Genomic DNA, 121,896 nt, shown 5'->3' on the forward strand with positions numbered 1-121,896 from the left:
CTGTAACGGCACAGGGACAGAAAATACCTGGAAATCCAACTGCAGTGACTAATACAAATATTTTTTAATACAACATCTTGCTAGAGTAAGGCAATGCATATATGTCAAGCAGGTAAAATCATGTTATCAGAGAAATCGTGTTCCCCCTTCAGCTTCATTGGGATCAAAATTTACCCCACTAAGGCACCCAAAGTTTGGCAGCAAAACAGCATTTATATCCGCTTGCTGGCTACGTCCCTCCTTGGAGGAACACCTTGTTGAGATAAAGAAAGATGGGGAATTACATGTTATTGATTTAGATCTTGCAGCTTGTTTTTCATCAGAGGAGCTTTGCTAGTTGCAGTCAATTATCCACTTTAAGTCTCAAGAATTACTTTTAGGGATGGCAAGAAGAGGGGCTCGTATCACACAAATGGCAGGAACATGCGCATGGCTGTGGCTGTGGCTGGTGGCTTTGCCACGGCCCTTCAAAAGGGGGCAAATAAAGCTGTGCCAAGCCTGGAATCCTGCGAGCATCCACAGCTACGGCACCGTCTGATGTCTGGTCGCTCCCCCCCCCCCCCACCCCAAGGCTCAGGCTGGCACAATCAGCAGTTGATACAGGACTTGAATGAAAGAAATGGGCATCTACGGTACCTGGGTGATAGAAAAGATGAGATTTCTCCTTAAAATGAGCTTAAAAAGTGACATCCTCCCCAGCTCTACAAGGTGTATACAAATCCGCTCTGAAGGGGGGGAGATGTCTGAACAGTGTCATGGATGCTGCTCAAAGACTTGTTTAAAAGCTCTATTGGTTTCCTTGAAATGTCACAGAACAGCGAACACAGCGATGCAACATTGCTGTGCAAATCACGCAAGCAGATACTAAGTGTTTGAATGACAAATAACTATTTGATGTAAAACGCTGGACAAGATAACTTCTAAATACCTTGGGACATCATGTCATGCCAGGTCGGGTTGACAGGCGGTTACTGTTGGCTCTGACAGATAAAATGTGTCTTTGTTGACTTCGCATGTTATTCCAGATACTCTCTTTTGGCATTCAGATGTGATGGGGGAAGCAAAATGCCCAGGCAGGGATGCTGAATGGCACCTGGGAGGCGTCTGCCACACCTGCCTCTCATCTATCCCCAAATTAACTTCATCCTTGGTTCTCCTCCCAACCAAACCCAAGTCTGCCACCTGGGCTATGAATACCAGGGTGATTTTTCCCAGTCCTCTTTCTTCCCCCCTTATGTTCCCTTTTTCCCACTGCAGCATATTTTAAGGAATATAAAAGCATTCAATTTTTTTTTTATATTTGGAGTCACATACAACATTTAAAAAGAAAAATTCCTCCACTCACCATATAACTGGTTATTTGTGCTGAGGGGGAAATAAAAAGAATACAATAGACTTTCATTACAGAGGAGTAACAGTGAACCAGAGCTGTCGCAATAAATGATGCAATTTATGAAACTCAATGGAAAGCAGCAGACCTGTGTGCTTTCTGGCCAGGTCCCAGCTGCCTGCTCCGGCTGGAGGCAGGAGCAAAGCTCCCACTAGCTGCTGCAGGGCAGGCAGGGTGAGGATGCACACCACTTTGTACTCACATTCCTCTTTTTTGCAGGTGTTATTCAGACCCACTTCAGGTGCTCGTGAAAACTTCACTCACAAGGGTGTCATTGCTGCAGGAATAGCTCGGATCTGTCACACTCCTGCCATCGCCCAAGCAGGAAAATGAAGAGGAGACAACCGCATGTCCATTAGTGAATCACAACCAAGTGTCTCCAATACCCAGAGTTTCCAAAATTCTGTCTATTTCTGCCAGAAATAGTTAATTTCCAGGTATATGGGCCCTGCACCTCTGCAGGCAGCAGCCCCGTGGACCATGATGCTGAAAGCAGGAGCTGCCAAGGAGGATATGATGACCCCTGGTATTGTCCCTGCCAGCCAGGGATGGTGGGGGGGCATTTCATCACTTGGGGGGTATCTACTGCTTCCCATGCCCCAGAGCCCCCATGGCTTAGCTCCCCCTAAAAAGTTTCCTCATTCAAGCTTTGGGGGCTCCAACTACTTAAATGATTTAGAGCAGGATTAGGTTTTGCATCCTACAAAGGAGGATTATTTCTGCTGATTTAGAGCAGAAATGCAGTTTTTCACCTCACCTAGTGCACAGAGGTATTTTTACTACTGCAGGTGCGAGCACAGTACTGGGGCAGAGAATTTTCTCCTATGCTCCCACCCCTGGGTGCAAGACAGCCCCAGCCTGCTGGCTGGGCTGCACCTGGTAGCTAACCAGAGGCAAGTGTTAGCCACAGCCAGCTCTTAAGGTACCAGAGCTTTTTCCCCTAGTTTCTTGGGGTGGTTTTTTTTTTTTTTTTTTTTTTTTTTTTTTTTAGGAAGACTGGAATACCATAGGATGCTTAGAGCCACTCAAATAAGAGAATCCCAGAGGGGAAAAAGAAAAGGACGGCTGCCTGCAATACCAGCCAGGAGACAGCACTTCACCCAAGACACAAGCAAAAAAGCTGTGATGATATAAACACCATTTTAAAACTGAAGACAAAGATGAACCCAGAGAGCCCGCTGCCTGACAGCTACACTCAGCCACCCCTCCTGCCCTCTCTCCACTCCCTCCAGCTCTCTGAAGAGAAGCACCAGCCCACCCTCTCCTTTTATTTACCCAGAACACCTGGTAGCAATTTCTTGCAGAACATAATCAGCTTTTAATTAGCAGCCAGGTCATTTCTCACCTGCACCTGTTGAACAGCACGCTGGGTGCCTGGCTGCAGTGCTGGGCATCCTGCCCGCGCTGGCCCAGGGGCCTTTGCTCGCAGGAGCTGAGGTTGCATTTGATGTAGTACCTAGTACTAAAGAAAGTTAATTTCTTATGATGTTTCTGTGGCATTGGTAGGGCTGTTGTGTTTTGTTATCTGCCAGTAACGAGATGTGTTGAGACCCCTCTCCCAGGGGCTGCCAGCTGCAGGGAACCTGGAGGTTATAAGTAGTGAAATAGGGCTAGCTTTGCTCCAGGTTGTAAAGTGAGGGTTGTTGAGGAGCGGGTAGGTGAGCCTCCATCGTGTGAACAGCCCAGGCAGGAGATGAAGCATTCAAAGAGCTGTGAACAACACTGACGCCTGCTCTGCTGGCTTGTCGGCTCATTCGGGGTGCGCAGCCGTGCCTGGGTTCATCAAACAACAATTAACGCAACTTCTGCTCTGACGCAGCGTTCAGCCAAGGGGAAAGTGAGGGACACCCACCTTTAGTTATTTCTCGGAGGGCCCCCTGGTACCTGGCAGGATGAGACCACCATACCGAGCATGTCATGGGCGTGCAAGTGGCTGTGCAGGGCCCTTTTTACCGCCCAGCTCTGCTGCCCTGCTTAATTGAGGGCTTAGATGCAAAAAGGCAGCGTGGAGAGGCGCTCAGAGGAAGAATGCTATTTTAAGTAAAGCCATTTGTTAATCGGGGTGGAAATGTACCGAGGAGAGGGGACCTGGGCGCAAACAGCCGCGCTTTCCCAGGCACCTGCTTGGAAAACAGCCAGATAACGTGGGTTTAAAATTCCTGCTGATGAACTGCTCATCTGTCGGGTTCGCCCCCGAACTTTAAAGCTTTTTTCCTTAAGTTTCTATGGGGTGAAAAAGTATTTTACACACTGGTTAGGAAGAATAGAATTTCGTAGGGTGGAGTTGTACTGCCTTCCTGCGGGGGGTGGTCCCAAACGTACTGCCCTTTGCTGGAGCCACTGGAGCTCCTGCGGCTGCCGCCCCGGCGGTGCGGGCTCCCTCGGCACCTGCAGTCTGCCCCGGAGAAAAGAAAACCACTAAACTTAGAGGAATGCCACGGAGAACTTTCTGTGCTGATAGCTCTGGGCTACAAAATACTTTCTGACGTATCAATTCAGCAAAAAAGTCTATAATACATAATAATGCCACTTTGTCATTTTATATCCAATTATTTCTGCTCCACATCCTTGGGATTTCCCAGCTGAGCATTATGAAGTGGGCAGAGAGCAACCTTTACTTTTCTGCTTGCTGAAAAAAAATAAAATTAAAAAAAAAATATGCAGCTGATGCTGGAGTAGCTGCTGGAATTCTTCAGCATAGGCTGGGCAAGAAGTCAGCTCCTGTGCCAAAGAGCTCTCTGCTCAGACCTGGGGTTCCCCTAAAAGTGTCTGCTCCCCTGGTTTTTTCTGGGTTTTGCTTCTTTCTCCCTGCAGGGAGCTAAGCTGCGATGCACCCCGCATTCACCTCCTAAGCCAGCGCTGTACCGCCTGCAGTGCGGGCGCACACCAGCCCCTTCCCATGGCGAAGCGATAGGGCTGAGGGCCAGGCCAGGGGGAGCCTACCCCCACACACACCATCGCACCCCCAAACGGGGCTGCTCCAACCTGGGATAGCTGCAGCGGCCCCAAAACGCTGCCTGAGCTTGTGCTGCAAAGCACCCATATAAGTTTGATAAATGACTTGTTAGCGATGTTCAAAACCGCTGTGGAAAGACCTTGTACTTGGGGCTGTTGTTGCAACTAAAAAACCTTCTGCTCTTCAAATCCGAACCCTGAATAAGACCAAAAAACCCAGCGCAGCCGGCGCCCCTGTGCCGCCTCACAGCGCCTGGTGAATCATTCCTCGTGCCCTCGGGCAGACGCACCCAGCGAACGGCACCAACCGAGGATGCAGAACACCTGGAGCCGTCAGGGACATGGTGTGCCCCGTCCAGTGTTTGCTTGGCACGGCCATTCGGAGCAAAGCCATCTCCAGTACCAACAGCCACGTACCCAGAACGCTAGCACTCGCAAATGGCAGGTCACCTGCGCCTCCGCATTTTCCCTGTCATCCTGCCTTTAGTCCTATCACATACAAAGATAAAAAGCAAAATTATGCCATGCAAATGAAGTGAACTTTCACATCAGCTTATCTATTTATTTTCCCTTAAATATTGCAATTATTATTTTTATTGCACAATCACTCCTCGCTGCTCCAAGTGCATTATTAATATGCAGAAGCACAGGCTCTTTTACGAGCTGTTAACATTCATTAGCACTTCAGGTCCTAACGCGGAGCAAACCTTTTCTCTGCTCATTGTCATTCACTGTGTGACAGCAATAGCACCAGGGATGCGGCCAGGAGCCGGCGTTGGTGCCACTGACGGCAAATTCCTATGGTGGGTTCACTGGGGCTCTGAGCTGACATCAGAGCATGCGTCACCGTGGTCCTTCACAGTTGTCCCTGGAGACAGAAGAAGTCCAGAGTGATAATTATTTAGATTCCTCTTGAGCTCCAGAGGTTTCTGGAGGATTTTTCTTTCACTGTCCTGTGCAATCATGTTGTCATGGTGACCAGAGTGGAATGCTGGACACCAGCCTGGCTCCCCTTCCCAGAGGATGGGCTGGCCGAGTGATGAAGCTGGTGGTTTCCAGTGGGGTTTTGCCACACCTGAGAAGAAAGAAATGTTTTAAAAAAAGGGAAATCTTTTCTAAAACAGACTTGGAATTTTTTTGCTTAAGCATGACCATCAGATATTAGGGATTCTCATTATTTTGTAGAGTAAATATAAACAGTAAGAAGCTGGATCATGGGACTGGACTAAAAACTTCCCATAGTTTCAGTGATGCTGGAGCAAAACTGGTTTGAGTGGTTCTGGAGCAGGCACTGGCCAAACCTGAGCTGTGGCTCCTTCGTGCGGTTCCCTTGCACAGGCTGAGCTCCCTACACAGGCGAACATTGACTCCTGTGACAAAAGGTTGGCTCAGCAGGGGTAAGGCTCCATAATGTGGTCCATAAGTTACTGCATGGACTACTTCTAAACAATTATTTGATTACTAATACATTTCTGTATCGTGTTGTGGATTACATGCAGGGAAACTTCCCGTATGCTCCAAGCATGGCACCTACAAACCTGTTGCAATTTAGCAGGGCTTCGTTACTGAGCAGTCACATCAGGCACGTGCCCTGCCTCCTGCCCAAGCCACCCCTTGGCTGGCGATAGCTGTTCTGTAGCCTGAGCAGCTCCCAAAAGATTTCAAGGTGTCTAACCAGTTTTGCCAATGGGAATACGTACGGGAAGGGATTTTTGCCAGTCTGCCAGAGACTGGCCAAAGTTTTGCTTTGCTGAATGACAGAAATGATAAAAGAGGACTAGAACTGCTCTGAAGGGATGCTGCCTTTACAAGGATGGAGCATTTTGGCACCTCCTGAAAGCCCCGGTACTGCTGAACTGTGTCAGCGCATAGTAGATGCAGGCTGGAAACCATCCAGGGCAGCAAAGCCAATGCTGAAAGGACAGTTTCCTCGGCACTTGAGCAGGAGCGCTCGGGACCATCAGTGCAGCAGGTGGGATGTGGCACTGAGGCAGCAGAGGCTGGTGGGGAGCCCGTGGGCACTGCAGCCACCGTCTCCGCTGGCTGGGACTTGGTGTTCGTGTGTGTGGCTGCTATCGCGAGGGGAGGCTTTGTGCCAACTGGGATGCAACAGTCTAACGTTCAGTTTTACAGCCAAGATAATAACCTTTTACAGCTCTTCCACTGGCAAAACAATACAGCTTTCTCATGCCTATAGGTCAATCAGACAAAGGCATGGTAGATAATTTCTCAACCATGTATGAAACTGGGAAAGGAGTTGGCATTTTTCACCAAGAAACACATTTCCTCCACGTCCACCCCTGCCTGCCTCCCTAACCCACTTGTCTCCACCGGTGTGGTTTTTCCCAGCCAAACCAAGGTGCTGTGCTCGGGTCTGTGCTTGGCAGTGATGCTCCAGTCCCCACGCCACCTTCAGCCACCCGCACCAGGGCCATCGCAGCTCTGCTTGATGCTGGCTGCAGCCCAGCAACGCAAAGCAGGATTAGAAACCTGCACTTTGGGGCTTCTCAGCCAATGCCAGAGACTGGATTGGCTCACAAACAGGCAACGGAGCTGTGCAAGGGCAAGAGGGATTCACTGGGGGTGCGTGGAAAAGTCCAAAGGGAGGGTATCACACTCCCTCCAACTGGCTTCGCCATGCGGATCACTTGCCATTTCGGTGTGAAAACATAGTTTACCTTCCAAAAATATCCAGCAACTTGGCCATGTCATAAAAAAAAAAAAAAAAAAAGAAAACCAAACCAAAAAGTATAAGGAGGGACAGGACCGGCGAGGCAGAGGTGCCCCAGTCGGGGCAGAGCACCCCAGGGCTGAGCTGTGGACCGTGCCCTGTGCCACCAGCTCTGCCCAGCACACGGCATGTCTGTGACTCAGCAGGATGTTGGCATGTGCCAAACAACCGATGGACACTGTCCCATTGGCCTTCCCTATTACTCCAACAGCCTCACCATGGAAGTGAACCTTTTCCCCCAAATATTTCAAATGCTATAAACTTATATCAGTAATATGGGGCACAGTTTCTTGACGGCATTAACCAGAGCGTGGCTTTTCACGACTCCTCCTTTTACCACTGTGGCAATGCTTCAAAATGAAGAACTTTGTGGTCATGTAAAGGTTCCTTGTGAAAGCCACGTGTCCTGCAGGTCTGCAGGGAAGAAGTGCTTTTGCAGTCTTGAGGCAGGTCGTGCTTTGCAACCTGTTTTTTTCAAAGCAGCTCAGCTGACGTCTTTTGCTGAACACAGTGTCCAAAACAACCAGTCACTGCATTCATTAAATACGAAGAAACTGAAGGGACACAAATTTTACGTTACCTATTTACTCACGTCTCCTTGGCCAATTGTTTATTTTGGTGGACTTCCAATGTCCTGGGCAGACAGGTCATTTGAGTCACTAATAATACTTCCTTCTCCTCTGCTAAGCCTATAATGACTGCCTCTCTCTCCTTCTTTATCTCCTCTTCCTTTGCCCTGTCTGTAGTAATACAGATCTTGTTCTTCAGATGTACCCGAGGGTGTCCATCCCACAAGAGGCACACCCAAGGGCGTGAGATGCCACCAAAGCCTCTTACCTAAGCAGGATACATCTCCAGCTGAATTTTAATGGGATGTCGTCAAGTCAGCAATAAACCTGCATTTTCTTGCCAGTCAGGTGGAAACTTCCAGGCACAGGGAGATCTTGTGTGGTGAAATGGGGAAGCAGGAGTGCTGCTGCATGGGGAAATCCTCCGTGGGCACCGGTCACTCGTGGGCTGTATGAGCTGAGAGGAGATGGACCATGCTCTCCCAGTCTCCCTGCTTCACACTTGCTACAGGGCTGATGTTGTCCACATGGCAAAGCACGTAGGTTGAAAATACCTTTATATTGTCATGTTTCACTTTATTTAGCTGTGTAGCATGGAACGCATAGAGAATATGTTCCTCCGTGGGCATGTTTTATCTCACTTGAACTGTGTCACCCTGTCATCAGATACCACTATCCAACCAGGTGTATACTATGATTCTTTGAGAAGCACCTTTCCCTCTCGCCCGAAAGCCTCCCCAGCTCTGGGATGGCTGTGTTAGTGCACGAATGGCCTTGGAAGAGCCATCGCTTCAGCTCGGCTCCTGTTTTACTCATGGTCCAGTTGTGTTCTCTTTGGGAGCTTGCTTTCCCTCTGGGCTGCCAGGTTTGGCTTGTGATTACCCTGTGCTTTCTGGAACACGTTAAAAGCACCTGCTGAAATGATGACCAGGCCAGAGACACCCTCCGAGGAGGGCACCTTCCTCGCCTGGATCCTGGGCTGCCGCAGGCTGCCAGTTGTAGTGGTGCCAGAGAACTGAGGGCTTGGGCTCACTCACCTTTCAACCCCTCGTGCTCCACAAACCCCCGTGTTTATGACCTTAAAACATCCCCATCAAGACCTGGTATCTCCTTGGATCTGTATTACACAGACAATAGATAAAACATCATGAAACTCTGAAGGATGCTTATCTTAAAGAAATTAGTGAAGGATAAGTAGCTACTTTTGTGGTTTTCTACTACTGGCCAGATGTTAATCCTTAATAAATTATGTTTGTGTGAATCCGGTAGCACCATTCATATTATCTGACCTTTCTTGAGTTGACTTATTCAGAGTTATAAATAACTACTCTTAACATGCAGTCAGTGTACAAGTGGCTTGTATAATGATTCAGGAACAATCACAAACTAATTTCCCACTGATATTTCTTAAGATATTTGAATAAAAAGAAGACTGTATTTGCATATCTCCCCAGAAGGAAGTAATCTCCCTGAAAAATATTCTGGTTTGCAAACTGCATTAGTCAATGACTTTAGCACAGCCACTTTCACAAGAAATTATGCTAATACATGTGGAAGATTTAATTTTCCTTAAAAAAAGTAAGCTCAGTAAGACACGGAACAGTCCAAATGACTGCAGAGAGATACGCTATCCCAAGTAACTGATTGCAGGATCCGTTCAAATAAATCATGCTTTGTTAAGGAGAAAATTAGGCAACTTAAAAACAGCCGTAGCTTAGTCTTCAGTAAAAAAATAGCATTCTGGATTTAATTAGAATCCGCATGCATTGTGTTGCACACAACACGCACGCGCTTAGGACCCGTTGCACTTAGCTACTGTGAGAAAAAAGCACCTTTGAAATACCCGAGGTAGCCAGAACACAACTCACGATCGATCTCATGTGCTGTTTAAAGCAGGAGCGTAGGGGGTCGGCAGCACGGAGCCCCAGGGCCGAGCCCCCCCGCCCCCAGCAACACGGCGTGACAATAGCGCGGTCCCCCCAGACTGTCCAAATGGGAGCACGGCTCCCATTCGTGTAGATCTAAGCATCTCTAGGCTACTCGATTCTGTGTTCAGAGGGGCAGACGTGGGCAAGAAGATGTGCCAGGCGCACGGTGCTGCTGGCCCCGGCGCGAGCCACAGAGCTTACACGCGGTGCTCACTGCTTAGCAAGTGAGACAAACCTCCGAGAGAGCACAAAGCGTTGAATATTTCAGTAGTGGGGATGCGATGCCGTTGCCAAAATCCCAAATTCTCAATTGCCGGCTTTGGAAGTCCTATCTGTGGGAACAACACCATCAAGCTGCGCTTGAAACCAGCTTTTTAGTCAAAGGAAGACACAAATGTTCTCATGTCCATGAAGCACACCATTAACTGAAAAAATCATGAGAAAGACTCTCCTGAATGAAGCCCGTGGTCTGGTTTGTGAATATTTAATATGCATTTCTGCAGCTCTGTTCAACACTCAGCAAATTCATATTCTGTTTGACAGAGTAGACTTTTTCATGAAGTATTTATAGCAGCCAAGCAAAATAACCATATTTCTGAAGATCTTAATTGACAAATGCGGTTTTTAAAGTCATGGCTTTTTAACAGAGGTCTTCAGGAGCCTTTTCCAAAATCCCAGTCTTCCTTATTTACACTATAAACAGTAAAGAGATCAAATAAAACAATGGAAGTGCAGTTAAACTGGTTTTTCCAGTGGAGAATACCTGCATCTATCCGGATGCGTGTGCGAATCCCACTTGTCCTGTATGACTCAATTATTGATGAGCCCGGCGGATAACCGAGTCCCAGGAAGGGCTGGAGCTGCACAGCCCGGCACAGGGCGAGGAGCAACCCCAACACCTCCCCTGCCGCCGGCGGGCAGCCAGTCCTCCGGCACGGCCCCGGCGTGGGGAGGACAGCTTGGTCTTCAGAGAAAGCAGCTTTGATCCATCAATTGATAAAAATTACTAGGTGGCACAACTGGCAGCCTTCTACTACATGGGTATTTTTTCTACAGCTACATTCCTTTTGATAAGCCAGTCATATGTAAGCAAGAGAAAGCACTACAATAAGACACTAATCATCTATATTCCTTGTTATCAGACATAATTTCCATTTTCTCAGAACCCTCTGCACACTGCCAGATGCAGATTTCAGAGCAGAAATGGCAGCCAAAAATAATGTTCATGCTCCTCTCTGCTGCTACGGTGCCTCTCCTTGCCCGCACAGGCCAGGTTGATGCTTCATTCCAGCCCAGCACCGCAGCCGGTTTCAGCCAAGCACCAGTTCCAGCTGCTGGTTTCAAGTGGTCACGTCGCTCCTCACCCGCACCGAGCCCACTTCATCCTGACACAAAGCCAGGATCAAACATCGTTAATTGTCCCTGCAAATGTCAACTCAGAATGGGTTTGGTGGTTTGGCTTTTTGTTTTGCTTTTGATTTGTTAGCTTTTTTTCCCTCTCTTTCCTGACCCAAAGGTCTTTTTATTATTTTTTTTAATTGAATTTTTTTTTTAGCCATCGTCAACTTTAGCAGTGGTGAAGTCATGTCTGTCACTCAACCTCCTTGTCTGTTAGGCTTTGAACAGGGATGGAGAGATGCTTTTGAAAGAAGATGCTTTGCAATGAGATATATTCCTTCTTTCCATGAAAAGGAAAAGACTCCTGTAAGGTTAATGACAGGGCTTATATTCAAGGAAATATTATTTCACGGACTCTGACTATCAGAAGTCCTCAGGTTTGTTGTCACACACTGGAGGACACCCGCTCTCTGGCACGCAGAGGAAAGCCTTTGCCTCCCTGGTAAAGGTGAAATATTTCACATTTCTCCAGAATTCGGTGGCAGTGCCAGCCAGGGACACAGTTTCTCGAGTCCTCTTTGGAGCCATGTTGCAGAAACAGGAGCGGATAGCTTCCTTGGTGAAAGGCTAACTCACATGCTAATGACTCATTAGCGCAGGGGGCATTTCAGAGCTAGTCCCGTAGCCATGGTGAGCATTTTTCATTAGGTCTATGTTATTTTTCACCTCTTGCTGATTGCATTAAGGAAAGTTTAATTGAATACATGCCAGTTTAGGCTGGACTTTACGTTTCAAGCTAGCTGCTGGGCAGCATTCACACACACAGCCCCCCTTTGACATTTAGAAAACATTAACCCCAGTGTGTATCTTCCTACAGCTCAAAGGCTGTTATCTCCACTCTTCCAAAGGATGTCCCAGTACAGACAACACAGACTCATTTTTCTTTCAGATGAGAATTACCATAATGGAGTATTTAAGGTCTGGTCCAGTCTGGAGAGGCCACAAGCGAGAGACCACAACTGATGTTGGTGGTGTGAATTTTTGCCGTCTTGCTCCCAGCTTAAGCTGCAGATGAAGACCAGGGTGCAGCTGGTTTGGCTCCAGCACTGACTTCCAACCATTCCAAGCCCTCCTTTCTTCCACGGGGGTCTCAAGCTTCACCTGGTCCTCCAGACTAAGATGTGTATGATAATGCTGAAATAATCTACTTTCATTAGCAGCTTGCTCTTCAATGTCTTTAATTTAAGCATTTCAAAAGCCTTTAATTAAGCCTTACAACCCTCCTAAGCTGGTGGCCGTATCCCTCTTTTATGTGGGCTTCCTTGAATCACAGGAGGTTAAGAGGCCCAGAAAAATAAATAATAGGACTTGTGGACCTGTATCGGTTTCTCTATTTACTCCTCCACCGAGGGCATGAAACAGCCGCGCAGGAGCAGCCGTGAGCTGGGACCAGACGTCGGTTTTGTCCATTTGTCACAGGGATGCCTCATGGAATGCCCAGCCCGAAGCTGCCCCCCTTGGACTGCTCTCTTGGTACCCAATATCGGGAATAATTAGCTTTCTCCTTAGCACACTCAGAAAAGCAGGGGAGAGAGAAGGTTCTGCATCTTCCAGGTGATTTTAATTCCTTTAACTCGGTGGAAGAAGTCCTGTTGGTTGGAGTTGAGACCCTTGGAGAGCCATGCGGAGGGCCAGGGCTGCTCCTCGGCGCTTCCTTCCTCAGGGGCTCGCTGGTGACTGAGTCCTATTTTTGTCCTTCATTATACCACAAATATTTCAGGCTTCTGACCGATCGGCTCTGTCTGCTATAAGCTTATAAGCCACAGGGATATGATTTGCTGTCATTAAAGCTGTTGGTTTTAACCGTGATTTCAGTGGCAGGAAAATGAAAATCTAACAAATGTAAAAGCCTCTGCCCGAGCATCTGCATTTTATAAGTCACTTGATATTTTTCATTTTAAATTACTTCAATAAATGTGGCTTGCTGGTCAATTTAGCAGTGTAAGTGCTTCTGATGAGCTCTCAGTGCAAGACAAATAAGCAGGTTTCAGCAATGTGACTCTTAATGTTTCATAGAAATTATTAAAAACTCATAAGTGAATGTTGCTTCCCACTAATTGCCAGTTTGCAGTCATGTTCCCACTGCTTCCTTAAGGAGTTTCACCTCTCAGACCTTCAAAAAATATACAAGGAACTTAGAGAAGACGTTTGCGATGATTGATGGGATGCAGACATCTATAAAAAAAAAGAATATGGGCAAACATGAGCAGTATCTCTGAGTTTCTCTGAGTTTTATGGGCAGCAGAAGCCTCTGATGCCATCGTTACCGCAATACGCTGCCTGCAGGCACCGATTTCCATTACCAGTGTATCGGTCACATGGGCAGGGAGCGAGATAAAAAATCGGTCCTTTGTACAATGTTCAGCAGTGGTAATTAATTGGGGATCGATTTAAAGTAATCTAACTCCTTTTAAGTTTACAGTGATAAAATCATGATGGATGGGATGGAGCAGGAGAAATTCCAGCCTGGCTGGACACGAAATGAGCTCTGTGTGCAGGAGCAGCCAGCCTGCCCTGAGACTTTCCCAGGTATCTCCAAGCACTTGTAGTGACAGTAATTTGTTGGTTAACCATCAGCAGTGGCACTTCTCTGTGTTGCAGCGGTGGAGCCCATTGCAGTACAGATGCTCTCTCCGCATCGCAGTGAACAGCGGTGGCAGGCTGAGGCTGCAGCCCTCTGCTGTGTTTTTTTGGAGATGAGACTATTTAAAGCATGTAAATGGTGATTATTTATAAACCACCTTTATAAGGCATATCTTTTTTTCCGTTTACACAATTTTGCTTGCCTGTGAAAGACAATCTAATTAATACTGTTTGTCACTAGACTGTCCTGTCCCTACCTGTAATCCTTATGGAGAAATTGGTGCCATCTACTCCTGTTTTTTCAGGCTGGCATCCCTGACTGCTGCCAGGGCAAGAATTACTTCAGAGAATTATTGCTGAGCATCTGCTCTGCAGTTTCAGCCTATTCCCTCTCTTTCTTCTTTGCCACACAGCTTTGCTGACCCCGAGATCCTCTAACTGGGAATTCCCCAACTAACAGTGCCCTCATTGCTTCTCCCAAGCCACCCAGGGCCATGGTTTCCCCATCCTGAAAGATTCCCTTTAATATCCACTTTTGATCCGATTCTGTATGAAGAAACGGGGCAGGAGATGCGTCCCTGCGGCTGGTGATGTGCGGAGCAGACGTCGGGGCTGCCGGCAGGTCGGGTACCCGCCGCTTGGGACCAGGGTGGATGCCTGGGTCTGCAGGTGCCTTGGGAACCTGGGGACTGAAAGCAGATTAAAACCAGGCGGTAAAGTCCTGCTGCAGAACTTAATATTCCCATTGCCGATTTTTGAGGTGTTGCTACTAAGCAATACTTTCTGGGCCTGTTATTTGGTAATGAAGAAGGATCAAGACGGGCCAGACACACCGCGGGGAGCCAGGCCAGGGTGACAGCCCAGCAGCTGAGCGCACAGCTGGCGTTTTGCATTGGCACGTACAGCCTTGGCTGCTGAAAGCAACGCATTTCTTGGGAGTTACATTTTTTTAAAAAATAAATATTAAGTTTCTTGTCAGCTCCTGGGTGGAATAGCAGTAGAAATAATACCTCCCTGGCTGTAGGGGAATGAAGGCAATGGGTTGATTGACATTGCAAATATGCAGCTGTGGCCTTGCTTTGATGATGGGCAGCTGTGATGCTGCAGCAAGTGGTTAAATAGCCCTGAGGAGTGTGGGAGAGGGGAGTTTGGGTGAGGTGAAGAGATGGAGTGGTGTGGTCTGTCCCCTGGAGAGTGGAGAAACAGCATGGACAGTAGAGTCTGACCAATGGTAAAGCTTTTTGCTGCTTGCTAGTCTGATTCTGTTGTGTTATTTGCTGTCTGCTGTAACTCAAACTGCAGCATTTTGTATATTTGTTGGGTGCTATAAAACAGCAAAGCAGTATTGAAGCAAAGGAGGTTGCCAGTGCGATAGCTCTGTAGCAAACCTTTGCCAAACTTCTTTGAAATCTCCCTAATTCCCTGAGCCCTCTGGATACCTGTGACAATACAGCAGAAGCGATCCCGACTCCTGTATTTTCTCTGACTGATATTTCTTCTTTATATTCAGATGTTTGCTATATCTCTGTGTGTCTTCAGCTCCCAAAGCCTAATGGCTCAGAGCATGTAGCTTAGGCTTTACCAGGGTGCAGGACTGTGATGTATGGGTAAAGGGGAAATCTTTTTAAAATACACTTTTTTTTTTTGCCAGGTCTTGAGAAAACCCCATTAAGATGAAATCAACTCCTGCATGACTGTTACAGTGTTGGTGGCGATGAGGCTGCCTCTAGTCTTTCTTCAGTTTTGATGTGTATTTCTGTGTTTTGAATTGTACATGAAAACATAGGCTATCAGCCTGTCTTTCAAATAATTGCAGAACTCTACCATATGTGACCAAACTGCAATGCAGCCACTTTTGTGAGAAGTGTTTTGCAGCTATAGGTAATAAAAATGCTTCAGACAGAGCTAACTGCCTCTCTCCAGAGACAATGGAATCATTATAACCCTCTAACTTTATAGCTTCTTATTTTCATTAGTTTTTTATTTAAAGAAAGAATAAACCACACACACTTCAGTGGTACAGCGCACTCACACATAGCTAGCACAGAAGCAAAGCCCCAGGAAAGCTTATTTTAAATAAGAAATCGATTTTAATTTTGCAGCACAACTCCCCTCCCCAAAATCTGATCAGAATTATAAATTTCAGAGGGGACACTGCGGCTATGAGCAATGCTAGGCAGAAGACACTTAATGACAATGTTATATATGTATGTAATACATGTTATATACATGGTCCGTAATGCATTACAATCCATAACCAGAGCTAGGCGGATGGATTAACCACCTAGCAGGTAATCCTTAATCTTCTCCCTGGTGAAGTGCTTGGAAGCATCAGTGGTTTCTGTGCGCTCTCTGGGCAGGGTTTGAGCCCTTTTGATGGTATGGAAGCTGTGCCCCTGATTTCCTTGGGTCTCGTGTGCCATCTGAGCTCTCCTGGGTGTGCTATAGCCCTGCATCCCTTCTGGCAGCCCCTGCTGCTGCCTGGCTCAGTTAACACCTTTTCTCCTTCCCTGCCAGGCATAATACTAATTTTTATTTTCTTGGCAAGGTCTCAGGCAGTGCTGGAAGATGGGCTTTGCCGTGGCATCCTGGCAGTTGTCCATGTGATAATGTCAGCATAGTGTAAGGGACTTCCAAATGTTTGCCCCACACAGGCGGCCCTAGGACCTAGATTGCTTGGTAAGGGATGAAGAAAATTATTTTCTACTAATATCAAGTCTATTAGTAGTGAAAGAAATCGTTTGTGCATTTTGAGGTGGCCTCTAATCTCATTTAATGGGCTGTAATGTGCTCCTTTAGTGGGAAGCAAATAGGAGAACAGGGTCAAACCTCTTCCCCTCCTCCTGATGCTCACAGTGAGAAGAGAGCAACACGGAGTATGTTTCCACACCTATTAGTACTCTATCAAATACGAAATAATTTCAAATATAACAGGCTGCAGGGAGCTCCTTCCTCTCTGATACCACAGAAGAAAGATGGAAGGTGGCTTTGAAGGGAAAAATGAGCTTCATTTGTCCTAGTGGTACAAAGTGAATGGGAAAGCTTTAACCTATTGATTCAGGGCATGGCAAATGCGTTGCAACGATCCGTTCCACCGTGCTGAGACTGTATGCTGAATTAAAGAAGCATTCAGCATGTTTGCACTGAGCCTCTGGAACTCTTTTCTTTCAAAGGCATGTTTCCTTTGGCTGTTGTATGAATTGTATGCATTGTATGCATTGTTTCCTTGCTAGCAAACCATTGGAGCAAAATGCTTTCCAACACGGAAAGGAAATTATTTGTCACTTGACAAATGAAATTATTGCATTCAGTGACAGATTTCAGAAAAAGGGCTTTAGCTCCAATTTTCATCATTCCCATTTTTCCCTCTTTCAGTACAATTTCAGGGCATTATAGCATGGCTTGTTTCCAGCGTTAACATGCAGGGAAACATAGCACAGGGTGTAAATCCCAGCTCAGCCCCTGTCCTTCTGCAGGAGCAGAAGCCCCGGTGCTCAGGCTGTCCAGAAACAAACCTGCTGCAAAAAAAACCCCACATTTTTGCCTCACTTTGCTCCTGATAGAAAGCTATTTTCCAAATGACCTGTGTGCAACTGGGAAGAGCTTGAGCAATTTTGCTAATACTATCCCCTGCCCAGGTCATGCCGCCCACCCTGGGAGCCACGGTTGGTGCCCCCTCAATTTCTGCAGTGAAATGCCCCGAAAAGGCCCCCACGGGACGGCACCCCCAGCACCGAGCTCTGCGCTCACCCGTGCCCGGCGCTGCCAGCATCGCCAGCTGCCAAATGGACCACGAGCATCCCGGGGCGAAGGGGCGTTGCAAGCAAGCGCTTAGGGAGGCCCAGCCATAGCATCTGGAGGGTGTAAAAAAGCATCTACCGTCAGCAAAGATCAAACCTTTTATTTTCCTTTTGCCTTCCTAAAACTTAATGGTTCCTAAATCACTTTGAAATAAAGTCTCGAGGGGAAAAAAAAAAAAATTCTTCTGAAGCAAAGACTTGGGCCATCGCAATTCTGAGTAAATCTTCATGGCCGAGCTATAAAGCGGTGGTAATGGAAATGCTGACAATCCTTTAGCCACAGTGGTCCCAGCTGGCCCCTCTGATAATAAATTACATGAAATGAGAAGTCAACAGGACTTTCTGATCCACCAGGGCTCTGTGTGACAGAGTGGGAAAACAACTTGGATTTCAGCACTGCCGTATGTTTGGGTTTTTTTTCTCCCCAGCTTCTGTTTTGACCCAATGGCTGGAATGCTTTAAATTGGTGTTGGGTGTGTGTTAAGATTTTTATATTGTGAATATTTCAACATATATGAATCTTTAATAGACTGCTGCTGAGCTCAGCTCAGGAAATTTGAAAATTATCGTGTAGCGATGATACAGCTTTCATAAAAACATTGTTATATGATGTACCAGCAAAATAACAAGCTTAAATTTGTCATAGTACTGGCTGCATGCTTGCAATCAATTTAGCTTTGTACAAATGCAAAAATGTTCCCCTTGGGAATGTGCTGGATATCAGATTTTTCCAGTGCCTATGGAACACTATAAAGGGATCAAAAGTGACCCGAAACAGCATGCATATAGATGTTTCGATGCGCAGTCTATTAAAATGTTCCCAATTTAAAATACTTTTGGTAAAAATACGTTAATAGCTTCAGCACAAACTGGAAAAAATGGGGATCTTCCAGTTTGGGAGCATTGCATTTGCAGGTTACCTGGGCAGGGTCCAGCACAGACAGGCACCAGCACTCAGCCATAAGCATCTCAGCTGCACAGTGTATGCTAATGAGTTTTATTATTTAATAATAAACAGCAACATTTAATTAGTGTAACCATTACTATGCATAAAATCCTTTAATTACACTGAAGGCTGGTGAAAATAAGCCAGTGTGGGGTGAAGTTGAGCGGGAGGCTCAGCTCTCGCCTGTGCACTGAGACGTGGCCATCAGCGATGGCAGACGGGGTTTGCCTTCGGTGCCTTCACTCACAGGTTAATTACACACAGAAATCACTTTGGTTTGGGTTTTAATTGGCAAAGGGGGGGGCATTCTCAATTTCTTCTTGGTTGTGCCCACAAGAGGTTGTCGCTGCTGTTGGGTGAGGAAGGGTGGCTCACTGGTGGCTGGCTCCAGCTGCGCTCGTGGCCAGCGTGCACTTGCACAAGCGTGCGAGGCAGTGGCTGAAAGCCCCTCTCTGTGCCACCACGGGCCCCCCTGGATGGTGCAGAGAAACCAGAGTTTGGGAGAAATGAATGAAGATTTTTAGCACACAAAATGCCAAGGCTGGCTTTTCACCTGTATTTTTAGGATACCACCACAATTTCCAGCTGTTTCCTGCCTTGCTCTAGATTAAACCACTCAGGCAGTTAGCAAAGGTGCATGTAAAAAAAGCAAAAGTGGTTGCAGTTGCACCCATTGTTTTAAAACATGCTGGGTGAAGACAATCAGCGGGTGCTTCTCCAGTTAACGGTGCTGCAGGGGGTGACCGAGGCTGGCCCTGACACTTTGGGTTGGTGTGGCGGTGCAGGCTGAGCCCACAAGCCAGGACTTCAGCCCCGTCACTCCCTTGCACCCCGCATGCCAGACCATGCAGCCTCCCCACGTTGCCCCCAGTTCCTTTCTCTTCCCTGACACTTTTTCTCCTCCAAAATGCATCTTCAGACCTTCCCCCATTTTTGGCCAGGTTTTCTTTCCATCTGCAGGGCACGGGGCTGGGGACATCCCTGCGACCACGCTGAGCCAGGAGGAGGCACGGCTCCAGCCTTCATCTCCTCCAGCATCCCCTGCCCAAAGAGTCACTCCCCATCCTTCAGCTCAGGAGGTGTCTAAGTGAGGAATTTCTAGCTTTCTGAAGTGGTCCATCTGCTGTGGCTGTTCCAGAAGGAGTACGTGTGAATCCACACATAAGTAATATCTCGTGTCATCACGGGTGGAGACATTAGTCCTTGGTACCCACACAGCAGATGGGCTGGAGGAGTCTCATCAGCATCCTCGGTGTTGCCAGGTGGCTAAGTGGCTACATGTGTTGTCACTACACAGGAGAGTAATTTTGGGGCACTGCATGTTGCTGGCTGAAAAAGTGATGGAGTGGTTGAACTGGCATGAAATTACAGCTCGTTGTTTATCCCTGGCCAGATAAATTAAGGCAGGATGGAGCCCACCAGAAACCACTCCCCGGCTTTTCCTTCACTCCGAAGCCTGTGTTTGTACATCCACTTGCCCCAAAACTGGCTGACCCCAAAGCCAGAAGGCTGCTTTAGTGCACAAGAGTGAAAACTATTTTCCAGCTTTGCCCATGTTAGATTTGCTCAGGAATCTTTCAAAAATGTTTTGATTAGTTAATCAAATCTTTCATGGTTAATTTTATTCATTACACTGCTTTTCTCAAGACAGTATTTTGAAATTGCTGAAAACTTCTGTTTTAGCCTTTTCTAAATGAGAAGTAGCCATTTAAAGAAAGAAAAAAACAACACCAAAACCCACGTTTAGCATTAATAGACATATGAAAAACCAGATTACGATGAAAACACTTAAAAGAGACTGAATTTTTTTTAACTTGCTGGTATGGGCCAGGGACATTTCAAGGCCTTAGAAATGGAAGGAGAAAACTAGCACCTGCCCAAATCCCTTATGATGCTGGTGTGGAGAAACTGGGATGAGGTGAGAGATGTCTGTGACAGCCGTGGCCCCGTGTGTCGGGTCCGAGGGCACCAGCTGGCTCTGCCGGGCGCACTGCTGGCACCCAGCTCCCCGCGCGTGTACGGTACCTGCCGCGTGCCGGGAACCCACAGCTTGGCTGGTGGGCGCGAGAAGGGATCCCACCAGCTCCTCTGGTGCCTGCCTGTGTGGAGACTGGGGCGGACAGGACACGGTTGCTGGTCACTGCGCACACCCAGTGGCTGCAAGCAGCGTTTGATGCCCTGGCGGCTGAGTGAGCCTGTGGGAGACACCGCGGGCGGCCGTGCCCGGAGCAGCAGCAGCAGCCACCTTCTGCTCTTCCAGCCCGGGAGGGGAGGTACGGCTGCAAAAACCTGGCCAGCATCCCAGAAATGGGAATTTGCAGGTCCCAGCTTGCCCTGTCTGCCCTCTGCAGAACTGGATCTGCGGAGCAGAGAGCTCGAAGCACGAGGCTGTGCCTGCAGCATCCCAGCCCTCAGAAAACAGCGCGTGGGGCCGGAGTTCCTTCGAAGCCTCCCCTGCTCCCACGCCTGCAGGCAGCTGCCCAAGTCGGTAGGTAAAGGAGCAGAGATGGCACTGGAAGAAAATCTGTCCTCTCCCTGCCGACGCTGTTGTCAGTTGTCACATAAGTCACAAAAACATTAAAATAAAATATAGAAGTCTGGTTTTAGAACAAATTCACAGTTTGCAAGTTTGAAAACTCCAGTTTCTTGTGGAACATATTTTCTTCCTGGAACTTTGTGCTTCTGCCTTTATTCATCAGAAATGTTTTAGTCTTAATTTAACATTATTCTGTGGCTGCTTTATGGACGAGAGACACAGCGCTCTCTCCCCTGCTCGCATCTGCCACGAAAACAAAAAGATGATGTTCTGCACCTGTCCCTGCTTCACAACTAGCTGAAATGAAACTCAATTCAAGTCGCTAAACAAAGTGCAAGCAATGACTCAGTATGGAAATAAGACTTATTTCTTTTTAACTCTATTATGTGACTGCACAAGAGAGTGGGCATGCTTTCTTTTATGGCGGTGTATATATGGTGAGCCTATTTCTCAATCTTCTTCCAATGCTTTCTCAACAACTCTGAGACAAAAGGAAAAAATACTGTATTTCTCTCCTGCAAATGAGACTGATGCACATCTGCTCTATTTGCAATTTACATTTTTTAAACTTTAACTAGGCATGGTTACAATACAAGGAAATGGAACAAAAATAAATGTCTCAAGTCCCAGGCTACAGCCAACCTGCACTTGAATTTTCCCAGTATCCACCAAACTTCTAAAAGAAACTTGTTTAACAGACCCCCCCAGAGGGGTGGCTTCTCCAGAGACTGTGAAGTCTCCATCCCTGAAGGTTGTTGAGACTTGGCTGAGCAAATCCCCAATGGCCCTGGGCTGGTGCCGGCAATAGCCGGGTGCTCGGTGGGATGCTGGTCTGGATGAGCCCCACAGGTCCCTTCCAATCAGCATCACTATGATTATGATCTCCTGCTGCTGCTATTACTAATAAGGTCGGCTCGAAACCATTGCTAAGTGTGTGGGTTATAAATTCCATGGGGTTTGTGTGCTGCCGATGGTTATCAGCTACCAGGTCCCGCCTACGTTGCAGCTGGGGCGTGCCGAAGTGGCCTAGCCACTTAACTCTAATTGCAGGTTGGAGCTTCAGGCTTTAGAAAGGCAAGGTTAATTTATTTAAGATGACCAGATGATGGTGTTGCCTATTATTATCCATGTTGTAAGGATATTCCAGTGGTCCTTTCCAGAAGCTGCTGGGAGAACAAATTGCCGTGTGTCTGATCAGGCTTTTCTGACTGGAAGAGCAAGTACCGGGCTCTGCTGCCTCGGCCCTCCTCAGGCGTGACCTTCCACGGTGGAGCGGTGAAGCACCGTGATGAACTGTCACTTCTGCTCCGATCAGCTTCAACCGCATTCCTCCTGGCTGACTTCAGCCAGAATTCAGGCCACGTTACAAGCTGCATTTTGCTTTAACCATTCATAGCTTCTCCCTGACCTTGGTCTCACGGGGGAACTTTCTCAGATGCTTTCAGGGGCTCCTGTCTGCCCTCTCGTACCCATCGACAGCCCCAGCAGCAAGGCGCTGTGTGCGCCGCGTCCTGGGAAATGAAGGTGAAAATAGTGAAACACAGTGAAACGGCACAGCTGGAAACATTTCAGCTCTGAGGATGCTCAGGCAAGAACTATGAACACTTCAAAAAAACATGGAAACTTCTGTAACAAGCTTACTAATGTCTGCTGTACATCTTAACCAAACTAGTTCCCTTCTTCACTTGGATCTAAATATTCAGTAACTTTTAACAGAAGTTTGTTTTTCATGTCTTTTATCTGTTCCCCGTCTTAAACAAAATCCATTTTGTTACAGTGAATAAACCTAATACATTCCCAACTGCAGTAAACACAGCAATTTATATTTTTTTTTGACTGCATAATATAGCTATTTAAAAAGTGCTAATTGCTTCTTTTGGAAAAAGTGCCTGAATGTTCCCGTTCCAGCACAAAACAAGCAGCGTATGTATGGTGCTATCAAGACTGTTTATCTTCCCTGCTCCTCTGTTCTTAATATTCTCCACTTCAGTTATTCTGAAGCCTGGCAAGCTCCATTTAAAATTTGAGTAAATGATTTAAAAAGTAGCCCTTTCAGAGTTGAGCTGAGTGTAAAATAGCAAGAATAGTCTTTTTACCGCACAGTTGCACCATCCCAGAGTGGAAAGCCATGGAAAGCCTTCCAGTTTGCTGCTCTGGCTGACAGGTCAGCTTCATCCCTCAGAGAAGTGCTGACACAATCATTTCTCTTCCCGTTTGCACAACATCAGCATTAAATGCAGGACTACCCACCTTCTGAAGAGCATAGCTGGGAGGCAAAAAGGCAGCGAAGGTCCAAGGACCTGGCTTTGCTGAGGTCTGCGCCGTGGCATCCAAGCGCACACCAGAGGGGAATGGGGATGGCTTTTGGAAACCACGCTGGCAGTCTTCCAGCTTCACGTTTGAGTCTCATCTCATAAGCTCTTAACTGCCTGTCAAAAATTAAGTACAAGTAAAAAGTGTTCTTGGTAGCCCATGGGACGATGTACTATTAATCGTGCTTTACGATATTGACTGCTTCTGTTTTGTTGCTTTCTGGCCACAATTCCACCTGAAAGTCACTGACAGAAGTTCACAAGCCATCAGCCAGTGCCTCCAAAGCTTTCTAAAGTGCCTCCAAAGCTTTCTAAAGCACCTCCTCCCACGCCGCCCCCGAAAGACAAGGCACCCCAAAATATGCATACATTGAGGTATAAAATAAGCTTGCAATTGCCCCAGGCATATTTTCTTTCCTACGTTACACAGCTGTAAATAGACATTAACAGCAAGAATAAATTGGTGGGGTGGGGTGTACATTGGGAACAGGGAGCGAGGCTTTTCCCTGCGGGCCAAGGGCACAGAGCCACACGTACCTGCTGCTGCTGTGCTGCTGCATCCCCATCCCATCCCATCCCATTCCCATCCCCGCTGCTCTAGCGTGGCCAGAAATGCTCACAGTTCACACACAGATACAGCAAATATTGTATATTTGTACCATGGCTCAGAGGGAATTCATAGCTGACATTTTTAGAATTTGTTGTTGTTTTGGGGCGGTTTTAATATCATTTTTTTACAGTTTCAAAGCTGCATACATAGTGAAGAAATCAATGGAGCTATGTTATCATGTTACATTAGGATGTGAAAATATTCATAGCATCACAGCCTGGTTTGGGCTGGGAGGGAGCTGACAGCCCCCCGAGCCCCAACCCCCTGCCAGGGGCAGGGACACCTCCCACCAGCCCAGGTTGCCCCCAGCCCCGTCCAGCCTGGCCCTGAGCACCCCCAGGGATGGGGCACCCACAGCTGCTCGGGGCAGCCTCTGCCAGCGCCGCCCTCACAGGGCAGAATTTCTTCCCAATATCTCATCTAAACTGGAAAACTATTTATTCTTATGTCAACTGAATTTCTTAGGAAATGCATGCATTTAAAGCAGTGTAGCTAAATAGAGTAACAATGACAGAAACTCTACAGCCCAGTACTAGGTACTTTCCCCCATCCCAGCAGCTGGTGACCATCCTGCCCTGTGGATCCGGTGACTTGTGCCTTCGCTCGGCTCTATTTTAAGGCACGACAATATCCAGCCTCTGCCTGAGGTTTTCTGCGATGTGGATCATTTGTACCTGCCGGCTCCAGTCACGTTCCTGCCTACTTACACTAACAAAACACTGACGTTGGGAGCCAGTTGGTTGGTCCTTGAATCTCAACACATGCGCCTGGTGGGGCCTCCCTGTTCAGGGTTTTGTCGCTCCTGTGCTTACTGTGCCAGCCTCCTCCCCTCACACAGGAACCCGCCGTCCAAGCTGCTGGTGATCCTTCACAGGGAAAACCACCGTGGAACCTGACAGGCTCTTTCAGCTTCTGCCAACCTTATTTCCCACACCCGTGCTCCTGTGAACCAATTTTCCCATAAGCCATAGAAATAGATCATTCTGCATTATGAAACAGTGTAGAATATTACATATTAAACGGATGCAAATCTTTAAGGGTGAGCTGCAAGCCATTCCTATATACTTAAATAAAAAAAGCAAAACCCAGCTCTGATCCTGACATTAGAGCCAAGAAGCAGGCAATGCAACGCAGCTCCCCAGCAAACGCCGTGTGTTCCAGAGGCGTGAGGAGTCGTGCTGGGCACCAAACCCCCTTCTCCTCGCACGCCTCCAGCATGCAACATATTGTGAATAAAGAGGAATTCTTTTCAGCCCTGTTTTGCAATGTGTTACAATGGTAAATCAACCAGGGTTCAGCCGAGAACCGTGGCATTTATTCAGCTTTGTCTGCACTTGATTTATAGCCGGCAAAGACAAGAAGCGGGTTGTGTACAAACAGTGATGAGCAAATCCAAGGGAGGCTTCAAGAAGAAATAAGTCAGGGGCAAAGCTCTGAATCTGACTTCTGTTTGGAGCAGACAAGGAACCCAGGCAGAAATAGTGAGATACCTATGCCAGGATCATTTCCAGATGGCTGAAAGGCAGCAGGTGCCTGGTCCTATAGGAGGGAGCAGAACCGTGTCCCCTCAAGCTGGGAGCATCACACAAGCAGCATATGCCATGGGCTGAGCCCGGCTGGGGGGTACCAGGGATGCAGCTGCACTAAAGAGATGATGCTTGCTGCTACTCTGCTCCAGTAAGCGGTGTCACACCCTGGGATGGGACACAGGGGCTCCAGGTTACCTACCCAAAGGCTTGTGCAATGAATCAGCCGATGTCAGGGCACGGGAACACCATTTCCTAAGGGAAATTCATAGTCAGTTTTTTCCCTCTCACTGTTAATCCAACCTGAAAAATTATGTATTCAGAGTGAGAGAAAGGCTATAAGATGTCCATTATTAATGGAAATTTCATAGCGATTGGCTACCTGGGCTGCATATGGATTGACAGAACTCCCCAGACAAACTCACTTTCAGAGAAGCAGGCACTGCTCCCAGCCACGGAGTCCGGGGGCTGCTTTGTCCTGAGAAGCTGCACGAAAAACTACCTGTGAAGCTAGGATCGCCCCAGGACTGTAATTTAGGAGTCATCTAAAGCCTTGGTTAATATCGTGCACCCCATGGGCAGCACAGGTGACTGCACAGCCCCTTACAAAGAAGAGCTGCGGTGCTGCCACCACGCATACGTCACACCGTGGCCACCGTCCTGACCCTACATGTGACTCACTGCCGAGCCCCCAGTGCCCCAGTAATGCACATCACTGGCAACAATATCAGACTGTCCTCTGGATCTGTCTTGAAGCTTCAGAAATAGCAGTTAAGAACCAAAACATCCCTGGAGAAGCTATTATCAACTGGTCTCATCATCTGATGCTAATGTGAGATCCTGGCAGACTGATGCGCATCCATCATTTCCATTCAGAAGTGGCATGATGGGAGAGTTGTGAGTATCACAAATTCTCACAGATCCCTTTTCTCTCTCTCCCATCATGAGTACTTTGCCCTCCCAGCTGAGCAGAGATGGTAAATCAGCCCCACTGAAGAACTTCTTAGGTCTCAGCTTGGAAAAACAAAAAGATTTGTGCAAACAAGGCTTCAGGCTTAGTAAACAGGAATTTCCAGCCGGAGCTGCCCATCATGCTGTCTGTACGATGGTTTGATCCAGCCTGGGCCAAGCCGGGCAGCTGGGCTGTGCTAGTGCAAGCATCTGGTCCTCCTCAGTGCCCGCGTGCCCCCATGACTGCATTGCCCCATCGAAATCCCAGATTCGATTTATTTCCCTGATGTTACAAAGAGGCAGAAGGACTGGAACAGGCTGTTACCTTGTGTATTTATGCCTCGCGCTACTGCCTGTGGGAGCAGCCTGGTTAGCATCGGCAACACCCTTTTAGAGGAAGAACTGGAAAATACAGGATTTAAAATGTACACACTCCTGTGTGACATATAGATTGAGTAACTTGAACAGAAACCACTGCCCTCAGTACTAAAAAAAAAAAAAAATAAATCTGGCCAGCCTACTCACTGTTAATACAAGTTTTAGAGTTTCATCTTACCTTCAACTGAAAATAAGTAAATTCTGTAAATCCAAATCTTACTGTAAATCCAAGACTTGTTTTTACCACTTAAAATTAATTGGTGACACAATCAGTTCAAGACAGTCTAGGAAATTAAGCAAAAATTGCATATTCCTTAGTGATCAGTTTGAAAGGTTTTGGCTCACCATTTATGTCAGTGGAGTTGTGGAGATATTTTTCCATAAGAATTATAAAAAGGTATGTTCTTGACGCAGCCTCGCCCAAGAAAACAGTAAAAAAAATGTGGCTAACATGCTAAGATTGACACACAAAATAAAAGGACAGGCTCAACACAGACTAAAACAAGAATACAGAAAAATACTCCTGTTCTGGTTTTGTAATAGGTAATAAATGGATTTATTGGGGAGTTCAGGAAGCACCAGCATCACCCCTTGGGAACAACCGTATCTGAGCCCTGGGGGTGGGCACGCCTGGGAGTGGGGGGTGGGCAGGGACCTTCGGGGACCTCCTGGACCTGGCTGGAGGCAGGCTCAGCCCTCGGCACCCCCATCCCCGCTGCCCCATGGGGACAGTCTCCCGCAGCCTGGGCTTACAGAGCAGGGCAAAGCTCCTCCTGCTTCAGGGCTTGGTGGCACAGGAAGGACCTGTGAGGGCTCTGGCCTCTACGTGTCCATTTTTTCCCGACCTGGCACCTGAATTCAGCGCTCACAAGATGACTGTTCCATGGCTGCACTCACAACAGCTCATTGTGCATCTTGCTCATGCAGAGCTGCTTGGGCTCTGCCAGTGCAATTTTACCAAATGAATGAGAAGATGTTCGTTTTTAACTGGGGGGGGTGTGTGGGCGGGGGGAAGCTGAAAAGGTGCTGAATACAAAGAAAATCACAAAAAATTACAGTTGTTTTGGTCTCACCGGGATGAGGCAGAGGGTTGCTACCCATCACCCACGCATGCACCCATCACTGCTCTCCCTGTTAATTCTGTGCCGGTGAGGATGCTCAGGGTCCCCGGGACGTGGTGCTGCCACCTTTCAGAGCTCAGAAAGGGCTTTCACCCCCAGACTATGGAGAGAATAAGCAAGTGGCATCCCTGGGTCTGAGCTTTGCCAGAATTCCCCCTCCGCTCACCCCACAACCCCCATTTAAACGTGACCTTTTGTCCAAATATCTTGGTGAGCATTCCCAATGGCTCTGTTCTCTCCTTTCCGTTTCCCACCGAGGATGCAGCCCTCAGCCAGACACCACCTTGGCGGCAGTTTGCTATATCTCCCTTTCCTTAAACTTTTCCAAATTTGCTCTTCCCTGGAAGCAGCTGCTTGGTGCAGCCCTGTGCAAGGCCAGGCTGGTCCCCGAGCTTGGCCAGAGCTGGCGAGACCCGCAGCTCCCCGCTGCGCCTGGGGGAGCACCACATCCCAGGAGACCCACTAGAAGGCACTGTTGGAGAAAACTTCCCAGAAACTTCTCCTCCCAAAAGCTGCAGGTCAACAAACCAAAGGGTGGGATTTTCTAGGACAGGGACCCCTGTAACAAACACAAGCTGCCTCATCTGAAATCATTTCTGGTCGATTTTGCATGAACTGACAACGGGAAGAGGCACAGAGCTCCAACTCCATCCCGGCCCGGGATATCCAACAGCAAAGTTTTAACCCTGGAAACCACCAGCTATTTCACGCCTGCTTCGAGAAACGCCCTTAAAAAGGACCTAAACTTGAGAGGTGACCTGCTCCGTGCTGCCCACCAGACCAGGCTGCTGGGACACCGAAGCGATCCGGTTGAAGCGAGCAGCAAAGTGACACTGAACCGAGCCCAATTTGCCGATAAAACCTGAGGACAGAGTTTCCAGCCTGTTGCTAGAAAGACAAGAAGTGGCTCCCCTGCATTTCTTGGCAGCGATCCCTACTCCCGCAGCAAGGCTGGTGAGCCAGATCTCCACATTTCTCAAAGCCAGGCAGCAGCAGAAGGTATTTGATGAGCTCTGTGAATAGAGTTGTTGATTCACTGGAAAATAAAGGAAAAACAAATGAAGTCAATTTAAGCTGCTGAAACATGCTTGTATCGGTGAATGAAGTGTAAAAAGTGGTTTGAAGCATCACAATAACTTGGTAGCCCACACAGCAGAATGAATTTCTGATTTGATGTTAAGTATACTCAAAATAAAAATACCAGCTGTGATTCAGTATGCAAAGCCTTTTTGAACAAAAAATCCACTTTTTGGAAAATTTCTGGAAATGAAAATATTGGGTGATGATTTTCAATGGGAATAGTCTGGAGAAAAGGAAAATACGATTCATTAAATCTTGCATCTTGAATTAAAACATACAAATATTTTGAATTATGAATTTATCTTTGCTCTCATGCCAGGGTTTGTTATTCAAGGGCAATTGGAGAACAACAAGAAGGAATTACAGTCCTGAACACAGAGCACCTTTCCCCTCCAGTTTTGCCAATAAACCTGCATGTCTAGAGGTTTGGCCAAACAACTCAGGGAATTTAGCTCCTATTCAACATTCAGGAGGCTTTTAAAAAGCTGCTTTTACAAGAAATCATTCTGTTTGGGGGGTAATTGTTGTGACATGAAAAATCAGCAGTGCTGAAGGAATAAAAATTCAGTGTTCAAACTGGGATGCTCAAGCCCTCCCAGGGTCTCTGAGCTGCAACAACAGACTGTTAAACTGTAATAATCTCTCTTGTCTTAACAAAAAAGGAAGTTCTACAGGGCGATTAAATTGTTCTGGAATTATTTCCTTGTCTAAATGTCAGGAAAATATTTTATATCTTCAAAAAAATTATTTTCAGTGACATTACTTCAACTGAACAACTTTGCAAGTGAACACCAGTGTGTGCTGCCAGCAGTTATAAAGGCTTTGTATTTTTAAGCCAGCTCCTTTTAATACATTTTTCTTAAAAAATTCCTCTTTCAATGAATCTCATTCTGAGCATGTCGTTACAGAGCAGAGCTAAGGGGTTTGAGTAGCCTGAGTTTAACTTAACATGTTTGGCTTTCTCTTAATTTTCCCCTTAAATGTGAACTTCCTAAATTTGTGATGCTCATTTGGGAAATAATTAAACATCTCTCTCATGTATATTCTTTCAGTCATTAAAGCAGGTCCTCCACCTTGCCTTCGTTGTCTCCAGGAATATTCATAAAGCAAGTGTGCTCCAAATGAAGTCCCAACCTTTACTCAGAAGAGAAAGGAAACTTCCCCATCCTGTCCAACGCTCATGCCCACATTACAATATTATTAATTACTTCGCTATACAGTAATCAGTCTCCCTCTGAGACCAATATTTAACGAAAGGCAACGAAGCATCAAAAGAAAAAACCTGATGAATAAACTTATTAAGTCTCATGAACCATTCAAGCCATCGGTGGGAAGAGCTGCTCTGAGGTGCCAAGTTCCTCATCATTTTCTCCTACTCCTTCACCTTCTCACCAGCCCCTGTACCACCAACCAGGGCTATTTTCCTCTCAATCCTAAGTGCAGGGGAGCGCGCACCATGGCCATCGCCTCTGCGCCCGGCTCCCAAGGAGCTCCATAAAACCCCTCTGGATACACCCTGGCTGAAAGCACTGACCCTAACGCAGGGGTTGGTTTTCTCCTGCACTTACTGGATAATCATTTACTGAGCAGCTCAACCAGCTCTGCAGGGCTGCTGGTGCTGGGTGCTGCCCAGTGACCCAAGCCAGGGCTCAACCAGCTCCCAGGCTGCCTGCACGGAGCGTGAAGCACGGCTAAATAAAAAAGATGCTGCATTATGTGCACTTTGCCATCTCCCTGCTTGCAGGTGATGGTCAGCATCTGCCCCTTGCCAAGGCTGAAGCCCCCAGCCCCGCGGGGAGGGCCCAGGGTGCTTGCCACGACCACCAGGCAGCTTTAAGCCAGACCTGGGGCCGTCCATCCCCTGGCTGCCAGCACTGCTCGCATAGGAAAAAACCTGTTTAAACAACATTATCGCTGCTGTTTAACAAGAGGACAAGAACAGTGATGAAAACGGAGCAGTGCTCTGTTTTGCATTAAATACCCCACAAAGACAGGCACACCTTCCTCCGCCAGCTGAATCTCACCGCCTGCACTGACCTCACGGAGCTACCTCCTCCTCATCGCCCGCACCAGTGCTGCTCGGGGAGGCTCCGCACAAGACCCATCTCCCTCAGAGCATCTTTCATCCAGTTTCCCAAGAAAGCATTAGCTGTTCCTCTCCTTTTGCCCAAGAAAATGGTATTTTGGAGCCAGATCGGACAGCAATGCAGGTGGCAGAAGCCCAGCAAGCCCCCGTGCTTGCCTTTGGCCAAGGTGAGGGTCTCCATCCTGTCCTGCTCAAGATCTGCACAGTCTATAAATGTTTCAATATCCACTTTATAAAAAGTTACCTTTTTAGTAAGTATAAAATTATCCAGTTGAATCAAAAAGTGATTTTCTTTTTATGTTGAAAACTCAAATTTTAAATTTCTTTTGTCTTTTTGATTTCTAAACTAAAACGTAAGTAATGCAAAACGAAAGTAAGAGTTTATCTTTTTTTTTTATTAAGACAATCCCACAGCTGGAAAATGAAACATCCTAGATTACATAAGTGACTTCAAAAAAACTCTAGAAAAAAATCTTTACAAATTTACATTTGTACAATACAAAAACTAACAGCTCATTGCATATAAATATTACATTTGGTCTGCCAACAAGTGGCATCAAAATCCCTGAAGTATTCATTTAAAGGGACCTGAGATAGTGGATGTGAAGATATGGGCATAAATATCACCTGAAAAAAAAATATATATAGCAAGTAGACATAATTCTAATAGTTTTGTGCATTTTTGGAGTATTTTAAATCAACCAGAACATGAACTGGAGAGCCTAAATCACGTGAATTTCATCGCTCCAACATCAACTGGTATTTCTAAATGAAGTCTGCTATAATGACTCATGGAGGAATGAATAGCCTGTATTAGTATTTCTACAGAAAAATAATCATCACTTTGATTTCTGAATATATCCAAGAGCCACCACTCTCCGAGGAGGCATTTTTAGGAGGAGAAATGGAGGATTTTGATTTTATCTGCCAAAGAGGGGTGCAGCCGTGACACCGACCCCTCCCAGGAATATACAGGCAGGACCGCGACTCCCCCACCTCCGGAGCAGCTCCTCTCGCCAGCCCGTCTGCTTCTCACAGACCCAGAAATCGGGAAGACACACAGTGCTTGCCAATTAAACCCCCCAACACTGAGAAACTGCTCTTAATTGCCCACTGGTTTCAATATTTTCCAAATATTTATGCATTTGTCAGTTCCCAAACGCGGCTGCAGTTATCTACCAGGAGTAGTAACTCCCAAGTGCAGCACTAAGCTGCTCGGTTTTACTTTAAATTCTCACAAACTCTTATCAGATACCCACATCCATGCACACAAATGTATTTAAGCACCATTTTTATAATACTAGAGTTAAGGCTGTGACAGAAATTCCACTGGAAATCCAATTTTTCAGGGATTCATAGCACAGTTGTATAAGTTTGCTGTGGGCTGAACATGACATTAAAAATGTACAAGCTTCCAACAGGTCTTTGCATTTCTAATACTAAAAAAGACAACTTTTGGACTAAATTTTGCAGGCTGTTACTTACTGTACATAAAGGAATTTGTTGGGTTTTTTTCAATGTGTAAACCTCTGATATACTAATATTTGAAAATTATCTATCGCACATGCGCAGTAATTTTCTATAATACATACTTGTAAGAACACAATGACAGCTCCCTAAATACTAAATATAGATTTATCCTTGGATTGTTAACTGCTCCTTCAGTCTATCGTGTAAATAATCAGCTTTTTATAAAACTTTGCATGATTTAAAAAAAAAAAAAAAATCAAGAAATGTAAACACACAAATACATTTTAAAAACATTGAAGTCGTGACACAGATAGCAGGACACTCCAAGTCAGGGCTGACAAGACATCCTTAACCCTACAGCTATTCAGTTTTCCCTGTCATTCACCGCTCAGATCAAAGATGAAATATTAATCAAGCTCTTCTCAAAAATTAGTGATTTAAACTTATTTTCTCGTATTAATACTGTGTAATTTCGAACAGCTGTCAAAAACACTGCAGAGACACCCAGGAGCCACCTTTTCAAATGCTTGACAAGGTTCACCTTGCTTTCTGCAGTCAAGAGAGCCTCCAAACATTGTCAAAGGCAATATATTGTAGTTGGTCTTTACACATTTTTATAAATTACGTGAAAACTCTATCGTGCACCCAGAGTCAGCTCTCTTCAGTGCTCTACATGCTACACAGTCTTTCCACTTTTGTGCGGGAGAAGCAGCCGAGGCGTACGTTTAAGAAAACATTCAGGGAAAATTAAAACATGCAACAGGATGCAAAATTTTAAGCAGCCAAAAATCCCTCACAACGTATTTCTTCATGATTATATTTAGCTTGTTTATCTGCAAGGTGGAGTTGGTTGGGATAAGGGGGTGGCCTCTGCTTGCTTCACGGGGAAAGGAGTGATAGGAAGGTAAGAGAGGAGCAATAAAACTGCCCAGACCCATCTGAGTTCAAGCACCAACCGAAGTTTCGTGGGTTATTTCAAACACAAGTATCTCATGAGGCTGGAAGCACACGCCTTCTACAAGGGTTACACTAACTGCAATTCACATAGTGAGGGAAAAAAGGAGTCATCAGGAGACACGGAGCAGATGTGAACGGGCAGCAGGTGGAACACAGTTGTTTTCCAGGCCGTGCGTAAGGCAGCACAGCGGGGCCCTGCTGCCGGGCTCCCCGCGATCAGGGCACGGGGGCACGTGCTGCCCCGGCCCCTCCGCAGCATTCCCACCCGGGGTGGCCGCAGGGGTGCGGAGCCACCAAGCCAGCCCTCGGACTTTCCATCTTCGTTAAATCCACCTCCAGCAACTTGGGAATGTTGCTGGTAAACGAAGTCAGGCAGATATAAAAAAATATGGAAAGTCTTGGGGAAAAAAAGGGGCACAAAGAATTAAATCTTACAGTCTAGCCATCTAGCCAAAATAAAATTCATCAAGATTTCGTAAGCTTCCAAAGGAGTATCACAAATGCCCTACAGCGGCAATAAAGGGAAGCCGAAGAAGAGAGGTGGAGCATGGCAAAGAGAAAAGCAAAAGGTGACAGAGGAAATGAAAAGCAGGCAAAGTTTGGGCTGAAGTGAGACAACAGCACATCACTACTGCAAAATAAGCTTCATCACTCGTGCCCTGGTCCGGGAAGAAACGGGAGCGCTACAGAGCCAGCAGCTTTGTAGCCAGGAGAAGTCCGAGAACAAAGATACAGGCGAGACTTGCAGCCCTGTCTCCGCAGAGGATGGGGTGCCCAGGGTGAAGCCCCTCAGGGCGCGAGCCCTGCTCTCCGAGATGTATCCAAACGGCCTCAAGTGCCCCGGCAAGGGGAGCGAGGGGTGGTGCAGGACCGCACCTCCAGGGAGAGCTTCGGAGCACCAATGCCTGACCATCCGCTCTACAGCAGCACAGCCCCCGCCTGCCTGCACGCCTTGTCAGCCTTTGGGAATCTGATACACAGCCAGACCAGCAAACCTTTTTCTTAGGCAGAATTCTGGAGTTTTTTGTTAAAAGTGCAAGGGGAGAGATTACAGTCCTGGCTCTGCAACGCAGCAGGCAGCACAGCCTGCGAGCAGCTCAGCAGCCTCATGAGATGCTGGCTGAACACGCACGGTTTGCATCAGGGAGCGAGGTGGTACAAGGTTTAAATCATTCTACTGCTTCTGCTGCACCTGTTGGGCTGATAATAAGTTTTCTGAAACCATAAGTGACTCCCAATAGGATCCAGGTTTTGAGAGAAAGCGTCCAAGTTACTACAAAACTACAGTTATTCCACAGAACGAGCCTATGAGAAATCAATTGCCTAACTCAGAGAAATAATCCAGATACAAAACCAAGTAAAAATAACATCTCTAAAAACAAGTTACTTCTGTCATGCTTATAAAAGGTTCTCATGCACAAAAAAAAGCTTTTTTTTTTTTACAATAAACAATAGTTCTGTTGTTCTAGCACACCCTGCTGCCTAGCTCTTAATCATGTAACACATTTGATTAATACTTACGCCACAGCAAAGTGATGCTTCACTGTTATCTTCACAGTACTTCATTACATAGAAAAGATACATTTAGGAACATATTTAATATTATTCTAATTGCTGCTAAAATACACAAACTTATAAAATGATTTCTCTGGAATCCACGTGTTTTATCTCTCCCCAACCCCTACACAAAATAAATAAGTGGATCTTCAGCCAGTCAGAAATATATGAAAAGCATTTCTTTTGCATTTCAAGGTTTTCAGGCTTTAGGACAGAAACCATAGTGTTTACATTAGCTCAACAGGACTGATCTAAAAGGGGTATGACTCTGACTATGAATGGATGCATACATGCTATTCCTGGTTACCATATGTAGAAGGACCGTTCAGTCAAACAAATAATACGTTTCTTATAAATATATATGCGTGTACATATATATACATACATATGAGAGATGATAGGACAGGTGTTTATATTTTAAAGCCCAATACAGAACTAGGAAAGCCTCTGCACTTCCCCCCCTCCCCCATCAAAACACAACTCAATCAAGTCCAGAAATGGATTACAGCCGATTCAAAACATTCCTTAAAAAATTAAAAGCGTGATTTTTGTACTGTACCATAAACTCGTATTAATGTTCTGAACAATTTAGGATATAATCTCCTCCATCATAAAACTAAACCTCTGCATTTTTTCAAGTCATTTTACATCTAACTAGAATTTTTGGAAAGCGAGATAAAATAGCTAGTGCTTAATATAGAAAGTAAAAAAATTAAATTCCTTCTGCATCTGAGAATATACATGGGTCACTCTTTGCTGCCTGAGGTTTTCCAGAATTATTGACCAAGCTGTGCACAGAAGAACTTAAGGATACTGGATGAAGGTTTAAAAAACAAAAAAAAACCTTGAACAACTCCACTAAAACTTCCTAGTCTCTTTTTTCATTTGTTCTCTGTAATCTAACTCACTCTCTTAACCAAGCCAGAACGATCAGATGCATTTAGACAACGGGAGAAAGCTGAAGTCCCATATACATTCCAGCAAGACCCTACAGAGGAAGAGGCCGCTCACCTCCAGCCCAGCCCACACCAACCACCTGTTCACCGAGGAGCAAGACTACAAATGTCATCACATACTGTACTATTACTACCAAAATGATTTCTGTTTTCAAGTTAGCGTTTTTCAGGATAACAAGAGTACAGTGCAACACAAATTCTTTTCTGGAAGCTTGAGATACAAGAGTCTGTCTGGAGGATGTGGACGGGAGCTTACCCGTGCTGCCAGCCACCACAGGTACCAGCGCTCCCTTCAGCTCCCTCATCGCCTTCACAGGCAAATGAAACCAAACGCAGCTTTGCACTGAGCAAGCGGCAACAGAAACGCACGGGAGACAGTCGGGCTATCTGCACGAACAAATCACCATCTGCTGAAAACTCTGGTAATTACTTAGATTTGTTTCCATTGTGTCAATAAATGAAGATATAGCGAGTCTACAACTTCGTGAGCAATTCCATCCCTCTACGCTCCTTCTTGCCTCTTCTTCAACACGTACTGAATAACAGCATCTATTTTCTTTTAAGTTTCCAGTAGTTGTAAATAGAGGTAGCTGAGCTACTATTAAAAATCACGTTATGCTTTGAAGAGGAGGAACCTTTCAAATGTTGAAGTTACCCCTTAGCTGCACAATCTCTATTAATACTATAAAAATATGAGAGGACAAAAAGAAAATAGATGCAAGTAACTTTTGCATTTGGCACCTTTTGTCTAGATATTCATACTTCTCAAGTATTCTCTTTTTAATAAAGTTAATGCACACATAGGACACACCACATCAAAGGTTTGCTACATATTTACAAGGCACCAACCCTTTCTCACTTTTTACATGAATAAAGAACCGATAGAAAGCACATCAGGACCCCCCTAACTGTAGTATAGACATACTTCAGTTCAGCACAATTCATGAACATTTGGCCTGGGAAGATTAAAATAATCCAGATCCTTCTTACAATATAGAAACTGTAAACATTTTATAGCTGCCTTTAGGATTGGTGTATTGTGCAAAAGTTATAATTATTACTGTGTATAAGGATTTATGGCAGAAACCACATAAAAACTCTGTAAGAAGGTGCTATTTCTATAACACAAAAACAAAATGAGGGAGAGAAGTCATAATCGTGACTCAGTATGTCATGTTCTTATTGAGAAGCTGGAAGCCTCTTTAATGTGATGAACTTGTAGTGTGTGGGGAAGAATTTCTGTAATTTAAGGCCTAATGAATAAGGCTTGTTTTGACCAATGAAGTGTGGCGATCTGAAGTTTTAAAACAAACGCAAACTGACATAATGGAAAAGCACCACTGTGAAACGTGAGTGGAGTCCCCGCACAACTTGCTTGGTAGATTTTCTGGTAAAATCCCTGCAGTAGAAGGCCATTGAAGTTCTTTTAAAATTGTTCCAAAGTTTTTCATCTGTCAATAATTCCATCCCATGAGATGGCTGACCCTGGCTTTTTCTGTCATTTTCCGCACCCTGCCTGACCTGGAAGTACCAAGGTTCAAAGGATCCTCGGCATGCACAAAATTGTCATTATCAGAATCGTCATTGTACAAGACAGTTCTCCTGCCCTCGTTCCTTGTTTTGATTCGAGGTGGTCTACTGAATCGCCCTCCAAACACGCTTTCACCAAATTGTCCTCCAAACAGATTTTCAAATTCATCATCTGTAATTCGGGCACGTTTTGCTCTGGTGGCTCCTCGAGAGGCTCCTCGGCCACCTCGGCCTCTTCTTCCTCCCCTGCCGCCACCTCTTCCTCTGCCACAGCCTCTTCCGCCTCTGCCACCTCTTCCCCCTCTACTCCATCTCCCCCACCTCCCCCATCTACCTCTCCTCCCCGTCCCTCTGCCCTGCCAATTCCGTTTCCCACCGGTGATTTTTCTTTTGATTTTTCTTTTGGGTTTTTTGGATTGCACAACTTTGCTGTAGTCATGGTCTCCGTCAATGTAATCCTGATCTGTTCTAGATGTTGATTCAGAGTCTGAATCAGAGCCACTTCTGCTTTCAGAACTTGAACTGGATCCCGATTCCCCACTTTCTGATGAAGATAAACAAGATTTTTCCTTTAATTCTCTCTTCTTCTCTTCTTCCTCCACTTCCTCCAGATGCTCGTCCTCTTCTGATGCACTTACTAGCTTCCTCTTGACCCCTGTCCGAGGTTCTCTGCCATCACCATTCGTAAGTGGACCATCAGGAGAGTGATCTAAGTAAACACAAAATAACCCTATTGATTATCATCATCATACCTGATTCAAGGGGGGATTCGCCTCACCTGCCTTTAAGATGTGCTCTGGGGATGACCCAGCTCTGAGCTACTCTCCACAGATAACCTTTATGTGCTGTGGAGACAAAGAGGTGCTCTAAGGGGAAAAACTATCAAAGTAAACCAGCTCATCTTATCTGTAAGCAAGGACTGCAAACTCTCTTGACCAAGTGTTCAGCGAAGATCCAGTCAGCAAAAAGAGCCCAGAGATACTAGGTTAGACGCAAACATCTCACATTTAGTCAGATGAATCCTACCTAGGGTTCCAAGGCAGGAAAAAAATTCTAAGATCCATTTCAAAGCTATATATGTTACAAAAACACCCTGCAAGCGTATTTATTCCCCCGCAAATGCAGGTACTCAAAAAGCTTTAGCCCAGGGGACACTTGTGGCAAGCACAATTTCAATACAGTAGATTACCCAAGAAAGCTCACTAGGATTGCTGAACACCTTAGCTTAAGAATATATAAGTATCTTGCAGGCTTGGGACTCAGAATACCACATTTTCAGCGTTACAAATCTGACAATGAAGATTAAATATCTGCTTTAACACCAGGTATGAAAAGCTCAGCTGCAACGTCCAGTACTGGTACAGCCCAGTAGTTCAGACTTAACAAAGCCTTCAGGATTTCAGCCAATGCTCACTCAATGCCTGCCTCAGTGGAAAGTCTGATTAACATGTCCCAGAGACAAAATACCACAGTTTCCAAAGTGTTTTACGTCTAATCACAACCACTGAGTCTTGATTATGATATAAACACTTAAAGTTTTTTAAAACTTTTTCCATCTTTCGTTTCAACTTGATTAATAAAAGGACAAGGTTTTGGAGTGGGGATCCTTTTGATTTGATTTGCTTTTTGTAACTCCTGAAGGAACTGTTACTCTGAATTAGTTTAACAGCAATCAAGTTTTTCCATCTGGAGAAATTTTAAAGAACCTCACTGAAGTGCATGTGGCATCATGTGCATGCCATGCTTCAGGCAGGAGACCACAGAACTGTAAGGAATAAGGTAAATTCAGTTCTTTAGTATGGTTTGGGAATACAGTATAATGCTAGGCTCAGGGAAGAATATCATTAGCATCAGACAGAAGCAACACCTTTCATTTCTAGTGAAACCAGTCATTCAGATAACAGAATACATGTTTTTTCTCACCTTGTTTCACTGGTGTAGATTTACTCCTAATTGGTCTACTTTTCCCTGGATCAATGGTATTTCCACTTCGGTTCTGTGCATTTGAGCCTGAGGAGGATGGCTGACCTTCCATCTCTTCACCAGTGGCTGAACCCAGAGGTTCTTCTGCTGTATCTGAAACTTTGGAGAGGACACCACTAATGTGACAGAGTAATTTTTATCCTCCGTTTACAGGGTTGTAATGGAAGGCATTCTGGGGAGGTTTTGGTTCATCTGAGTTAACAACCCAAGTCAGGAGGTTAAATCTCACCAAGCTGCCTCTGCCGTCATGAAGAGACAGATTCCTCCAGGGTGTAATTGCTGCATGAGAGAAGCCAGCATACAGGAATTCCAAGCTCTTGTCACTAGATTAATTCTTACCAAGGACAGACCCAGGTTCCCTATTCTCTGACCCTTAGCAATAACCTACCAATAGCTGGAGGGCCAGGTTCAGCTAATGCAATCTACAGACAACATATTTCCCTGACATTGCTACTTGCTCTTTCAACAGGCAAGTGTTGGATGTGCCTCATGAATATAAGCTTCAATCTGCACATACGAGTTGCTGCAAGAGAAAGGATGCATTTTAGAAAATTTCTTCTCACCATGAGATGAAACTGAGGAACTAGTCCTAGTCAAAGGCAGTGAGGTATTCTGGTTGGGTTTAGGTTGAATCTTCATTTGCTTCTGTTTCCCTTTTGGGCTAAAGACACAAAATATCCCAAAGAGATAAAACTGTTAGCACGAAAAGACTCAAAACACAAAACTAATTTCCCCTGCAAAGTGCCTTGTTCTCTGCAGCAAATGCATAACGCAAATGATGTCTTTTTCCCAGGGCTTGTACAGATGTAGTAAACAATAAAAATAGTTACAATATCATTCTGTTTGCTAAAGGCACGTAAGTTTGCAAGAACAAGATTCTAATCTCACCTTTAAAAAAACCACAACTGAGTTTACCTAGATAATGTAACATACAGAAGTCAGGAAAGTGTTATACAACGCCTTTTTCAACTGTTACTAAACAAAGGCAAAAAGAAACTTGGTCTTCCATTTCCTCCAGAGGGAATACTTCTAATTATATAGTTTTTGCTTACAAGAATTATGCACATTCTTGTAATACATACAAATTGAGCATGGAATTCGGATTTTATCACCCAAAAGAGCAACTGCATTAGGAAATGCGCAACACTGTTGCTTACTCATGAAGGCATGTCTACCACTGTCATCTCAAATGACACTGACAGCAAGTCTCACTACCATTACATTACCTAGATGCTCTGCTAGTTGAGGGTGAACTGCTACTGCTTCTTAGCCGTTTTCGGTACCGTGGCCTTCTCCTCTTCTGACACTGCATTGCTGACTTATACTCAGAGATGATATTTTTCATATGATTTTCAAATAAGGCAGATAGTCGAAGTGTCATGCTGTAAATCTGAGGTGAGAAAGCACAGTCATACTTATTAGAAGGTGAGTAACTAGAAGATCAATCAGCAAAAAAAGATAAAAATCACAGACGCCCAGATTTTTTAGCACAAAAGAAAAATTCATGGGGACATTCAACTACAAGGTTCTTTACAGATAATTTCCTTCCACGGCATGTGCGTATTCTCACAAAAAGTATTTTCATAAAAGAATTTAAATACCCACAGTACAAGATATTTACAGAGATAAAGGAAGATTATTATCTAGATTACTGAAATATAGCCTCCTTTTTTTAATTTCCACAAAGAATGGAAGCACACCACAAGATAACCTGAAATACCAAGTGAAAAACAACCGAACTTTGCTGCTCCCTCACCTTTGCTTTTTGCTTTCATTCCCTAGTGATGAGTCCTTACACCACCTCTACAGAGGTGCACACAGAAGCCAACTAAAATGTCCTCACTCCTCATTTCCGTAAGCCAGATGTCAAAATCCTTAAACCATTTTCCTGTCCTCTTTTTCTAGGCCTTGCCTCTGTGTAGCCTCATCCACAAACTCAGTCTCCGTGTTTCAGACTGCATTTACTTCCATTCAAGATTTTACCTTGGATGTGTTTTGAGTTATGACAAACTAATAGTTCAAATTCAACATACAAAACAAAGCTCTTGGTTCCTTACTCACACCTATCCCCTTCTGAAAATTATGTAAACACTATCAAGAAGATGTTATCATCGTCTTATACTCGCTCTTTCCACTTTTGGCAATCTGAATACAAAATCTCTTAGATGTAGAGTTTCCTTTACATTCATATAACTTAATTTTTTTGCCCAGACCCTTGTATTTTAGCAATGTTTTTTTCCTTAGCTCTGGTATGTAGCAGCCTGCCCTTCTTGCCTCCATTCAGGATGCTGTTGCAAAGATAGCAAAATGGGCTAGAAAACCTCAGGTTGTTGGCACACATTTGGCAGTAGACAAACCTGCAGTGGCAGGAGGCCCAGCTGTGTGCCCCAACCCTCCACCAAGGATCAAGGATCACCTCACTGAGGCACTAAACAGTATTTAAGCAAATGGATATTGATGGGCCACTCTATTAAAGTAATTTGGGAGTTGACTCACAAGCTGTTCAGTTATTAATACACAGGGAAGTTCCCAGGGAGCATGCAGCAGTAAATAACTCACCAAGATTACTCTGATGTCAAGCACACATAAAATACCATCAAATCACTTGCCTCGTTCAATCCTCTATTGATTTCCCTGCTATTCAAGTGAGCAAAAGTTACCGGTCTTTATCTTCAGCACTTGCCTGCAGCCCCCCTTTCAGCCCTTATTCAACACCAAGAGTTCAATCTACCTTCAGCGATGGCAACTTTGTGCCTTCCCTCACTAACGCTCGGCTGGAGCTCCCCTCTCTCACAGCAATATCCTACTTCAAGCTTACTCTCATGGTCCTGCTTACATAAAACACAGTAGTTGTTATTCCACTGACGAGCTAAGACTTACTCCTCAAGCGACAAGTAAGGTCACACAACCTCCTGCTTCCTCCCATCCAGCACCATTTACACATGCACTGAGAGCTCTTTGGAGCACACTCTGCTCCTTCTCCTGCCTGACAGCACCTAGCATCATGCAGTCCTGTGTCACACCATGTTAGGTGCCACATGACAATTTTACAGTAATATTAAATTCTATGTATTATTGTGCTTTAAGTAACAGTATCTCAGGCTACTCCCAAATGGCATGCATTTCTTAATCACTTATAAGTGCTCCTGTTTCTACAGAAGAAATACTAGGCAGCTTTGTGACCTGCACTCTTATCTATGCTAAATGACATGTTTCAGTGACGTGATTTTGTCACAACTTAAGCACTTCATTGAATATGCAGCTTTTCATTATAATAATAAGGTCACTACAGTTTAATGCCTGGAAACATGGTCAAAATTCTGTCTACTTGTATTTTATGAAGATGTAAACCACTCAAATTCTATTTTGCATCAACAGTGGTAAAAACTGCATCTGTGTCCTCATGCCAACTTGTGATTTTCGGAGCATAACCAATATATCATTAAAGCATTTGAAAATTTTAGTATCGTTTGGACATTTAGCAGTTTAGGGGAAGCCCACAGGCAACGTACTGCACAGGAACACATACCAAACATAGCCATGTTTACATGATCAAGTCATACACTTAACAGTGATTTTACCTAGCTTTTACACAAATATCTATATTCTAACATTTTGAACTTCTCTTTCCCTCTTGCCATATCCTGTTTAGGGCTCCAATCCAATCCATTTTTTCTGCCTAAGTAGACTCCTATTCCTGCATGCAGGAAAAAGCAAGATTAGCACCTGCGAAACACAGGCAACATTGTGCTAACATCCTGCCAAGTATACTAAGTCAACTAGAAAAAAATTAAGTATCATAATGTTCTTATCTCCTCAGCTAGTAGAAATATTGCATAATAGTTACATTAATAGTAGGTTTTTAAAAGAACCTTTTTTAAAAATATATATGTATATATATGTATATATGCTTGCAGTCATCAAGCTGATAGCCTTGTTTCCAGAAACAGGTTATTGAAAAAATGAAAGCAACTGGTGTTCAGTTTTCCACTACAAATATTTGAAGAAACAGTTGCAACAATAACCATACAGCCTCTCAGAAGCTTTAAGTTCAGAAAGTTCAGATGAAAATTAAATTCAGAAGTAATCTGCATGAGCAGAAAAAAGTAAATCTATAACCCCAGGTCCCAGAATTGACATATACTACGTATTTTTATTTCACAGTGCAGCGCTTTGCTCTTCAGATACAGTCCTTATTTCACACACTGTATTCATGTAGGCCCAGGGTCTTTGTAAAGAAGTCATTAACAGTTATTACTTACTCGAGACTTTTTATTAGGAGTGTAAGCTTTAGAGTTGCAGAATATTAAACGAATATCTTTGTAGAATTCCAAGGGACTAGTGTAGTTTCCTGCTTCCAAGGTTTCTTTCACAGTGCTGAAGTCCATAGGAGTGTCTACAATATCTCGATAATCCTGTAAGAATACAAAGGAAAACAATAAAGGCTGTCAAATCCTACAGCAATAAAAACACCTAAGTGTTAATCCACAACAGTGGTGCTCAAGTAATTATTTATACTTGAGAGTTACTGCAGATAATTCTCTGAAAACACCAGTGCGCAGAACGTGGTGTGTTCCAGCTCATAAAGGGAGAGGTTAGAAACATGCCCAGCATGGATGTTTTGCCAAAGGATGAACAATAGGCTTTTTTAATTTGAAATATGGAAGTTCCACTTACAGGATAGGAAAAGAGATCAACTGGCTGTCTAAAAGGCTCAGAGTCCTCTCTTTCATAAATCAGGTTTAACAACTGCTTGCACTGCTCTTTCCAAGCATTGGGACTTGCTTTCATGGGCTGTCTTTTCATTCGCCGTCTTACCTGAAGCAAAACAGATGTATTTCATAATTTTTTCATAATATTCAAATTTTTCACTTTAAGTTCCTATTAATTTAGCAGTGTTCTCATTCAAAGCAGATTTCCACAATTAAAACCAGAATTTCTGTAAGATTAAAGCATAGCTGATGGCACAACAATATGCCGTACGCAAACTGCAGAAATATGTCTTTTCTGGTAATATATAAACATTCAAACCCATGAGAGGTACACAGTATTTCAGATCCAGCCTTGCTATTTTTATCAGCTTTCACCCAAATTTGACAGAAAACTGAATCTGTTCTGGGTATCTTTCAAATCAAATAATGGTAATAATTAAAATAAAGATTCTTCAGCAATTCAGTAAATTTTCCTGCACAATAACTTCCTTAGTCTGCCAACACATATATACATACGCATACAACTGCATTCACACCGCTAGTCCTACAGACTCTCGGCTGACAGATTCAAACCATTCCAGCCCGAAACGAGAGGTTCAGTCCCTGGTCTGTCTCCCTTCACCAGCCAGACCAAGCAGAAACGTCTCTACTCACTCGTCTTTTTCCAGAGGAAGTTCCTGGAGCATCTGAATCTACATCTACTTCTGCCACCTAAAGGCAAAGGTAACCATTACACACGTGGGCTTGGAGGGACACTCAGCCATGGGAAAAGGGTTAGAAACCGGACAGCCAACAACAAACACAATTTTAAACTACTCAAATGCAATGAATGGTTCAAGCAAAACAGAAACTAGTTTCAAACTATAACTTGCATAACTTAAAGGTGGGTAAGCTGTTTCATCTCTTTTCCAAACTTGCTTCCAGAAAAATTATATATAAACATGTGAGAAATATGAATGGCTTAGCTTCAGCTCGTAGGACTCAGCTAAGTCCCAGTACTGCAGAGCTGTATACCCCTGCCTAAATGTTCATGTTCTGAGCAGCTGTATTGAGTTTATAGAGGTTTCATATAGTGCCTTACATCAAGTGTACGTAATACTCTTTTCAGAACCTGGATTTAGAAACGACAACAGAACTCCTTTGTGCGCAGCTTTCTACCGGTAATTAAAGATAAATAATTTTGAGAGGACATGAAAATTCCTACAAAGAATTTGAAAGCAATTTCTTTCTTATTTTAAAATGTATTATAAACCAGATCAAGGAGAGCGATATAGTAGCAATTTTGGATACTTCTGACCACTGCTTAACATGGAACAGGTGAGATTCAGAACTGACACGAGAAGGTGGAGCTGGGAAAACAGGTCTGCTATGTGATTCATAGAAATCTCTCATTTTCTTCAAAATAGTCTTTTAATTGACTGTGAAAATAGATGCTGTTATAACTTCAGTTTTATGAAAGTAAATACGTTATTACATTGTAGTATAGATTTTAAGTTTCAATGCAATTTTAAGGCTTCAATCTAAGACCAGCTTATGGCACCAGCCACAAGCAGACAGATGTTCAAGTACCACTAGGCTTAACTTCACTATTTCAAAACTACTACAACAACCAAGTATACCCTGGGGAAGGGAGGAGGGAAGAAACCTCCTAACTAAATCTTATGCTAGCTCATGTATTAGAAAGCAACACTGAAAAAGTAAAACAATGCGACAGGTTATAACAGGTCACTTTGCAACAGAAACTACAGCACAGTTCAAAATGTTTACAAACTGCATTAAAGGGGAGAAGGTGTAAGGACAGAGAAAAAGTTAAAGGAAGTCATATGTAACCCGGTTTCTACCTGTCGTTTCGCTCCACAGTAAACTGACGGGAAATGACACCGAATTACACAAGAAAACCAGCTCTGCTGCCTTGCTGACAATAGGAGAGCTGTTGTCCTTCTGGTTTGGCAGACTGAGTAACAGCTCCAGCTTCCCCTACTTAACTAATACTTCCTCACATAACAAAACATCTATGTACTGAGAGAAGATTAAAGATAGGCAGTTTCAAGAATCATTTTTACTTAAGGGAGCTTATTGTTCCAGGTGAGCAGCACGAATGGCCTAAATAGGCTCATCTCAAAATCTCAGTGCAATTACCCATGAAATAAAAACTCAACAAAAATATTTGCTCAAATTTCTTCCAAGTGCTGAATTTAAAAAGGCAAGAAGTTCTGACAATCAGACTTAATGTTCTTACCTCCTCTTCTTCGTCAGTACTGCTTAGGTCTTCTGCTTTCACCTTGTTATATATTTCTAATATATCAGTACAACTCTGATCCCTGCAGGACAGTAACAAAAGCCAAAATACATAATCAAATATCTCAGAAACTCAAGATGTCAGGTCTATAAAGTAAAAAAACCATGCCTACCCAATGAAGCGGAGTAAGACATCTGTTACTATTTTGGCTGCTTTGACTATAGGACTATCTGGCTCGTTGAAAGTCCTGGCATTATGCTCAATGTATCGTACCTCCCACATCAGTGCAGAGATTCTCCTGGAAAAAAAAAAAAAAAAAAAAAAAAAAGGAAAGGGATGGAGAGGAAGATGTACATTATTTTCCTTGAGTTCAGTAGGATTCCTCAGTAAAAAAAGGAATCAGGTAATTCAGATCCAGGAGAAACAGGCTGCTAAAGACCAAGGTAAGTAATTTCTGCTCACATACTGCTGACTGCCCCAATGCACCAGACCGTAACAGCTGTGTGCAAAAAAGAGATGTCCCTCTTCAAATCAGCAACGAATGGAACGAAAAGTGGAAACAAGCCTACTGAAGAAGACTACTGACTGCTCCCCTTAGACAAAGCCACCTACAGTGGTCCTCAGAGGGGAAAAAAAAAAAGAAAAAGAAAAAACCCAAAAGAACAGGACATTATTCATCCCCAAGTTAACTGGAAAACCAAGATTTCTAGTTTACAGCACTATTTAGGTCACTTCTGGCAACTGCAATACAAGCAAAGCATCTGGTTCAAAGGCAGTAGAGATACAGATGAAGCAAATGTGCTTCCAGAGAGTAAAGGTCAGTATGTTTAACAAAAGAGACACTCCAGAACCAGATATACCAGCTTTTTCGCCTTAACAGTGTGGCCAAAGGAAATTATTATTCAGGAAGACTCAATTTGTCCAAGGCCAAACAGAATCTGACCTTATGCTGTTGGCTTATTAAAGCAATATATTGCTGAAGCAGCATTACACAGTGTTCAGCTAAACATATTGTCCTCGATTGGGCTACAGTAAATGCAGATTACAAAGAAATAAAAACCCAACTGACCGATAAAACCTGTTTTCAAGTCTCCTTCTGATTGTGGCGAGGTCTGTTGGATAAGCAACAACAGTGCAATACATGGGATAGGCACTAAGGTCCACCGGAACAGCAAAGGGATTAGAAATGTCTGAAAGGTAAAAGATCAAAATAATTTAGATGGCTCAGAAAATACCAGAAGAGAAGTTATAAGATAACTAGATTCCTTATATGGTTTCTGGGCTTTCTTTCTAAGAATTCAGCAAAAGCAAAACAGATCTACAGCTGGATACATCATTACCCAAAGGGTAGGATTCTTTCTTTTGTACCATGTTAACTACCCTTGAAAAAACGTTTTTTGTTTAATGCATCCAAGATTTGCATGCCAGTAGCCAAGTGTATTGCTATAAAGCAACATGGCATATGCACTCAGAACAGCAGTAGTGCAACAAGCAACATAAACTAAGAATACAGACAAGGCCTGTGTTTAAATACAGGATATAATTTAAATCACGTCATGCTATTAAATGGCCACAAACTAGTTACAAGGTATTTGTTGGCGAGGATGTTTGGTGAGGATTTGTTGGTTGTTTTTTGAAGGCTTTAATTCAATGTTTTGCTCATTTGTATTTAGATATAACCCACTGAAAACCTCCATTAACTTGAAAAGAAGCAGGTCAAGCCCCAGAAAAAAGGGAGTATCACTGAAAAAGACACCATATGAAATTTAATATACTCTTTTCAATGATTTAGTTGAGCACATTTCAAATACTCCACACCAACTCCCGATGCTCCATCCTATCTACTCTTCACCACCACATTGATATTCTTAATCCTTCCACCTTTTCTCTCCAAACATACCAAGGGAAAGAAGTTGCTCAATCCCCCGGATTACTCGTTCACATTCTTCATCTCTGGAATGGGCCCCCCATTCTCCTTCCTGGGGTTTGTAGAGAAGAGCTGTCAGCTCATCTGGAGTCACAGGAACTCCAGCACCAACCTCCTCCGGATAAGCAGCTAAATATCAAGAATTCAACAACAGTAAGTACTAGCAGTGGCAAAAAACTATTTACATTGTACGCATACATGAATTCAACACACACTTACTTCCTTCTGGAATTGGTTCCATGTCCCATGGACTCATCCTCTCTCTTTCATTATTGTCCCAGCTATTAAAAAAAACCACACATTCCAATGCCTAAGTTAGAGCTGAATATAAGAATACACCTTTTCTCTACCAGACTTAAATCAAAAAGGTCATGCCTATTAAAAACAAGATATGTCACTAGCTACAATCCACCTCCTTATTTTTCTCTTGTATGTCCTATATACTCACAGCACTGCTGTTTACACCAAAAGTGCTCTTTTATGAACAGGTTCATAATTAAATAAATAAAACCAAAGGGGCTGATTATGTGTTTAAATGGAAAAAAGGATCCTAGTTCTTGAGGTACACATTTAAGTTGCATGCATACATCTAGGAGACCTACAGCATGTAAACATGTGTGATATATCAGCTATGCAAATACTTACTGAACACAGTAGCACTGGAAGGAACTATCGGGGTATTCTGCCTGGAAAGGTTGCTGACTCTCCACAGTTCCAAACCACCAAGCATCATCTATTATACTGCGAAATCTATCCCCTATAAGAAAAAAGATGGCATTCAGCAGAACAACACCACAAATAATTGTTAAATACTTTCTTTTAGAGAATCAGCTTCATCTTTCATAAACACACTACTTGAATTCTTGCATTTTGCACTATAGGAATCAAGTCTTTCCCCTGAAGGGAGGACTTTCACATCTCTAGTGATTAGTCACAGCTGCCTCAAATCACAATATAACAGTAGATTCTTCTGCTATCACAGGCCTTGTAAGAGTTTATCTCATTTCTCTCTTTTTTCTGCTATAGGAATTGCAGCAAACATCAAATAAAAATTTTCAATGATCGCTATAATATCACGTGTGGTAGTCCTTTACATCATGTAATAAAGACGCTATATCCTATTAAACAGCTCCAGGTATGTTGTGAAACATATGGAAGTGGGAAAAAAAAAGCAGTCACCTATTTGCCAGTTCCTTTCTTTGGCTTCATTATAAAACTGATGCAGCACGAGGAAGTCAATAACATCTGGCATATCATGGTACCTTCGTGAAACAGACAAAAAAATTGCTCCTATTACCCATAAATAGGTACAATACAGACAGGCTCCAAACACAAAATTTCATGCATTTTGTTTTCAAGTTTGGTGTAATAACTAATTAATACCATAATTATGCCTTGCAAGAGAAAAAAGAAAGGGCAGGGTCGGGGGAAGCTTTGAAACTCTTAAGAAAATCTCTTGAAGAATAACCTCAGCATTTCAGTTACTTACTTTATGGAAAATGATTCTCCTGTCATTTTGCCTGTGATTGGATCTAGAAATGCAAGCTTCAAGCAGCAGAGCGTAGGAGGCCCAACTTCATATTTAATTCCTACAGTCTTCACAAATTCTTGTTCCTATTTATCAGTAAGCATGGAACAGTATTATTTTAACTCACTACCAACAAAATCATCCATGTTAAAGGACCATATTCTTAAAAACCAATTTCCACTCCATAACCCAGGTAATTTCACCCATAAAATTTTTCTTTCCCAAATACGAAAAATCAGTCACAGACACCTTAAAAAGAAAATCGAAAGAGATATAAGGTCCTCATTCCCTTGGTAGATTTGTGAGCAGGATGCCCACAAATCATTTAACTTCTGTAGTAAGTTTCAAAGGAACATACCCACTCTGGTTTTAATCACACTGATGGCACTAAAGGCTGTACTTGACCAAACCCAGGGCCTCTCACAATTGCACAGCAACATACATGGGAAATAAAAGGAAATTCTTCCTCTTAAAGTGGAAATTCAACAATAGCCTTTATGTTCACATCCTGTCAAACACCAGCTGCTAGTAAGTTCTCTATCCTAAGTGAAATGCTATTTCCTTATAAACTGATGACGCCTTTGAAGATTACAGCTGGAATCACTGAATACCTAGGACTAGTAACTGACTATTTTCCAGTAAAGCAATTATTTTCATTAATAGAACCACTGGCATAGACATCTACAAATATTAGCACAGATATGTGCTCTTCTCTTGGTATGAAATCTGAGTAAAGCAGGAAAAAAAATACAGTAACACTGTGGAGACTCCATGGTTCAAAGCAAAAGGATAAGTAAAATCAACAAAATATGTAAACCTAGCATGTACCCACGCAATTCATAATACTCTTATTTTGTAAAAACATGTTTGAAGTTATTGTCTTGCCCTTCCAAGAGTTTAAGAACATACACGATTATATGCATAGCTAGATCCACAGTTTAACAGAGTATGTGCATACATTTAGGTCTTCACACCATGATGTCTTACTTCTTAGCACAGCTTTAAAAACAATAAACAGAACCTAGACATTCCAGTCATTGTAGAGTGTTGGCAGAACCATAAACAACTGTTGAGTGGTGGGTTCTGAACTAATGAGTGGTGAGAAAAAAACCCAACAGTGTCATAAAATAATTTGGATTGAAAGTGACCTCTGAGAATCATGAAGTCCAAAATCCTGCTTATGGCAGCGCTGGTGTCTAATTTCGATCAAGCGACTCGGATCTTGCCCTATTGAGCTCTGAGAAGTCTTCACGGGTAGAGATTCCACACCCTCTCTGGGCAACCTGTTCCACTGCTTAACTACTGTGATGTTTTTTTATTTATTTAATATTCTACATGGTTTTTAATCTATCAGACAAGAATACCACACTAGATAAAATTTCACATTCTTTAATATCCTTCTGACTTCCTATTATCGGGACTGAACAGATGTAAAGCTTTGTGTTAATGGAAACAGTAATTTTAAAATTTACAATTTTAATTTTTATATTAACATTTTAAATTAATGCTTTCTTCACATTTTTCATGGTGGTTTTTAATGTCAGTTTAACATTACAGAGACATTCAGCTCTTTGAAGTATTTAACTTACCCTGAGTTCCATTTTGTTCCATGGTTGTTTTTGCATGTTAATACTATAAATTTTTGCTTTCCTTACTGCCCGCACATAAGCTTCATGGCCTTGCCTAAAGTATATGATCTTAAAAAAAAAAAAAAAATATTACTTTACTGATCATTCTCTTCCTGTTTATTCTAAAATTTCTATGAACACGTCAGGCATCATCCCTTTCAGAAGATACAGCACACTTCTTTTTTCATTATAAGGCACTCCTCTTAAGAAGCCCCCGGAGTGGCACCTGCTATATGCTGTCAAACTTGGAATCGTTACGAAGTGTGCAGGTTTGTCTGAAGATACACAACTGATTCTTCCTGCTACTAATAAGTTACATGTGCACAAAGAGATACACAGGACAGCTATCTGTAAACAACTGATTGCCTGAGAATAAAAAGAAGTTATCAAAACTCAGCCTATCTCGAGCACAATCCACTGAAAATATTGCTAGATATAACAGTCCTGACCAAAACAAGCTCATCAGCCTAGGTAGAGATTTCATAATTGCTACATTCATTACCTCATCGCCCATTTGTGGGACAAAAGGTGAGCGGCGGGGTATAGTATCCAAGATCCACTGGGGAGCAAGCCATTCTTCACTGGGTTCACCTTCCATTGAAAGCAGTCCACTTGGTTTCTTAAATACATTACATTTAGAACGTAAGTTGTAATTACTATAGCAGAACATATGAAAAACTGATCACACAGCCATTATTGGAGTTAACTAGATGTAAGGCAAAGCAAATGCTGGAATGTCAACCTTCCCAAAACCTCAACTAAATAGTAAGGAATAAGACATGTTCGTTTTAAGTGTAATAGAAGATTAAAATGTTCATAAATAAAGAGATTCTATTTCTTTAGAAATATTCTAAATGTCTTCTTTAAAAAATACTAGGAAAAAGAAACCTGACGATGCAGCTACAATATAGATGCATTATAATTTTACAACAAAATCACCTTGGAGTAAATCTAACTGCAGTGAAGAGCATAAATCTGGGAGAAAACATGCCACTTGTAATGGAGGACCACCTGCATGAAACGTGGCAGTACATCTACATCACAAAGCAACAAAACAAACAAAAAAATTACGCTGGTACCACTGGTATTACAATTACTGTGATATCTATAGGTTCTTTCTTACCATATACTTGTTTGTGAAAAGTTTCACTTTTGAAACAACTCCTCAAAAACAAACACCTTACATTCATAAAGTAAAAAAGACATTAAAAAATAAAAAATGCTGACCTTTTTTCTAGGCTGCTTGAGTTTCCTTCGTTTTGGCTCCAGTCCTTTTGTTCCCTTCATATTTTCATCTTCAGAACTACTACAGATTTTCCGAGCCGCCTGCCTGGTTTGTCTCTTTGGAGGCTGGAGATTAATTCCAGCATCTGCTGTCCAGTCAGAATATTCACTTGATGAATCACTGTAGATAATAAAAAGTTGTAAGAAAGAAAACAGCACTTCGGTTTTCACATAATGGAGTGAAAGGTCCAACATTCAACCTACTCTTCCGGTTAGGTTTTAGGATTGTCAGGATTAGCACAAAATTTCATTCTCATATGAATTTAAAGAAAACCTAAATGTCCTCTAATCTGTGTATTTCAGAAATTATATATTTTTTAAACTCATTGGTAAAACTACAGTTATGGCTGATAATTAGTATAAAAATTAGTTTCTCACTGATTCACAGACTGCCTTCGTAAGAACTGACTGCACAAAATGCAGGAAAAACTTAGAAAGCCAGAGTACTCTTCTAAAAATACAGCTCTGACTTCTTTAATATCCAAATAACACACATAGTGTATTTATATCAGCTCATGGCTCTTCCAGCCTTAAAAGCATAACATTAAGAATAAGAAAAGAGACTGTAGAAATTGCACACAAATACATACTGACAAACAGAAAAATTAGGAAATGCTGAAGTATGGCCAGAAGATACGTCTGCACTTCTACCAGTATTCCTATTGCATATGGCAAACTGGCATTGATTTTTTCAAGCAGTTCTTAATTAAAGGCAAGATTTTCTTACAAATGGTCTTTCAAAACTGTTCTTGACTTTGAAATAAAAAAACACACACACACACACACACACAAAAAAAATGCTTCATGAAGAACTGGAAATAATGTCAGTCTTCAAAACTAAGAAATTGTCACACTGGTTTTCTGTTAAATGCTGTTATAAAAACTTCCACAATTACCGAGTCATTCAAATATGTGAAAGTATTTGTCTTCACAGACACCACAAATTTTCTTGGTTAACATTTTAAACCACCTAAGTGTACTAAACACTTTGCTTCAATCTGTCACAAGGTGTACTGACTTGTAGTCATACTATCACATTGTCAATGGTCTTACTTAAATTATATAATAAAGTAATGTCAACAATTAAAACCAGTAAAGCTACCTGGAACTGCTTTCACTTTGCCAGGCTGCCACAGGGTCATCCATAGATGCATCGCTTGTGCCAACAGTCTCATCTTCCTGTATTAAAAACAAAAGCTTTCATTTTGGGTCAAGTTTAACTTGTATCATTTTTGCTTGCAAGCAAGTTATTTGAGCTGTCTCACCTGAGGAAAGCTTTGTATTTAAGGACTGGTTTAGCTTTAAGTAAGTTCAAAATATCTTTCTGTATCTTAATTAATATTATACTATATCCTTATATAATTCCTACAGAAAGAGATGTGAATTTTAATGGTATTAGAACCATGGAATGAGTAGTCATTTAAGCATTTGATTAATAAATTCCAGTTTCAAGTGACCAGCTTCATAGCTGTTCTGTATGTTCAATGCATTTACAAAGTGACAACGTTCAGTCTCTTTTCACTTTGCATGTTTCCTTAATGAGAACAAGTTATATCTAATCGGTATAGTTTATATTTTTCGATATTATATTTCCTTCCCTTGCCAGTATCAATGATTAATATCAATACTCATTCTCTTCCAACAGCAGTCTACAAATGTAGATGAAACTGAAGTACCGAATATGACCTAGAATACGTGTGCTGTATGAAATCCCAAAATAGCCAGTGGTTTAACACAACCTAGTTAAATTTACCTGAAAGTGTTTCAGATTTCCACAAATAGCTAACCTATTCTAAGCTAGTTTTGAATACTGTACTGGCATTCAGGTAACTGATCCTTCACTCTCCAAGATCAACATACTACAGTAACCCACAGATCTAAAAGAAGACTCAATGATCCGAGTGTTTCTTCCTATGCGGAGAAACTTGGAGCCTTAATGGTAACAGTGCTCTCAGCACATCTGTTGTCAAACCATGCTATTTGTGAGCAGGGGACCTATTGAAAATTGCTGCTTGATGTTTCAGACCTCTGAGGAGCTGTCTGTTTCTTCCCGTGCACACGCATTTTGACTTGCTCCTTGCTGATTGTGTTCTATGGTCGAGCGTGTCTGGTAGGCATGCTGGCGTTTGCGCTGGTTTCTTCTCAAAGACCTTCCACTTCCTGGCTGGTAATCATTCTTTTATTGCGGCACAGGAGGGACAAAAAGAAACAGATTAGAAATTTAATAATTGATGACACAGTTAAAGTGAGTGCCTCATTGAAGTGACTACATGTTGTACCCCACTTACAAATGACAAGTAGGAAATCTAGAATTAGAATTGAAAAGATCTTTTACACACTTGTGGTTCATTTCAGTGCACATGCAGGTGTGGGTTTTCGGTTCAGTATCAATTCTACGTTTTAAAGTAGCAGTCTTTAGAAAGGAAGTTATGGAGAAATAGAATTTTTTCTAAAAAACACCTGCAGTGTCTGGATAACATAAAAGCTAGTCACTTAAATCAGCATGGCACCCCTAATATTTCTCATAGTTTCCAAAAGTCAAACTGAACACCCACTGTGGCTCTGCTCTTTTCCTTTCCCAGCATCTTCTCACTACCGAAGCCTGAAGGAGAGAGATTTACCACAGCTACTTGCATATTAAAGACAGACAAATTACAGCTACAGAAGGAAGACAGAGAGCCAGAGAAACAATTAGTACTATTGATCTGCTAAATCACTTAATAAAGTCAGTTTGGGTTTTTTTTCTTTTTCTTTTTTTTGCTCAGTGCTCAGAACTGCTTCACACCTTGGCTCTCTCTTCTGCTGAATTAACTCACCCGCTGTAAGGTATGGGATGGTTTTCTCTTCTTTTCAACAGTGTATAAATTAATTTCAATTTCGCCTTTGGCAGCTCGACATTCTTCCTGGACCCTAATTACATATAGGAAACATCCATTATATTCAATAAATCATTCTATAACTTGACAGTCTCATTAATATACACATTAAAATACTTCTGGTTCCTTTGCTATAAGAAACACGTCTTCCTAGCAGCATCCACACACAGTTCACTCCTGGAATCATAAGTTAAGGAAGCAAACTTGTTATTTTAGCATGCATAATTATTTTCAAGTAAATGGAAATGTATTAAAATTATTTTCAGTTTTTTTTAAATAAATAAAGTTTCAGGAAAAACTGGTATTTGAATTACTAAAGAAAGATTCAATTGTGAAGAGAAGGAATTAGTATCCACAACTGTCCAGCAGAGGCTACCACTCTAACCCTGACATCCACCTTTCAAAACAAACAAATGAACCAACCAACCCCCAAAAGCCAACACATTTCTAAAAAAATCATTTTTTAAAAATCAAAACAGGTGTATGGAAGAATCATTAAACATTATACAATTTAATCTTTTGTTCCTGTCCCAATTATGTCTTACTTGCTGATGCCTGGGGGAAGCTCATTCACCACCACTCTCCTGCTCCACGCCATGAGATCTCTCTCCGTTGCCATTTGGCTTCGGGGAGCATTGTGATGCATTTGCCGGACCCCTTCAATCTGACCACTTCTCCGCAGACCAACATTTGGTGGAGATGTAACATCCAAACCTGGACTTCGAAGAGCTAAGGAAGAAAAGGATTTTTTTTTTCACTTCTATAAACCATCAATAAAATCTAGAATTTAAAGTTGAGTAACTGTGCAGAGATATTTTTTTTTTGGCAATAAAACCCACTTTTCTATATTAAGTGGCTTTGCCTTTTGCTCCAGATAAACATTTCTGTGCATCGGCCTTGGACTACTGCAGATGTGTATGCTACTGTAACGTCACTGTGGCCGACGTATCTGAGGCAAGCAAAGAATATGATCTACAAGAAAAGTTTTAAAGGCAGTTGAGTGACCTTCAAATCAAAGTCTTGTCAACTGTTTAAAGGCTCTGAAATGAATCTTAAATTCTATAGTACAAGAAAAGATGAGGTTGACATGTAAAATAATAGACTGCTGCAAGGTTTAAGGTTTCTGATATACCTCGATGTGTTCTGTATTTGTAATGCTTATCTACTGTGCCACCAGCACCGCTCCTGCTCTAGCCTATTCATCAGGTGGCACAACACAGTGCTACATACTCAGGAGAGAGTAAGACAAAAAAAAGCTGATAATATCGGAATCACTGCCATCATTTATCTCATCATGTGGGAACGCATCAACACAATTTGTACATGCTTAAATATGGTTAACCACATGAATAATATTGCATTCATGGTTTTGCAAACCTATTAAAAAGCATTTGGCTATTTTAATGTCAGGTACTTTATACAGACTCTAATTAAATGGGCAGTTCATGTAGCAAAGTTACTGGCCAATGCAAGTTCTATAAGGTAACTGATTTCTATGCCACTCATATCTGGAAATTCCCTTTCACACAACTACAGGGACATAGAAATAAAATTGAGAACTGGGATTGCACAACACTTCAACCTATCATAAGAAGGAGAAAAGACTTCTTGTGAGTTGAAGTTGGCTTCTAAGACACCTTCTTGACAATATAAATTTAGATCAAAGCAAAACTGTATTTTCAGCATTTTTCACTAATATTTTTCCTATTCCTTCTTGAATTTAAAGAAAAGTAACTCCAAATCTAGCAATCCTAATGAGCTTTGCCAGGAAATGTTTCAAACGTATAATCAGTCATTTAACCTAGAACTAATTTATTAGCTGATGTAAATTTTTTAAAAGCTCAGGATGACTTGCAGCACAAGTCTACAGCATCTGCTCTTCTACATCAACTGCACTCAGTCAGCTGTTCACATCTGATTGAGTTTGTTTTAAATTTTTAATCAGTTTGTGTATTAAAAATAAAATCACAGTAGCAGAACACTTGCCAGGAGAATAATCTCAAGCTTTCTAAGGAAACACTAAGACAGAGTAGACATGTTTATTTTATAAACACTGATGCTCAGCCTTAGCATTTATGCTGCGACAGGAAGCCATTAGCCTGTCACAACATTGTATTCCATTGACATTCTCTAATTATATGCTGACATGATGCAGTTACAAAGTATCATCTCTGCAGTGACTGACATCAAGACAATACAGCAAACTTTATTTTTTAGAAAAGGCTTATAACAGGAACAATGATGTGTAACAGTTCTAGGTAATCAGATACAGCCCAGTTATAGCATTGCCTGCCCTCAGCAGCACCTTAAACCTTTAATTTCTCTGCTAGCATCAACAGAACATCCAGCTGCACCACAAAGGTTAACAATGTGTATAACAAGAAAGAAAAGCATCCTCAAAGACCCAGTCTCAGAGTTTACATTAACACCGTTTGATTAGTACCTTACTGAAAGAAATGTCAGAGGCAATGAAGGGACACTTACCTCCGTTAACAGAGTGGGATCTATTGAGTGGAGGGTTTGGAAGAGTTTCTCCTTCATTAATTAGTCTCAGATCTTGTTCCCGCTGTAGCTCTCTGATCATTCCATCAAGGATACTCTCATCCTGGTCATTAGTTTGCTGCCCAATGACTTGTTCAACTACTTCACCATCACCTTGACAAGAACAAAGCCACAGCTGCTTATAAAATGATTAATTTCTGTTTTACTAAACACACAGAAACAATCAAATTTAGAATTGTGCACAACTGTTTATCTACTCTGCAAAACATCTGATCGCCAGGCTGGCCTTCTGCTCTCATGCTATAAATGGAGGCAAAGTTTAAAAAAGAAGTTACAATAAAAACCTAAAATTACAAACCACACGTGAAATATAAACACAAGCCCTTAGAAACAGCAGAAAGAAATTAAGCTTCAATAGGTAATAATGGAAGACCTCTTCTGGAAACCAGCATTTTGCAAATGTTTCTATCTACAAGAAAAACCCAGCCTGTTTTAAAAAACAAAAGCTGTTTTTTCAATGTCTTTCTTGCCTTCCTGCTTTCTTAATCACACACACAGTTACACCGAGGTTAACAGGACAATTCTTCAAGCATGCTGCCATATGTGTGGTAGGAGCCCACACATTTTGGAATACCGCTGTCTCCATGTCTTGCCTCCAGTCAAGCTGATTCCATGCAATTCCTTTAAGCCATAAAGCCACCCTACCTCCTCCTCTATCTCTATACTGAATTTAAAGCACCAGTTTCAGAAGACAACCGAAACAAACAAATATTACAGTACCATCCTACTGAGCTGGTACTCAATACTGTGCAATACATGTATTACGCGTGAGTTTTAGGCAGCATACCATTAGCTACATATCCCAGCTGAGGAATAAGTTGTTCATCCTTGCAATTTTCCCTCCCTGGTACCAGCCGCTGGAATCTCGTGGGATGAGGATTTCCATCAACATCCACCAAGAATGGAGGAGGCATAAGATGTGGAGCCTGTTGAGTCTGTTCATCCAACACATAGTTATTTGCATCACGGATCAGTGGTCGGTAGTCTGTATGGAAGAACATCTGATCTGGAATCTGCAAGAAAAGCAATTTAATAAATAAATCAAAGGCCATTTGCAGCTGTCTTGCTGCTCTGGAATGGCTCCCACACCCATAAACCACAACTCCTACACTTAGGATCAACAGAAGAAATGTTATGACAGAGAACAGATTCCTACAACAAATGTGTTTTATTACCAAGGCCTGATGCAAAAATTCAATAGTAAAATATGCCAACAGAGGTGAATAGATAGAAGTTAATGTTTTGTTCCCTTGTCTAGAGATTCTCCTGTGTAAGTCTTTTTGATTTAGGCAAACAGCAATTGCTTCTTGATCTAATTACTGTTTTGTCTGGAGCAGTGCAACGGAATAAACTCTAACACCAATACTTCTAAGACAAAATCAGGTCAAGACACAGAAGAGTTTAACATTTATTCAACGCACCTTTTCATAATATTTATTGCATCCAAAACCAAATAGTAGCAGATGTCCATGAGAGTCTGTGCAGGCAAAATGCTGTCCATCTGGTGAGAACTTGCAATCAAAAACAGCTCCATGGCCTTGGCCCTCAATCTGTATAGAATCACAGAGCATTCCTTTCACAATCACGCGTTCCCTATAAGAGCATTCTTACAAAAATTTTACCTGTGATCCAACAAGTATTTAATCCTAATTCTGTGCCATTTCTCATCTCCCTCAAAACCAATTTACACTTACATTTTTTTCTACTTAATTATCAAAGCTAAACTGAACAATGCAGTAAAACCTTGCATTTTCTCTGTCCTGAAATTTCAGTACAACTTCTAATGTATGTTCTAAAACAATCACCTAGAAGTCTACACTTTATGTTAATGGAAGATATAGGGCAAGCTTGCACCAAATTTCTCAGACATGTATCGGCTCCGTACAAGCAGGTCTCACAGCCCCAAGTGCCAGGAGGCTAGCTCAGGTCCTGAAGCAGTACAGCTGCATTTGCTCAGCACTGGAACCAAACCGACAAGCCTGGCACCAGGCATATTAAACCAAACGCAGCACAAAGCCCATTGCACTGCTTCCGAGACCACAGCCTTGTGCTGCAACACACAGGCTTAGGGGCTTTCATTGCTCTACCTTGGGAGTTACTGTATGGTATAACCATGCACATAAATAATATTCAGATGTAACAGATCCCATGAAAGATTTGCTGCCACACTTACAATATGCAAACCCATACTTTGGTATTGGTTACTGAAGGGTACAGAGCTTCCTTTTTAATATGTAGGAGTTTTCCACCCAATCCCATTGTAACATTGGTCACAATAGGTATATAATGAAATCTGCTTTTGCCTCAAGATTAGTTTTACACAAATGTGACAAAAAAAACCAACGCCCAAACAACACACCCTTCCCTGGTCATTCTTACCATGTTAAAGTAATTGCGAATTTTTGTTCCTTTGTCTATATCCCAAACAAAAATATTTCCATCGTGACCCGCTGAAAGTACAATCCTTTGGTCAAACGGATGGGCCTCCAGAACAAAAACTTCATCATCGTGACCCTGCAATGAAAGCAGGGTGAAAAAGAAAGCAGTATTTCTCCATGTAATAGCTCCAAACACATTAGTATTTAGTGTGAGGACATCTCAGTTCAGGTAGCCATTCACGACAGCTCAATTTACTGGATCTTAGACTAGAACTGTACTTAGTCAACAGTTCTGTCAGAGGCTTGGCATTATCACTGCCCACTTTGTGAGACTGCAGCTCAGCACAGCTGAGATGGAGAGGAAGGAGAAATCAGCAAGCAAGGACAGTTGCAACTCTCCAATCTGGGCACAAATGGTGGCTTTCCAAGGGCTCTCTTGTCAGCCAGCAATCACCAGGGTCTAGCAGCATTCTGGTCATCAGCTCCTTTCCCCATGATACATACTCCTCCCAATAAGTGTAAGACAGGTGGCATACTTCAAGACAAAGCACTCCTTGTCAAGGAGAATGATCACAGAATCACAGAATATCTTAAGTAGGAAGGGACCCATCAGGATCATCAAGTCCAGCTCCCTGCTCCTCACAGGACTAACTAAACCTAAATCAGATGAAGAGTGTTGTCCAGGTGTTCCTTGAATTCTGACAGGCTTGGTGCTGTGACCACTTCCTTGAGGAGCCTGTACCAGTGACCAACCACCCTCTCAGTGAAGAACCTTTTCCTAATGTCCAGTCTGAACTTCCCCTGACACAGCTTTATTCTGTTTCCCCATGTCCTATTGCTGGTGATGATGCAGTTTAGCCTCAAATCAATTTCAGAGCTGAACTATAACCATTTGGGTGGGATTAGCCACAGATTTACTCACAGATAAGCTATGAAGAAGCTGCCCTGTGGATGAGTTCCACACTTTGAGAAGGAAATTGTTGACTGCAGTGATGACAGTAGCATCGTATCTATCCCAAGCCACCATAGTAACCTTCAGTTTAGTCACCTTGTCTTCCCCAGATGCTACATTGTTTCTAAGGAAATCATTAATTTAAGAAGAAACAGATCAGTAACTACATACAGAAAGATTTAACAGTGCTAATTCAGTAAGAAATTAGGGAAAGCACAGCTGCCATCACTGTGACTACCAGCTAATGAAGGATGGCTTCTGCAGTGGTAAAAACGATACAGAAAATATTCAGTACCACTAAGATTTATAGTTTTATTTCCTTAAAGAGGACAAGTTTCTCTTCTCCTTAAGCAATCGTCCTTACCTACTCCAATTCTTTATTTCAAGCTACTCAGTTCTATTAAGTTTTTTCCTACAAGGCATTTTTCAGTCATCAATATGAGTAAACTCTACAATGAGCAAGAACCTGCTAAATGAATCCAAATCACACTCTGACAGCTAACTTACTAAAAATGTAACCATATGAAATATGAAGAACTCTGCGAAGCAGAATGCCTAATTGATTTCTCCATTTCTGCTTTTTGTTGTTGTGCATATTCAATTACAAGGCCACTTAGAAAAGTCACTTGAAGATCTCAGAAAGAAAAACTCAAAACCCTAACTGAACCTGAGAATCAAATCACTGTGTCTCACCTCTTACTCAAAAACTTAAGGAAAAATTCAATGTTGAGAAACATACTGGATACATATATTAGCATATCAACATATGGTCAATGAGGTTCTACTAAACCCACTTTCTGTGAGAGGAACTCTGACATTCTTATTTTGGATGTAAAATACAAAATATTCTGCAACCATTAGAGTAGGGAACTGCCAATGTATTAATATTTGGGGAGGGGAGCAAATTAACTGTGTAACTTAATAGATAGAGCCATGGCATTTTGAATACAAAAAGAAACATGCACTGAAGTTAAAATGGAAGTAAATAAATTTGTTTTCAATATGATGGAAGATTTTGGCTTGCATGTAAATGTGGCTATGAAGTATGCTCTATTTCGGTTTGTTTTACCCTGTCATTTTAGTAGCCATATCCAGGACCACACTCTTCCAATCTTGCTGCTGATAGTGCCATATTCTTGCTGTTCCATCTCTGCTTCCACTGACAAATCTTAAGCTATGGGAAAAAAAAGAAAAAAAGAGAATCATTAAATTCTGAATAAAGGTAAGTCACTGCTGCTCTTTTGGTCTAATACCCACAAGCTCATCTTAGGACCTTATTTTCTCACTATTCAGTAGCTTTGCTCTGGCATTTTCCATCCTCAGGAACAGTGGGGGAAAGCTAAATCCTGCAGCAAGAATCTTTAGGAGCTTGGCAGAGTACTGCCATTCACTTTGGGAAAGGTCGCTACAAGCACTTACTTTTACGTTATTCTGCAACAAACATGCACACACGCACATGTACACAAGTGTATATATATACTTGGAAGTGTATACTTTTATATATATATATATATATATATATATATATATATATGTTTGTCTTACTCTATGTATGCCCACACACAGGCGTGTTTAACAACTCATAAAATATCCATGAACTACTGCCACAGGAAACAGGCAGCTACAAAACGCTGGCAAGCCAAGAGCACACCCATTCACACCAGCACAGAAGCCAGAATGTATTTAATCTTTTTTCAACACTTATTCTTTATATTTGTGCATCCCTGATCTAGAAAATATAATTAAAAGACAGTGAGGTTACAATTTTCATATCAGATATTGTATGGTACAGAAGAGTTTATATCCCACAACATTAATTACATTTGGCTACAGCTAGCAGATGGCCTTGGAATGACTTCAATGTCGTAATTCATACAAGCTGCACATTCCCTTTTTAATGACATCAGCAAATCCCTTGAGCAGTTCATAGTGGCAGCAAAGAAAAAGAAACTGCATGCCAGGAGTCTAGCATAAATTATAATACATTAACTTATGGAGAGGGTAAAGACAGAACAGGGAAGTACCCAAACTGAACACAAGTATGTAGCCCTGCCTGTGAAGTTGAACACAAGTATTTCCATTTTTGAACTTCTCTGTGTTTAAAAAAAATCAAGCATCCAGCAAATGCATTTAACTGCATCATAATGCTTTGGCTATCAACATCACAGAAATCGTTTTTGTTGAGAAATCCGAAAAAAGCTCCTCAAGTAATACATTTTCACAGGATGGCCAACACCTTCACAAGTATATTCCATTTATATACAAAATTACATGTAAAAGGCAAGCCTATTTGATTTTATTTTATTAAGTGATTGTTTCACCTTTTCAGTTCCCCTGATCTGAAGTTTTTCATCATGAAAAAGTGTTTAAAAATGCTTGTGACAAGCTTATTTTCTTTTTATTTGACTTCTTTATACTACAATAAAAAGCTATCACTTTTCCATTAAAAGCATCACTACAGCGTATAATTTTCAGCCACTATGTGACCTAATACCCCCACTGAGACCTGTGCTCTCACATTGCTTGGAAGGAATTGTTAGTACAATTATACCAGTACATTCCCACATAATTTTACAAGACAAAGATCTCCAAGTACAGGTGCAGTTCCACTGGCAAAACTACAGTTTTCCTTGGAAGGCTCCTACCTGAACACATCCCTTAAACCTCCTGCCAAGCAAAATAAGGAATATGAGCAAAAGCTGGCATAAAACCATTTACATTAAGGTGTTGATCACTAAACAAAGCTTGTCACACCACCCTCCAATACAGCTGTGCTGCAGAAGTTTGACACAAAATCGTGCCTATAGGCACCTTCATACATTTCATCATGAGCATCCTGGCTTTAATTCTTAGGTAAGAGACAGCATCCTGACTTCACAGTTTTAAAAACTGAAAGCTCTGCAGGTGGAATGCTTGACTTTGTAAATTTTAAGACCACAGGGTTACCACTATAATCTAAACTAATTAACTGGAAGTTCATATATGAGCCTAGTAATTCACATATTTGCCAGGTATGTTGTCAGAGATAAGTACATTATTATGAATTATAAAGCTGACCAATTAAATGATCATGAAGACACAAATGTCTTAAGACCGTGTCTCTCTAACTGGTTCTGGACAGGTGGCAGCAAGTGTTTGGAGTAGGTGGTGTGTGTTTAGAGTAACTGTCCCACACACTTAGTTCCAGAAACCGATCAAAGTAAGTACTATAGCCCATCGTTAGTCACATAAACAAACACAGACTCATACAGTCTTCACTCCAGGAAATGTTAAGATTAGCCTATTTAATATGACACTTGGTGATGTTAAGCTATCCAGACATACCGGCGACTCAGTGAAGACTAAAGATGGTGGGTTGCAAGGAGACACCACACAAACATGGTAGGGCACTGCTGAAGTATTACATAAAACATCCAAATCCTTGCAAAATGCCAAACAATTGTAATGAGGAGAACATGTCTAAAGGAAAGTTTTAATCTCAAATGCAGACAAATTAAGCAGAGGAATTTTATCTACTAAGTAAACTGGATCCAAATTTGGGATGTGAGGATCAACTTTACCTTTGCATCCCACTGAAGAGCTGTTCTTTGCTTATTCCACCTTGGAAATAAACCAGCTTTTTAGTAGTTGATTTTTTGGGGCAATTTCAGAGTTACAAAAATACAAGATGAGGGATGAGGGCTTTGTTATTCAAAATATCATGTTTATCACTCTAGAACCTCACAGAAGTTGAGCTCTTAAAAATTTTGAGTGTGTTTATGAAAACAAACACTCTTCCTATATTTTTCAGAATTCCGAGCACCAGAAGAGACAACTTGCTTATTCAATGTGCCCAGAGAGGGACTGGCAGAAGAAATCATTCACCAAGGAATTAAATGAGACAGACAGTTAAGGGTGGATGGCCTTGTGTTTCAGCATCATACCAGCAATATCATATATTTGGAAAATGTTTTCAAATTATGCTCATCATTGGCTGCTTTCTGTTCCCCAGCTGGTATAAATGATACCAACAACATACGCAAGAGAAGTATATTTTAACAAAAAACCCCAAACATATACATAATCTATCAACAACACTATCAGATTCAAGGTGATTCTCATACAGATCATAAATAAGAGCACAGTGGAGTAATGGGAAAAAAAACCCAAACAACAAACCCAAAGATAAAAGGTAGTTCTGCAGTCCCTTGTTCTCATTATGCATCATACTTGTCATTTAGATGCCATTATTTCCTTGATTTCCTTCCATTTCAGTTCTGAAAACACCAAGTCTTGTTTCCCCTTTCACGTTTATCTTCTTTTCATGAACAACTGCACCAAGTTTGTGCATCCTCTCAGTCAGTGCAGACAGCACTGCTTGGATGCCAATCTAAGAGCATTCTTTGAAACTTCTTTGGAAGTCATTCCCACACTACTTAGTACCAAGAGCAGAGAGCAAAAGCAGTTGATACAGTAGTATAGTGGCCTCTTCATTTGCGACCCAGTACAGAAAAACGGGAAATATATCTCCTTTGAATGAAACAGCTACCAAAAGCGCTACTGTCATTGGTGACTTGGCCTCTCCTTTGCCTCTAACTTGGCCGCGAGCACTGGTGAACAGACATGTGGTACAGTCACCATGCTATCCCTGTGCTCCCTGCAGCCCCAGAAAAAAGGATGACCAGAAGCCACTAACTCAAACAAGAGCCAAACAAATAAGTAAATAGGTGTATGGGCTTATTTTTCATCTTGCTTTAACAGGACTGAAATGATAAAGGCAACAAGCTTTTTTCCGCCCCCATATTTAACATTATATTCTAGTTTAAAAAAAAAATTTAAAAAAGAAAAGTAATTGAGAAACCACATCCCTGATCCTATTATAAACAATTAATATACTCAGATGTTACTGCCATCTTATCAAGTAAAATCGCCTTGCAAGAGAGGATCCTTTAATGAAGATCAGACCACAGGTCCTTGCAGACTTGCTTGTCTGACCATCTGTCTATGTGTGACAGTTCTAACTTCTGCTTAGAACTACATTTATTATAATGCTCTTACTCCAGAAGTAACCCCTTCCGTACTTAACAAGGCTACCTGTGAAGTAAGACACTCTTACACAACAAGGATGCAAAATTTGGTTTCCAGCTTGCTGTTTAAATACATACAAAGCAAAAGCATAGTTACAGAATGTTTTTGTTGTTGCAGCTGAGGACAAGAAGCCCAAGCTCCTGGACATGACACGCATCCTACAAGACACTTTCAATAATTTGGCTAAGATTAATCGGAGCCCACGTGCAGTCTTCTGGCTGCACCAAATTTTGTCTGACACATTATTTGGAAAATTAAATGTCATATTTCTCATGTCAAAATCCCAGGACAGCCACTCACCTGTCACCATTGTTACAGAACTGGACTGCCACCACTTTGTCCTAAACAGGAGGAAGGAAAAAAATAGTAGTAAGTGCTCTGTAAACAGAAACACTCATGCAAAAAGAACTTAATGATGAGCTTCTATTTAGCAAATTACATCCTCCCATACATCTCCAGCAACACACATTCTTACAAATTCAAGAAGAAAAGTCATATTTGAAGTTTAAATTTCCCCAGATGTATTGTGGTAAACACTGAAAGAGAAAACTTCAGATGGGTAATATTTTTTGGTTTCTCCAGAAGTATCTCAGAGACAGAAACAATTTCTGACTCAGTCTCCCCGACACTTAATGTTCAGGAGCAAAAAGCTGCAACAGCCTGTGTGCAGTCCTCCTGCCTAGTGTCACAGGACCATACACACCCCAGGGTAAGCTCTGCCTGGAAAACTTGGCACCTTTTAGACTCTACAGGATTAGCAAGAATAAGGAACCCCAGGAGCTCACAAGGCCTAGTAGGTACAGCATTCAACAGGATTGAGAAAGAACAACTTCACCAAACAAATAACCACAGCAGGTTTGCAATTTTTAGACCTAACATTAAAGCACATCAAAATATTTCATCCAAAAAAATTCACACCTTGGCTTTATTTCCACTTTTAAATTGTTGAGAAACAAATGTTGCATTTCAGACATGGTTTTGATTTTTTTTTTTTTAATTTGCTCTATACTTGTGTTGGCTACATGCACTTGCTATCTTTACTCCCACTGATGTCTCTAGCTCCTGATAACCAAGTGTCCAATTTGGGATTTTTTTCAAGGGTGGGCTGACAGCACTCTGTAGTATTAAGAAAAGCAGACTGTAAAAAATTAAAGGAATTACAGTTTCTTCCAAACCTGAACTGCTGAATATAGAAAACATCTAACTCTTGTGAGCAAAGTGCTTGTTAGATTTGTTGGCTTGGAGCTCTGGGACTTAAATGCGAGACCCATGACTCCCACTGAAGTTCAGTGAATCAATTTAGACCTCAGCCTTGATCCATAAAATATTGTTAAGGTGGGCAGTTGGGCTATTAAGGTTCAAAGATAAATGCTCCAAACTCCTCACAAGTGACAGCCCTATCAGTGTTGCTATAAGCTTGCCTTTCTCATATATTGTTTACCACGCACATAATAAATAATGCAATCATCACCTGCTCTTGGTAACAACTAAGAAACAAAGAAAGATTTGATGCTGGTTTAGCAATGCTTCTTAAAGGGGTTTCATTAAAACTGAGACATTCATCCGTTTTAATAAAAGCTATCAAGACGAACTTGAAAACTAACACTGAAAGTCATCGTAGAGATATTTTTAAAAGCTTGAATTTTTATGAGAACCCTTCTGCATTACTTGAGAAAGGATGCTTTTAAGCTTGCTTTATTCTCTAAATTAAATTGTCATGATCCAAAGTTTGACTGCACACTCTAAAACCAGAATTACTTTGTTTTTACTTGTTATGTGGATTTGCGGTCACAAACTGAAGTTAAATACTCAACAGTTAATTTAGTAGGAAAAACTACATTGTGCATGAAAACTGCTTTAATTCCTCATTACAACAGACTTTCTTCTAGAATATGGAAAAATCACCTAGTTCCTCAGTTTTGTGGGGGAATGAAATACATAAAACATATTTTGCACACATCTCCTGCCTCAGAGGAATTTAAAAATAAACATACCACAAATTTCCAGGCATTTAAATACCACAGTGTTGAGAGCCAACTAATCCCTACAGACAGAAAAGAAATCAAATAGGCTGTACAAAACCCAAGTTCCTGAAATAAGGTAAAGCGGGGAAAAAACGAGATTTGCTTTCTGATTTGTCTCTTACCGTATGAGATTCTAACTCAGCCATTTTCTCTGGAGATTCTGAGCCCAAATAATAAATTCTTATCACGTGGTCAGTACTACCTGTTGCAATGAACATGCCACCTAAGAAAGACAGTGTTTTCTGTGAGAAGAAAAGCCGTCTAAAGGAATAACTTATTTTAATTACTTCAAATTTAAATACCGCCTTATTGTCAAAACAGCAAACTAGAGTTTTAAACAGAAAATGTCAATGTCATCAAAGCATACATCCTGAACAAAGAGGTTAACTCTGACAGCTGCTTCTTTGATCTGTATTTTCTCAGACCTTATCAGCTTTAGCGTAACTATGAGCTCTACAATATTTTCCAGCTGCAAATCTTTCTGACCAAAGGAAAAGAATATTGCAAGTTACAACATCCATCCAACAAACTATTCTGCTTTCCCTCAGAAATTACCACAGTGTGCTCCTTCAGTCCATGTGGAAAATTAAATGGGGAATAGTTTCATATTCTCACCAGTAAACATCAAATAAAATATTTAAGTGCATCTTCAATATCTATTTGACATATATCAGAGAAATTATTGCTGACTTGGGAGTGATTAACCTATTTTCTTGTAATGTTTGTTCTGTTTACAATATTGCACAAAAAGGGTACTATTGTGGAGTTTACTGCACTGAAATGCAGTAAATGGTTCTAGTCATTCAGGATTTCTGGGTTTAAAAAAGGAACACAGGCAAAGCTCACACAGCTCTAGAACAGCTCTCAATTGCAGACAGCAAAAATTAATGAGAAATAACATAATTTTGTTTGTGAAAATTGCTATTTTTGAGAATTCCAAGCTGCAGCAAAGGATGTCTATTAAGCTGATATTTTCAAACACACTGAACTGATGCTCCTGGAGCTTAGCCAAATTTGCAAGATTAGCAAAAGTATAACCTTTGAACAGAGGCCACCTGTCTGCCAGATTTCGTGAACTTTTCACTCAAAAACCTTACAAGGTAAAACCTTAAAAGAATATTACAAAGAAAAGTCTCTGGTGTGCAAAACAATAGATTGAAAGCACAGTTTTTCTTGGAAATGGTCAAGGCATTTTAGCTTAAATTATAGAAAAAAAAAAAGAGAAAAAGCAGTTTGAGGCAGATGTTTAGCATGTAAAATTTTAAGCAATCACAATTTGACAGTGTTATAATTAAACTGAAAAAGGATTTAATACCATTTGTATTTAAAAAGAAGTAACAGTCCTCTCACCAAAGGAATTTAGTTTATATATTACTCTCAGCCAACTTACAATGCATACGTACCGGAACTGAAAGATGAACAAGATATCTGAACACCTGGCCTGGACCTCTCTGCAAATTTTACGGGGCGATCCCTATATGCAATAACACAACATTTTTACTTTTCATTACTTTATTCTGATGCCGTTCAACAAGAATATACAGCTCAGCAGGTTAAGGTGACTATGCCCATCCTAAATCTCTTCTAATTCTTACCTAAGTTTGCTAGAAATCATTTTTCATTTCAATGATTTTCTTCCTTAGTTTAGTAAGAAAACCATCGTTTTCTAAATTGAAGAGACTATATAACTTATTTAGCATGATACTCACCAATTCCAATCTATTTAAAACAGAACCAGGCAAACCATTAGTCTCATAGCATTTACTCCCTATTAAGTATGGGTTTGATGTCATCTACGTATGTGTCGTCTTCCGATTACAAGCAAATAATTTCTTCTGCCTGTACATTTTGGACAAGGATTTAGTCCTAAACATAAAAGCTGAAAGTTCTTCCACAGCACTGGCTTGCCAAGCACAAAACACAGAAAGAATAGCCCTGATCTCTGCCCCCGCTCTGGGCTGCAATGCCACAGACTCCCCAGCACACAAGAAAGCGCTCCCTGCCCCACGCACTGCTATGGCACTTGTGCACAGTGATCCACCAGCACAGCTACGGAAGAACGTTTTCCAAGAAACTTGTTTGTTGAGAACGAACACGCCCTTATTTAATTATCTCAACATTCCTCTGCATGCTAAAACTCAAAATAAATTCATCCTTTATTTAAGATAATTATAATTATCTAAACAGGCTTACTTAAATTTCATGGTGTTAGCGTGCCACTGCCAGAAACAGATTGTTCCGTCAGCACCAGTAGAAGTGAGGTATCGTGTTGTTCCTTTCCTTGCTGGAGAGAACTAAAAATAAAGTTGTAACAGTTAAACCAGCTAATTTCTCCCCTTACATGCTGGAAACCTGTAAATGGACATTGGCAAGAATCTTTTTCACAAACATATTAGCTTTCTCCCCAGGAAGTACAGAGAGCATTATCAGGGGTAAGTAGAAAATCTGAACTTCCATAAAAATAAAGCTGAGAAAATGAAAACACCTACATTATGACTAGCAAGTCTTTGTCTCTACCACACAGAAGTCGATAAATTGGAGAAATGAAACAAGCCTAGACACTTTTAATGGGGCAACAAGACGAGGAAATACTTCTTCCTAGGACAGAAATGGATCAAACATGGTAACAAAGACAAAAACGGTTCCTGCATCCAAGCCAAACGAAGCACAGGAGCACCGTAGGAGCCCCACTCCCTACCTCTTCACGAACATCTCCTCTGCCTCTCTTAAGGAGTAGGAAAGATTTTCATTCTAAAGTCTCTCACTTTAATTTCATAACTGCAGCAATACCTTTAATCCTCTGCTAGCTGGTAATTTGATAAAGGAATAAAGCACAGTTTCCTCAAAAAGCCATGACTGATTATTTTCTAAATTACTAGAGTTTTACAAAAAGCTTGGGAGGAATGTATATATATGCAATCAAATAATATACAAAACACAAAACCAGGATGTCAAATATGGTTCCAAAACAATCACCTTGAAGTAAGTAGCTTGCAAGACAGTTGAAATCAGACAAAATTGGAAGCGTAGGCAAGAGGGGGAGAAATGAGACTCCCCAGGCCTATTGGCATGATGGAGAAGACAGTGATGCAGCAAAGGCAGCAAGGCTCCAGAAGAGAGGGATTCTGAGCCAAACATCCCCACTCATTCTCCCCAATGTGTGCAAACCCTGCCAAATTCCAGGGACTGTCTTTTTTATCCTGTATTTTTTTTTTTTGTTGGAGATTTCTGCCTAGCAGTTGCAAGGTTTTTTAAAGCAAATAAACTGCAAATTACTAGCCATTATTGACTGTGCCACCACAAGAGAACTGAGTGCTGGAAGCTGCGGCTTTTTTTTCCCTCCTCTGCTATTGTTCACTGGGCACTTGCCACACAACTGAAACTGCACGGGCACAAGCACAGATTCTCTGCAAACCCTGATCTGTGCTGCACAGTGGCTGCTGCAGCATCTACATACGCTACAATATCCAGAACAGCTCCTTACAGCACAGGCTAAGATAACGAGCAAGTAAGAAATGTGGCATCAGGATTTTTAGCTGACAGTATTCTTCTGAAAAATAATTGTTCTCTATGAACACACAACTGCTGGACCAGTTGCTGTGCAAGGACTACCACCAAAGATGCCACCATGTCTCCCTGGCTCAGCTAGCTGATCTGGTGCTCTCAGTGACCCTGCATCTGCTGGGTCAAAGGAAGCAGCAATAAGATCACATAGCTAGAGGCAGACAGAAGAAGCAGGATCATCCCTGCAGGCCGTAGTTGGCCACTGCACAGGAGTGAGTTTGCCTGGAAACAACACTCTTGAGTTAGGGCAAATCTATGCTGCCAAACAGAGATGAAAAGAAGCTTTATCCCTGATTGCTAATCCACACCTCTTATTACCATTTCAATTCAAGGGTTTAGGAAAAAAACAATTCATTCCTTACCTGTATGGAAGTAATGGAAGCTGAATGGCCCTGCAGCACTGCAACTGGGGCACAGGTTCGAAGACACCACACTCGGACTACTTTATCACAACTGCCTGCAGCAAGCAGCGTGTTCTCGTAGTTAACAGCCATGTCAGAAATTTCAGCCGAGTGTCCTCGCAACGTTGAGAGCAGGCGCCCATCATCTGTAGCCCAGATTTTGACCAAACAGTCATCTGACCCCTAATACCACACAAAAATTTCCAAAGATTATGTAAAATAATAAACATGCATTGTGTGTACATAATACACAGGCACACTGTAGATGAACAGGCATCTAAAACACTGTTGTGCCATGAATCTGCCAGAACAACTTCACTGGGACTCCAGACAGGCACAGCTATCAGAGTTTGGGGATCATCTTGTGGGGTCAAGGATTTATAAGTTTATAAAACAGAAACCACTGTCTTACGTTTCATACCAAGATATGATTACCACTGCTAATGAAACTCCTCTCAGTACAGTTCAGTAATAATTAAGGTAAATTTAAGAACATAAAATGTTTCATTACATACTACCAAAAGATATATTCATCTGTGTGAGCCAGATCAAGCCAGCAGTAAAATCAAAGTGATCGTAAGTCTTAAGCTCTAAGGAAAAAGAGCACTTAAGCATCTGAGGGGCCCCAGAGCCCCTGCTGTGCTCCTGGAGCTGCAAGGCAGCTGTACCACGAGGTTCCATTTCTGTTAACAGAAGAAAGTTGGACCACTCAAACAGGCAAACTGTGCAACATCATGCAACCCAAATACTATGTTAGTGAGATTTCAGTTCAGGACAGGACACAACTCAAAAGCATATCCAGCGCAGATCACGGTGAAATACTTTTACCTATATTAGCAGCTACAGAATTTCATATTCAATCCCAATATTGCCAAGAATTTTTACACAGTTCACAGACCTTTCCACTATTCAGATACTAAAGAGAATACTAATACTAGTGGCAAGAATTGCCACTATATATTCAGAAACATAACACAATTAAACTAACTGCAATTGCAACATCATTTGACTTAAAATTACATTTTATTGACTGCAGCTAAATTTGAATACAAATCACTTTGAGTTCTTCATGTAACTACGCATGAGAAAAAATTCTTTATGGTGTAAACAAGAACAGAAAGGCTCTCACTATGACCCAGAGTAATTATCTTAGCATCTTTATTTGACCAATTTATAATGAGTGGAGAAGTTACCAAGATCACAAAGACATCAATTAGCCAGCCAGGTAATCTGTTCTTGAACATCATTGATAAGAGACAAGGGCAAAGGTAAGACAAGACAGGGATTAACATGAACAGTTAAAAGATGCATCGTTATTTTGAAAAAAACGTTATTTTTTAAATATGCACAACAAAAAGCAAGGGCAGTATCACAGAAATGTATGTTAATATATTCTGGAGAAAAACTTCAAATAATATTCATATATTCACTGGCATACTACAGATTCTAGAAAGTGAATTTGGTAGAGAAGTAAATTGCAAATGAAGTAATTGAGGTCTTCTATTATCATCAAATTTTTACTGAAATGTAAGGAAAGGATTGCCAGCATTTCCAAGGTTACCCAAAGGTAAAATGTAGTTTTTGAAAAAGCATTAAGATTTATCCCAGCAAACAGCATGCAAATTAATTCCAAATCCCAGAATACTGCAGGTGCCATTCAGTAAGAAAGATGATAAACAAAGAAAAACGAGCGCGTGTTTCAAGTGAGAGTTGCAAGCTCTGGACCGGAACAACTCTGCTATAAGGTTCTACATGGGGAAGCAAATAGCTGGCTAAGTTCCAGCCTACCGGAGCTGTGAGTGATTTTAAAATACCAAGTCAAGTGAAAAGTGAAAATTTGCATAGAAAGAGATTGGGTTTCCATACATTTCAAGATTGTTCTTCCGTTCTTTTTCTGGAAGCCGTATCTGCATCTCAACCAGTAACTAAGAGGCTGTTGAGGGACTCAAAAAATAAAGAAATCAAACCAAGCAAAGCAATTTTCCAAGAAAAGTACAACTTTTAAACTTACTGTAAAAATTCTTCTTCCACTGCGATCAAAGGCTATACAATAAACAGATGACAGATGCCCCAAAATCCTTTTATGCATCTTCATGTGTTGGTAGGTGGATGTTGGGAATAAGTGGCTGAAACGTCCACATCCTGTTAATTGCCTGGCTGAAATTATATTTACTGGAAAAGAAAAACAAAACAAAAAGTAGACAGACATGAATTTTGTCCAGAACTGTAAGTAAATATTAAATCAAATATAATGTTTGTTAACAACTTTACTATTATAACCCATAAATCTGAACTTCTTCCACCTTATGAGAACATTCTGTACAGTCTTGTAAAAAGTAAGTCCACTCCTGATGAAGCCTTTCAATACCTACCACACTACATACCACACCTGCTTTCTTAACAAGAATTAAAGCAAAATTAAAAGTCCCCACCACAACTGGAATTTATTCCTATGACCAATTCATGAACAGGCAACAGATACATTTATTCTATATTGATTTAGAAAACTTGCTTTAAGGAAATTATATGCTACTGATATAAATTACAACCAATTTATTTTTAGAGGATAATAATTTAAAAAGCTTTCTCTGTGATAAAAATCTTTCTTAGGAATGGGTTCCAGATCAGATGTGAGGGTCAACGGTCTTCCACATGTTCATCACAAAACCTCCCTCATTATAAGCAACAGCAGCAACATCATTGCATTTCTGTGGCAATGTAATTGATGAATAAGAAATACGTGGCAATGGTGGAAAAAGCCCCAGTCAAAAGAATAGCAGACACCAGAAAAAACTGCAACAAAGTATTTCATATTGCTGTATCCAGTAGTCCTCTACAAGAACAGCCTGAAATCTAAATGCACAGAAACATCACGTAAAAAAAGCAGTTAGCAGTTTCACTGTTGATAAATACAAATCTTTCCACTACTAGGAAAGCAGAGCAGGCATGTATGTGCCTTCGCTGGGACCCACCACAAAATGAAGAACATTATAGCTGTAGAATACAGAAAGATCCTAATTCTAATATTTGATTTGATGCATAATTTGAGATCATTTTGAGTACTGAATTTTACCTATCCTGATTTATACTATTTGAACTTTTGATTTTAAAGTTTTAAGAGTTGTTTTCAATGGCACTTAAAAGATCTAACACCACTGCCTTGGTGGGCTTTGTTGAGTCCTTGAGATAGGAGGCTCCCTGAAGAAACCCCTTATCTCATCAACTGCACATTGAAGTAGGCAGCGTTTCACAGGAGGGGCATGAAGCTCTCTAGTGCCTTTTAAGTTTAAAAGTATAGTGAAGAATCTGACCCATTTTCCTAATTGTATCATCATATCATTGCCTATCAACGCAAAAATAGATTATGGAATATGTTAAAAAAAATCTACAAAGTCAAAAAGCATCGTTTCAAAGGGTTACTAACCCATAACACTTCTATAAATGTGTAAGATTGAAGTATTTATACACAAGCAGTGAGATAAACAGACAAGTAAAATAAATTGTTTCCAGATTTACAGAAAGTACTTTCATTTCTCAGTTTTATGCTCTGAAATTTGGACTAGTTTTCATCACTCAATGCAACTGAAACACTACATAAGACAGGAAAAAAACCAAACCAAACTTGCACAAAAGGTGTAGATGCTTGCAAAAGTCATCAGGCTCCCAGTGTGACCTCACCTTCAGTCAATATTTGTTTTTCATGTAAAAACACATATTCAGCTGTACTAAAAAAGCAAAACACACTAACGCAGATTTATTTACTATCTATCTACTATTCAATTGATACCTGATATTATAAAGGAGCTATTAAATAAAACTGTCTCCCCTAGCAAAGTAAAAATTAAATCTTTAGCCCTTTTCCCTCACCTCTTATAGGAGGGCATAGAGATCCCATACTGATAAATGCTGTAGCAAGGTACTATCAGGTTTACCTACACATTACTTTATTTACTATTTAAGTATGCCAGCTTAAAAGCTAAGTTCTTAAAAATATTAAGGCTCCCCTTCCCCCACACTGTGGACACTGTTACGCCAACACAGAGATGGAGTCATTTAGCAATGTGGTAATTCTACTGTGCCTTTCTTTGAATGCTTAAGCCATTTAAATACATAGTAACAGTGTATCTGCCTTTACACAATTTCAAATTACTTCCAACGTTTTTTTTAACCACACAGAGACCTGTGTGAATCAAAAAGATACACTAACATTTCAAAATATTCCCAATAAGCACAATACCTTCTGTGTACTACAGTGTTCCCGTGCAATCCTTCTGAAAATTTACCACTGCCATTTGTTGTAAATCACATGAAGGAAACACTAAAAGGTATAACAAATAGTCCGGCTCCTAACTCTTACAGCCTTGCATTTGGCACTTGGCACCTAACTTTTTCCGGTTGATTCCCAGACTTGCAATCAGTTCAGCTTCAGAGGATGTGAAAGTAATTTCACTTTTTTCTGTGTCTGTTTCCCTATTTGCACAATGGGGACAATACTCCTCAATCTTCCATGGATAATTAAAAAATAAAAAAGCACTGCTTACGAAATGCTTCAATCACAAGTTTCAGAGAAATACAGAACTATTGTTGTGCCATAAGGAGTACCATCTTTATCAAAGCAACAGCATTTTTGAACAAAATGTAGCAAGTATCCAATGTATCTGATCCTCATTATAAAAATACTTAGGGTATACCAGAAACGTATGCCACACACATAAAGCTGTGATTGGGATTTTTGTCCTCCTACACTTTATAAACTACCACTGCCTTCAAAGGAACTGCAAAGTAAAGAACACTCACAAAACAAAAAAAATCATCCCAAATTCCAGTTCTCATATTTTTTTGTAGAAGATTAATACACAGTATCTAAATAGGGAATTACCCACACATGACAAAAATCCTCATGAAGTTTGCTTTCTTCAGTACAATGAAGTTACTGTACTCATAAGGCCTAAAAGCATTAAAAACAAACCCACCCACCCCCCCAAAAAAAAACCCACAACTGATTCCCACACAGAGGATTAGCAACACAGTAGCCCTAAAAACTTTGCGCAACCTATCTAATTAGCTTCATGCCATACTGGGCATAATAGCTGCCAAGCCTACCCCCTCACTATTCCCTGGCAGGAAAAACTTTCAGAATTGCACTGATGTTTCACACACGAAGTGAGCAGCATATCTAGTTTTCTTGTTAAGAAAACTAAGTTGGTTTTGTCCACAAACAGAAGGGCCGTCTTCTCAGATGAAGTTCCTCACTTCTAGCTGCTGAAGTGACTGCTACCTAGGCACAGGGATGCCCGTGATGCTGCTGTGAGAGGTGGCTTTCCTCTCTCTTAGCCTGTGCTGGGAGCAACCCTGAGCACTCCCAGCCATCTCCTGCCATGCTGGGGAAAGCCCTGGCTTACAGACATCCACCAGTGTCTCCCTGAACCACCAACCTGTAGTACTAACTGAGGGTGATGTTGTAAAATGCATGCATTTTTCTGTTCCTTTCTGACAGTCCTTGGTCCTTGAAGATCATACCTTCAGGAAAATTACAGCCCTTAGCACAAGCACGGGCACAGTCGCAGGGGGCAGAGGAGTCACATATGCTGTACAACACCAATTCTTAAATCACAACCCAGTCTACTAGAGATAACAGCACAAACATAAAATCCTTTGCAAGAAAGCTCACCTCTGAAGGATAAAACCAAAACCCTGAAACAGTGACTCATCGGTGAAAAAAAAACTAAAAAACCAATCATCAGACATTAAATTTCAATGTTAATTCACAACTTCAGAAGGAATTAAAACATTTCAGCAAAGACAAAGTCACCTACCTGCAGCAGTTTCCTAACTGCTTGAATTCTTCTCCCTACAAACCCTTGCCTCACTCCACCTTTTGCAAACAAAAGTAGAAAACAGAATACTGGTACAAACAGTTGTTTTAAAAAGGTGATGACTTCACATCATACTATTTTACCCTCTGAAATGAGCACTGTAACTTCATAACGAGGACATAACATTTTACATGGCTAGGACATGTGGTGAGTAAGCTGTGACCTCATCGCAGGGCCCGATCAGGCATGAAGATTGGGTACTGTTCGCAGTGTGCAGAAGATACACAAGTTTGGATTTCATAAGAACACTGGGAAATAAACACAGTTGGCTCACAGATGCAAAATACCTTCTCAGAGAGTGGATGTGCAGCCACAAAGACAGCTAGACCCAGTAAAAGCACTGAAAGAACAAAGTGTTCCAGCTTTCATAGCTGCTGACCTCATGGAACTCATTTACAGCAGAGAAACATCATCGATTTCTGGCCTCATCCAGAGCACTGCTATTTGGCAGGCCGAAGGTAGCTGGATCACCTTGACTGTAAATTTCCATACAGCTGAACTGCTTGGTCATTGAGACTATGCTACGAACTTTCTGGTTCCAAATTTTGTGTTATTTTCACTAACAACAGCTACCTCCATAAAGATTTTCATACTTAGGTTAGAATAGATCTAGTAATCAACTCCAGAGGGAAAACAACCTTCTTTCTAACCTGCTTTGTGTTGCCTGAAAAAAAAAAAAAAAAAAAAAGCCCTGACAAAATCAAAGTAGCATTCAAAAGCAGGTTTATCATATGCAAGTAACTCCCATTGCTCAGGTACTGTATGACCAATCTTTCATTTTTCTGACTGGAAGAGCACAAATGAAGTCCTAAACGTAACACTGCTGCAAAACCTGCAAAGAAATGGCCTAAAGGACCATCCTCACTGGATTCACCACGCTATCCTGTCAGCAGCAGAAAGCTATGACAGCATTTTCCCCTCCTCTCCTCCCCCAGCAGATTACCACAGACCTCCAAGACTCAACAAGCACAAACAACACGTTCCCGAGAGCGACTTCCACAGGTCAGTGCTTTCTCAGAGACTCCGCACCCAGAAGATTCCCGGCTCTGGACAAACAGACTGGGAAAAGGTAATACTAATTTCTTGTTCCAGTTCCCCTGTGCATGACCTTTTATTCTGGAGCACAGATCACAAGGTCTGATCCCAACCCCAACCAGATGGAAAGGCAAACCACAACAGCTACCGACTCTTCAAACTGGGAGGCCAAACACAGGCGATTCCGTTCTCGCAGCAGAAAAGCACACTTATGGTGGCAAGCTTACATCTTTCCCAGTGGAAGGGAAACCATATAAGAATACTTTCAGCTGCTAGTTCTATACCTTATTTACCAGTTTGTGCAGGCAATTGCACAATCATTTCATCTCACTCATGTACTCACATTATTATGGGTGTCTATTACTTCAGCCCAACTACTTTGGCAAGTAATTCCAGAAAACTCAAATCTGACTAAGCCAGCACAGTACAGGAATACACAATTACACCATAATATTAAAGAGGTCGGGCATACTTCTTCGTCCTGTATTTTAAAACAAACACACACATGTTGCATCTGCAGCTGTCACTACTCACCAGAAAATATCACCTATTTTGCACAAATAATATGCAGAAGAATTTTGTGACTTCCACTTCAGCATCAACAATGGGGGATCCCAAAACCAAACTCCTGCCTCTGATATAGCTTAAGTATAGTCAATTTCTATTTTTCATCTTTATACATATTTTCCTTTCTTACTAGTAGTTTATGTATATACACCAAGGAGGACTGTATTCTTCCAGGAACCAATACTTACAAAAATTAATTCCTGACTATAAAAGACCATTTTCCATATAACACCTTTGCATTTTTAAAAAAACAATTCATAGGAAAGCATCAAAACCCATAAATCATTCTGTTCTCTAAGTCACTAAATAGTCACCAAGGAAGCACTGCAGACCTTTGTCATGAAAGCATGACAAATGCTGAAGTCCAATCTGCTAGTATGATTCATTAATACGTATAGTTCAAAAACATGTTCTGATTCTCCTCTTATGAAAGAATTGATTCAGCAGTCCTTATAGAAAGGCAACTAAAGTCGAGTGTGTGCAATAAATCTATAATCTAGACTATTAGCAATCCATCTGCCCAAATGCTAACAATCAACTGCAGAACCAGACTAAAAGAATAAATTCATAGATATGTACCAAAGTAACCATACCAATATATGGAAATAGTTTTCTTTTTTTTAATGTCCACGGCGTGACTCATAAATTATCTGACAAAAGCAGGAAAAGTGCTAATGCACTAGTTCCCTATGCACTAGTTCCAGGCAAATAGCCATTTTTTTTGTTACACCGAAGTCCTATAATTAATTTTGCTATTCCATCACACTGCTGCCACACCACCACAGACCTTATGCAAAGCGTGCTATCAATTTCAACCACAAGCAGCCCAGGCTTTGTCACTTTCGTGTCTGACAATAATTAATTTTTAGTAATGAGAGTGCGCGGAAGCACAAACAGAGGAACAGACGTGGTAGAAACAGAAGACTGCCATCACCATCCCAACTTATCCAAAGGGATGGGAGAAACATAGGTGAATGGATTCCCTAACAAACCAGGAAAAGTTTGTACATTTGCACAAACACTAACACGGTAAATACAGATAAAATACCCTCATGAGAAACAAGTAATGACCAACTGGACTTGTATTTATGCCTGCAAGAATAAATTTTGTTTGCTATAAAAACAGTTAAAGTTCAAACCATACAAGGAAAATACTTTTCAGTTTAAGCAGAACAGAGTAGCTCTGTGATGATACATAAGTTGAATGCCTGCATATATCGGAGTTTTATACAAGTCCTTTATCCAACTGTGTGGACAACTGAAACTGAAGTAACACAAATGTTGGTTTGGTGATTATTTCCTTTTTGGAGAGGAATGTTGCAAGCAGTCTGGTTTTTGTTATAATTGAACTAAAATGAATTCTTGAGTCCAAAAAGTTCCCTGAGAGCCAGGCACTTTGTTCTGGCTAAGATTCCTGAACGAAAAGATTGTCTACACACTCCTGTGACCATGCCAATTCAATTTTATAAGCATATGTATAGATTATGTAGGTATAGCATAAAAAAAAATAGTCCAGTGTGTTGCACACCAAACAGGAGGTTGACATGCAAAGCTTTTCAATGTGGCCACAATGTTTTAACACGTGTATGCACATTATGGGAGATCCAAGCCTGAATAATACTAAAAGGGTTATTCTATTGTCAGTGAGAAACCTTTTTTAGACTAATTCATGCTGAAATGTCAAAAAAGCCATTAATGCAAACCCATGGTAGTGTTTCAGTCAGTAAGAGTAACTTTCAGCTGGAGCAGTAATAAAAGCACAGAGAATAAAAAAAACACCTTATGCATGTTTCAGAACTCACCCACGTTTGGTGGTTTCCCATAATTTACAGGTAGTTCGGGAGGCCGGCCTCTGTGAAGAGCTGCAAACGCAGATCCTTTCCATAGCGTATGTCTGAAGTCTGTACCGGCAAGATTAACAGTGGATTAGTGAAACAATCAGCCAAACCAGGTCATAACTGACCTATTCTTCTTAGTATCAAGAGCATCAAGCACCACTCCCAGCACCCCAAAATAAGATTTGTCTTTTTAGTTTGTTAAAAAACTAAAACTTGAAGATTGCTACTCTGATTTATATTTCCTAAGCAATATGAATGTAAAGGTTTCAGCTTATTTTTGCTTCATTTTGGTGAGGAGGGAGTCTAAATTGACGGAAAGAAAAAGAGAATGAAAAAGGTACGTGCACTTTGTATAAGGCAGGACTGAACTTCCATGTGTTTCTAGTCCTTCTGCAATCCCAACACATACAGAACCTCTGCTTATGAACTGTACATTTGAGAATACACATACATGCACACATTTTCTCCCTGAAAGGGGGAGAAGTTACTTTTTTCCCCCCCAATAAATCTGTTTTCCTGCAATTGGTGGCAATACGCCCTCCTTTCAGATTGTCCTCTGCACCCCACCCCCCAAAAAACCCATTGTTTCTAAAATGAAGACTGTTTTCTTTAAAGACTCTCCAGCTATCTGCTGCCAACTGGCCTCAGAGAGCCTTCTCTCTAGAACAATAGTGATTTTTCTGAGACTGTTCAGAGCGCCTCAGAAATTAAACCTGGACTTCTTCCATTTCTGGCCATCTGGAAGGAGAGAAATGAGCTTCCACAGTGAGTAAGTACTGAAACAGGACAGTGCCACAGATTGGTGGATCTGTGTATCACCATTTAGATCTCTGAATATGAAATGCACAAGCTTATATGACTCAGAGACTCCCGAGAGCACCTTCTGATTAAAACTCAAACTGTACCACAGAGTATTACAATGACACACATTAAAAACTGCACTCACACTTTCTAAAATAGATCAAAATAGCTATAAATACTAACACTAAATGGAAACTTCACACTGATACACAACTAAGGGGAGTGGAAATGCATGTATGTCAACTTTGAAAAAACTATGCTGTTTCATACTAGCGAGTGTGGTTTACACACCAAATGCTGCAATGTCACAGCAGCTTTTTCTGAAGAGGAAAAAAAACCCACCATAAATCTAGTAGAAATCTCTTTGCAAAAAATATTTCTAGTAGAAATCTCTTTGCAAAAAATTTGGATAAAAAAATTAATCGCTTCCTCTTTCAGTGATTCATCTAGCGTCTGCGCCTTAATTCATTCACCTAAGAAACTTCCTCTCCCTGCACAAAAATGTTTATTTTCTCTTTACATTTTGTTGTTGTTTTCTTGTAAGATGGAAACAATGTGAAATGAAGGAACTTTCTCTGCAGGCCTCCCTGCAAACCTGAAATTAACAAGACTCGGTCCCAAAACTTTAGGTAAGGAAATCTGTTTGCAAACAGCACACCCCTCCAGGTGTAGCATAATGCTACAGTTCTTGTTAGCATCACAGTGTGACTTCACAGGATGCAGTAAATTAAATGCTCAGCTGCCGGTGAAACAGGAAGGTCCTGCTCGCCCATCCCTCCTTCTCTCCCAGAGTGATGCTCCTGCTGCCTGTGTCACGTCCAGCACTCTGATCCTTCCATGAGCTAATTTAATTCACTACAACAGCAACAACAAATTTTGCAACATTTTAGCTCTCTGAATCAGCACATCACAGGATCGAGTAAGTTCTGGCTCCTACAGGGAAGTGACAGGGGCATGGAGCGAGGAGAGAACGAAGGAATCACTCTTTTCAATAGCAGATGGCTCTCAGATCTGTTTAGTTATAACTCAGAACTGTGCTCTCAGGATCATTATCTCAAGCAGAGCAGTTTTTCAAAAGCAACAGGACTGGTGCTCTATTCATGAAAGGAATGAGAGCTTTCATTCAAATTACTTTAAACAAGGACAAGCAGGAATTACCACCGAAGAATCAGTCTCACCTTCTCCCACTCTCTAAATGCTGCCCCAAATGCCACCCTGCCCTTCAAGCTGACACACCTGTCTGCACAGCCAGGGAATGAAATAATGGAACAAATGGAACAAATCAGTCTGAAAAATAGCCCAGCAAAATATATAGACTGTTGGGTTATTTTAGACACAGGCATAAGTATACAAAAAAAATGGCTATTCTCCAGACAGATCAAATCTCTAATCTAGTTCATCACGTCATTTACACAAACACCAGTCCAATATGCTGGGGAGGGGAGGTAGAGTAAGCAAGCAACAAGACCAGGCAACTGTAGGCGAGAGCTGCTTAAGATGGCATTTTCAACCAAAGAAACACATACGTAACAGGGCCAGCAATAACTACATTTTAGCAAGACTACAACAAGAAAGCTGACGAGCATAGGAGATAAAACCAGGGTTCATGCAAACACACACAGATACCACAATATCAATCAAAACAAAAAGGGTTTTGACCATTAAAATAAAATCCAGTCACAGATAAATTGAGAATCTTACCTTTTGCTGCTCTTAGTAGAGACTGGCGCCCAACACCTAGCAATGTCTGCACACCTAGGACACTTTGTGGGATTTCTTTGTCTAAAAGGGGTCCAAGTCTCTCACAGATCCTAAGAAGATAATCCGGAGGGATGTGTGCATTGACAGCCACCTAAACATATAAACAATGCAGATGTATGAAAATTGTTTTATTTTTGCTTCTACTGGCACTTCTTTGCTTGGTTCATATCCAGGTGTTGAAGTTACTGAAATCAAGTCTAAAACCCCTGAAAAAACTCTCAAAATTCATTATACCAAAGATGTCTCTTAAAGTGACATGGAGTGCTCAAAAAGTCAGACCCAAAATTCTAGGTGGTGGTAGCTACACTTTTAATTTAGGATGTCCCTTAACAACAAACAAAACCTCCTGAAACTCAGCTCCCAGGGCAGTACTCTGACCAAAGTACTGCCTAAAAAAGAAGCCTTTTTTACCCTTCAGTTCATTCTTTTCACATCTCCTCTTTAGCTGAAAAATCCTTGTCAGACATTCATATTACTCTAAGAAGCACACATACTAAAGCAAATAAGCCTAAACATTATCCTAAAAGCAATACCCAGTCTCCTGCTTTCAGCCACTGGGAATAGACGTCTTTAAGACCCACACATGTAGGCTCCTAATTTGTCATGTCGGGGAAAACATTCTTCTTTTTTCCCTTTACACAGAGACTGTTTTCTATGGAGAGACAATAGGTTTTTTTCCAACAGTCTGTTCAAATAGCAAATAAATTCTACCTCATTATCCAGAATGTCCTGCACTTGCCTGACTTCTACCGTATTTACTAGCTGGCAGCAAAAACTCAACATTGGAGCTTATTTAGCTCCTTCAACACAGGACATACAGCTACATCCCATGTCCTTTTTAAAGATCAGTAGTAACAGGTCACTCAGCTCTTAAGTACCTGTGACTGACAATGGAAACTAGGTTTTTTGTTTTACCAAGCCACAAACTAATGCCAAATAATACTAAAGCTGATCGGAAAGGGCCAGAACAGTGCTCACTCTAAAGAAATAACAGCAGGTGTGTGCCTGTGCACACCTCGCTCTCCTACATGACCATTTCAACTGTGTCCAGTCACAGGCCGATACTGGTGACAGGGCTGTGAGCACTCACCACCCATGCAGCTCCCTCCTGCTGGGGTAGAAGTTTTTGTGCAGCTGCAGTGAGCCACAACGATTTCCCAGTCTGGCTAAAACCGCTCTGGTAGCTCATCTACCGCGGAGGGAGCTGTTTCGGTTCCCTGCGCTAGGAATGCTGACCCAAGAAAAGAAGGAAAAGGTTTATCTGCCAGGTTTAGCAAAGCAGATTTTGGTTCAGAGAAGCGTCAGAGCTGGTGGAAAGCAAGGAACAGGACCACTTCTTCCAACAGCTCACAGCATCAGTAGATAGGCCCAGGTATCCTGCCTACCCAGACCCTAAGGATATGGCCAGCTCCTGCCCCAGCACACCTGAGGGAGCGGCAGGCATCAGAAAGGAGGAAAAGGTAAGTACTTTACTCAGACCTGCTGCCAAAACATTGTTCACTGAACTATGTCATCAAACAGATTATTACTACATGTCATTGGGAAATTGTTCATTCCAGTTGGGCAACAGCAGCGGTGCTACAGTGCTCAACACAGTGAGTCATGTGTTGTATAATGTAATCACCTGTATCACAAGCAGGATCAACACCATCCCACAAATAAGATTTTAATTAAAAAAAAAAAAAAAGGAAAGGCTTTTCCAATAACATATACAAATTATCATTGAACTAAACCCAACTAAAAACTCTGAATGGAAACCCTTACAGAAGAGAGACAGGCTTCTCCACACATCCCTTCAGTCAGTGCGTGTTAAACATAACAGCTCTGGCCTTTTGATGGAAACAGAAGAATCATATCTCTGTGGGAAAGATGAACCTGATGACTGCATTAACATGGTCCTGTTCCATGACTTTTTATACTGTGAGCATCAAGGAATAACCCCATGAACGCTCTCTTCCACTGCCTGGTTTCTCCAGTCATTCTAATTTCTTTTTTTATTTTCCAAAATCATAGAGTTCCAAAATTATATCAGTACATTCCCAACTGCACAGCCAGTGAAGTTCAGTGTATAAGCATGAACTGTCTTTCATTGTAAATTACGTGACATAACAGAATTCAAAATGAGATAAAAGGATTATCTGAACTTCTGTATTTGCCTATTGTTCTTACTCATTCCTGAAATAATATAAATGTGTTAATGCTACAGAGCCTCCCTTCAGATGCAAAGGATCTGAAACAAAGGCAATTCCAAAGAGAGAATCTGCAATTTCATAAAATGCAAGTATTAAATTCTTTTTTACACCTCTGGTAATTACTAACATGCTTCTCAGCCAACAATTGCAAATTCTATCAATTTATCAAGCTTGAAATTAAAAAATTAAAAAGGAAAAGAGTAACCAATCCAGAAGCTGCGGAACTTTACATTTTACTTCCAGGGTAGGAACAAATCCAAACCATACCACCCTTTCTGGAAATATAAAATTTCACAGAAAGTCCAAACCATTCTCCTAGCGTAATGCAGCAAAACACTTCCCTTTTCACTCAGGAGCACACTGCTTTTGAAGTACTGCCGCTACTCTATGTCTAGAGAGAGGTGCCGAATTAAGCCTGGCAGCAAATATCCTACTGTCAAGACAGAGCACAAGTTATTCAACAAGCAAGTCCTGATTAACTCAGCGCACCTACTCAGAAATGGAAAGGGACTTTGCTGCTTAAAGATCTGCAGATTAAGCCGCAGTTATATACAGAACAGCAAAGACAGCAAACATCAACACATGTGCAGACCGGACAACATTCAAAGAAGAAAGATGCGTGCACCAGACTCATGGAGCATGTGGCAATTATCTGCACATGCCTGGTGGTAATTTGCCTGGGACATCCAGATGTTAAGCAGCTCAGGATACCAGACATCTGCTTGATCGCTGCCCAGACCAGAAAAGTTGGCAAATCCATCATGAAGCCAGACTTAAATCGGCACAAGTAAGCTGCTGAAGCATCCAGATTTTAGTGCACAGTTTTATTAGATTGTAAACTTTTCTAAGTGACATTTGATGTGGAGCGTATTGCACAGCCCAGGCACATATCAAAGTGACCGTTCACTTCATTAACAGGCCCTACTCACCAGATTTGCCACCTGCAATCCAAACCATGCCATACTACAGAAGAAAGGCTGTATCATAAGTCCTTCCCCGCATGTTTTCATGTTTCTACAACCCAGAACAGCCCAAACAAGTGGCCCTTAATCTGAATATTATCACTATTGTTCTTACCAAACAGCTACATAGGCAAGCAGCAATAGCAGCAAATTATCCTGGAGATTTTTTTCCATAATAACTTCCAGATAAAATTCTTAAACTGCTGCCTGGGGCAAGCAATTCTATTCTCAGGTTTCCAAAAGAACTTGAAACAAAAATTATTCCTTTCACCTCTGCATGAGATAGCTGTAAATGGATTTTAAGTATGTTTCCAAAACATGAAGCTGCAGAAATAAAGCTGAGAAAAACAGTCTCCCAAATCAGATTTTCATTAAAAGAAGTATGGAAAAAGGCAAAGCTTAGCACCAGTTATAGCCACATCTCTTAGTGTGTGCTAGTCAAAGCCCCATATGACAAAATTAAAGACTGGCAAGGATATTATCACCTCCTCAAATATATTAGAAAATATTTCTAAAACATTAGAAAATATTTAAAAAATTAGAGACAAGTAACACAGGCCAAAAAAATGCTTAACAAAAGCTTTCAAAAGAACATGTTAAAATAATGCAGAAGAGCTGAAACCGTGCTAAATGAGAGAAAATTCTGCACCCTGGGATAAATTGTAAAGAGAAAACTGTTTTGTTGCCTGATGTGAAAGACCCTATAAAGGTTAAAATGTAAGAGCACAAGAACACCACAGTACCACGGAAGGGTTCTCTGACACAGTAACCATACAGGTCTTATGGATCTAAAAACTTTCAAGAACTGGATAAAATTAATCTATTCTTTTTAAAAGATCTACGTAAACAACCATAGGGGAATGTAACACAGCCATGACTGCTTGAACCAGTATGCAAATAAGTTGCTACAGTGATAAGTAGCTGTAAGTAAAGAACTATTAGGGGAGTCACGTCAAGGCTAGGAGAAAGTCATACCCCTAAACCTGTTTACACTCCTGTTGTTGGAAGCATTGCCATGTAGTCTCAAAGACTAGTGAGTGAAGGTCCTCACTGGACAGCTAAGAAGACAGGCAAGAAGTTTGGTGATCCCTGAAACAAACAAATAAACCCCCCTGCTGACAATTGCTCCTCCAAGGAAGATTTCAACAAACAAACAAAAAACCTCTTTGTGATTACTAGTTATAATAAGAAGCCTGTCTTCTCAGGGATCAGAACCAGATAGCTCTGAAATATCTCTTTTGGGAAGCCCTGTGAGACACTGCTTTCAAAGCACAGACTAAACTTGACACAAGGGCTGCATAATGGAAGCAACACAGGCAGCAACGCAGATGTCTGAAGGCTCCTTCGTACCCAGTCCCCTGTGGGCAGGCAGGCAGCTGGGCATCAGCAGCAGATTTCTAACCTCTAGGCAGTCGTACGACACTTCTCTCATTTACCAAAATAACAATCAGTTAAGAATCAATTGACAACTGTATCAAAAAGAGGAGATCAAGAGGACAAAGGCAGCTGAGCAAGCAGGAAATTACTCAACACCTCAAATATGGAATCTCAGCACAAGGAAGCTCAGATACTGGACTTGCAGAAGTTGTCAACAGTATGCAAATATACCTGAATTTTAAAAGCTATTATCCACTTGGTTTCCCCAGAGAGAACAGGCTGGAACTACCATACTACAAGATGACATTTTCCTGAGGTGACAAAACCGTAACATCCCTTCTCTGCTAATGCTGGGATTGGCAGTATCTATAAATAACAGCACCTCAGACTCATAGCTAGTTTTAAATCAATGCAGATGGGCAAGGCAGAAACTCAAAGCCAAATCCCATAAGCTGTTCCATACCAGCACAGCCGTTCACGGATGCAAATTCTCCACTTGAACACACTGTCCAACAACAGCCGATTTTCTGGTTTTCCTGAAATTATACATATCTTCAGCACAAAGACCAGAACAGGCTGAGCCAGAAGATACAGCCCATCAAGATATTCTTGAAAACCAGACCAGAGCCAGTAATCTTTATCAGGAAGAAACAAAGATAATTTTGAACAGCAGTCCGCCAGAGACTGTTCTGATAATCCGAGTTGATTCAGCTTGACTCATCTGTACAACAGCTGACTCCACATTGAACTGCTACGGTTAATTTAAAATCGGAGTACTAATTGCATGCAAGTTGGACATAACTTCAGGCCTTCATAAGGAAAGCGAGGACCCTCCCCTTCACAAACACGTTTCATTCTCAAGACCACCAGCAGTCAATAACAAAGTAAAAACCGCTTTGGAGTACACCTGGATGATTACCTAGACAGGCAGCCACATGTTGCACATAAAAAGTACTGCAAAGTGGAAATAAGCAGAAAAGACAAAGGGAACACAAATGCACGTAAGCTAGTATTCTCTGAGTAGCTCTGCTTGCTAGGTAGGTACAATTTTTATTAGTGCATCTTAAATTACTCTTCTGCCTTGTGGCACCTGACATTTAAAGTTAAAGACCACATTCAAATAAAACAACAAAAAAAAAACCCCAAAACTCTCAACAAAGAGTTTTCAGATCTTGACTAAAAGCTCGAGTGCAGTGTGAGTAAACATTCCCTAGATAAAAGCCACCTAGTAGGCAATTTGGTTGTTATATCTTTCTCATTTCCAAAAGCTCTAAGAGCAGTAACAATGTATTCAATGGCAAGAGCATAGGCGTATTTTCTGAAAAATACCAACACTAACCTGAACAGTCAAAGAGAATGGAGAATGAAGTTGAAACATCAGCAATTAGAACAAGAAATACTTTGTCAGATTTGCCAAAACAGATTATTGAGGAAAAACAAACAAACATACATATCGGACTTCTCCAGGTCTGTAAACTCTCACTGGGTCCCATTACCTCAGGCCTGCCTAACCAGGGTAGTTGCAACACCAGGTAATTCATTGCAACTGAATTTGGTTTTCTATCTGTAAGTGTTCAAAAAGGAGAAAGGGATAGAAAAAACTTTATCTCCAATCGCTAGCACCTATAATTTATTTTTGGTTCTTTATGTGCCTGAGATAATTAAAATGAAGGTCAGAGTTATCTGTGTCCTTCACAACCCCAGCTTTGCTCAAAACACGACATTCAGACATCTAGCTAGCCCTGAAGTCGAGTAGTTTAGGTTAATATACAATCATATGCAACCAAAGGTCCAAATTCCAAATACACCAGACCCTAAGCAATGAGAAGAAAAAAAGGCCTTCTTCAACATCCTCAACGGTGAAAGCTTCAGTCTGAGGATTATAAGGGAGAAGCTTAGTCCATTCTACCTAGCATCAACCTGTCTCTCTGTAAATGATTTATAGTCTTGTTCCTTACTGTAAATAATGATAAACAGTTAAATAATACTAGATAAAAAGACAATCTTTTAGATTAGAATTGATTACTGTTGATTAACTTAAGACAGAGGAAAAAACCATCTCGTACTTATTTTTGACAATACCATACTGCAAGAAGAAATATCCCATTAATTCCAAGCCTCACTTTACAATGGTTTGTCTCCCATTTCTCAAATTGTAAAGAAAAGTACATGGTTTCAACAATGCCATCAATACACAAACAAAAAGTTTTAAGGCTTTTCTATTTGTGTCCCACGGAATGAAGGGAAAAAACTGTATACGCTAATGTAACTGATCAAGCAAAACCAGTATGTCTGAAATCAGACTTCATACTGCCACTGTTAATATTCCTCTCGGGTACCAGGTGCAGTCACAAGCTAAACCTGCAACAGCCTATAGTTAGATTTCAGGCTCTCTAGAAAGACCGTACAGCATTAAAATTTATTGAATGCAGTACTTACTCCGTGTCTGTTCACTCAATATACAGTCCCAGAATTATCCACAAGAGGTATGATGAAACATAACATTCATCTTAAATTCTTAATACACTTTGGAAAGGGAAAGCCAGGAGGTACAAATGTCTCTTCTCAACACTAGGAGCTCTCCCATCTGCACCTGAGCTCCTACTATATTGCCAAAGTGGAAAACTAACTCTTGAGCAAGCTACAGAGCAGTTTCAGCAACAGTCGTGTCAAAAACCCAGATCAACATTGCCCTGTGCGAGATGGGAAAGGCAAGGACACACTTTCAATTCCTTCCAGGTCAGGAGACAGTGATGATCACACGCACACAGTATATCAATATGAGAAACGCTATTAGTAAGTCTACAGCACTGCAATGGCAAAGTGCTAAATCAGCGCCATACATTAATACCCAGAGCTGCTAGAAATGGAAACAAGGCCATTTGCACCCTTCGGAAAGAAATTGAAATGACACTTCAGTTTCACTGCTTTCAGGCGGATGCCAGCAAGGCCGGGCCCATCTCCCGGCTGGGAGACTGGCCACCCCCAGGCCGCCGGCCCCTTGGCAGCGCGGCGGGCAACTGACCTTTCCCAATGACAGATATTCACACGGTTTATATCTGCGAGTAGCCACTCCATACATTTCATAGGCGTTTAATAGTCTCAACATGACATTTCCTAAAAAAAACCCCACGCACCCTGGTTTGCTGGGCAGGCAGGCCCAGCCGCCCGGCAGAGGCGCAGGGCTCCGCACAGGCGGGGAGCGCTGGGCCAGGCCTACAGCCCTGCCCGCCGACGGGCCCGGCAGCACGTCGCCGTGAAATCCCCCCCGCCGCCCCGCGGCAGGAACCCGCTCCCGCCGCCCCCCCCGGCCCACGGCCGCGCTTTGGCCACGCAGACGCGTCCCCACGCCGCGGGGGCGGGCACACACACACACACACACACACACACACAGGCCCTGTCGGGGCCGCCCGCCCGCAGCCCCCGGGGCGGGGATGGGGGGGCGCCGTCAAACCGCCGCCCGGAGAGGGGGCACGGGGGGCGCCGGGTGCCAGAGGCCGGCCGAGGCGGCCCTGCGGCCCCGGGCGGGGGAGGCCCGGCAGGCCGCTGGGAGCTGCCCGCCCCGGCGGAGGAGCGGCGGCCGCCGAGGGGCGCGCAGGGCCGGGGTGGGGGGGGTGAAGGGGGGGCGCCCCCCGCCTCATCCCGCCCTCCCTGCAAGTTCCTCCGCGGCGCCGCAGCCAATCAGCTGCCGCCTTCCATCGCCTCCCGCCGCTTTCTGGCTTGTAAGACGCGGCGCCATTCGCCGGGCTGGGCCCCGGTACGTGCCCTCAGATAACCCTCCCGGCCCCACAATAGCACGGCGCAGTCAGTCAGCACCAAGCAGCCCCCGCCGCCGCCCCGGTGTGTGTTCCCGGCCCGGCCGCGGTTCCCCTCCCCTCCGCACCCCCGCGGAAGCCACGGCCTCGGCGGGGCGCAGCCCGCGGCCCCGGGAAGGAGAACGGGCCGGGCCGAGGCGGGGGGGGACACACGCGGCGAGCAGTGCCCCGGGCGGCGGCGAGGGGGGTGGGGGAAACTTGTCGGGGAAGTCGGGAGTGAAACTTGGCTCACCAGGTCCTCGAAGCTCCGGCGGTGCTCCTTGCCCTGCCAGTCCAGGCGCCGGGGGATCAGCTGCGGGAAGCAGACGAGGAGGGGGAGGAGGGACGGGGACGGAGGCGGCCGTCAGACCCCGGCCGGCCCCGCGCCCCCTCCCCGGGCGGGCGAGGGGAGCCCCCGGCTGTCCCAGCCCGCCCCGGGGAGGAGCCCCTCGCCGCTGCCCCCGGCCCCGCCGCGGGGGCACCCGCGCCTCCCTCGGGGGCTCCCGGAGCCCCGGGAGGAGTGGGGCTGCATTAGACGGGGCAGGGCAGCCCCCGACACCCCCCCATCCCCAGGGCTTCCCCCGTCCCGCCGGGGCAGCCGCCTTACCTGGTGCTCCTCCAGCTCCTCCACCAGCACCTGGGGACAGACACACACACACACACACACACACACACGCACAAAGGCCGTGAGTGCGGAGCCCGCAGCGCAGCGGCCCCGCCGCCCCCCGGCTCCCCCCGGCCCCGCCCGGCCCGGCGGAGCCCCCGGCTCCCCGCTCACCTGGGCGGATTTCTTGCAGGGTCCGGACTGCAGGAACCGGGCGATCAGGTAGTAGAGCTCTGCGGAGAGGGAGCGGGGGGGGAGAAGGGGACACGGTTACAACGCGGGGGCGGCCGGCGGGGCGGAGGGCAGCCCCCGCCGCCAGCGATACCCACCGGCTTCGAGCTGGGTCGGGGCGGCCGCCGTCGCCATCCTCCTCAGGAGGCCCGAGGGGGAGGGGAGGTGGCGGATCGCGCCCCGGGGAGACGCCGCTCCTACTGCGGCGGAGCCCCCATGGAGGACCCCCGCTGCCCGTGCACGGCACTGGCCCCGGTGCGGCTCCCGCCCGGGCTCATCGCATCGCCGGTCGCCCCATAGATATCCCGGCCCGAGAGGCAGCCGCCGAGCGGGGTGCAGGGCGCGCCGCCCGCCGCACGGGGGCGGTGCGCGGCTTCGCGCGAGGGGAAGCGGCGACGGGAGGCGCGGGGAGGGGACAGGCCGGAAGCGCCGGGCCGGAAGGGCGGGGCGGTGACGCACCGGGGGTGGGGCTTGCGCGTCAGGCGGCACTTCCGGCTGGCGGCGGCGGCGGTTGGGTCGCGCCTGGGCCTTGCGGCCAACCCCACCGGGGCCGTCGCCGGGGCGGGGCGGTAGGGGGCGAGCCTGGCTGCCTATGTCGGGCGCCCCCGGCCCGGCCCGCCCGGTTTCACCGTCGGAGCTGCAGGGCCTGGAGGCGGCCCGCTCTGGGAAATGGGGACCCACGGGGGCCCGGAAAATAATTAGTTTCTAAAGGAAAGCGCACGGATTCGGGAATCGTTAGCCCACGCGTGTTCTGTGGAAGGGGACACGCAAGGGTGGACTGTGTGGGTGCCAAGGGGAAGGCGGAGAGCCGATAACCCTCGCTGGCTCCTGTCAGGAATGGACCAGTTGTAGGAAGAGGCCTGGCCAGGCGTTATCAGGTGTGGAACAGCTGTACGGTGTTGTGCTGGCAGCACAGAAAAATACGTTTCTTTGGCTGCATTCATTAAATTGTTTAATCCACTGTAAAGGTAGAACAAGGTGCCCAAGACAGAGTGTTGAGCAGTGGATGCCTGGTGTTCAGCAACGAGAGAAGGGTCTTGATACTTGGAGCAGCTGTTGTGCATCTTGTGTTAAGTAGGCTGTTAGCAGCACGTGTCCTCTCCCTGGCACCTGCAGCCAGCGATACACCCCAAGGGGCATAGTCCTGCCAAGGTTACAGAACAGAGGGCTTTGGGTGGCTTTAGATGCCAAATTAAAATTGTTTTCTTCCAGCATCCAGGAAATGAAAATAGGGTTTATGCAGCACCTGTTCTCTTCAAGCAAAGAAAGGTTTTGTATCGGCCACTGCAGATACTCTTAAGGTAAACAAACATTTTTTTCCATGGAAAGCATCCTGTCAAAGCTCCAGAAACTTATGTCACTTTAGCAATAAGTTGCTAAAACATATTAAGTAGATTGACATTACTCTTCAGTGTAAAATTGTGTTCTGCTATTATAAATACCTGGCATTTGGTATTAGAACTCCCCAAGCCTTGGCAGTGTTAACAGTCACTGTCATAACTGGAAAATAAAAAAAGACAACTCATCTTCATGCTTTGTATACTGAGCTGAATCATCCTAAATCGATGTCGTTGAAACATTAAGTATAAACTCATTTTTAGCATATATTTATAGCATCTACTTATGACTAGGCTTTCTGTTAAGTGCTGTTTCAGAGTTCTTCCTGCTGTCGCTGTCAGGATGCCATCCTTTCTGCTGGCTGTCTCTTCTTGGGATGCTTCAAGGTACCCAACCAAGTGCCAGTAGCTCTCTGGAGAAGGAGTCAGGTCCTCGACACTCAGCTTCTCCACATAATGCGCCTCTGTTCACCTACCCCTTCGTACAGCCATGAAAATTCTTTATTTTGTGCCCGGAACTCAGATTAACCGGGCAATCTGTAGACTTTGTTCTTCCTCATCCTCTAAAGTTCTCGAGCTGCTAATGAGAATTTAATTGATTTATTTTTAAATTGCTCACCATGATAGCTCTTGGTTTTTTTAAGGCAGGTCCATTGATCAGCTCATCACTAGCAGGGATGCAAGGTGCCACCTCACCAAGCTGCAAACCCCAGTTCCAGTGCCTTTCCAATAGTAACAGCTCTCCCACCTTCTGAGCCTTACACCAAAGCTTTGAAGTTACAGCGCTGGTGCTTCCTGTGAGAGAGACAGTGCAAAACTGCAGTTCTCAAAATAAATTGCCAGCTAGGGAAAGAGCATGCTGATACTCATTATCCTTGGAGGTAATGTTTCTCCCACCTGTCTTCAGAATTGAGAATTGCAAACTCATCTTCTTATGCATGATGGGAATGCAAAGAAAAAAACACAGATGATGTTTTATAATATGCCCTGAAAAAGCGCATATCAGTCTTTCTGAGCTAAACAGAATTTTATGTCAAGGGAAAACAGCACCGTAAAGATTGTATAGCACCATGTCCTGGTGCATTCTAGTACTAACAGTTATATATTTCTTAATTAATATGGTGTGTGTCTGTGGCACCTTGTGGTCAGCGCCTTGCTGGATCACCCTACTCATGATTTGCTTTTATTTGAGCTTGGGGGTGGCAACACATGAAGCTGCACCACCGCAATAGGCAGGATTATTCTTTTGGGGCCTATCTAGAGCTGATGGCAATTCCTACAGTAACTCAAATGGGCCTTCAAGTTGAAAGCCTGGGATAGAAAATGTGCCCGAAGTAAGCTCATCCACCTCTGGCCTGTGTCCTTCCCATGCCATTCCAACCAGAAGCCTCACCACACGCTGTTTGCTTCAGTGCTTATAAATGCACGACCTTGCAGCTCAACACTCTGAAGTGCTCTGTGTTGTGCCCTCCTCACAGCTCAGATGGATTCAGGCATCAACAAGAAAGAGGCGCATTAGTAACCACCCAGCTATTTGTTACGTGTGTGTTGCAGAGTACAGGTACGCAGACTACGGCATCCCGCGTTCGGATCAAGTACAAACAGAGCGTGAGTCACGCCCAAAACATTAGTTACACTGTTGTGTAACTCTTCCCTTGGCTGGGCTCCATCAGCACGGTCGTGGCTGTGTATTTACTGCTCTGGAGCGGCTCCCAAGCCTCTTCCCATGTCACCGGTTCCCTGGCACCTCAGCTCCCTGTCGTTAACATTTTCCCAGTTGCTTTATTATTCCCTGAGGTTGCTATAAGGACTGTGATCCATACCTCTTCCCACTTCTCCAGGGTTTTTCCCTCTAAGGAGTCATCCGTCTGGTGAGTAATGCCCATCCTCAAGCATAGCTTTCATTCCCCAGGAGCTTCATTTCCACAGAACACTGCAGCCACACGCAGACCTTGCCGCTCGGTGACTCATCGCTTTCTGGATCCTCTGCATCCAAGAAGCAGCGTGCTGGGGGATGACAGTAAATCTCCTAGTGAAAGCAAGATTTTATGGGTCTGCTTATTCATCTTTCTCCAAAGCAGAGCTCCATTATGTAAATGCCAACAGAAGCAGTGGCACCGCGTAGTGATGAAGAATGTACTAACTGGTGTGGTACTCTTCACAAATGAACAACTGAGGTATTCAGAAGCAGAGGTGCTTGAAGGAAGAAGCTGGATTGTAACAGTTTCTTTCCATATTGCTCTTGGAAAAAAAATAAGTAAATTAAAGCCTTTAATGAATTTTAGGAGTAGAAACCGGTAATACTCAAATACCAGCACTTGCAGCCATTTGGTGTTGTAGACAACTCTCAGCACCTAACAATAACCCATTGTTCAGATTTTTGACTCTTTCCAGTTCACCCAGGGCTGTACTAGCGCTTGCACTGGGGACACTTTCCATACCTTGGCCACAGGCAGCCCGTACCTCCTCTGCAAAGTGATCCATTGCATCCTGTCACTGTAGTTGTGAGCAGATGCAAGCTGGCAGAGGTTACCCCTGTTTAATTTGACAACAAAATTAACTTAACTTCCCTATAGTCAGCTTGTAACACCTGTTACATGCAGTTCTCTCTTCTTGTGTTTAGCATTATACTGTCCCAATGAGTCAAATTCTGACTTCTGCTTTAACATAGCGTGAAAATATGATTGTATTTTCTCACAACCAGCAGAAATGTACAGATGCAAATTGAAAAAACAGAAAGTTCAGAGTGGAATCATGCAGGTGTGCTGAGTTGTACCTGAATGGTACCTTCCCTTTTCAGTAAATGTAGATGGGAATGCCAATGTCTGAATCCATTTGGATTTAAACACTAGAGCAACTTAAGGGTTTTCAACTTTTTTAATATTTTCCATGAACATTTCTGTGTACATCCTGCTCATCTTGGGCTTTTCATATGCAGTTAAATGGTAAACAAGGATAGTAATCGTTTCAGAAATTAAATCCAAGGTTTTGTTTAACTGATACAAAATAAGTGCCGTTTAGAAGGAATTAGTTGCCTTGTACTCTGCAGTTGTAAGCAAATACAGATATTGAGAAGTTAAGGTTTACTTTAAGATGATCTCTAAATGCAGAAACCTCAAATTTCAATGTTTATATCATAGCTTATTTATTCAGAAAAAACATATGAGGTGCAAAATGCTTAGCAATAATTACAACCATGGGTTTTGCTTGAGTGCATAGAGTCCTGTGCGCAAATCGACATCCTGCAAATTTCCAGGTTTCCACTCCTTCATACATTTTTCTCCCTTGATAAGAGCTGTTAAATAATAATTAAATAGCTGGTAGATACTATACAAGATCTGCTCTGGGTTTTTTGCTGTTTTTAAAAATTTAGAATTTCCCTGCTGCATCGTACCTGTCTTTCCTCTAGATGGTGCCGGACGCCCACGAGTTGGGTGTAACACTATCCCATATGGAAGGCTCCTGAGAAACAGTCAGGACGCCACTGTCCTTTGTTTCTGAATTCTGTCTTATAATAGTTCATCTAAGTTGATAGATTATTTGACCTGCATGATGCAAATACAATGCTTCTTCCTTTTGCGAATCTTAAAATCCATTTACTAGAGCCTAAAATGTCACCTGCCTGGAACAGTATCATCTGTTACTCCGTGGACCGATCCATATCTCATATTTCTTGTGGCAGCCATTAACATGTTAGCTGTTGATCGGCTAGACGGTATGTACATCACCGCTGCAACTGGGGGAACGTATTCTTTGCCGAGTTTTCAAATAAATTCATTCTCTGTGAATATTAGGTAAACATTCCTCTGTGTCTGTATGTTACATAGAAGTGCAGAATTTCAAATATGGATGAAATGCATATGGAGATGGGCAACAGTGATGTGTGCACCTATATGCTCATAGCTCTGTAAGCAGAAGGACCAGGTAAATAATGTCAGTATTCCAGTATATATTCAGCATCACTGAATTTCAACATTATGCTTGAAAGTACCTGTAACCCCACAAGTTTTACAAGCAGGAAAATGACTGTTGGTTGTAAGTGACAAGGTAGTTTTTGTTATTGTTGGTATTACAATTGCGGGCTGCTACATCCTTATCTAAGGGACCGATTCTGACCCTGTGTCCCCAGGAGCCCCGTGGCTGGGATTGAGCCCCCTGTCCCCAACCTTTTCCAGCCGCCTAGGGAACCCTCTTTCTTGAGATGGCTGCGGCTGCTGCCAGGCTGGGGGTCACCATGCACCAAGGGGCTTTCGCCCCAGAAATACCACCTGATATCTCCTGGTGGGGGTAATTCAGCAACTCCAAACCTTGCTGATTTTTTTTAAATAGTGCTTTGATGTTTGGTTTGTGATTTGGGGTGGTTTTGTAGGGCCCAACCCTGCATTTTTGACTTCTGGAAGCACCTGGGAGCCTTACAGCCTGGGCACACAGTGTCCGACTGCAACTGGGAATTCATCGCCCTCTCCCTGCATAGCTGGACGTGCAAATTTTACTGGAACTCCTTCAGCTAAGTATATAATTTAAATAGAATTATGTCCCTGTGTATCCCATACCCTTTCTCTGTTGTGAGCATGTTTTAGTTCTGTTTGTCAGTTTTACAAAAATACTAGCTATTTTGTGAAGGAGCAGGCTGGGTTTTTAAAAGTGCTACTTCTATTGAAATAAAAAGAACTTTTAAATCTTTTTGAGATATTTTTTATATTTATTAGGATCTATAACATTGTAAATAAGCTCATGAATACTTTTTAAATACAGTCTTATAAGAAATAGAAATTAAATATTAATTACTGCATGAGGTGATGCATTAGAAAACCATCTTGTATAAGTTTGCCCACAGGAGTGTATTTATAAAGACCTTTATAAGTCACTAATAAAACTAATGCTTCAGTTTGATGATGAGGAAAATGAAACGGGCTCTGTGAGTCATGCACTTAGAGCAAGATGACAAAACCAAAACCAAATCAAGGAGAAGTATCCCCCTTCGCCATGCTCTTTAGGCACCCCTGTCATATTCTCTTTCACCTCTTCCAGACAAGAAAGCCCCACAGGGTGATATCTGCAAACCACTACTCCCTCCCCTTGTGTTTTTCCACCTTTTCTGGGTATCCATCCTGCGAAGCGAGGGCTGAAGCACATGGGCTCAGCATGGGCTCATGCAGTACCATAACAACACTTGTTTTTATTTATTCTGTGTCCTCTCTAATAATTCCTTATGGTCTGTTTGCCTTCCGACTGCCTCTGAGCGCTGTGCCGAGCTCCACGAAAATGTCAGCACAGCAATGCCAAGCTCTTCTCAGCCAGCGCTCATAGGTCAGAGCCCGTTCCTGTGGCTTTGTGGTGATTTGTATGATTTTGCATCCAACAAAATTTAGTTTCATTTGTTGTCATAGTCTTTAAATCTCAGGCCTGATTTAGACAAGGGGTTTCAAACTAGGGTTGTCTGATGGTTTCATCTTTGAGCACTTTTCTGCCTCATTTTGAGCACAAAATGCTGTCCCATACAGGGATTTGGTTCCTGTTATTTTTATTTATTCGGTTTAAAGCCTCTTCTAGTGATCTTCAGTTTAGGATGATGACTTCTCTTATTCCTCATAAAGAAAGGCTTTAACGTGGAAGCCTTGATAAATTCCTCTGTAGTGATCTGTGACCCATGTACTTGATTTAGTGCTCATACTTCCATCACTCAGCGGACATATATGTTCTCCTGTAGCCTTCCAGCTTCTTATCTTTGGCAAAACTCTTTCCTCTGATATCCTCAGGAGTTCAGTTTTCAGAATCGCCCTTTTTTCATTTTTTTTTTTTTGGCATTAACTTACTAGGGCTTGAGATACAGCCTTCTGGAATACATGGAGATGAGTTACATTCTCAGAAGGTCCCTTAAAGCCTTTCTTGATAGAAGGACTAACTTAATTTAATCTCTGGTGAAGTGTTTTTCAACACCTGCAAGTACTTGCCCTTTTGGCTGTTCCCTTCGTTTCTTCTTAAATAATAAAATAATTTTTCTTTAGAGTTTGTGAAGTCTCTGAGTTCTCTCTGGCTGAGTGCTGGGCTGGTACCTGATGGAAAATAACACACAAGGCCCGTAGATGTGAGGTGAAGCTGTGAAGGGAAATGGTGGCCATAAGCACAGAATTCTTTCATCGGTCTTTATTTTCCCAAGGTGTTTCATCCTTATCGCTGGATTATAATGAGATAAGCGTGGAAGGCGATTGCAAAGACTGCAGAGGTGAAAAAAAAAGCATCTTCTGTTTATTCTTCAAATTCTCTATTAAGTCTCAAGGATCCTGCCATTTTCCTGTTGAGGATCCTCTTCTCTCCATGTGTTCTCTGATGTCTGTCTGGACACCTTTCTCTCTCCTGTTTCTGTGGCAGTCTGGTAGATCTCAATCTCTTAATTTTTTCCCCCTTTCTTTGCTCCTTACTCCTGTTTGGGTCACTTCATTTGCTACAGGTAACATCTTTCAGACCCTGACCTTTCTTCCAAACCCTTCTTCCCATCCTGACTTTGTTGCTGCTGCCTATGGACCATATCAGCCCACCATGTCCTTGCATTTGTGGTTTTTGTCTTTGCTATGATTCTTTCCAAGATGCTTCTAAAACAGCCAAGGAACACTTCCTTGGAAGATACGGTGCACCCTTGAATGGGGCGTCAGTAAATCCCATCGAGGGCGGTGCTAACCTCTTGGCACAGGTTTTTATTCACTGCTAGCTGAGTGCATCAGGTTCAAGCAAACAGCAGAGAAATGCTGGGAGCTGAGCACCGGCAGAGGGATGTAAGGGGGACAGGGGCAGGTGAGATGCTTCGATACTCTTTAAGGAGTCTCATCTTGTCTTTCTTATGAGCATGTGGAAAAACAACCCGCGCTGCAGCACTCCCTCTCTGTTGGGTGAAGAAAGCAACAGGACGAAACCTCTTGCTGGAACTTTCCTCCTGCAGCACTTTCATCCCATCCACCCCGAGGAGGGCAGCCCGCGTGAGCCGCAGTCGTGCTTGGGGAGCCAGGAGGACCCATCCTGCTGCATCAGCACCGTCCCAGGGGGGCGCAGGGACCCCAAGCTGGGACTTTGCTTTGTTCCCTGCAGCCCCACCCACCTTCCCAGCTATAAATGAGATTTTTTTTCCATCTGCGAAAGTCTCCTACTTGTGGTTTAATATTAATTTTGGCAGTTTGCACCCAGACTCTGAGCTACCTTATCCAGGAATCAGCATGGCAGCCCTGAGGTCCGGCCCCATCTGATGTGTCAGAGTTTGTTTTCTTTGACAATATGGATTTAATGAAGAGGCTGCCCAGCACTGGGAACCATTTCCCTCAAATAGCTGCAAAAAAAATGATGGGACGTTTTCCAGCACAGTGCTGCAACCATCCAAAATACCACTATAAAAGTCACAGACGCAAACCAGAGTGACTGCATTAAGCAAGGCTTAGGGGGATTATCGAATTAAGTTGGTTGCCCCTTCCACCCTTCCCCCAAAGACATTAGAAATCTAAATACAAATAAGGGTGTTAAACCAAGACAATGGGCTTTGCTAAAACCTATAAAAGCAAAGAAACTCATTGTTAAGCCTGTTGCTTTTTTCTGGAGTGCTATTGTGTTTAGGCAGAGTGTTGTGTTGCAGAGGGTTTCTGTCGGGGAGCTGGAGAGCCGTGGGTAATCTTATGAACTGCAGAAACTGCCGCGGCTCTAATGCTCCTGGAATGGCTCTGCTTCGGTAATTCCCTCTGCGAAAGAGAGATGCATCAGAACTGCGTAGGGCACAAGACCGCGATGCCGCCACCGCATCGTTCTGCCCAACTTTGGCACTCGTTATTTACTGCCCACTATTCCCAGCTCCATCCTTTTCCCAAGGACAGCAGCGTCATGTGCATCCTGCTTGTTTCAGGGAGTTTGTGCAATGAAAGCTTTGCTTTAATCTGTGCTGGATTTATCCAGATGCATCAATCTCTGGAAGGCTTACGTGGGTCTCAGGTCTTCTATGTGCATGTAGCCTTGATTTGTTAATCTGGAAACGGTTTATTCAAAAATAAAAAAAAAAAAAGCAGAAGAAAACCTTTAAAACTGCTTTGCTTGAGCTGCTTTCAACTGTGCAGTGGTTGCCCCCTGTAATGCAGCTGGCACCCATGTAATAAGTTTTAGGCTAATATGTGGTGCCCTGTGCCTGCTTTAATTAAATGAATTACAGCAAAAAAAGCATTTCCAATTTAAATGTTGTAATATCATAATGATGCCATTTGTTTAAATATTTAAAATATAAATATACAGAATAAATATTAATTTACAATACATTTACAGAACCCGTTTCACCCAAATGACCACAGTAATATTTCCTTACCAGGGAATTCCTTTTCTTTGTATCTTTCTTGGCATCATTACAGACCCTCATGTTTGAAGTCTTTATTGCAGTACAGCTCTCTTCATAATAAATTAAGTACATTAGGCTTGGGGTAAAGAAATGAGATACCTGGGTAGCAACAAACAGGATTTACAGAGTTTTTAATCTCTTTGGGGCAAACATGGTTTTGTTTGTGCCCATGTCAGAGCCTGGAGGAGGTCTGCTGAGCACAACGACACCACAGCCAGATGAGTATTGTTAGTAAGTGCTAATTAGTAAAGCCACCGGGCCACCGGGTCATCTTTGACCCTAAGTCTTACTGGAAGGGCTGGGGAGAAAGGATAAGAACTGAGCAGAGAGAATATTTTTTTGGTCTGAGTTGTGCCCTGGCCCCAGCCATCCTCGCCCCATGTGACTCTCCTCTCCAAGTGTCTGGGGTCCCGTGTGTGTCCCCCCGCCTTTGCAGGGGGCCGTGATGCTTCACCCTGCAGATTGGAGCTGAAGTTTCAAGGTATTTTGCACCACTGTGGGAAGCAGCAGTCCGGGAAGGGGCTTGGGGTGCTGACCATTTGTGACAAGTCTAGTGGCTACCAAAACAGTAGCGGTTCAAAACCTGAATGATATTACTATGGCAACAAAATAACTCAACTTAAAATAAAATGTGCATTGGAAAGCAAACTTACATGCTCAGGGAGCAGATAAAGAAAGATACTATATTTTTTAATATTGTTTTTTTGGCTTCCTGAACTCTTGCCCTATTACCAGACACTGATGCAGATACCAAAAAAATAATTCAATTTCCAACAGCAATGAAATGAAACTGAGCAGAACCAAATCTCCAGTGCTACAAGAAATTCCCCAAGGGACGCCACCAGTGTTATAAACTGTGTTAGTTTATAACCACCCCAGTGCCTGAACTGCCCTTAACTTTATGTTAAAGGGGTGAGCGAGGTCCCACCTCGGCTCAGCTCCATCGCACAGCGGGACTGGGCACGAGTCACAGGCGTCTCTGGAGGAGCAGAGCATTGCTTCGGCAGGTTCAGCACACACAAGCTGTTTCTGTGGGATGTGGTTAATGTCCTTAGCTCATTACCGCACAATTAACAAGAATAGTGTGTTGTTCTGGGCTGAAATAAAGCCAGAACGAGAGGAAACCCATTAATGAGGTGGGACCCCATCGCTCTGCGGCTGCCTGAGGGGGCTGGAGCCGGGGGGTCGGTCTCTTCCCCCAGGGAACCAGCAACAGGACAAGAGGGAACGGCCCCAGGCTGTGCCAGGGGAGGGTCGGGGGGATCTCAGGAGAAATTCCTTCGCGGAAAGGGTGGCCGGGCAGGGGGACAGGCTGCCCAGGGACCGGGTGCTGTCACCGTCCCCGGGGGGGCTCAAAACCCCCGCAGGCGCGGTGCTTGGGGACACGGTTCAGCGGTGGGCTTGGCAGCGCTGGGTTAGGGGCTGGGCTGGGTGGCCTTAAAGGTCTTTTCCAACCTGAAGGATTCTGTGATCTGCACAGGCCTTTGTACCTTCCTTTTCCTTCCAGGCTGAGGAAGATCCCTTTCCTTGCTGATGTGGATTATTTTCAATTAAGATGGAATTTCAATTAAGATGGAAATCCCTATTTTTTAAAAAAAATAAATGAACACAAGAGTGTATCTGAGCACATTCTTTTTCATCTTTAAATGAAATTTTCTTTCACACAGGGAAGGATAATATCTACTTCCATCTAGCAATGCTAGACACAGATCTTTATTTTTGCTCTTTCCCTCACCTGAGGCTTTAAGGAGGTGATGGAGCAGTGACAGTGTCACAGTGGGAGGGAAGGACTTTCCACTGCTCCGATGCTGGGCTGAGCCCCAGGGTCCCAACACAGGCAGGACAGAGCCACCACCCCCTCCTTGGATGCTGTGATGATGTGATGGGGCTGTAGTCCCTGACAGATGATGTGCAGAAGGTGTTGGGCTTTGACGAGCAGCAGATGGACAAAGCAAACTTGCCTTCTCCAGTGAACTTCGCCAGTTAGGCAGAAAGCCAAAATCAAATGAAGTTTCTATCTTAATCAATGGATTAGATGCAGCACATGGACATTCATGAAACAATTGGGTTACCCATGTTTTCTTGGATAGAGTTAAAACATCTCAAAAAACTCTCTGAGAAACTGATAAGAGTACAGAGGCTCATCAGCACAGATCTTTGTAATGACGGAGAGGGAACAGGGACAGATGTGCCAATCCAAGAGCCATAATTACTGCAGCACCTCAAAATGCAGGTACCTGAGCACGCTGGGTGAGAGCCACAGTGAACAAGGAAGATGGGAGTGGGAGGCAGATACTGGTGCTGCAGGAACCAGCGTTTTCCTGTTCAGAGGATGCACAAACTCATGGCCACATCCAGCAGCATTGCCTCGTTGCATCGTCTTAACTCTGGGGTGGAGAGAGTTATTTCTGAGAAATCATGTGAAATCATGACCCCCTGGTGAGAGACGTGGCCCCACCAGGGAGATGCTGAGGCAGCTGGTGCTGAGGACGTGCAGCTGGTGGAGGCTGGTGTCCTGCTCCCCAAAGGCCATCGAGCAGCCTGTGGTACGTTAAATTCAACTCGTATGACAGGGTAGGCTTGGCTGTTTTACAAATAGTAGGTCTGCATGTATGTAGTATGACATACATAGTATGACACAGTGTAACTCTTCCAAACCCAAAAGACCCGCACTGAGGTCCCATCGTGGTGTCGGCTGAACCCTGGCTTTGTGCCCATGTGTCTAGGGGCCAGCGCGTGGTGGGGGTTTGGTGCCGTTATGGCTTGGGGGAGGTCGATCTTACTTGTGCAGAGCATGTACAAACCCAACTTGGCAAAAGTACCTGATAAGTCAGGGAACAGAAAAGAGCAGATGGAAGGTTTTTGTGCAAACGCAGTGTTTCCAGCCCCAGAGTGCAACCAAGAGGCATGCTGCTCTTCTCTCTGGTCATTTACATCTTGCTTTGGTTGGATACCCAGAACAAACACCTTCATCTGCTGGAAACATCTCTACCACCACAGCATCACCGCAATGTCACCTCAGCACCACGACAATGTCACCACAGCATCACCAGAACATCACCTCAGCACCACCACAGCATCACCAACATCACCACTACAGCATCACTGCAGCATCACCACAGCATCATTGCAATGTCACCACAGCATCACTGCAGCATCATCACAACGGCACCGCAGCGGCACCGCAGTGGCTCTCTCTGTGCCCATTGCATTTCTTCTGCCTTGACCGAGGAGCACGTTGCACCAACTTTGGTGATTTTCTCTGTCACCTCTTTAGTAAGATATGCTGTGTTTATGTACAATATACCCTGCGTATTTATATGTAAATCTGTGTTCAGTTCTTACTTTGATTATCAGAACGCTGCATAACGTGCTGTCAGAAACCGTTCAAAAGACACAGCACACTCACTGCTTCTCCCTTCACTCCTGGGCCAGCTATCCTGTCAAAAAATAAATCAGTTTGCTTTGATGGTATTTGTTCTTGATAAATCCACACTGGCTGCTTTTTTATCATTTTATGAATCTCCAGAATCTCTCGCAGTTGACTTTATTATTTTTTCCCCACTGTCTTCCCAGGTATCAGTTAGGCTGGCTGCTCTGTAATTCCCCGCTCCTTGTTTTTGAAGACGGGTGCTGTGTCCGTCCGTCTGAGCCCCTGGGACCCCCCTATCCCTTCAGGCTGTTGGGGATGATCACCCACAGTGATGTCTGTGTCCAGGCGGCGATGCTTGCGGCCACCCGTGCCCCTCAGCCCACCCGTCTGGTGAAGGTGTTGCAGCTGCACCTCCCGATTTGCCCTCGTGTTTTGCAGTTTCTACTCCAGCTGAGATTTTCACCGCCCTCCTGGGACATCTCCCATCCCAGCCTGGGAAGTCTCCCCTGCATTCCTCCTGGAACGCAGCCTGCACGTTTCCCTGTGTCTCCACAGGCCTCCAGGCCGCCCGTGCGCCTGCAGCGCTTGCCCAGCTGGGCTGGTGGGGGCTGGCAGACATGTGGCACGGCCGGTCCCTCCGCAGAGGGGACCCCCTTGCTGCCCCCACTGTGTCCCTTCGCCGTGCAAGCCAGCAGGTCCTGCGGGACAGATGCTGCACGAGGTCTGACACCCCAAGCGTGACGTCCCTCAGAGAGCATCTCTGCTCAGCATCCCTTCCAGAGCCCACGCTCCCCCCAAGCATTCGCCCAGCCCCCCGGGCTCTGCCTCTCCTCTGCAGCCCCCCGAGGCAGAGGGGCTCCCTGGCTGTGCTGGGCTCCAGCCAAGCCCGGCCCCGACCCCGGGGTGAGCCAGTCCCACAGAGAGACCCAACTGCTCTTTTATGCCTTTCCCAGAGGAAAGGTGAGCGGCAGAAGCACCATGCTCAACAAAAAATGAATATAATTGTTAGGAATTTAGTGGGGAACTGCCTGTGATCTCTAAACCCAAAAAGGGGATGATTAAGCTAATTGCTGTCCTGGCGTTGCTGGTGCAACTGCAAGAAGACAGGAGAGCCAGGAGCCAGTTGTGGGCTGGCAGCCGAGCTCTGCCTCAGTTTTCTGGGTCTTATCTGTTTGGATTTTAAAAAAATAACCTTGTGCATGTAACAATTAAAGGCAGGGTTTTTTTTCACGTAAAGAGGGAAAAGAAATCAGTGACTTAGACTTCAAATGCATTTTATACCCATTTCGTAATAGTGTGAGGCTAGCACCACTTTCATGTTTAGCATTAGCCTTAAATTGTGCTTGAAATTTGGAGTTAAATCCCTTTGTATAGTAAATAGGCTTAGTGCGGTGGTGCCAATCATGCTGCTGCCCCCCTCCTTTTTTTTTTTTTTTTTTTTTTTTTGTGGGGGTGGCTATTTTTCAGGAAAAGAAAGAGCACACTCATCTGACGTAATTTACTAAGATTCCCTACTCTAATAACTGAAATAAATCGAGCTATTAAAACCCTCATTAGGAACAGAAGTAGGCTGCTTTGGGGACAGCGAGGAGCTGCCACTGGCTCCCCACATCTGCCGTACCACGCTCAGCCCCAGCCCTCGCTGCCACTGCCCGACAGCTCTGCCTTTATACTCTGGTATTAAAAATTCAGGAAAAAATCACCATTAAAGACAGAAGTTAATACGCATTTACTGTGGAACAGGAAAACCTCATAGTTGCTGGTAACTAAAAGTTATTTCGACAGAGGTGACGTCCAGAGCACCAACACCTGAAGATCGAGGCAATGAGTGGGGGCTGATCATTGCTAAATATTTTTCATGGACATTGTGTCTCTTTCAAACAGTCCCAAACGCCGTTTCCATGTTTGTTCCCTCCAGCCAGGTTTGGTTTGCCATCATTTCCATATTAAATAGGAGCAACGGGTGGAAATTCAGTGGTTTATCTGGGAACACCAGACTCTGCCAGGCTCTTTCCATCCCACAGGCATCCCAGCCGGGTTGGGACCGTGATGGTTAGTCACAGTGCTGCTGGTGAAGTGTTCCCAAGCTCTCTCATAATCCTGGTTGCTTTTTAGCCTAGAGTGAGTAACTTTGGCCGTCTGTCAGGGGAACCTCGGTGGGAAGGCGCCGTGGTGCAGGTAGGGCTGCGTGCCGTGCCATGCCGTGCCGCGCCGAGCTGGAGCAGCGCCAGCAGCTCCTTGGCAGGTCAAACCCTGGCAGTAAGCAGGAGTTGTCCCGTCGGGCTCCTCTCCTGCTTGTCAAAGGCAGAGAGCACATATGGGGTAAAACACAAGGCCACGGGAAAGCACAGCACCCCTGGCTTTGCCCTGCAGCAAGCCTTGACTGGTCCCATATAAAAAAGAAATACAAACTATCCGGTGTTTCAGCCAGGAAGCAGAGATCTGGCGACATTTGGTTTTGAGACCCCCTAGGTCACACGCTGAAGGAGGTGGATGTTGCTCTGAAAATCAGACTTATCCCCAGGGACTTCCGAAATGATTCAGCTGGGGAGGGTTACCCGGTGCTCCAGTGGGTGATGGGAGATCCCAGAGCCGGAGCTATTTTAAGCCAAGCAGAAAGGCAGCTGGCGTTACGCAAAGCCCAACTGTTCTGGGTGTGCTGGGGACAGAGCGTCGATGTGCAGGCGCGTAAATAAGTGCTGAAGGCTCTGCAGAGCCATGGGGTTCCCATTTGTCTGGCAAAGTTCAGCCTGTTCATAAAAACCAAGGAAACCCCAGCATATCCCGGCAGGAATCGCTCGCAGATGCGGCTGCGTAAGCAAGTCTGGGCTTCTAGTTTTTGCCGTGATGAGCTGCCACAAAAAATTAAATACATTTAAAATAATAAAGCACTTCCACGATGCTCTGCTGCCCCACTTGGCTCCTCCCAGTGGGGAATAAGGAGACCCCAGCTGTCACCTCTCCCTCTCCAAACAGCCATCGCTCTTCCTCGCTTCCCTGTTGCTCTCCCAAGGCAAACCCAGCTCCTCGGGCAGAGCTTGCTGCGATCCTTCTCCTTCCTCACAGCCCCTTCCCCATCCTCTGCAGGGCTGGGTGGTGCAGGATGAGGCCCATCGCCCTGAACACCCAGGAGATTCCCACCCCCCGGGTGCTTGCCAGGGCAGCCCAGCTCCTGCCCTTTGAGTGCTCGGCGTGAGCCCCGGCTGTGAGCATCTCCCAGCACCCGGCCGCAACGCTGGGAGAACCAGCACTGACCCAGAGCTTTGGGATTTTTCTCGGCTGGTGTTCAGGTCTCTTGAACAAGCCCTTCCCTTTTCCCCCTCTGCTCAGTCCAGCCCCAAGGTGGGGGGGTGGCAGGGACGGAGGGGCTGCTGCGTGGCAGGGCAGCCACCCAGGGCTGCAGCCGCCCGTGCAGCCATGAGGGTTGGTGCTGGTCGGCTCCCCGCCGCTCTGCGATGCCCAGGTTCCTCGAGCAAGCTCCAGGCTCTTTTAGAAAGTTTTTTCCAAATGAGTTGATTTGATTTCTCAGGATTTCTCCCGGCTGGCTTGCCTGAAGTTAGAGCTCGGGGCGCTGGGGCTGCAGAAAAACTCTTCCCCTTGGATTCCTCTACCACAACTCACACTTTTATTCCGGAATAAAAATGACTCTATTCCCCAGCACCTACCCTGCTTTTAAAGCACAGCAATAATTTCTGTAGAGAAGCCTTTTCCCTGCCAGACCGGGGCATGCACAGCAGGAAGACAGGCTTCAGCACCCTGGCAGGATGCGGCCGCTGTGTGCAGCTCCGTGCAGATCCCAGGGCTGTGGGATCCCAGGCTCCGTGCGGGACCTGCCCAGCTGAGCATCACCCCTCTGCCAGACCAGCCCCCAGGTTGGCAGCCGAGTCATGAGCTGCCTCCCATCGTGGATTTGAAGTCATACTTTGAAAGAAAAAAAAAAAAAAAGAAAAAAAGAAGAAAAGTCCAGTTCCCTTTTATATTTGCTTCCTGAGCTTTGGGTGTTCTCTATCATCAGAGCTTCCCCCTGAAAGCAAGAGGACAATAATCACATGGCCTCTTTCAAATGGAACCAGAAATCCTTCAGCAAGGACCTCCTTGAGCATCAGCAGGTGGTACCCGAGCAGGGGCCGAGGGATCCTGCACACTAATGCACAGTCCCTGGGCTGGGAGCATCACCTCCGCGCTGCCACTCCCCCTCCTCACCCTCACCCCGTCCTTGAAGCTGCACTGAGCCCCTTGCAAAGCCTGGGGGCTGCGCAGCTACTGTAGGCTCTGCTGGTGCTGCTGCTGCAAAAAACCTGCAGTTCCCAAGGATGGCCCTGGAGAAAATACTTTGCTGGGTGGTGGTGAGGGTGCTGCCACTCGCTGGCTCCGAGCTCAGCACCAGGCAAAACGCAGGCTCGAGCCATGGGCTGGTGCTTCTCACTGGGAGGGACACCCTTGTCTCATCCACTGCATTTTTCAAGCTGAAGTCTAAAAGCAGTGGTGATGATAGCCAGCAACACACGGCTATCAAGTTAGGGATTCCCCCCCCCCCCAAAGTACTCTTTTGATCACAGTGAATGAAGAACTGGAATATTTTTTTCATAGTGCTCGGTGCGCATTTCACTCTGTAAATCTCGCTTTGGGAGAGCTTTGCACCCATTTTGGCAGCAACAAAACTAATTTACTTCTAACTGCTTCTTTCAAAGCAAACCAAAGAAAGTGGATGAAAAGAAATGGGGTTGTCTAGCATAACAAAAAATACTCCAGAACAACTGAGGAGGAGGAAAGAAAAGGCAAGGCTGTGACACTGGGCATTGAACACAACGACGCTAAATAAGTGAGTATGTCACATGTCAGCATCGTCGGCACAGCACCCAGACACAGCCTCTCTCCTTTCCATCGGTATTTCCTTGCAACACCCCATTTTGTCATTTCATGCAGCCTATGGTGATGTGGAGAACACGAAGGAGTAGCTGGTGAGGTTTCCCTGCTGCCCAGCAGCGTGGGAGGGCTGAGCTGAGATGAAGATGCTTTCCCAGCACCAGTGTGGGGCCGGCTCCGGCTCCAGCTCCCGCTCCGGCTCGGGGCAGCCCCGCTCCCGCACCCTGCCCTTGCCCACTCTCCCCTGCAAGCGCCCTCCGAGGAAAAGTAATCACTTGCCTTACCTCCGGGTTTAATTACTCTCTGCTCCAGAGCTAATTAGGAGCGTGGTCCGTCCGGAGGTCGGGGACAGAGCCCTCCCTCCTGCTTCGTGCCATCTGCCATTGCCATGACGCTGGCTTTGCTTTTCACGCCTGGCTGGGCGCGCTGGATGCGCGGGGTAATGGGGCTATTTTCCCCCACCTTGGTCTTTGGGAAGGAAATAATAATATAAAAAAAAGAGAATGGTTTGAACTGCTGCACACCGCCCTTTTCCTTTCCACTTTTTAAGCCTTTTAGCATACAGTTTTCCAGCAATTGGGAGGAAAATTGCCCTGAAAGAAAGAAACAAAAATCTGTCTTATTTTTCAGACAACCTCCCTCAGTGCCACACAAGCAGCTGCAGAGAATTTCTCTTCCAAATGGATGATGTAATGGGCTTTGTCAGCCAATGCTGTAATGAATAAAAACCTAGACCCTAAAATCATCCAAGCTTTTGATGCAACTCATGAGGTTCCTGGTCCAAAATGAGCTCGAGCTGATGGCTTTGTCATGCAGATCGTGACTGAAGCAAGCCGAGGGCTCGAACCGGGCAATAACCCAAACTGCCGGTCTGCACCCACTGGCCTCATCAAGGGAGAGGACAACGGGCACGGGGAGGCACCGGTGCAGCAGCGGCTGCAGGGGCACCCACCCGGGGGGTGCACAGCCCCTGGGCAGCGGGGCACTGGGACAGCAGGTGGGGCTTTCAGCATGCACCACGGAGTTGCTCCTGTTTGAAGAAATGTGACCTCCAACCACATTACCTATATTTTTTATATTTATAATAATATATTTATTACTATTAGTATATGCAACCATGTTGTATTTTGTATTGTGTATTTTATATGTTAAAATATTATTTTAACATATTATATGTAATTTATACATTACATATAGTTTATATATATATATAAAATAGAAGAAAATACAGCCAGTAACACCAGTTGCTGCTGTACCGATGGGTGCGCTGTCGCTCTCCCAAGGATGTCCCGGGATGCTGAGGTCAGGAGACTTTGCAGCTGGTGCCGAGCATCCCAGCTCGGCTGGGGTCCCAGCTGGGGAGGGGGTGGGTGCCAGCCCCGGGGACAGAGCTAGCAATGAGACCAGGGCCAGGAGCCCGTATGGCTGCCGGGAGTTCGCTGCTCCCGCAGCGCTGATGGTCCTGATGGGGTGAGCCGAGGCCAGGCAGGGAACATGGAAACCTGCTGCTCTGCAACATGCGATGGGAAATTGAAAAGGCAAGTTTTTTGCCCCAACAAAAAAACTGCCTGAGCAAGTTTCATGGAAAAAGGCTGGCAAGTGCCGATGTCAGGCGCTCCCTGGGCTGAGGCGCCAGGCCCCCCGGCCAGGCACATCCCCCGGCCAGCTCACATGCAGCCCAGGCAGCTCCTGACTTCTGCAGCGTGTGGGTGCTTCTGGATCAAACCCAGGGGTGATAGTGCTGAATCACATTTATAAGGTAATTTTAAGTAATGACTGGAGGTTTCTATGGATAAAAAGGGAAGCACTGCCGATCCGTGTGACACCGAGGGGGTTGTGACCTGGCATGAGGGTCCCCAGGCTGAAGGCACAGCTCCATCCCTAGCACAAACCCTGCTGCAAAGCTGGAGCCACTGGAAATGAGGTGTATTCGCTCTGTAGATTACAACCACTTGCTCTAACCGACACGTGCACTGATGGGGGGGCTTCTATAGCGCGTATTCCTCATCTGGTGTCCTGCGATGGCTTGAAGCCAAATCACGCTGCCGCCTGTCCAAACATTCATCTGGATCATTTTTAAAACGTGAATAGGCTACCCCATGCTTGTAAAAGATATATGGAGCAATTATTACCCACTCCATAAAGTCTATTTGGCTTTCAAAAATGTAATGGTGAGACACCTTCATAGACCCAGTTTAATTTATCGATTGGCACCATGGCCGTCACCAATGTCCCCAGGAGCTGCCCATGGCACACAAGCAACTGCCACTGACCTCTGCACAAACTGGGGCCCCTTCTGCAAACACCAAGCAAGACAGCTTCCAGTCGTCGGCATGTGTCCCACAGCACCATTAAACCAGTTTCAAGATAATGGTTCTACATCACAGCTCTACGTACAGATAATGGTTCTACGTACAGACCACAGCCGCGGGTCCGAGATGGCTCATGGCAGTTCAGCCCCCCCGGGGACGGTGACAGCACCCGGTCCCTGGGCAGCCTGTCCCCCTGCCCGGCCACCCTTTCCGCGAAGGAATTTCTCCTGAGATCCCCCCTGACCCTCCCCTGGCACAGCCTGGGGCCGTTCCCTCTTGTCCTGTCGCTGGTTCCCTGGGGGAAGAGACCGACCCCCCCGCTCCAGCCCCCTCAGGCAGCCGCAGAGCGATGGGGTCCCCCCCGAGCCCCGTTTCTCCAGGCTGAGCCCCCCCAGCCGGTGCCGCAGCCCCTTCCCCAGCTCCGTGCCCGTCCCTGGACACGCTGCAGCCCCTCAGGGTCTGTCCTGTAGCGGGGGCCCAGCCCTGAACCCCGCGTTCACCCCCGTGGGGATGCTGTGCCTGGGGCAGGGCCGGTGCTGAGCCCCACACAACCGGCCTCAGCACCCAGGCCCAGCCAGCCCCCCATAGAGCCCACCAGCCCCTGCAGCTCAGCGCTGCCCCATTTTGTTTCTGCTGTTGGGGGCTGGCAGCACCAGGACCCCCAGTGCCTGCTGCTCTGGGTTTCATTAGGCTGTTCTTTCAGGACCATGTTCTCATGGTGTTTCACTGCAGATCATTTCCAGCCCCTTTTACATAACGTCAGGCTCTTCTTGGTGCAAGGAAACCCATTAATTACAGCTCTGAATGCCCAGACACCAGACTGTGCATCTTCAATTACGGAGCCGAGTGCCCACATACTTGTGTGTGTCCCAACCGTTCCCTGCAGACGTGAAAATAAAGGCTCCTTCTCTGGAAAACGGGGCAAAGTTGACTCCCAAGATCAAAGAACAGCTCGGCACGTTGGCACCTGCAGTTCATTTAAGGCTAAGACTGGGATCTTTACAATAAATACCTAATGGAAGATGAGCTGTAGTCTCTCCCTTGGCGATTCCCACCCTGCTGTCATGTCAAAGGGCCAAATTTCCCATGGCATGCGGGGCAGTGGGGCTGGGCGTGCAAGAGACCTTTCTGCAACAGCCCTTTTCTTTATGTTTTTCTCTTTCAGCTCCTGTATGGTCACTCTGTTTTATTTTTAATGTTTCTTTTATGCAAATCCCAGGAGAGCTTTGCTATGCTTTAAGTTCTATGTCTTTCATGCATGCGCCTGTCACCTCACTGGTCAGCTGGCCTGTTTTCCATAGTCCTCATTACAAATAATAACTCTCACCATTTATCTATCACATTAAATTTATACAAAGATTTAGGGAATGAAATCCTCACCTTGTTAACCCTGATGGAGAAACTTCTGTTGACTGCAACAGAGCAATGACCTCACTTTTGTATCCACTCCAGTTTCTACAAACTGCTGTTTCTTTTCCTCCAAGCTGACACAGAACTATCGAATCACAGAATCATATAGGTTGGAAAAGACCTTGAAAATCATCAAGTCCAACCCTTAACCCAGCGCTGCCAAGCCCACCACTGACCCGTGTCCCTAAGCACCGTATCTACACGGTTTTTAAACACTTCCAGGGATGGTGATTCCACCACATCCCTGGGCAGCCTGTTCCCATGCCTGATCACCCTTTCAAAGTGGTTGTATACTTTGGGAAGTAAGACATGCAGAATAAAACAAGAGTACTTGCTTCTTATCCACTGCCGAACTGGCACAAGGCACCGTCCCCATTACCAGGGCAGCAGGAAAGTGTGGGCATCCCAACGGATGGCCGCTAGCCAGTGCCTGCAGGTTCTGCTGCATCCCAAGGGAAAGCAGGCTGGCCACCCAAAGCTCAGCCTCTGGTCCAAGACGATGAAGACTGGGGGATGGGGACATGCAGCCCCCACATTTCCATGCTGAAGAGGCTGCAGGGCAGGCAGGGAGGTCAAAGCTCTTTGCAGGGACATCGTGCTTCCAAGTGATGGGGACAATGGTGGACGCAGCTTGCCTCGCAGCCCCAGCTCACGCCATGGCTGGCCTGGTGGTCTCCGCCGCGCTTGTGCAGCATCGCCGGGTGTTTCTGCTGTGGGAGCTGGGACACAGATGCTCCCACCACGTCGCCCAACCCTGCAGGGAAGCCTCCCCTGTGACATGACGCTAAATACACCGATGCCACAGCAGCAAACGTGGGGAGCCGTGGTACATCTGCTGCTCGCAGCGCCGTCACCCCCAGCCAGCGGATTAACCTCAGACTCACGGGGCCTCCCAGGCTGTCAAGTTATGTTTGCAGCAGTTATACAAGAATGTTCAGACATGACCACCACCTAGAGGCTAGAGCACTAAATGAAGCTCAGAAGATTTACAGGCAAGATGGGCCAAAAAAAGGGAGTTGGAAATCTTACGTGTACCCAAATGGAGCAACAAGGAGAGCTGGGGATCTGGACCACCTTCCTCTGCCCCGGTCGTGGCCCTGACCTCAACATCCACCTACCCGACAGCAGCCGAGGGCAGCACCAAGCAAACCTGCCACTCCAGAGGGATGCATTTAGGGAAGTTTTGCAAAGAGCAGAAGCATGTGGTGCCCTTTTCCTCCTGTGCTGCCTCCCCTGCAGGCGGGGGGTTACGGAGGAGCCCGTGATTCAGCCCCGATGGAAGCTGGTTCCTGTGCAGACACTTGCAGGGGCTGTACGCCGCAGCTGCGTTCCTCGGCTTCGGCTGCCCAGCAGCCCGGGTCCAGCAGCACAGGGCGCCGCGGGGACACGCACAGCAGCCTGCCAGCCTGTGGTACCTTGGCTATGTCCACGCCGGAGTCACCACTGTGGGCCTGTCCCCACCAGCAGCCAGAGACGTGTGCACTGTGACAGTGGGCAAGTTTTTCTCATTTCAGGGTGCCAGGAGCATGGTCAGAGGGGCTCAGACCAAAGGTGTGTACAAGCCTGTGTCCCCTTGCCTCCAGCCCCAGCTGGAGGTGACAGGGAGGGGCAAAGCCAGGGGACGGCGCCAGGGTCCCCTCCCAGCCTCCCACGGTTTGCCACTTCGGCTTGTCCGGCACTGTGGATGAGTCTTTGTGTTTGACAGCCCCACTGGGTCATCTTCCAATAATTTGTCCAATCACTTACTAAAGCATTACGATTTTGGGGATCCATTTGGGCAATGAGTTCCTCAGCTTAATTACACATTGTGTGAAATATGTTCGTTTTGCATCTGCCACTTGGTAATTTCATTTGGTGCCGCTTTGTTTGCTTTGTCTTCCAACACAAGAGCCACCGACCCCTATTCGCTTTCTCTGTGCCACTGCATGAGTCTATACATCTCCCTCCTCCTTTTTCCCCCTGTCTGTCAATTCTTTGCAAGACAAAAAGGGTAATTTATTTAATTGTTGCTGATATAATGCGCTAAAACTCTCCTTTACCCTCCAACAGTTAATTACACTTGTTAATTATTTTAATTACTCCCAGGGTACTGCTCCAGGTATGAGGAGGACCCCACTGGGCCATAAACACAGCGCAGGAAAGTCAGTGTTTACTCCAAAGAGCTATGTTGATGTAGCCAGTCTGTAACAGCACGGCTGGTGAAAACGGAGCGGGGAAAGCTTGGCCTAGATTTGCAAATTTCTGTTTGGAGCATGGAAAGATTTATAGGAGGCAGCCTTAGGGGAAGGCAGATCCTGCAGGATTTCCCTTAGACTAGAGTGTGGAGGCTTGGAGAGGCAACTCCAGCCTTTCCCTTCTTAGCAGAGACGATGCTTTCTGTGCAAAATAGAACGGCGACTTGGCCTTGTAGTTACAGCTGGCACTTCTCTGACAGCGGATACTGTTATATGAAGGAAGAAATCACACCAAGCAAACTTTCCATCCGGCTGGAGAGCCGAGGCTCAGTCCTGGGCCTAGCGACAGCCCATCTCTGGCGACAAGACGTGTGCCATGGGGAACGGCGGCCCCCGTTATCAATAAATCGAAAAAGATCATTTGCAGTCTTGCAGAGCGGCATCTGCCACCACCCTCGTAGCCAGGGTGAAACCTGAGAGCTGCCACAATCTAAACTTTCTCTGCAGTTTCTTTTATCTTACTGGGGGAAAAACAAACAGAAGAGAATCAGAAAACTTTGTGGCTAAGATGTCTCACATCTGGTTTTAGCTCCAAGAAATGTATTTCGACCCCCTCCCCGAATTGTTGTTAAACAAACAAAACCCTGTCGATTTTTCTGTATTTGGGCTCTCAGATAACTCGCAAGCAGCTTTGACTGCGAATTCCAGGCCTGTGCTACCCTGCACCCCTAAGGAAAGCGACGCACCTGGCTCGGCTGGGAGGAGGCATTGCCACACGGCGCCCCGAACCGTGCCCTGGGGCAGCACGCGGGCACAGCAGGGCACCGACACCACCGCCTGCGCCGGAGGGAGGAGTGGGCTTGACCACTCTATTTTTAGGTGTCAATACAGCATTTTTGCCTGTGTTATTTATGCTTACCCCCCCCTCTTTTTTTTTAAGAATGTCTGGAAATGTTTAAGATGCATCCAATTGTATTAACATGCCTTTGAGAGCTTTATGGTGTCAATCTGATTGTCAGGCTTTTAGAAACAGAGCTTTCTAATTTGCGATTTTATTCCTTTTTTATCACAGAAGCACCTACTTCATTTCACTGCTTTCAGGTGACACCTCAATCTGAAGTTCACGCTAATGCATCTGGGCATCACTTACACATCTCCATGTGACACGTTTCGAGCAATCCCCCCGCCGGTGCCACAGGAGGAAGGCAACGTTTCATTCCTCCGAGATCCTCTCCCACCAGCCCCTCTCTGCCTTCTTCCAGCGGCACTGGCAGAGGTGGCTACATCAGGGCAGATGAAGGCTGGGAGCAGCACACCGGTCCTCTCCCCATCCTCTCCATCAGTCACCCAGTCCTAATCACACCTTCAAAAGCAGGGAACAGCGGCCAAACAAGACACTGATGACTTCTGCCACCCACGTCCACGCTTGCTTGTGACCAGCTCCCCTCTTTTGGGCACTGGAACAGTCTCTGGCCAGAAGCCACGTTAACATTGTTCTCTCAAAATGAGAGAGGCTCCTCAAAAGCCACGCAGTGGCCTGGCCCAAGGGGTCTTCTCCACTCCCTGGAGCCCGTCCTGGGCATCAGGTTTCTGAGCAGGGGCTTCCATGTCAGCTGCAGGGGTAAGGAACATCACCACGGGGACAATTAGAAAGAAGAGCCATCCGTTTCTATTCAGGGGATTCAATTTTCTTTCTCCTTCATCAGATTAACACCAATATAACTCCATTAACTACCAAGGAGTTGCTCTTGATCTGAAAATCAGACCCATCAGATTTTCCGGCTTTTTCAGGCAGCCACTTTATTCAAAGGAGCAAAGGTGGATGTAGGATGTGCCTACAAAAGCCTTCCTTGTATGTGCTTTGGAGGTGTTAAGAGTTTTTTTTTTCTTTCCTCCATTTCCCCTTTTTTTTTTAATCCCAAGGACCTCACTGTGATTTTCATTTTCTGCTTGCTGATGGCAGCCATACCTTTCCTTTCCTTTCTTCTTCTGTGCTTTTTTTTGAAAAGTCTGGAGCACCAGTCTGATGGGGAGTGGCTGAGGGAACTGGGGGTGTTTAGCCTGGAGAAAAGAAGGCTCGGAGGGACCCCATCACTCACTCCAGCCACCTGAGAGGGCGTTGGAGCAAGGTGGGGTCAGTCTCTTCCCCCAGGGAATAAACGACACTACAAGAGGGAACAGCCCCAAGTTGCACCAGGGGAGAGTTAGACGGGGTAACAGGAAAATTTTCTTCACCAAAAGGGTGGCCAGGCACTGGGACAGGCTGCCCAGAGACTGGGTGGTGTCATCATTGTCCTTAGAAATGTTCAAGAAACGCATAGATGTGGTGCTTAGAGACACGGGTCAGTGGTGGGCTTTGGCAGTGCTGGGTTAACAGTTGGACTTGATGACCTTAAAGGTCTTTTCCAACCTAAATGATTCTGTGATTCTATGATTCTATACTCTCCCACTCCTGCCCCTGTGCTGCTCCAGCACATTGCTGATGACAAACAGCAGGAATAAGCCTAGAGGTGCTTCCCCTTATTTCAGACCTCTTTCCAGGATGGTGAGCAGTGTTTTTCTACGCCTTTTGTTGTCCTGACAAAACAGTAAGCTGTTGAAGACCCTGTAAGAACACGCATTACTGCAAGGAATGGGAAGTCTCAGTACTTTCTTTTAAACTTTAAAGCCATCCTGGTTACGTCAGCCCCATGCTGCGCTAGGAGGCTGCACCAGAAGTGACATCATGAGTCATATTAATGCACCAAGCCTGGCAAGAATGCCAAAACAAAAACCCTGGTGAAAAGCCTTGCTTTGTCCAATGGTTGCTACCAAATAAAAACATGGTAACTAACCTCCTTAGCAATAAGACGGGTCTGAAGCATTAACATGATCCCTTCAGTGTTGCACTAAAATTGGGCTGTTGTTTGCTGTCATCTTGCTCTATTAACCTTGACTCCAGAGACGTACACTACCAGTGTCTGTTTGGACAGGATAATGTGGGCCCACACCGATTCCCACCCAAATCACGCTGGTACCCTCTCGACACCACAGCACCTCCCGGGCCTGGCACTGGTCATTGAAATTCCCAACGTGACTTAGGCACAGCGGGACGCACCCACAGCCCGCACTCGCCTTGCCACAGAGGTTTTCTCTACATGTAAGATGTAACGATGTGTAGGATTCCTGCTTAGCAGGGTAACAGCATCGGTGCTGCTCACTGGCTGCTTGTTTAAACAGGACATCAGGTCTGTCAAACTGCTTCAACTGACGATGGATATCTACAACGTTACAAGCAGCTGCATCACCTCCTTTCACCAGGTTTCACTGCAAAGTCCAAGTCAGCAGTTGTCCACATATCTTGTTTAATAACTGATGAGCTACAAGGGAATCTCACCATTGCAAGGTGTTGCCACCTCACTTTAAATCTCTTCCCCTAGCTAAAAATAACTTTATGCCACCGCAGAATCATCAGTCTTTAGACTCGTGAATCTGTTCACCACATCACATTGTCTAAGGTCCATAACTGTTACAATGAATATTGATCACCAAAGCCCTGCAGCCCACCCTGCCTGCCCAGCAATTCTATGAAACTTTCATAACCAGCACCAGAAGAGGAACACCTGTGCCGGTGGCACCCGGGGCACTGCTCAACAGCCGGCCAAGCACCTCGGTGAAGATTGTTCCTCCACATACTCCAACTGAACCTGAAAGCAGATACACCCAACTGACTGGTCAGTGCAAAGGTTCTCTCCCTTCGAAACCTCTACTTTTTGGACAACCATAAACTAAGCAAAGCTCGTTAGCTGCCGTGGAGCTAGCCTTTGATCCAGTGTCTAGACATCAGCACCAACAGATGAGGATTTGGCAGAAGGCAGGCTCTATTCAGTTGTGCAGCTCGCTCAATACCCCATTGCTCAGAAGAGTTACGAATTGGAGTGAGGCTTGTCTGAAAAGTTGTTAAGCAATTTTCTGTACTTATTTGAAACAGGAATCTCATTATAACAATAGTTATAGAATTAAGAACAACTCTCGTCCTGGCACTAGAAGAGGAAGAAATGAACAAAACCACACAGTCACTTGTATGTTTCTGTAGAACAACCTCTGTATTAAAATAGAGAAACATGACTTGACACAGAGAACGACCTCAATTAGCATATGACGGGCTGATTATACCTTGGCGTATGGATGAGCCCTCTGTGAAGGAGAAAGTTATCAACCATATTCATAGTGCCTTCTGTTATTTAAATAACAATGCTTGAAATGCTCAGTGACTAGAGGCCAAAGCCAAAGAGAAATGGTTCAATGGTACCAAGGGTTGGAGGAGCTCACCTTCCTTGCAGAGCGGGATTTGCTATTTTTAAGTGCTTTTTTGAGAAACCACCAGGGGCAGGGGGAATATGCAAGTATAAAACATTTCATTGCAATATGCATTTTCTCCCTGAGGCAGTACAGGCCCATTGGTATTTCGCATCAAGTGGCATTCGCCACACTTCCACCAAACAAGGGATCCCAGCTACCTCATCAGTTTTCATTGCAGGAGAGACTAC

At 44.0% G+C, this 121,896-nt stretch overlaps 1 protein-coding gene and 1 long non-coding RNA gene across 4 annotated transcripts; one reads left to right on the top strand and one right to left on the bottom strand.

The window, feature by feature from the left end:
- Positions 1-31,274: 31,274 nt before the first annotated feature.
- Positions 31,275-93,857, bottom strand: BRWD3 (bromodomain and WD repeat domain containing 3). 2 transcript variants are annotated; one of them, XM_080366338.1, is made up of 40 exons: positions 93,632-93,857; positions 93,477-93,535; positions 93,306-93,335; positions 92,952-93,011; positions 84,314-84,464; positions 81,776-81,874; positions 74,507-74,667; positions 72,457-72,678; positions 70,724-70,824; positions 69,934-70,004; positions 68,653-68,753; positions 66,807-66,847; positions 62,509-62,613; positions 61,410-61,563; positions 60,489-60,623; positions 59,531-59,659; positions 58,897-59,122; positions 58,032-58,202; positions 56,093-56,276; positions 55,488-55,581; positions 54,698-54,847; positions 53,774-53,850; positions 52,615-52,792; positions 51,890-52,006; positions 51,349-51,456; positions 49,721-49,845; positions 49,411-49,493; positions 48,877-48,988; positions 48,451-48,512; positions 48,205-48,360; positions 47,374-47,494; positions 46,477-46,602; positions 46,305-46,386; positions 44,720-44,776; positions 44,031-44,171; positions 43,616-43,768; positions 40,580-40,743; positions 39,917-40,014; positions 39,294-39,452; positions 32,615-38,079 (listed from the first exon to the last, which is right to left on the bottom strand). In XM_080366338.1, the coding sequence occupies exons 1-40, from the start codon at positions 93,666-93,668 to the stop codon at positions 37,295-37,297; spliced, it is 5,385 nt and encodes a 1,794-aa protein (XP_080222464.1). In that variant the 5' UTR covers positions 93,669-93,857; the 3' UTR covers positions 32,615-37,294. The 2 variants fall into 2 exon arrangements, with proteins under 2 accessions (XP_080222463.1, XP_080222464.1); XM_080366337.1 differs by having other exon boundaries at positions 31,275-38,079; positions 93,306-93,535; positions 93,632-93,764.
- LOC308054111 lies at positions 93,395-99,554 on the top strand. 2 transcript variants are annotated; one of them, XR_013923962.1, is made up of 2 exons: positions 93,395-93,524; positions 94,746-99,554. It is a non-coding gene; the product is annotated as an uncharacterized lncRNA (long non-coding RNA). The 2 variants fall into 2 exon arrangements; XR_013923963.1 differs by lacking the exon at positions 93,395-93,524 and adding an exon at positions 94,277-94,411.
- Positions 99,555-121,896: the final 22,342 nt, after the last annotated feature.

The sequence above is a fragment of the Falco punctatus genome (genome assembly GCF_963210335.1).
Source record: "Falco punctatus genome assembly, chromosome: 15".
Classification (NCBI taxonomy): domain Eukaryota; kingdom Metazoa; phylum Chordata; class Aves; order Falconiformes; family Falconidae; genus Falco; species Falco punctatus.

Excerpts from the sequence above, each read along its gene's own strand:
- BRWD3 (XM_080366337.1), bottom strand. The coding sequence starts at position 93,668 with ATGGCGACGGCGGCCGCCCCGACCCAGCTCGAAGCCG. Across the intron at positions 48,989-49,410 it reads AGAAAGGAACTGGCAAATAG|GGGATAGATTTCGCAGTATA; the intron begins GTGACTGCTTTT and ends TTTTTCTTATAG. Across the intron at positions 40,744-43,615 it reads CTCCTAATAAAAAGTCTCGA|ATTTACAGCATGACACTTCG; the intron begins GTAAGTAATAAC and ends TTCTCACCTCAG.